This window comes from Artemia sp. Qi Xiang Cuo, chromosome 4 (assembly GCF_049724085.1).
Source record: "Artemia sp. Qi Xiang Cuo chromosome 4, ASM4972408v1, whole genome shotgun sequence".
In the NCBI taxonomy this organism is placed as follows: domain Eukaryota; kingdom Metazoa; phylum Arthropoda; class Branchiopoda; order Anostraca; family Artemiidae; genus Artemia; species Artemia sp. Qi Xiang Cuo.
Window position 1 is genome coordinate 70287347 of NC_142797.1, and position 122613 is coordinate 70409959.

The 122613-nt window shown below is 35.5% G+C and overlaps 3 protein-coding genes across 8 annotated transcripts in view; 2 read left to right on the forward strand and 1 right to left on the reverse strand.

The window, feature by feature from the left end:
- The window catches only part of LOC148953383 (brachyurin-like), a 137709-nt gene extending 122894 nt beyond the window's left edge, over positions 1-14815 (forward strand). Inside the window, exons 7-8 of the mRNA XM_089088514.1 lie at positions 3244-3413; positions 14791-14815. Coding sequence (XP_088944640.1) covers positions 3244-3413; positions 14791-14800 — 180 coding nt within the window. The 3' untranslated portion in view covers positions 14801-14815. The remainder of the gene's footprint in view (positions 1-3243; positions 3414-14790) is intronic.
- Positions 14816-37827: 23012 nt separating this feature from the next.
- Positions 37828-87035, forward strand: Clc (clathrin light chain). 4 transcript variants are annotated; one of them, XM_089088510.1, is made up of 6 exons: positions 37828-37951; positions 50744-50890; positions 56730-56840; positions 63573-63825; positions 79739-79750; positions 86745-87035. In XM_089088510.1, the coding sequence occupies exons 2-6, from the start codon at positions 50746-50748 to the stop codon at positions 86926-86928; spliced, it is 705 nt and encodes a 234-aa protein (XP_088944636.1). In that variant the 5' UTR covers positions 37828-37951; positions 50744-50745; the 3' UTR covers positions 86929-87035. The 4 variants fall into 4 exon arrangements, with proteins under 4 accessions (XP_088944636.1, XP_088944637.1, XP_088944638.1 ...); XM_089088511.1 differs by having other exon boundaries at positions 37828-37925; XM_089088512.1 differs by lacking the exon at positions 79739-79750.
- Positions 87036-91103: 4068 nt separating this feature from the next.
- LOC148953385 (mitochondrial import inner membrane translocase subunit Tim8 B-like) lies at positions 91104-107682 on the reverse strand. 3 transcript variants are annotated; one of them, XM_089087651.1, is made up of 3 exons: positions 107607-107682; positions 92885-93117; positions 91104-91311 (listed from the first exon to the last, which is right to left on the reverse strand). In XM_089087651.1, exons 2-3 carry the CDS (start codon positions 93095-93097, stop codon positions 91141-91143), a joined length of 384 nt encoding a protein of 127 aa, XP_088943777.1. In that variant the 5' UTR covers positions 93098-93117; positions 107607-107682; the 3' UTR covers positions 91104-91140. The 3 variants fall into 3 exon arrangements, with proteins under 3 accessions (XP_088943777.1, XP_088943776.1, XP_088943778.1); XM_089087650.1 differs by having other exon boundaries at positions 107594-107681; XM_089087652.1 differs by lacking the exon at positions 107607-107682 and adding an exon at positions 96919-96939.
- Positions 107683-122613: the final 14931 nt, after the last annotated feature.

The following is a 122613-nucleotide window of genomic DNA, read 5'->3' on the forward strand; positions in this document are numbered from 1 at the left end:
AGAATTTTTTCCATGAAATTCCCCCTCCCCATGAGAAGTTTCTCGCACGGAAAATTTCCCATAGACAATCCTTCATCGGAAAGTTCTCCCAGGGAGAATCTCTCTGACGGAAAATCCTATCCTAGGGAGAAACCTCCCATAAAATTCCAGCCCCGCTGAAAATATTCCCCGAAAAATTCCCCCTTAATATCTCCACAAGTGAAATAGAGTCGTAAAAGATAAAGTAAGAAAAATGAAAAGAAATCGTATAAGAATTCTGGTAAATTCTCTCTGAAACTTTTCTCCCTAGGAAAAATTCTTCAATTGGAAAATACCCCTCCTCCCAATAAAGCATTTGTATATATCCCACTAACGAATACTGTATGTAAGCAACGGGCCAATTTCATGACTTAGAGCCTTTCTTCGGGGGCTGTGGGAGGTAATATCATCCCCAAAGGCATAGTTATTTGATCTTTTAACTATGCTGAACAAAATAGTTATCTCAAAATTTTTATCGGGTTGGTTTAGGGTAAAAACGGAGCTTGGGAGGGGGTGAATTGCCCTTCGATCTTTTTGGTCACTTAAAAAGGACTCTAGAACTTTTAATTTGTGTTTGAATGAGCAATCTTCTTGTCGACTAGAACCATTAGTTCGATACGATCATCCCCGGGGGCAAAAATAAATAAATAAACTCGCAACTGTTGTTTTTCTTCTGTCAAAAACACAAAATTCCACATTATTGCACATGGGAGATCGAGACCTTTACAGTAGGATTTTCTGATATGCTGAATCTAATGGTGCGATTTTCATTAAGATTCCTTGATTTTCTTTTTTTGGCAGGGGGGGGGGGTATTTTGCCCTTTTTTGAAAATCATAGAAATTCTCTCAGGCTCGTAGCTTTTGATTGGTAACATTAAACTTAATGAATTTTTGATATTTGCTATCAGCATAAAAATTTATTTATTTTGATGCATCTTCTGATATCAGAATTATATTATTTATAGTGAACTTTTGAGATTTTGCGAGTTCAGGGAGCTAGATTAGGTTTAAAAATTAATGTTAAGAAGACTAAGTCACTGAGGCTAGGAATAAGTGAAGATGAAAAGGTCACGCTGGGTAAAACATTGATCAGGTGGGCAGCTTCACTTACCTTGGTAGTATTATTAGTATAAACGATGGTAGCGGTGAAGATGTTAAAAAAAGAATAGCCAAGGCTCAGGGTGTTTTTTCAAGGTTAAAAAAGTTTGAAACAATAGGAAGATAAGTCTGCAAAGCAAGATTAGAATTTTGGAAGCTACAGTGATGATAGTGGTAAAATATGGCTCTGAAGCATGGGCGCTCCGAAAAGCGGATGAAGATTTGCTAGATGTTTTTCAGAGAAATTGCTTACGGACTGTTTTGGGTACCCGACTGACAGACCGTATTTCAAACAGTAGACTGTATAAAAAGTGTGGTTCAATCTCGCTTTCTAGGGTTATAATGAGAAAAAAATTGAGATGGCTAGGGCACATTCTGCGGATGAAGGACGACAGATTGCCGAAGACTGTCCTTTTTGGCCAACCGAAGCAGGTCGTCCGCGGTTGGGGTGGGAGGATGTTGTAAAGAAATATTTAAAGGAAATTGGAACTTCCTGGGAGGGTGAAAAGAGGGAGGATTTGAATAGACTGAGATGGAGGAGGAGCGTGCCAAGCTGTGTTGGCCTTAGGCAGCTTGGTTCTCCGGTGAGTGGTTAATAGTTGTAGTAGTTGTAGCTATTTATAGTTTTGGTTACTATCGTGCCCAGTAACTCCTTACTTACAATTCTTTACTACGAACTGTTTTAGAGCCCTATCTTTGAATCAATTCTTCGATCGTCACCGAACTATAAATTCTGGAATTTCCAAGACAGTAACTCTTGGAAAGCTATGTTTTGAAATTTGGCCAAATAGGTCACTCAACTTATGACTGATGGTAAAGTAGGATAGTTTATTTTAAGTTAACTTCCTTTATTCTATTTGGGGTGTGGGGCTAAAACGGTAAATTTTATACAATAAAATAGTAACAATCACTTGATGATTTGACTAGGACTAGGATTGGTAAAACTGCCACAAATGAAGCAAATCAAAACGGGCTCTTTGAGCACTTTAAAAGCAAACTAGCTGAGACTTCCAGAAAGAAAAGTTTCCGTTTATGCATTAACAAGAGTGAAACACTACTTATCCTGTAAATAAGTAGTGTTTATAGTGTAGATAAGTCTTGGGGATTCCTGTCCCTTTTCTTTCTTTTTTCAGATAAATGACCTGTTTTCCTTTTAGTAATTTAATATGCTTAGATTTGCCTATAACATAATTTTGTGCTAATTCGGAAATTTTATGTTAACATTCAAATAAAATTAACAAGAGAACATTAACTACCAGCTTAAAATCAAATTTAGCTGAAATTGTGATGAAGATTTATGTGTAAACTTAATACAGAAAAATGAAATGGAAATAATTCAGACAAGTAAACTAATTTCCACATGCAAAATATAGAGGGAAGGTAAAAGGACGCTCTGCATTGATACTTTTTTAGGTATTGCTTAATATATTTATAGTATGATGATTATATTGTTAAATTAAATTTTCTATTGACTACCTTCGCTCTAAATATCTAAATATTAAGATTAGACTAAAATGTATAGATCAAATCTACACATTAAGAAAAGGGTTGCCAAACCACTTAATACCCTACTCTTACATGAAAGTCTAACTTGCACCTGACAGAAAACATATTAGAATGTAAATTTAGAGTCGGTTGGTCTCTTCAATCAGTGGTGTCGTTCCGAGGGGGGGGGGGGGGCAGGGGGCGATTTCCCCCCCAAAAAAATTGGCGAAAAACTATTATATTCTCCCTGCTCCTCGAATCTAAGAATGGAGACCCCTCGTTCCCTTCTCCCCACAAAATGCTGGGGTTACACTCCTGTCTTTAAGTGTGGCATCTGCCTTTTGTCTTTTGAAGCCCATGAGCTGAGATAAATAAATACATCTTATAAGCCTATTCATTCTTAGAATACTATAAGAAAACACATTGAATGCTTTAGGCTATATAAATCAAGGGAAGCTGATGGGGTTATCCCTCTTCCCTTAGATCGCCAACAATTTTTGTTTGTTTTCAGTTTTAACTTCGGTTTTTGTTATGATTTAAAGTACTTGTTTTTTTGTTGTTTTTTTTATTTAGTTACTCTCCAGGGTTAAAAGCCAAAACAAACAGCTTGCAATATAGTTAATATTCATCTTTTTTTAACAGGGTGATTCCGGAGGACCATTGAATAAATTAAGAGATGATGGACGATACAAGACCCTTGGCATAACATCTTTTGGCGCAGCTGATGGCTGTGAGCTTGGCTATCCCGATGGATTTACACGAGTTACATCCTATCTAGACTGGATTCAAGATGTTACAGGAATCAAGACTATGTAATTTTGGGATCATTATTTTCTAACATTTTATGTATTAAATATTATAAATTAAATTTCAGGCAGTATTGAAACCGAATTTCGTTTTTCCAATTCAGCTGAAACTCCATTTTTATTACGATAAGTGTTCGATATCAAGGACAAAAATTTCTTTTAGACGTTCAAGAACTAGTGATGAATAATTTGGCCTGTTTTCAACCTGTCTCAACAAAAATAACGGTTCTTGTGGGTTTTTTCTTTCCTTTTTTTAAACTTGAACTTTCCACATTAAAAATCGTAACATAAGTTAATTAGCTTTTTTTTAGCATTTCTTAGTAAGTGAATATAATAACTTATTATTAATAAGTAGGTAATAAAGAGTCGAACTAACGTTTAAGGAATCAAAGATTACTGCGGGGCAGTTTGCCTCATTCAGATCGCTTTTTAAAAGCTTTTATTATACTTGATCTGTCCCGGTCTTAGGTTTGCATCGTATCCTAGGAAAATGGAATAACATGTAAAAAATTGTTCTGCATTTCACAGAAGCAGCACACATTTGTTCATGTTTTTATTAATAAGGTATAGGCAAAATCTACCGAAAGAAAAAATTACCAATATTAGGTAATGAAAATGCATAGTTATCCTAAAATAACTTTTAAATTTCAAACTTTTTCTCGAAGCCAAAATTTATATCTAGTTTTAATTACATTTTTAGGTAAACATGCAATCAAATCAACTCAGTTTTTTATAAAATATTGGTATTTCTGCACGAGTGAAATGAGGTTACTCAGCCGAAAAACCCATTTTTAATATTAAGCAACATGAAACAGTTACGTTTCTTTTGAACTGTACGGGCACTTTTTCTTTTGTGACAACTCTGTACATGGTGCCCTTTTTCTAAACATTCTGTCAAAACTATAGGAGCTAAAAATTTTACTATATAAAGTTCTTACTATTTAAAGTTTAATGGCAAAGGTGATTCAATGATTAAGTCCTTTGAGAAAAAGCCAGATCGTGGAAATGATTGTGGAGATGATCGAGCAAAAAAATAAATCGCTCTATGAGTAACGTAAATATAATGTATAAATGATGTAAAAGGCAAAACTTTGCGGATACAGTCTCATATGATAGAATGTAGCAATATATATCAAATACATACTAAATAGTGTGACGTGCCTCTTTACTATGCATAACGTGTCTCTTGTGAAAGACCAATTGAGTTAGTCGAAAGTTTTCACCAATAGATTGTTTAAAATGTCAACTGACAAAAGCGTAAGCTGTTTGAACTTGGTAAAATTTACCCTCCGAACTATGGAATTCAAATTTTGTTGAGCATTTATAACGCTGTCTATCAGCTTAAATTAAATAGATAGCGCTATTAGTAACATGATATAGGCTAGTGTATAGAACTTTCTTTTCCGGTAAATTGATAAAAAAAAAAACAGTGGTGTCAATTTGGGGACAGAGGAGATGAAAGGCGTTAGCCCCCTAGTTAGTGCCCCAGTTAATTTTGTAAAGTTCCCTTTTTAGGGTTATTTTCATTGGCAAATGTCCTTTTTGCTATTTTTACTGACAAATTTAAAAAAACGATCTTAACCTTCCCCTAAATTTTGAAAACTACATCCCTCCCTAAATTTTCCTGAATTGATGCTACTGATAGAAACAAAATTTTTGACCTGAACTTGGCGTAATTCTGAATTTTGATTCAGGGTTTTCAAGCAAAGTGGATAACAATTTTTATATCAAATGAATTTACTTTTTGAGTCATTTAAAATATACAAAATTAACAAAGTTTAAAGTTACCGTCGAAATTGTTTTATAACTTCAGGAAAGGGTGGAAACACCCCCTAAAAAGCAAGGCAATCTTGACACAAATTGTACCATCACATCCAGAATAATCATGAGCCTTAAACTAGATAAGGTGAATACTATCCAAAATGTTAACACACTCAAGAGAGCATGTGACCATGATGAAAACTGCACCACCAAATTTGGTACATCAGAAAGAGGCTTCAGTAGAGGCTTCAAGCTCCTTTGTACCGAAATGTGGAATTTTGCATTTTTCTTCGAGAAGGATGCGTGTTTATTTATTTATTTTTTTTCTTGTGTTTTTTTTTTCACGAGCGCTCGTCTCAGACCAACCGTCCTAGAAAATTGGAAGACAGCAAACCAGTTTGCCCCAGCAAATTGGTGTTTTATGCCATTTTATGGCACAAAACTACATCTTTGCCCCAAAGAGGGCTAAGTTGCTATTGCTTGCAGAGTGATGCGTGTTTATTGTTGGTTTTTTTTTTTTTTTTTAACGAACGATCGTCTCAATCAACAGCCCTAAAAAACGGAACACAGCAAATCGGTTTACCAAGGCAAAGTGGTGTTTTCAGAGGTTTTATGACACAAAACTGCAATTTTGCCCCTGAGAGGGCTAAGTTGCAATCGATTTAGCCAGTCAGTTTAAAATTGTAAAAAAATTATGGGTCGAACTTCCTGGTTTCAGAGGCAGAACTAAATAATAATAATAATAATAAACACGCATCTGTGCTCTTTCTTCTGGCCAAAATTGCAAAACTCAAAACTTTTACAGATAGGAGCTTGACAGCATAAGATTAAGGTTCCCTGATATGTTTAATCTGATGATGGGATTTTTATTAAAATTTCCCGACTTTTTGGGGATGCTTCTTCCCCTTTTTCAAAAATCATCCAATTTTATCAGACTCATGGCTTTTGAAGGGTAACATTAAACTTAATGTATTTAATGTATTGGTAATCAGCATAGAAAGTCAATTCTTTGAATGTATCTCTTGTTATCAAAGTTCTGATTTTTAAGGTTTTAGTTTTTATCGGGATGAGTCACTCCTAACTTAAAGTTAATTAAAATTAACTGTTTGATATGGGTTCGTACTTTCGGTTGATTATTATAATCATAGGCAGCACAATATTGCTGCTTAACTAAAGAGCAATGTGGGCACAATATATTATGTGGTTCTCTTTCTTCTTTTCAGTAAGGCACTTTATATAAAAGGAGTTGTCATTGAAACTTCGGAAGGAGTTCTTTCTGTTAAAACTCAAAAGTCTAGTGAACTTTCTAAGAGTTAACAGTGATTTGAGGGAAACCAGCCCCCTTCCTATGCCCATTAATTTCCCAAATATATCGAATCAAAATTTCGGGATAGCCATTTTGTTCCACATGGTTGAAAGTTCCAGAAACTATATATCTAGGGATGTCACATGTACTCTCTATACTTATAGAACTAAGAATTATGGCATGAAGGTGAATGTTTCAGGGAATTTTGAGGGCCGGGAAGTCGAACTGAATCAAAACACATTATGTGTATGTAATTTGTCAAAAAGTATATCAGGAATATATTAGGAACAGCTTGGATTTTGAAGTTGGAACTTACAGGACTTGTTGTAAGGAATGTTGAACTAACCAAAAGTCAAAAATTTGAATGCTACCACTTCTAATTCTACTTTTACTACTGCTAATGCTACTATCACTACTACTTCTACCACTAATAGTGCTATCAATGCTTGCGGTATTAAGATGAAAATTTCAAGGAATGTTGAGACAGAAAAAGACGTATCAGTAATGGCCCAGGAACTGTTTACGGAAAAAATAAAGACCAACACACAATTTTTACCTTGCTGAAAACAAAACAAAAAAATCACCTTAAATATTTTCTCTGTTTTAACCTTAACAAATTCCAAAGTCATTAAGACTTTCAGTAATGAATATTGGTATAAATATACATTTTCAATCCACATTCGTTCGTTTTTTTTTAGTAATCTTGGTTATTATGTTTTTTTCTAATTTTTTCCAATATTATGAGAAATAGAAATACTCAGCTTGGAATAAGGATTGTTTTCAGTAAAGTCTATATTAGAAGGTTATTAACAAGAATGGGGCGACGTCAGCCTTACTCATCTTAGTTTCTGCTCGTTTTTGAGTTTCACTCTGTTGTTTATTATAATAAATAAAAAGGACCAGGCAATCCACCTTTTTGATAGCTTCTTAACTTAAAAGTAAAGTCGAATTGTTTTTCTCATCCAGGTGCTTGTGCAGACCAATAACGTCGTGTTTAATACAACGCTTCCACTTCATAGTCCCATACAAAAACAATTCTAACTTAGCGCGGTTAGAAATATGTATTCTGCCATTCTTTCTCGAAAAGGTGAATAAGATATAGCTTGATAGTGTTTCATTTTGGCTAAAAAAAAATCCTGTTACACTGGTTTATATTATACCGTCTAGACCTAAATGGTTTTCTGATCAATGTAGTGAATTAGTTTTATCTTGCCAATCATTCACGATTTCACGTATTTATACTCCGTAGAGCAAATTTCTTTAGAAAAACATTTCCCAAAAACAGTTTTTCAGAGAAAAATAAAGAGCCGAATTAAAACCTAAAAATAGTAACATTAAATTTATATAATAATTCAAACTTAAAATGAATAGAAATTAATAAGAATAAGCAAATGGAACCCAGAATGAATAGAAATTAAAATGGAAAGGGCACACACAAATAACAGACTCTGCTACGGGTGGATTCCAAGACGAACAAAAGTTAAAATAAACAATCAAGTCAGTCTTGAAACTAACGGAAATTAGCACAAATAAAAAGAGGGGTACTACCCACTCAAGCGCATTAAAGACTAAAGCGTATTTTGTGCTTATAAATACAACTAGATTTGTTTCTTTAGTTTTTGGTCTTAGCGGAGGTTCTCTTGACGCTATCTGTATACCCTGAAGTTTGCAGGCGGATCAGTGAAAAACAAAAATTCCAGTTCTTATAAGTCAATACAACCAAATTTTCCTTTTAAGATCTGTTGTCCTCTATAACGTACGCTTTGTCCAGTCTTTTTCCCTTAAAGTTTCATCTCGATCGGAGAAATATAATTTTTACTCAATCTTGGTAATTCCATAAATCAATACAACCTATCTTTTTTTAAACGTTTATTTCCTTAGGTAGTTTGGCCCAGTTTCAATGTTTATCTTAACTGAGATACCATTGTCCCTGTCTCCATACCCTGTAACCCTAAGCTAATCGGAGAATACAATATTTGTTGGCCAAGTTTTCGAGTTCATACATCAATACAACAATTCAAACAATCAAACAAACCATTCAAATCGGGTTTAATGTTACCACTGTGATATAACCATATTGTTTTGTTCACTTTGGTCCCTTTTAAAAAAATGTTACACACGAAGGGAAATATTAGAAGAATAGTAAGGTCTGATGTAGTTCACTGATTCCAGTAAAATCAGTGATGTCAGATTGGCTCTGGAATTTATTGCTCAATTACTTGTTAATACATCGGCTACAGATTTGACCCAACTCCAAACAGTTCTTCTGTGTCTCCATCAGCAAGGGATAACTCTTGTCTTATGGCAATTTCTTAGAAATAAAGGTATTAGAGGCAATAAGGTTGATGGTACTTTAGTGAAAAGGTAATCAACACAGCCATGAAAGTCTAACAACTTCGTAAAACTGTATTGTTGCAAAGCTGTCAACATCGGAAAATGCCCTTCTTCAAAAAGAGTCTTGAAGGTTTCTTTCTTGAAGGTTTATCATCCACTTATCAAGATTATTTTTTCGGAAAAGTTTAAGGGACTATACAAATGATTGTTCTTCTTCGGAATCCTTCGAGAATTTAGCTCAAAATTTAGACAACCTTCCGCAAAGTCAGGCAAAGGGGGGCTACTGGTAGTTTTTATGATGTTTTTTAATTCTTTCGAGTTTCTGGCTTTCAATCCTGATATCTTAATTTTTCAGGACAGAAATTCATAACTGTGAAGCTACAACAGTAAATTTCATAAGAACTAGGCTAAGACCGAATATGTTTGCCCCCTCGCTATAAAATACCTGGAAAAATATATTCCAACAATTCAGACAAAATAAAATAGAATGGAATAGGATTTATTGGCTAAAATAGCACAAAAGCTAGCATAAGCGTTTCAGAACAATTACAAAGATAAAACAGATGTTAAGGGATAAACATGAAACAAAAACTCGAATCAATTAATAAAATGGAAAATAAAATAGGGGACAAAAGAGTTTTCGTACCTCTTGGTCAACATTTGGGGACACAAGTCAAGTTGGGTGTTTGGATATCTACGAGCATTGACTCTTGTATTAGGAAGGATTGGGGGATGTTCTTGAAAAGAGGGGGGAGAAAACGTCGATAGACTGTCAGAACTAAGGTACTTTTGACAAAAGTTCATGGCGAGCATGTTACGTCGTGATCCCAATGTATTTTGTGTAGCCTAGCCAAACCTTCATCGTATATAGTATAGGACGTCCCCAGTATAATTTATATTGTTCTTTTTTGAATACTTTCAATTTTAGAATATTGGTCTTCGGTCAACCTGGGTACCAGACAGGGCAAGTATATTCAAGACAGGGTCCTATATAAGAACAATAAATTATTTTAAGGTTCTGGATTGATATGGAAAACCGTTTGAAAAGGGAGAAAGATCTAAGGAGAAAACTACCAGATTTGAATAAGTGGGAAGTGGGGGACTTGTATTTAAGGTCATTGTCAAACTGTACACCAAGAAGCTTAACCGTATTTAAATTTGGTAAACCAAGTTAATTATTGATAGGGTTATATTTTCAAAAAAGGTTGAATAGCATGAAACTGCTTTTGGCTATGCTTAAGTTGAGTTTAACATAGTCAAAATCATTCTTTAAATCGTTAGTGTAACGTCCAAAGTATTAGAGGTTTTACCAAGGCTAGGGAATGTCAAATCATCCGCAAATTTAAAAGAGTTGTCAAAACTTGGTAAAACAGTTGTTGTGAAGTTGTTGTGAAACATTATTCTTGTGGTATTAGGGGATTGTAGTTTTAAATGTCTTTATTCTCCCTTTATAGGGACGATAAAATCTGGCCCTAAGGTAATTAAGTTTTGGTAGCGTGCCTTAGGCTATGACCGAACTAATGAGGCGTACCGACTGTATATGTTCGAGAGGCTAAAAATAGATCGTAGAGAGGTTGTCTAAAATACAATACTTTTATTCATTTAACATATAATATAATCGGATATATTCTGTCTACTGGGACTGGCTGTCCAAAGTAGACCAACAGTCTCAAAAAAACAACAATAATATATAAATAGATATTTAGACACTTACACTGATAAGACAAAGTTCCAAAGTATTTCTAAAACAACGGACCTGAGGTCAGTCCGGCATAAAGTTAGTATAAGATTTTTCCTTCCGATAAATTGTATATTTTATACATTTTTATCAACCACACCTTCCCACGTAATTGCTAGGAAGTGGTAATTTCTCAATTTCCCGTTAAACAGAATTTAGGAGGATATGTTCCTTATCTTAATAAAAAGTGGTATTTCAAACTTCATATTTACGTCTTATATATTTTTACTAAATTAATAATTAACTAAATTAGAAAGCTTTACCACAATACTCCCCATTTAAAGAAAAATTGTCCCAATTCTCAATATTTTACTTTTAAAACAACTTAATTTCGTTTACAGCTATTTTGTTGCCCTCTTTGGGTCATTATGTGCATATAACCTCAATGGGTTTCCTTAGGGTCATGTTTCTGGTCCAATATAGGCCATGTTCTTTTCTGTCGAAGGATTTCAATTTGAAATTCATCCTTGTTTCTCTTTTTCTCTGTCTCTAGGACTGACAATTACACTTTTTTTACCCTGTTCATATGTATCTTCTGTTGCACTTGACCTCAAGCGGCTTAAACATAATATTAGTGGTTTTGCTTAAATTAGATTTATATTAGAAAAGTTTTATGAATTTTGTGAGTTTAAATTTAATTCCCATTAATAATTTAATTTATATGTGTGATGTGGTTGATATACCGTTTATTTTTATTTTTTTCGTTTTAGAAATGCCTTGGGCAAATTACATATAACATTATTGACTTTTAAATTTTCACATATATTTTTTTCACATCTTTCAATAACATAAGCCATTTGGCTATGTAGCACATTTTCTAGGCCTAAATTAAGTTCTGTTTTTATCTCACTTTCTGACGAACTTGTAGTAAGGTCTGTATTACTGCTATAGTTTCCAAAATTTCAGTTGATTGAGTATGCGATGATAGTATAAGGATATATTTGAACTGGCTTTGAAATTTGTTACTTTCCAAAAATGCGTCAAAGAAATGATTGAGAAATGGATCCAAAAAGATGTTATGAAAAATTTGACTTCAAAAAAAAAATTAGCTTAGGCTGTATCTAAAATAAATATTCACATTAGTATACATATAAAGCATAAAATTTTACATATATAGTAGAAAGAAAACTGAATTTTTTACAGTTTAATTCTTTTAATTACTTTTTGCTCTTTTATTTACTCCAAAAATAATATATCACTTCAATCGAAATGTTATGTTTCTTGCTGGATCGTTCTTTTCAAACTTAATGCTTAACTGATTATTTTACAAAAAAATATTAATACTTTGACTCTAGGTCAAACATTTACATATAACATTACATCACTAGTTAAAATTTAAAATAAATTAAAAACAGTATATACACAAGCATTGTGTAATAAACTTACACAAGCATTGTTAAGTAACAAAACTTAGATACAACATTTATCAAAAAATACATTTGTTTAAAGTTTTAAAAGTTATTTTTAAAACACTATATAGTAATTTAAATATACACAAAGTATTTTTTTTTCCAAAGTAAATATCTCAAAATGCCACAACAAAATGTGTTATAACTCTTTTTTTTCCATTAGCAAAACAGTAAAAATGCCGATTTAATTAAAATCAAAATTATTACTATTATCATAGCGAAGAATTCGCTTCACTATATATCGCATCTTTTACTTTCATATTTATGCACTCGTAGTGCCAACTGTTGTCTGCGGTTGCAGATAAAAGTTCTTTTTTTTTAATTAATTAATTTCTTTTCGAGAGATTATGGTTTCGTGCAGACAGGGGTTCTTACATCCTTCCCTCTGGGGTTTGATGTTTCCTATAATACCAATATTTAAAAACATATATAAACAAACCCATAATCATTAAAGCAGTTAGGAAATATCCTCAAGTACAGGCTAATAGGCCTTTATAATAAGTGGTTCTTTCCACTTCCGTCAAGGTAAGTCTTTTTTTTCCGGGGAGCGATTTATTGTTCATTTCTTAGTAACACGAGTTTGCAAATATAATTACAGTTCTATGCGCTATGATGCGCAAAAAAATCATACTACGTCTATGCGCTACGCACTACGTGTGCTCAAGGGTTGTCAAAAACCTGAGACCAGTTTTTTTTTTGCATAAAACCAGGTTTAACTGTAGTAATTCACATATTCAAGGTTTATCCTTTTCTAAAAGAATATATATCTTTTTTTTTTCAAAACTACATTCAACAATAGCTAAATTTGTAGCTTGAGAATCAGTTTGAAAAAGCTTGAGAAGGAATTTTCTGACTTTTTACCTTCTTGTTGTGCCCTCACCTCAGTAATATCTATTTGGTGCTTGATCACCATAAAACGCGTCTGGTAGGTTCAACAGCAGTTTTCCTTGTGATTCTTTTCAATATAATAGGTTTATTAAGTACACGAGACACAATAATATATTATGTATATCTACACTTTTTTTATTTGTAGCTACAATCTTTTCATAGGCTCTTCCCTTTAGTAAAAAGGTGGTTCTTTTCCAAGGAATATATTCTTGTCTCCATATTTCTTTTTTTAGGTGCGGTAGTTTGTTTTTTTGTTTTTTTTTAAGACATATAAGCGAACATAACTGTTTTCGCTTTAACTTCCCAACTTTAAGTTGTCTTGCCTTAAATTTTGACTTCTACTTGTGTCCTTTTGTGACCCAATTTCTTTTATTTCACTTCCGTCTGGCTATATTTTTAACTTGAACCCTTTTCTTTTTTTTTCGATATTTCAATGGAGCCTAAGGGTTTTTTTCAAGTCTTTTCTTCTTTTTCAGTAAAATATATATATATATATTTTTTTTAAACCTATATTTATATGTTTCCTGTTCTTTTTCAATAACCTTAACAAGTTTTTATGCTGATTGCCCTTTATGATCAAATTCATTATCTAAATATTTCTAAGAGGTGGGGGGGGGGTGTCTAATTTTTTCAACTTTTTTTTTTATTATTCAAATTTTTTCTTCTAAAGTTTTTGTGTTAGAAAAGTACTGAAGTTTTTCAGCTAATTTTTTTTTTTTTGAACACTTAATTAAGTTTCGCCTTGCATTTGCTAGTTCTCATTTATTCCTTAAAATGCTATTTTTACGATATATTGGTTGCCAATTTTATCCTAGATTTAATTAATATTTTATTTGCCAAAGAAGAGAGGAAATAATTCCCTTGCAAGGCTAAATAACTTTGAATTCGGTGCTCCGTATCTGCAGTTTATTGATAAACTTGAGTCTGGGAGAATTACAAGAATGCATTTATGTTCATTACTGCGAGTTTTTTGTTGTGAAAGGTTATATTTTATTCTTAAATAAAAAGTGGATGCGTTTAGTTTCTGTTTGGGTTTGACGTCTTGGGGTTTGGATGTTTTGATTGGTAGAGGTAAAAAGAAATTGCTTAAACTAAGGATCTCCTGTGCCAATTCGTTTTCTCACATCCAATACATCGCTAGAGTGAAAATTATTATCTTGAACTACTGTGCTTTTCTTGTGACGATGGGGTTAATTTTTGGCTGTTTTTTAATGGTTTTTGTCGTTGGCTTTTACCTCCTGTTAATTTTTTTTTTTTTTTAGGTTATAATTTATTTATATTTTTTTCGCTTTTCTTGTACTTTAACTAGCAGCATTTTTGCTTTATAAGAATATAATAAGTTTTGCTTAAACCTTTATAGCGATTCTTTAAAATTTCTTTATTTTTCTTTTCACAATTTATAACTAATAAAAAAAAATATTCTCTTGGACTATAAATAATTAGAATAATATTAAAACGAGTTTGTATATGTCCGGATTCATGTAAACTCTCGCTGTATTTTCCTATTATTATTATTTTTTTTTAATTTCTTCAAAACAATTTTTTTTCCAATTTGACTGAAAATGTCAGCTCAGAGGGTCTGAGGTCAGTATCCGCTTTGAGTGAGCTTAACAATGAGAGGCTAGCAGTTGATTACCTTAACTCAAAATTTGCTAGCGTCCAATGAACCAATTTCAGTTAAATAACCTCCTTCGTTTTTCTTTTAATTATCCCCCCCGAAAGAAAAAAAATATATTTTTTCAATATACATATCAAAAGAATCGCCTTTTAATGTTGATTCTAAATATGTATAATTTATTTAGGTTCACTACACCCATTTAAAAGTTACGTGGCCTTACTTATTTTCTTTTTCTATGAAACGAAGCCTAATTCGTTTTGTCAAGTATTGACATTTCACCGCTCGCGAAGTCTTATCTCGTATTAGAAACAAAATTTTTTTTTTTGCAGGAAGCTATGATGTCACTTCCGATCGGAGCTAATAATTTGGCGTTGGAATGTGACGTTCATAATTTTTACTGGCGATATATATTTGAAGGAAAACTTGATGTTATTTATGTACCGATTAAAAAGAAAATATAGATATTTCTTTAGTGGCTTTTATACTCGTTTGATTTTTATTTAATATTTTTTTGTTATTATTGTTTTATTGAAATATTAATCTGCTGGGGGCTGCGCTTGTTCTGCCTTTCTCCGTTTCCTGGTCCGAGTTCTGGACTCCAAATTTTTGCTTTTCTTCCTTATAATATTTGCAAGTTTTCCGTTGTTTCTATAGTGTGGCTTACAAGGCTCTGAGTCTGAGTGCTGTTTTGTTGCCTCGTCAAATATCTTTAATCTTTGTTTCTCTTGATGTTTGGCCTTTTTCATAAGTCTTTTAGCGACTTGTGCTGCTGACAAAGGAACTTCTTGCTGCCCCTTTGGTTTCTTTACTGTTCTGCATAATTTTTCTCTCAACGAAGGTTTTCTTGACGATGGCCCAGGTTTAGCTATATCGATTTCTGTAGAAGAATTTTCGGTGTCACATTCTGTTAGCTCGCGTCTGGTAGATGGTGTTTGTTCCAAAAGCCATTTTTGCGCTACGGCAGTAGGTGATTCTAGTGTATGAAAATGAGATAATTCTTTGGTTTCTTCCAATTTTTCTTCCTCTTTGGATTTAACCTCTGCTTTATTATGTCTTAAACCCGTAGGTTGTGTTTGAGGCTCTTCTCTGTCGCTTTCATCGCTTGTATCCGATGAATATTGAAGTTTTCTTTTTTTTTCTAGTTTGTTGTGGAAAGTTTACAGCCAAGACTGGGCTAAATATTCCTTCTACTTTTCCCAACTGTTTTGGTCGTTATAAAGGCAATAAAATTCATACGGTTATCTGATATATACTGGTGAGATCGTGCCTTCTATTTCTTCTTCTGAAAATATAGGCTCTGTTTTCCACGGTTTTGAAAAATATCCCTTTTTCATTCTATTGTGGTGCACTATTTCTTCCTTTTTCTTATGTTGATGCTTTAAAACATATGTTAAGTTATTTGGTAGAATTGTTTTAATCCTCTAGAGTCCCTCCCATATCGGCTTTAACTTTTTTGTTCCTTCCAGATTCATTTTGTAAACCTAAACCAAATATCCTAAACAATAACTAGTTTTATTTTTGCTTGATCTGTCATATTTTGTTTTTGTTCTGTTTTCGCATCTTCAAGATTGTCTTTAACTTGTTCCATAGCTTTTTTCATTCGCATTACCATCTCCTGCTTATATTGGTCTAGGTTGTAATATATTCTGTCATTTTGTATTTCATCTAAACAAATTCTGGGATCTCTTATGTGTTGCAAAAAAATGGCTTTTCTTTAAAGGTACGTGAAAAAGCCGTATTTATTGCAAAGATTACAAACGGTAAATGTTCATCCCAATTTTCATTTTCCTCTCTTGCATGTATTCCCAGCATGTAAACTAATTCCCTATGCTTACGTTCAACCTTCCCATTAGCTGCTGCCAGGTAAGACGAGGTTAACCATCGTCTAACCCCTAGATATCCTGTAATTTCGTCTAATAATTTGGCTCTAAAACATGGCCCATTGTCGCTAAGTAAAACTCTAGGGAAAATCCCGTGTTCCAAAAATAGGCGATTGACCAAAATTTTCGCAATCTTTTTAGTCTTTTCATCTTTAATTGGAAAAGCGTATAAATATGAATTAAAATGGTCTACTTTGGTTAGTACACACCTGTTTCCTTTCCTGGAAACTGGTAAACTTCCCCTGGATCCCCAAATGTCTATTGACATTATTTCTCCTACCCCTGAAGGGGTGGGGTAAAGACCTAATTCAGCCCTAGGGGTCTTTGGTGGCGATTTTTGTTTGGCGCACTTTTGGCAGCTTTGTATAAAAGCTTTTACTTTGGAGTACATTTTTGGAAAAAAAAATTTCCCTTCAGTCTCCCCATAGTTTTTGCTTCTCCCATGTGACAGCCAATCGTTGCATGTGCCATCTGTAAAACTTCTCCTTCCAGAGATTTTAGAATTACTGGAATAATTTTTAAGTCATTTTTTCTATATTCTTGAGATGGTCTATGGTATCTTACTAGAAGATTTTTACTTTCGTCCAGATCAAAAGTATCTAAGTCCTTTAAAAAATGTTTAAAGTGCTCTGACAGATCCGTTCCTTTTGATAAAAAGGATTTCATTGCTAAACAAAAATCATCTTTATTTTGATGGTTTGAAATATTTTCATTAGACAGTATTTCTACCCCTTCCAGTTCGTTCTGGATGGTTGCTATCACATTTTCTTTCTTATCTGGATTTTGTGATAAATAGTCTGGTAAAATATTTGTACGGCCTTTTATATATATTGGAGTATATGATTATGTTTGCAGACGTAGTATCCACCGTGTCAGCCGGGGTGAAGTATTTTGCATCGTATGTAGCCAAACTAATGATTTTTGGTCGACTCGTAAAATAAATTTTTTTCCAAGTAAAAATTGTCGAAAATATTCTGTAAATACTAAAACTGCTAAACACTCCCTTTTAGCTGTCGAGTATTTTTTTTCTGCTTCCGTCAGTGACCTACTGGCGTATTGAACAATTGATTCTACTCCTTCAGAATTAATGTTTATTAATATGGCCCCTATACCGTACTCTGAAGCATCTGTTTGCAAACAGAAGTCTTGTGACAAATCTAGTAGTTTTAGTATTGGTGCCAGTAATAATTGCCTTTTTATTTCATTTAGCGCTTGTTTTGCGTCCTCTGGACATTCGAATTTGCCTGATTTTTTCAAAAGGTTCGTCAAAGGTTGTGCTATTGTGGCATAATTTTTGATATATCGTCTGAAATAGCTTAGCAACCCACAAACTGATCTGCAGCTTTTTTGATCTTTAGGAGGTTGTAAATTTTCTATGACTGTAAATTTTTCTGGATTTGGTGAAATAGTACCTTGGTTTATCAGGTGTCCAAGAAATACTAATTTTGGTACTACTATTTTTAACTTTTCTGGTTTTAATTTTAAGCCTACTTTTTCAAACTTTTCCAGTATTTTTCTAAGTCCGACCAAGTGGTCTTCCAAGTTTTCAGTAAACAGAATTACATCATCTAAATAAGCCAAGGTATCTTTTTTCCTTCCTGGTTCGTTATCTTTTAACACCAAATTCAATAGCCTACTGAAACAATTTGGACTCATTGATAAACCAAATGGCATACGTTCAAATGTGAATGTTCTCCCATCGTCTAAGATTACTGTAGCCTTATGCTTAGTTTCTGCATCTAAAGCCATTTGCCAATATCCTGCTATTAAATCAAAACTAGTGTAATATTTTGAACCCCCTAAGGAATCTAAAATCGAATCAATTCTTGGTAGCTTCATCACGTCTTTAATCGTGATGGCGTTTAGTGATCTAAAGTCTATACACAGTCTCCAGGTGTTATCTTTTTTTCTGACTATTACTAATGGAAAGCACCAATTACTAATGCCTTCTTTAATTATACCCTGATCTTCCATTTCTTTTATTTGGCTATCTAGCCATGGCTTTAAATGATAAGGTGTTTTATACGGTGACTTTTTGATAGGAGGGCCCTCTGTTGATATCTTGTTCGTGATTAAGTGAGTTAATCGGGAATCTGCTTTGTGTCTTGCAAAAGTCCATTTAAAATCCCAAAGAATATTTTCCACCCTAGTTTTTCCGTTTTCCGGTAAATGTTTTAAATCAAATAGTTGTAAAAAATCCGTTTTCGCGATTCCATACTCTTTTTGTGGTTGCGGTTTTAATAAGGATAAATTTTCGTGGCTAGAAGTGAAGTTTACGCTTAATCCTGGACTGCTTATAGATTTTATTTCTGAATTTGAAATCTTTTCTACTGATCCAAGTTCTACCTGGTTCAGTTTTATTTTATCATTACTTAGATTTGATAGTTTTAAGTATGTTATACCATTTTCAATTTTTATAACTTGATTTTCCACGAAAATCATTGGGTATTCTTTTATGGTGTACCCCCCTATCACGGCATCAATTGTTTTAATCTTTCCTTCTTTTTCATTTAATGTAGCTAGAACTTGAGCTGTCGTTCCGCATCCTATTGTGATTTTTCCGCTTTTTTTAGGTTATAATTCAAATCTTCACTTTCTCTATTTGTTGTTACACAAATTTTCCTATTACTTTCATTTGCCTGGTTTATTATGACTGTATTGGATATGGGTTCCCATACAATCCCCTATTTTCTGATGTCGTCTACTCCCAGAACGCAGAAATACGGTAGCTGAGTATATAGTATTTCGATTTCCATCATATCTTAATCTCATGCTCTGAATTAGTGTCTAGGTTCTATCGAAACTGTCAGTTTGTGGCTCTCCACTGATGTCGGGCTAGTCTTTCATCTTCTTACTCTATTTTTGATACTAGGAGGAAACCTATTAAAAACTTCCTCTCGAATTAATGATTTAGATGCGCCTGTATCTAGTAAACATGGTAAATTTTGAAAACACTCAATTTTAAAACAACGCAGAATCGGTAGATTAATATTATTTGCATTTGTATCACAACATTCTAAACTATATAGGGGTCTTTGTAAGAAAACAGCTCTGTCGACCCGTACAGGCTGGTTTCTCCGTTTAAATGCCCACTGTTTGGCAAAAAATTTATGGGATTATCCCAGTTTTCTTCAGCGCTGCTACTTTGACCCTGGGTATTGTTAACCGTTTGCTTCCTAGGCCTAAATTCAGGAATATTATTAGGTGTTTGCCAAGTATTATTTGTTCCCTGTCTTCCTAACTGTCTGTCCCCCTGCGTTCTGAATTGGTGTCTTGTCTTGTAAGTCTGGCCTTCTTTGCGTATTCTATGCCAGCAATCTGCTGCATAGTGGTTTGGTTTGTTACAATAATAGCAATAAAAATTTTTCTTAAATTGTTTGTTTGTTTCCTGGTTATTTCTAAATATTTTTGATCCGTCCTTGTTGGTTCCCCAACTATCTGTCTTTGGTGGGGGAGGGTGCCCATATTTTCTATAGTTATTAGCTGCTAATCTCTCAAGGTCGTGGAATCTGTCAGCTATCTTCTTAGACGGCGACCCTCGGCCTCCGTCGCACCTTTTTGGTTCACGATTCGGCTCCTCAAAGTTCACCCTTTTCTGTCCCCTTTCATATTTTATTTCTTGAGCTCCTGTGTTATTTATTGACATCTGGTCAAACTTTTTCATAGCCTCGTCAATTTTTACCTCTGTTTCGACTAGTATTATAGCCTGCTCTAAGTTTTCAGGTTTCTGCGATAGTATTAGTCTTAATAACTTTTTTTGTAACCCTTGGGTAAAATTATGTAGTTGTACTTTCTGTACTGTCTCGTCATTTCCGCCTTTTTCTAATTGTAAACACACGGATCTACAAATTTTTTCTCCATAGTCCCTGATACTAGTTGAGATATGGAATGTGACTACCTCTGTTCTAAGCCTCTTGGTGATGCTTGTCTCAATCAATTTTGTTTTAAAAGATTCAATTAGAGTACTGATGTCCTTGGGCTCTTTTTCCTTAATTGCCTCAAAATGTTTAACGGCGCTTCCCTTTAATCTAGCTGCAACGCATTGCTGTTTGACCTTATCTTCAAACGATTCAGTTAGTTCGTCGAAAATTTTTTATTTTTCGATAAACTCATCTACATCTGAATTTCCCGCGTATTCTGGTATAATTTTTGCAATTTCAAGTACTGTTGATAGGGAAGTCATTTTTTCCTCTGGTAAAGCCATTTTATTTCAATCTACTATTTTTATCTAGCCTTCTCGACCCAGTTTTTCTAGCGACCACCAGTGGTTGTGAAGTTGTTGTGAAATGTTATTTGTGGTATTTGGGGGTTGTAGTCGTAGATGCCTTTATTCTCCCTTTATAGGGGAGATAAAATCTGGCCCTGAGGTAATTAAACTTTGGTAGCGTGCCTTAGGCTACGACCGAAATAATGAGGCGTACCGACAGGGTATGTTTAAGAAGCTAAAAATAGATTGTAGATAGGTTGTCTAAAATACAATGCTTTTATTCATTAAACATAAAATATAATCGGACATATTCTGTCTACTCGGACTGGATGTCCCAAGTAGACCAACAGTCTAAAAAAACAACAATAATATATAAATAGATATTTAGACACTTACACTGATAAGACAAAGTTCCAAAGTATTTCTAAAACAACGGACCAGAGGTCAGTCCGGCATAAAGTTAGTATAAAATTTTCCCTTCCGATAAAATGTAGCTTTTATACATTTTTATTAACCACACCTTCCCACGTAATCACTAGGAAGTGGTAATTTCTCAATTTCCCGTAAAACAGAATTTAGGAGGATATGTTCCTTATCTTAATAAAAAGTGGTATTTCAAAACTTCATATTTACGTCTTATATATTTTTACTAAATTAATAATTAACTAAATTAGAAAGCTTTACCACACATTACTAAAAACAATTAAAAACCAAAGGACCTAATTTAGTCCCTTGAGTTGCTCCACAGGAAATCAAAGAAAAACCTGATGAATTCCCGTTAGGGAGGACTACACATTGTTCACGGCCAGACAAAAAACTAGCTACCGCACGTAAAAAAAATCTCTGGCACCTAAGGCCCTTGCATAATCAATAACTGTCTGATGATCCAATTTATTGAAGGATTTGCTAATATCAGCAAAAACAGCCTCAACCTAGGAACTATTTAACTCAAGATGTTTGAAAACAAATTCAAGTGTATAATTTAAGTAATGCGTGGTGCTATGATTCGGCCTAAAGTCAAACTGCTTTGGGTTGATTTTATCTTGAATATCGTCAAAAAGAAAGCTTTGAATAAAACTTTCAAAAATTTTAGAGAAAATGGAGGTTTTCGATATTGGTCTTAAGTCAGAGGGAACTTTTGGGGTCTTAGTTTTCAGTATAGGTGATATAATAGCTCGTTTAAAACAAACTGCAAAACTACTATCTACAAAACATTGGTTAAAAATAGTAGTTTGAGGTACATTTAAATATCAGACACACTCCACAATCAATCTGATAGGGATATCACATCATATCTTGGTAGGGTATACTGACTTATTTGTGTCCTGATTTTTGAGTTTAATTTGGGTCTGATACATTTCAATCACAGGAATATGACTCACTGCACTCTTTTTCGGCATACGTTGGAGTGGCGGATGAATTTTACAAATTAAAGCAAAATAGTCATTTATGTTATCCGTACTCAATGGGCCACCCTTACTAACCAGTAAAAAAAAACTTTGAAAAGACCTTTCCCATGAGATCTTTGACACTCTTGTGGAATTTCTTAGGGTCCGAATACAATAACTTATTGAGTGCGTGAGCACCATGTTCCTTTCTTGCTTCATGTATTTCATTAACAACAATGTTTCGAAGTTTCCGAGATTCTTGGAACAATCCTTCTGGGGTAACGTGATTTTATGGTATTTAAAGTGATATTGTTGTTATTGCCTTTATTTTCCCTTTATAAGGGAGATAAACTATCACCCTAAGGTAATTAAACTTTGGTGGCGTGCCTTAGGCTATGACCGGACTAATGAGGCGTACCAGCTGGGTATATTCGAGAGACTAAATGTGGATTGAAGAGAGGTTGGCTATAACACAATTATTCAGTTAACATATACTAATACAAGGTTTAATAATATATATATATATGTTCTACTTGGACTGATTGTCCCAAGTAGATCACAAGTCTCAGAAAACTACAATAATATATAATAAGATACTTAGACACTTACAATAATCCGATAATATTCCAAGGTATTTCTAAATCAACGGACCAGAGGTCAGTCTGGCATGAAGCTAGTATCAGTCTACCCCTTCCCATAAAATGTATCTTTTATACATTTTTATCAACTACAGCTTCCTGTAACCAACCGACGCAATTGCTAGGAAGTGGTAATATCTCCATTTCCCGTTAAGCAGAAACTTGGCAGGATATGTTCCTTATCTTAATAAAAAGTGGTATTTCGAAACTTTTTTATTTGCGTCTTGATATTTTACTAAATTCCAAATTGACTTAATTAGAAGGCTTCACCACAATACTCCCTATTTAAAGAAGAGTTGCCCTCAACTCTCAATACTTTACTTTTAAAACAACTTAATTTTGTATACAGCTATTATGCTGCCTTCCTTGGGTCCTTTAATGGGTTTCCTTAGGGTCATGTTTATGGTCAAATATATGCCATGTCCTTTTTTGTTCAAGGATATCAGTTTGAAATGTATCCTTATTTCTCTTTTTCTCTGTCTCAAAACTGGAAAATTCTCTTTTTACCTTTTTCATAAGCTTCTTCTGTTTTAGCTTGACCCCCAGTGGCTTAAGCATTATATTAGTGGTTCTGCTTAAATTAGATTTAAAATTATATTCAAAACGTTTATAAATTAAGTTTAAATTTAATTCCCATTAATAATTTAACTTATCTGGGTGATGTGGTTGATATACCGTTTATTTTTCAGATTTAGAAATGCCTTGGATAAGTTACACATAACAGTTTTTAGTTTTTAAACTTTCATTTATTTTTCCAACACAAAGCATTTTTATATATTTCAATAATGTTTTACGTAGCACATTCTTTGATATTTTCTAGGCCTAATTTAAGTTCTGATTATATCTCACTTTATGATGAACTGGTAGCAATGTTCTGTAATACTGCATAAAGTTTCCAAAATATTAGTTGACCAGTTATGGTTTGGTGTCTGTTGGTATGAGCTGTTAGTATCAGGATACAATTGAACTGTGTTTGAAATTTGCTACTTTCCAAAAATGCGTCAAAAGAATGATAGAGAAATGGATACGAAAGGATGTCACAAAAAAATTGATTTCCAAAAAAAAACTAAGGCTGTATCTAAAATAAATATTCACATTAGAATACACATAAAGCATATAGTGTTACATATATAGTAAAAAGAAACACTTAATTTTGTATATATCACTGCATTCTTTTTTTATTTTTAAACGAAGGATAATTACTTTTAATTACTTTCTCCTCTTTTTACTCTAAACATAATATACCGCTTAAACAGAAACATTATATTTCTTGCTGGACCATCCTTTGCAAACTTAATACTTAACGGATTATGTTATAATAAAAATATCTATACGTTGACTCGAAGTCAAACATTTATATATAACTTTAAATCACTAGTTAAAACTTAAAGCAAACAAAGCATAGTATATACACAAGTATTGTGTAATAACTTACACAAGTATTTTTTAAGTCGCAAAACTAGATAAGATATTTAACTACTGGTTAAAACTTAAAGCATTTAGGAAAATAAAACACGGTATAGACTAGAATTTTAATTTATTACAGTTAGTTTTTTTTTAATTACTTATAAGGGAATAATTTAAATTACTTCTTGAATGACACGAATAGCAAAATAAAAAAACAAAAACTAAAATACTCAACATATTAATTCACTATATTTACATTGATATTTAAAATGACTTAAGTTATGTTTTTACATAACTTTATTGTTAAAAACAAATAATTTTTATGTACCCTAACAATTTTTTTAATCACTGTAATATTTGTTCTTTTAGCAACTTTTAAATAAGTCCGTCAAGACTTTTATCTGATAGGTCTTAACTGCGATTACAATATTTACAAGAAAATTCAACTCCAACACATGAATTTATACACTATAACTGAGAACTGTGATTAGCCTCTATATAAGGGCTTGGCTACAGTTCATATTACATGACTTTGCTATTTACATTTCTATATTTACATATTTTTTTCTTTTTTTTACGATAACAATTTCGTATTTATTAAAGGTTTTCAAAATACCTTCATAACTGTATATATTTTTTCACTAACATTTGTTATCACTATATGCGACTATATTAATTTATTTGTTGCTACTTTTTCTTATTTTTTTTTTACAATTTTGGTTCTATTCCGAACCAACTTGTGTCATTAAATGTTTTTAGCTTACTATATGCCTGTTTGTTTATTCAAAATCTTTTGAACTTTTAAATTATTTTCGAATTTTCAGGTGATTGCGATAGTTACAAAAAAAATGTATTTGTCTGTAGTCTCTTTTTTTTAGCTTTAATGTCCTTTTGGGACATGGCTCCATTTACAGCTTAGATCTGATAAGCTCTAATTTAGCTGTTCACCTTTTTACCTGTTATGACGCTGTCAATGGACTTGTGCTTGCACTCCAAGGTTTGCTTACCAGGGCTGCCTTCTGGTAGCTCCTTACAACGTTTCTAGGTTATCTTGTAATCGGCTATAGCTAAAAGGACTATTATGAACCTTCACACACAATAATTAATTATTTATAGTATAGCTACATTTTTTGATTTGTGGCCACAGTTTTCTCTTGGGCTATTCTGTTATCAAACAAAGCGTCCCTTCTGTAGAAAATATACCTTGTCTTCATGGCACACAGTAATTTATTTTTAGACATACAAGTGATAATGACTATTTTCAGTTTAACTTCTCAACTTTTAATGTTCTTGTCTTAAGTTTCAAATTCAACTTTGGTCATTTTGGCTATTAATGCGCATTTTTTTATAAATTGTTTATGCCATGCTATTAATTTTTCCGAACACGACTCCCACATAAGAGAGCATAATTTTTCCTGTCTACTTGGAGCATATCTCCAATATTTCTATTAATTTCGGCGAGAGTTAACCACTGTAACGGTGGCTCCGTAGTATTGATGCTGCTTATTTTGTACTTAATTAGTACAATTATTTTATACTAGTTTCGTTCGGTCAGTTTCAATATGTACGTATATCAGAGTTTAACTGACTCCATTCATTTTCTTTTCCTCCAATTTTGCCTGGATAAATTTTCAACTTGAACCCCTTTTTATCTTTCTTTTTTGATTATTTACTCCAGTTAATCCTTAGGGTTTCTTTCAAGTCTTTTCCCGCTTTTTCAGTACAATAGGTCTTTTCTAAGCATATATTTTTTTGTTTTCTGTTTTATTCAATAACTTTTACAAGTTTTTTTGCTGATTGCCATTCTATGATCAAATTCATTAGCTGCTTATTTTTAAGAGGTGGGGGTGTCTATTTTCGCCACCTGAATTTTTTGAAATTACTTAAATTTGTCCGTCCGAAAGTGTTTGTATTAGAAAAGTACTGTATTTTTCAGAATTTTTAGAACCCTTTTAATTAAGTTTTGACCCGCATTTGCTAGTTCTCATTCCTTTATAAAAATGTATTTTTTTACGATATATTGATTTCAGCAAAATTGTGTTGTTTTCATCGCAGACATATATTATTTGTCTACGGTACTTCAAAAAAAGTAATGCCTAGTTCGTGCCAAATTCTGTTTTGCAATAGGGATTATCAGTGCCCATTGCGGTTTCTCTATAGTGTCTTATAATATTCACGACTGGCTTTTATCCTCCGTTTAATTTCTTATTTTTATATAGTAATTGAGTGTAATTGTGCCCTCTCACTCCTTTGTTAGGATTGGTACTTGTATGATTGTGATAGAGAAATTCGGTTTATTTGACCTTCCGAACATCCTCCCACAATCATACTTGTCCCCTCCAAAATATTTATCGTTATATTTTGACTTTTTCTTTGAACTTAAAGGCTGGTTTGATCCAAATTTCTGACATAAATTTGGTCAGCTTGCTTGAAATTTGGATCAGCTTGGTGGATCTCCCCAAATGACAAAACTATTATTTTAATATATAAATACTTATAGTTTTGTCATTTGTGTAATTCACCTGCAATTTCCTCACCCTGGTTATTTCTGTGAATGGTGTGCTGTGAATTTATTTAATATGTGAAATTATTTATCCTCGAGAAAATTTTGTTTTATGCTCTGCTATATTTTTTAAATTGTGACAAATTTTATCTACGGATGTTATTTATATATACTGTCCTTATTTGGTAAGTATTCATTTTTTATCTTCTATTATTTATAATAAGATTACACCTAGCTTATAAATGTATTGCGTAATTAATGTAAACTCAATATTTTTAAATTCTTCAAAGCCTTGTTTTTTTATTACCCCCAAAAATATTTTTTTCCAATATACATATCAAAAGAATCGCCATACATATCAAAAGAATCAGCATTTTAATGCTGATTCTAAATATGTATAATTTAATTAGTTTCACTACACCCATTAAAAATTACAATTAAACTATTAATAACTTTAACTGTAACGCCACTGTGTAATTGTTCCCGTGATAAAGTTTCTATTGGCTTCCTAGACACAATCTATTTGTAGACTAATTGAGATATAAGGGACCAATGGCTTCACTCTATTTGATTTCTACTATCAGACCGTATTTATCTGATATATTATGAAGGAATTTTGTACGTTATTAACATACCAATTAAAGGAAAAAATATAGATAGTTCTTTAGAGGTTCTTTACTCGTTTTATTTTTCCCACGTTATCATTTTTTTCAAATATTAATCGGCTAGAAACAACGCCATCTTTCCCTTTTTGTGTTTCTTGATCTGAATTTAGGACTCCAAGTTATTGTTTATCTTTTTAGAATATTGACAAATTTTTCCGTGGTCTTTATAATGTTGTTTACAAGGTTCCAAATTCGAATACGGTTTTGTTGCTTCGTCAAATGTCTTTAGCCTTCGTTCCTTATGACGTTTGGCCTTTTTCATTAGGGATTTAGCTACTTGTGCTGCTGAAGAAGGAAATTATTGCTGTCCTTCTGGTTTCTTTACTTTTCTCCATAATCTCTCTCTTAAGGAGGTTTTTCTTAACGATGGCCCAGGTTTAGTTATATCTGTTTCTGTAGAAGAATTATCGGTGTCACATTCTGTTAGCTCGCTTCTAGTAGATGGCGTTTGTTCCAAAAGTCATTGTTTTGTTAAGACTAAAGACGAGTCTAGCGTATGAAAATCAGGTTATTCTTTGGTTTCTTCCAATTTTTCTTCTTCTTTAGATTTAACCTCTGGCTTATCACATTTTAAACCATTTGGTTGTGTTTGAGGCTCTTCTCTATCGCTTTCGTCGCTAGTATCCGATGAGCATCGAATATTTCCCTTTTTCTCTTGTTTGTTCTGGAGAGTTTGTAGCCAAGACTGGGCTAAATACTCCTTCCACTCCTCCCAATTGTTGTTGTCTTTAACAAGGTCATAGAGTTCATATGGTCTTCTGATATATACTGGTGAAATTGTTTCATCTATTTCTTCGTCTGAAGGAATAGGCTCTAATTTCCATGGTTTTGAGAAAAATCCTTTTTTTTTTATTACGGTGTACTGTTTCTTCGTTTCCATTATACTGATGTTTTAGAACACAGGTTAAGTTATTTGTTAGGATTTTTACGATTCTATAGGGCCCGTCCTACTTTGGTTTTAACTTTTTTGTCCCTTCTAGATTGGTTTTGTATACAGAGACCAAGTCTCCTAAACAATAATTAGTCATATTTTTGATTTTTCTGCCATATTTTTCTTTTAGTTCTGTTTTCGCATCTTCCAAATTGTCCTTAACCTCTTCCATAGATTTTTTCATTCGCATCACCATTTCTTGCTTGTATTAGTCCAGATTGTAATATATTTTACCATTTTGTATATCATCTAAAAAAATTCTGGGATCTCTTAGATGTTGCAAAAAATAGCGTTTCTTTTAAAGAAGTGAAAAAGCCGTATTTACTGCAAAGACTACGAATGGTATGTAGTCGTCTCAATTCTAATTGTCCTCTCTTGCCTGTCTTCCTAGCATGTAAGCCAATTCCCTATATTTACGTTCAACTTTTCTATTAGCAGATGCCATGTACGACGAGATAAACTATAGTTTAACCCCCAAATATTCCGTAATTTCGTCTAATAATTTGGCTCTAAAACATGACCCATTGTCACTAAGTAAAATTCTAGGAAAAATTCCGTGTTCCAAAAATAGCCGGTTGACTAAAAGTTTCGCAATGGTTTTTGTCTTTTCGTCTGTAATTTGGAAAGCGTATAAATATGGGTTGAAACGGTCAACTACGGTTAGTACACACCTATTTCCTTTTCTAGAAACTGGTAAACTTCCTCCTGCCCCCAAATGTCTATTGACATTTATTCTCCTACCCCTGCAGGGTTGGGGTATTGACCTAATTCGGCCCTAGGGGTCTTTGGTGGCTACTTTTGTTTGGCACACTATTGGCAGCTCTGTATGAAAGCTTTTACTTTTGAGTACATTTTTGGAAAATAAAAATTTCCTTTTAGCCTCCCAATACTTTTCGCTTCTCCCATGTGACAGCCAATAGTTGCGTGTGCCATCTGTAAAATTTCTCCTTCCAGTGATTTTGGGATTTCTGGAATAATTCTTAAGTCATTTTTTCTATATTCTTCGGGTGGTCTGTAATATCTCACCAAAAGAATTTTACTTTCATCCAGATTAAAATTATCCAAGTCCTTCAAAAAATGTTTAAAGTGCTCTGGCAGTTCCGTTCCTTTTGATAAAAAGAATTTCATAACTAAACGAAACTCATCTTTATCTTGATGATTTGAAATACTTCCATTAGATAGTATTTCCACCCCTTGCAGTTCGTGTTGGATGGTTGTTATCAAATTTCCTTCCGTATCAGGATTTTGTGACAAATAGTCAGGTAAAATGTTTGCACGGCCCTTTATATATATATATATATATTGGGGTATATGAACATGCTTGCAGACGTAGTATCCACCGTGTCAGCCGTGCTGAAGTATTTTGCATCGGTTGTAGCCAAATTAGTAATTTTTGGTCTGCGCGTAAAATGAATTTTTTTCCAAGTAAAAATTGGCGAAAATATTATGTAAAAACTACAACTGCTAGGCATTCTCTTTCAACCGTCGAATATTTTCTTTCTGCCTCTGTCAGCGACCTGCTGGCGTATTGTATTATTGATTCTACTCCTTCCGAATTCTTATTTAATAATATGGCCTAATTCCATACCCCAATGCATCTGTTTGTAAACAGAAGTCTTGTGACAAATCTGGTATTTTAAGTTTTGGCGCCTGTAATAATTGCCTTTTTATTTCATTCAGCGCCTGTATTGCGTCCGATGGACATACGAATTTACCTGATTTTTTCAAAAGGTTTGTCAAAGGTTGTGCTATTGTTGCATAATTTTTAATATATCGTTTGACATAACTTAACAAACCACAAACGGATCTGCAGTTTTTTTTTGATCTTTCGGTGGCTGTAAATTTTCTATGACCGTAAATTTTTCTGGATTTGGTGAAATTGTACCTTGGTTTATCAGATGTTCAAGAAAAACTAGTTTTAGTACAACTATTTTTATTTTTCTGGTTTTAATTTTAAGCCTGCTTTTTCAAATTTTTCCAGTATTTTTCTAAGTCCGACTCAAGGGTCTTCCAGGTTTTCAGTTAACAATAATACATCATCTAGGTAAGCCAAGGTATCTTTTTTCCTTCCTGGTTCGTTATCTTTTAACACCAAATTCATTAGTCAACTAAAACAATTTGGACTAAATGATAAGCCAAAAGGCATACATTCAAATGTGAAAGTTTTTCCATCGTCTAAGATTACTGTTGCTTTGTGCTTTGTTTCTGGATCTAAAATTATTTGCCAATATCCTGCTATTAAGTCAAAACTAGTCTAGTACTTTTTACCTCCCAGCGAATATAAAATCGTATCACTTCTTGGTAATTTCATAACATCTTTTACCGTTACTGCAATTAGCGCTCTCAAATCTATACATAACCTCCAGGTATTATGTTTTTTTCTGACTATTACTAGTGGAAAACACCAATCGCTAACGCTTTCTTTAATTATACACTGTTCTTCCATTTCCTTTATTTGGTCGTCTACCCATGGTTTTAAATGAAAAGGTGTTTTATACGGTGACTTTTGAATTATAGGGCCCTACGTTGATATTTTGTGCGTGATTAAGTGAGCTAATCCGTAATCCACTTTGTGTCTTGCGAATGTCCATCTAAAATCCCAAAGAATATTTCCCACCCGGGTTTTTACGTTTTCTGGTAAATGTTTTAATTCAAATGGTTGCAAAAAGTCAGTTTTGTCTTTCTACACTTTTCTTGTGGTTGCGGTTTTGATGATGATATTTGTTCGTGGCTAGAGAAATTTACGCTTAATTCTGGGCTGTTTAGAGATTTTATTTCTTAATTTTAAACATTTTCCACTGACCCAAGCCCTATTTGGTTCAGCTTTACTTTGTTATTACTTAAATTTGATAGTTTTAAGTATGCGATACCATTTTCAAGTTTAATAACTTGATTTTCCACGAAAATCGTGGGGTATTCTTTGAGGGTGTATCCTCCTATCATGGCATCCATTGTTTCAACCTTTCCTTCTTTTGTATTTAATGTCGCTAGCACTTGAGCTGTTGTTCCCCCATCTATTGTGATTTTTCCGTTTGTTTTTAAGTTATAATCCGAATCGTCACACTCTTTATCTGTTGTTACGCAAATTTGCCTATTAGTTTCATTAGCCTTACTTATGGTTATTGTATCAGTTAGGGGTTTCCATACGATGCAATATTTTCTTATAGTGTCTTTACCTAGAGTAAAAAGAAATTGTAGTTGTTTACATAATACAATTGTTCCTGTTATTTCCTAATCCTCTTTTCTAAACGTTAATGAACACCCCGCCGAAATTGTCAGTCTGTCCTCTTCTACTGATATCAGGGTTTCTGGCATCTGCTTACACGATTTTTGACACTAGGGGGTAACCTCTTAAAACTTTCTCTCGAATTAATCATTTAAACGCACCCGTATCTAGTAAGCATGGTAAATTTTGAAAACACTCAATTTTAAAACAACGCAAAATCGGTAGACTTTTGTTTTATTTGCATTTGTATCACAACACTCTAAACTATAAAGGGGTCTTTGAAGGAAACAGCTCTGTCAATCCTTACAGGCTGGTTTCTCCGTTTAAATGCCCACTGTTTGACCAAAAGTTTCTGGGGTTATCCCAGTTTTCTTCAGCGTTTTTATTTTGACCTTGGGTGTTGTTAACCGTTTGCCTTCTAGGCCTAAATTCAGAAATACTATTAGGTGTTTGCCAAGTATTATTTGTTCCCTGCCTTCCTAAATTTCTGCCTCCCCCCTGCGTTCTGAACTGGTGTATTGTCTTGTACGTCTGGCCTTCTTTGGGTATTCTATGCCAGCAATCTACCGCATAGTGATGTGGTTTGCCGCAATAATAGAAATTAAATATTTTCCTATATTACTTGGTAATTTGCCCTTCCTCATGGTGTCTGTACTTATTTATGTATATTCTTGATCTTCTACCGTTTTCTCAATAATTTTCCTTAGGGGGAGGAGGTGGGTGTCCATAATACTTGGTATTCCAAGTCATTAAGGATTGAATACCATGGGACTGGTCGTCAAATGGGGAGGGGTCAGTCCATGGTGGGAGAGTTTGGCCTTCCTCGTGCCTTTTTGTTTCACGATTTGGCTCCCCAAAGCTCACCCGCTTCTGTCCCCTTTCATATTTTATATTTTCTTGGTCTCCTGTGTTATTAGATTTTTTGAATTTTTTGGAGTATTGTTATTTGGATGTTTTGTTATTGTTATTGGACTGCGTAGTGGTTTGGTTTGCTACAATAATAGCAATTAAATTTTCTCTTAAATTGCTTGTTGGTTTCCTGGTAACTTCTAAATATTCTTGATCTGTCATTGTTGGTTCCCCAACTATCTGTCTTTTTTGGGGGTGGGTGCCCATATTTTCTATAATTATTATCAAATAATCTCTAAAGGTCGTGAAACCTGTTAGTTACCTCCCTAGAAGATAACCTTTGGCTTCGTCATGCCCTTTTGGCTCACGATTTGGCTCCTCAAAGCTCATCTGCTTCTGTCTCGTTCCATATTTTACACTTTCGTGGTCTCCTTTGTAATTTATTGACATCTGATGAAAGTTTTTCATAGCCTGGTCAATTTTTACCTCTGTTTTTACTAGGATTACAGCCTGCTCTAAGTTTTCAGGTTTCTGTGATAATAATAGTCTTAATAGTTTTTTCGTAACCCTTGCGTAAAAGTATGTAATTGTACTTTCTGTACTGTCTCGTCACTTCCACCTCTCTCTAACTGTAAGCATACAGACCTACAATTTTGTCTGCATATTCCCTGATACTAGTTGAGGTATTGAATGTCACTACCTCTGTTCTTAGCCTCTCGGAAATGCTTGTCTCTATGAACCTTGTTTTAAAAGATTCAATTAGAGTAGAGATGTCCTTGGGTTTTTTTTCCTTAATTGCCTCAAAATGTTTAAGGGTGCTTCCCTTTAATCTGGCTGCAACGCATTGCTCTTTGACCTTATCGTCAAACAATTCTGTTATTTCGTCAAAAATTTTTCATTCTTCTATAAACTCATCGACATCTGAAATTCTTATGTATTCTAGTATAATTTTTGCAATTTCAAGTACCGTTGATAGGGAAGCCATTTTTTCCTCTAGTAAGGCCATTTTTTTCAATCTACTATTTTTATTTAGTCCTCTCGGCCCAGTTTGTCCAACGGCCACCAGTTGTGGTAACGTGATTTTATGGTATTTAATGTCATGTTGTTGTTGTTGCCTTTATTCTCCCTTTATAGGGAGATAAACTATGGCCCTAAGGTAATTAAACTTTGGTAGCGTGCCTTAGGATATGACCGGACTAATGAGGCGTACCAGCTGGGTATATTCGAGAGACTAATTGTAGATTGAAGAGAGTTTGGCTATAACAGAATACTTTTATTCAGTTAACATATACTAATACAAGGTTTAATAATATATATATATATTCTACTGGACCTGGTTGTCCCAAGTAGACCACAAGTCTCATAAAACTGCAATAATATATTATAAAATACTTAGGCACTTACAATAACTCAACAAGATTCCAAGGTATTTCTAAATCAACGGACCAGAGGTCAGTCCGGCATAAAGTTAGTATCAGTCTACCCCTTCCCATAAAATGTATCTTTTATAAATTTTTATCAACCACACCTTCCTGTACCCAACCGACGCAATAGCTAGGAAGTGGTATTTTCTCTATTTCCCGTTAAGCAGAAACTTGGCAGGATATGTTCCTTATCTTAATAAATAGTGGTATTTCGAAACTTTTGTATTTGCGTCTTAATATTTTTGCTAAATTCCAAATTGACTTAATTAGAAGGCTTCACCACATTTCCTTAAAGAGTTCATCCCGTTCATTTATTACGCACAAATTATTTTTATTTATCCACGATTTGCAATTAGATTTGCGAGTAACTTTTTTTAATGGAAAGGTGTCACAATATACTTGGAAAGTTATATTGTTACGCATAAGGAGTTTCAGCTCCCCCTCCCCCGAAATGTGTGTCTGACACGTAAAAACGTAACAAAAATGGACATGAATAAATTTTGCATGTGTTTTTTTAGTTTTTTTTTGTGTACCCCTCCCCCCAAAAAAAAATTGAGTAAAGCTCCCTCCGACAAAAAATCCTGGGTACGGTCTTGGACAGACCATATTCTGGTAAGGTAAGCAATATCAATCTGGTTTGGTTAAGACTAATTTGTAGTTCATCCATTTTATTAACCATTAACCTTACATTCGCAAGCAGCATTCTGGGAAATGAGTAGGATTTGGAGCGATTTATCACACCAGATTTCTTGATTTGGTATTAGATACTTGTTCTAGATTCTTCGGTTCATTTGATACAAATAACGGGACTGAGGAGATGGTCTGATTCGGCAATTGAAATTAGGGGGAACTGGAACGTAACATGGAGGTTTTCTGAATGGGTTTGTTCGGTTTGGTTGATAATTCTGATTCATGTTGCTTTTAAAGGTTGATGTTGCAAACTTCGCTTTTTGGCTGATCAATTTTCATAGTTATAATACACGGGAGCGAATTTGACAGTTGACGAGAATTCTTTCCGGTATTATTAAAGTTTTTTTGCATGCATCACAACCAAGATTCAAATGAATCCGGTCACAACCAAAGCAACGACCACTTCCAAACCTACTAAAAACTTTCTGGTGTAATAGTTGGCAGTCAGGGACTTTATATTCATCCTCAATATTAAATTTTTTGCAAACATCCAGATACTTATATTTTTTGCCTTTTTTGCAAATAGTATTCCAGGCAAAATCGTTTTGACCTTTAGTTTGCATTCATTAGCGTTCGATTGTGTATTATCTAGGTCAGATGAACTCTTAATTATGTTATCACCAAGGTAACTGAACTTTTGAAAAATACAAGTTTGTTTCATCACTTTTTTGTTACAGGAAATAGTCGAATATTTATCAGGATGAGATTTATTAATGATTATTTCTTGGTTTTGATTTTCATTAACTCCGGACGACTTTGGAGGAGTTTCACTTAGACGTGACCTAAGGTATATGATTGCATATTTTTCCTTGCTTGCTAATTCTAATTTATCTCTCATTGATACAAGGGAATGCAGTGATAAGTCCGATAGTAGGCAAGAACAACAAGTGCCACAAGTAGTAGTTTCTGTCTGGCAGGAAGCATTGCATTTGTCGACTTCGAGGTGATCATTAACACTTGGAAGGTTTGGAGCAAGAGGGGATGATCGAATTTCCATCATAATATTCGTCAGGTCATTGCCCGATAGACGACGCAGGGAGTAATTTGGGGAGGCTGTGTGGAACAAGTATCAGCAAAAGTAATTACCTTTCTTGGACTATCCTTGTTTAAACTATCCTTTTACGCAGAACAATCTAGGCATAGCCGACTTTTGGTCCTTTCGGAATGTTCAGTTCCGGCACACTGTTCGTGGAAGTATGATCCACTGTCACTGCATATCAAACAATTTAAATTTGCCCTGCAGCGACACTCGGGGCACACTCTCCTAGTCATTCTTAGGTTTTGGATAAAAATGACTTGAGAAATGACGGTATCAGGAAAGATATTAATCATCACTTCAGGTCAGAAAGATGTATATTGCCCCAACTCTGAATCAACACTGAAAATAGTTTCATATAAACTTTTCAAGGTATGCAGAATAAACAACTCTATATTTTTTTCGAAGCGTTGCAGAATTTTATACTGGTTAATTTGTTGGTCTTCGATAAGAGTGGAAAGGGGTCTCAAGTCTAGAGCCTTACAAAGTTTAGAGATTGTGTTAGAGCAAAACAAGCAATACCAGAAAAGCCAATCCTGTCATGTTTAACAAGAAATTAAAATATCTCATATACCTAAGAATTAAGACTCAAACCATTCCGAATAGAATTATCGATGATTAAATAGGTATGATGAGCTATTCGGTCTTTTTGTTTATTGTTCTATCCGAAAATAAACTCAATTAATAAAATAGTTGCACAGTTAGGAAAATTTAAAAAGAAGAGACGAAATCAATACAAATTAAGCTGAGTTGCTTGGATTTACGAGACAGTTTACATAATTACATTCATGAAACTGTGAATCGGATCAAGCGATCTGATTCACACTCCGAAGCGGCAAGGCTTGGCAGCATTGAACATTAGGCTTAAAGCTCGACAGTTGGAATTATTGCTACAACTACTACTACAACTTACAACTCACTGCAGCACCAAGCCTACCGAGGTCAACACAGCTGCGCATGCTCCTTCTCCGTCCCAATCTATTTATGGCTTTCCTCTTTACACCCTCCCAAGAGGTTTCAATTTCCGTTAAATTCTTTCTTACGACCTCTTCCCATCCCCTTTGGGCCTTGCCCAAAGGGGATAAAACCCAGGGCGTTGGCTATTCTACTTTTTACATCTTCACATCTTACACCGCATCTATCATCTTTGCTAATAATACTACCCAGGCAAGTGAAAATATATATTTGATCGATCTTCTCTTTACCCAACATCACTTCTTCACCTTCATTTATTCCTAGTGTAAGCGCATCAGTCTGCTTGACATTAACTTTCAAACCTATTCTGGCAACCTGATCTCTTAAAACTTCCAGTATATCATTAATTTTGCCAACATTTTTATCTAAGGAGCAAAAATGAACTGTATAATCTAAGTCTAAGAGTTTTTATATTTCCATTTGATTCCATGCACTCTCGTACCCTTTGCGGTGTTCCTCAGGACAAAGTCTATCAAAATCAACCTTACAAGTTGAAATAGAATGCAGCTATTTGTTCAGTACCAAACCAGCTACTTACCTCATTTTCTACCTTAGCCGCAGCAATATTGTTCTCGTACACAGCACTAAGTATTTCAACAACGAATATGACCTATCGGTCGAACAGACCTTCATTGTAAAAACCTAACAAATTTATGAAAAATGCCAAAGAGGCGTTACATTTATTTTATAGTGATTGAACAAAGATTGTAATGCTGTTGTATAAAAATTTACTGCAACGTTGGGCGTAAGATAAATTTAAATTGCCTCTAAAATTCGTTCGTGTATGTGAAGTTTCAAATATTCAGGTAATTTCTTGTATATTTTTCATTTATTGTTTTGATACACTATAAGCTATCTTTTTAGTATCAATTTCTTGAATATCAATATCTTTGTCTTAAAAGTTAATCTTTCACCTTGCTCTTCATTCCTTTCTCTGAAACTGAATTCTTGTGCTAGATTGGTGTGTTTTTTTCTATATAAATAAAACTTTATCCTATTTATCCGTTGTGTGTAATGAAAGAAAAACACTGCGAAATTAATGTTTTCTGCACAAATTTACTCAAACATTCAGAAAACAATTGAAGACAGACTTCTAGAAGGTCAAGACTCTTCCTGTGATTTGCCAAAACATCCGAGCCAGAATTCTCGGTTATGCAGAGCAAAAAAAAAACTTTTGAGACACTTCATTCAAAGATTCAAGATATTGATATATACTGAATTTAAATTTTGATGTGCGAAATTGATCTAATTTTTGACTTGCCAAAATCTAATTGATGTCTACGTGCAGCATCGAATGGTGTCACCTTCAGTGCTTTTCTCGGCCTTATTGTTTTAGTTTTTAACAACTGGTGGATAATTTGAAATCTGTTTGTTTTGGCAACTATGGCTAAATCTACATAGTACAAAAATTTGCAAACAAAGAGGCTAGTCAAAATTAACTGATTTACTTTTACCAAATAGTTTTTCACAAGTTATAAAAGAAATGGTACAAATCAATAACAAAATCTAATTTAAGTATTTTCTTTCATTATACTTGTCTTTAAAAGTAATAATCCAAAGTGTTGAAAAATTAACCTTAAAATCAATTTAGTTTTGTTTTCCTTATTGGGAAACTACCAGACTCTTTTGGAATTCTCTACCAAAAGTAAAATAAACATTATTTATATAAAGGTGAGGCTAAGAGTAACATGAGTAGCCTACCTAGGTTAGTGAACTGTTTGATCAATAGCAATCTTTGGATGTAGACTTTATAGACTAGCCTACGGGTTAAAGATCTGGCTGACTGAAAATTTAGGCTAGTCCTAATGGATTTAAAGTAGGGTTAAAATTCTACTTTTGGCTATCTTGGAAAGGGGTTAGGTTAGGAAAATGAAACTTTCAGGGATGAGTCTACAGGCTAAAGTATGTCCAGGGACATACTTTACCTCTGGTAAGGTTTACATTAACAGACTAATCAGCTAGATAAAAAAAAATACCACTAGCATCAGAATTTCATCCTGAGTCCAAATATAATACTCATTTCTGTTGCAAATTAGGCCTATTTTCAAAATTACTTCTAAGCTTCTTTAAGTCTCTTCAATTTTCCTGTTTTTATCACAGAAACGTCATGGCAGCGATTCAATTTGAAAAATACTAAATTTTGCTGAAAGCTGTAATTTGAATTGAAATATACTAAACCTTGTTGAGCAGTGATTTGATACAAAAATACTAAATCTTGTTGAGAGGTGATTTGATTTGAGAAATACCAAACAGTTTGAATTATTCATTTTTTTTGGAAAAACTTACCACTGGCATCAGAATTCATCCTCAATCAAAATATGACATTCATTTCCGTTTCAAATTATTTTTAAAATTGCTTCTAAGCTTCTTTAAAAACAGCAAAACTTCTTTCATCAAAACAAACACTTTATGACAGCTACATATACAGTTTTATAAATATCAGATAAATAGCACTTAATGTAAACAAACTAATGTTCTTCATCATCACTTTCTGATGCACTAGGGGTGTTTTCTTAATGAGATTTTACTATCACGATTAAGGGAAATCATAGCTACCATTCCTGAATCAGTAAAATTCTACTTTATATTTTTGGCTATCTTGGAAAGGAGCTAGGTTACAAAAATGAAACTTTCAGAGATGGGTCGACAGGCTAAAGTATGTCCTGGGAAGCTTTTTTGAAGTACTTACCTCCACTGCTTCTCTCTCTAGAGGGTCCTGAAATTTGCCTATGTGACAGGTCTATAGCCTACTTATTGAAATTTTGACAAAACACTATTTTACCTTAATTTTCAGTTATGTTTCTTTTTCTCTGGTTTTAGTTCTGGAAATGCAATTACTTTTATTTGAGTAGAATTTTAAGCCATATCAATGTTGTTGTTTTTTTTAATTTAGGAAATGTATTTGCATATCATTAAAACCTTATAATTTGGGATTGAGCAAAGTTGTGAAGCTGAACACAATTTTTTTGTACTTCATTTAAGCAGAATATCTATTGAGATAGAATGCAACTATTTGTTCAGTACCAAACCAGCTACTTACCTCATTTTCTACCTTAACCACAGCAATATTTTGCAAGGTTTCACTTTTATAACACAAAAATTTTTAAAGGTCATCAAAAGTCAGGACCCTCTAGAGGGAGAAGGAGTGGAGGTAAATTTTTCAAAATACCTTCCTGGGACATACTTTAGCCTGTAGATCCATCCCTGAAAGTTTCATTTTCCTAACCTAACCCCTTTCCAAGATAGCCAAAAGTAGCTAAAGTACAATTTTATTCCTGAATCAGCTACAAATCAGGCATAGGGTAAGAAAAGGTATCAAGTGATGTATTCACTTTCATCTTAGCTAAATTAGCCTCTGTTGTAAACTACAAATTTACTGAAATTAAATTGTTTCAGTATTGAATTTGTCTAAATTTTCTCAATAAGGATGTGATCAGTTTGAATATTTTAGGTATAAAAATACTGGATATTTCAAATAGAGAAGGTCAGGGTTAATCTGTGCATGATATTTTGAAATTATATATCTTCTAAACCATTAGTTTTCCTGTAGTTCTGACTTTGCCATAAAATGCACATCTGTTAGGACTAACTTTGATTTTTTTTTATTTTTTTTTATCAAAAAGAGAAGACATTGTTTTTATTTTTTTTTTCATTTTTCAAATTATCTGAAGCAACCCTTACCCACAGGTTAGATGGCTCTAGAATTGGCTTGGACACCATTCTAAACTATTGGATTTGGAGGTCTTTTTCAAATATGTATAAAGGAACAAAAATTAGAAAAAAGAACTTCAGGTATAGCCTATAAAATGAAAAAAAAATTAAATTAATCCCAGGTTGGTTATATCTATGCTTCTCAAGTTTTGGGGGTAAGGAAGTTTCTAAACCACATTGTCAGCACTGATGTCTGCCTTATCTGGAATCTCTGGAAACACAAATTTCTTTCCACTGTTTCTTATGAAGGAAGCCCTGAAATCACCTTGTTTGATATTTTATATTTGATCAACACAAAAAAAATTCAGCTCATGTCTTCCATGTTACTGCACATATGTAACCATCACTCAAAACAACATTGAGATCAAGATATTCACTATCACTTCTTTCTACAATTTTATGTGTCTGCCATGCTTCTTTTTGGTTGCCTTCTTTGTTTTTGTTATCTTGCTTGCTCTATTTCATTTTTGTTATCTTGCTTGCTCTATTTTATTTTTCTCAGATGGGTTGGTAATTATTTTAGTACATCCCCAATATTAGGCCTGTTGTTCCGAAACAGTAAGCTAATTGTTGGACACAGAGAGAGAATGTCAAACATGTTTAGGAAGGTCTTCTTTTGGTCTGAGAGGCCTTGGACAATGCCAAGGATTTCTACTTGCCTGTCTGTTACTACAGAGGGCAAAAAACCTTGACTCAAGAAAATATCCCTGTAGAATTGTTAAATTCAAGTTGTCAAAAAGGGGATACAATGTGTGCCATGCTAAATTTTTCTAGAAAATGCTGTGAACTAAGCTCTGCCACTTCATAAGTTGAAATTTGGTTTTGGAATTGGGGCTATCCAGATGTAGAAGAGAAGTGCATGTCTTGTCTGGTTTCATATGTTTCACAAAATACTTGAAAGATTCAAGGAAGGTGTTATCATTGACCCATTTGCTTTGGATAGCTAGATCTAGAGCTCCTTGCAACTCAGTACCTAGTACACAAGCTTAGTAGTTGACTAGTGGGAATATATACTCCAGAGGCATAGTGGCACAAGACGCAATGCAAAAGTAGATTGTTTTCACAATTTGACCTCATTCAGCAGAGGTAGGTCAAAGTTGAATGCCAAGGCTGAGTTGGTTGATTTTTGAATTAAAATCAAGTTGGTAAACTGTGATGAAAAAGTTAAGAGCCATGGCTTATTGGAGTAAAAGCCAAGACAGATAGTCTGATTGAGAGGCAAAGCTGGCATAAGCCTTTTTCCAGATTGAATAAAAGTGACGTCATTTCACTTGTTGATTGATAGTCTATCATCTGTCCATCCTAGGGCAGAACTTAGGTACATAGTCGTGGAACAAGGGTAATTCAAATAGTCTATGAGTTTCTATAAGGCAATTGGAGATGACAAATAAAACATTTTCAAAGATTTATGGACATGAAACTTTTGTTGCCATTAGAGATACAATTTTAGATTGAGGTAGGGTGTTAAGGACCCCTGTCTCATCAACATTCCATATTCTGTCAGATTACCCTGTCAGGATATGAAATGTGTTTCCTTTTTTCTGAGTAAAAATGTCAAGGATTAGTGTGTGTTTCTACCCTGAATACTAACCTTTTAGAGATAGGGTTGGTCTGGACAGACATCTAAATGTCTGAACCAACTCCCAGTTGCCATGTCTGGCCCAACCCCATGATTCCTCTTGCAACATTAAAGTAATTTGATAGATAACTTCACCAATCATATGTTTTAAAATCTTCCTGTGTGATTTACATTTTTCCTGAAAAAAATCTTATTGCAAATCCTGTAGCCTGGGTCACTTCTAAGCTCTAAACAGAGACCCTCAAAAAAAAAAAAAGCTAAAAAACACTTCCAAAAATAGGGGACAAATCAATTGCACATATCTAGATCCAAACTAGAATGATAATAGAGTAATCAATGGTGCATATATCTTGATTTCTTAAGAATTTTTGCTAAAACACTAGGGGCTTATACTTGACTGTTGACCTACTCTTACCTCCCCTACACTGGTAGGCCTTGTCAATAGTGAAGCCTAACTTAAAAAGGGAACTAGAACTTCCAATTTCCATTCAAATATTTTTCCATCCCTTGCCTGATCTTCTAGGACCATTATTTTAATATGATCATCCCTGGAAAAAAATTATAATAAACATTTATCTGTGATCTTTCTTCTGGCAAAAATAGCAATGTTCCATATTTTTGTATATAGGAACTTAAAACTTCTATGGTAGGGTTCTGTGGTGGGCTTGGACACACATATAAGCTCAAGCCTGATCTTAGAGAAGGCCTTTTCTGACAAACAAATTGTTGATCAACAATTGCAGAAATGAATTTGTTTGTCAACAATTGTGAATCAACAATGATTTTTGTGAGAACACAAATTTTTATTATTGTTAGAAATAAACCACAATTTTTTGAAAATCAATGGGTAAATTTTGCAATTTTCAACATAATTTAGCTAGAATGGAAGTGAATACATCACATGTTGCCGTATTTCATGCTCTTTCAATAATCAGTTTTGGGAAAAATTCCATTTCAAGTCCTTAATAGGGTCTCAAAACATAAAACAGTCCATAGAAACCAAAAGTTTTCAAAAAATGTTTCTGAAAATCTGGCTAGTGAGGAAAAATTGTCAGGTAAAATTGTCATCTGGCTGATTTAGGAATGGTAGTTATTATTTTCCTTAGTAGAATGTTATTTTGAAAACAAATTTGCAGGAATTATCAAAAAGAGCCTGAAACCCCTCAATAATGACATCTCAGCAAAACTGATGTCATTTTTGAGCAGTTTGAAAAACAATGTCTTCCAAGATTATAGCCAGCCTATCCCATGTAGCTTAGTCCTAACTATCAGCCAACCTTGACTATCTAAACATATGCAAGATTAGGAGCTTGTTGTCCATGTTTAGGAAAGATTGATATTAATCAAGATATTTGTCTGAGATTAGGCACCTTGCTAGGGGGAGGGGGGTATTCCATATCCCTGGTGCTTTCACCCCTCCAAACGCCTAGCACCCCCCCCCCCCGTTGGCCAATTCTGGATCACACTGATTACAACCAACAATAGGATATAACACTGGGAGAGTAGCAAAACATTAAAACAACAAAAATCTTACTTTATAATGTAGGATATTTCTATTAATCAGATTATCATGTTTCCTTTCATTAAAATCTGCTTTTTAAAATATTTTCAAAATGATATAATGGTAAATTAATTACTCAATCACACACAAAGATAAATTCCCAACTGAGAAAATAACTGGTTTGATGTAAAAGCTATAATGCATGACTAGATTGAATTAACAAAAAAGTGCCCTGTTAAAGCTAGGGATGGGACCATTAGGGGGGGGGGGGTTGAATGTGTTGAAAATGGAATCTTATATAAATTTTCCACTTACTTACCTTAAATCACATTGTCCAGCAAAATAAGGAAAGATCCTGTAGAGTCGCTGGTCAGTTACAATGGGGAGTCACTGGTTCGGCGGCGTCCCACTCTGTTTTCCATGGTTTGGTGGACCAATTCTTATCAATGGCAATCTTGTATGTATTGACAGAGGGAGCAGTGACAGCTGCATTGGGAAGACTGTTCCAGGGGCCCACCACTCTATTGGAGAAGTAGTGGTTGCGGAGTCTGCTGTGAGCTCTCTTCCTGAGCAGCTTCTTACTATGCCCTCTTGTCCTGGATGATTCGTCAAGTTGTAAAGGACTCTGAGAAGAGGAATCGGCATGCAGTAGCTTGTAAGCCATAATGACATTGCCCCTCCGCCGTCTGTAGATAAGGGTTGGGAGCTGTAGTTTGTTCAGGCAAGATGGATAGTCGAGGTTCTTGCATCCATCAACAGCTTTGGTTGCAAGCCTTTGAACAGACTCTATTTTCTGTTGGTCACTCTTATTCAGAGGTGTGGCAACACACATCCCAAACTCCAGCAATGGTCGCACAAGACCCTTGTACAGCTTCGTCATGACTTTAGATGATCTGCTATGTACTGTACGCTTAATTATTCCGAGAGTCTGAGATGCTTTGGCAACTGCTGTTTGGGTGTGTTTGTTGAATTTTAATTCTTCATTAACGACTATTCCCAAATCTCTTTCAGCTACCAAGGAACCAATCAATTGTCTAGAGCCATCCCCCCCACTCATATGGTACTGCCACTTCTCATTCTTTTTCCGAAATATACCGCCTTGCACTTCTGGATGTTAAACTCAAGCTTCCATTCGCGGGCCGAAAGGGAAAGTGCATCCAGGTCGTCCTGTATGGTGGCTCTAGTTGCTGACGACTCTGCAGGCCCAATAAGCTTTGAATCATTGGCATAGAGGCTCATCTTATTTCTTACAGCCCATGGAGCATCATTAATGTAAATATTGAAAAGTGTTGGGCCAAACTGACAAAAATTAGCTAATTATGTTCATTTGCATTTTTTTTATGCTTATTTCTCACCAATAGTTGGCTTAGACTGTGAAATATTGCTAAAAAAAAATAAAAATGAAACTGCACTTTTATGTAGGCTGTAGCATTCCTAGAGGACAGGCCTGTATCCATGCACTTGAGGGGGGGGGGCGCAATTGCAATTCACATATGATTGGTTTTGAACAAATGAACTAAAGAACAAATGAGCTTGTGCCTTCATTATGTAGATCTTAAGATCTCATCTCTCAAAGCAGATTTTGTTGAGTTTGTTGAAATGCAGGGAACAACCAGAGTTGAAATACAAACTGCCAATGTTAACACATTGAATTCACTGGGATTAAGTTTGACAAACCTACAGGGACAAGGATTTGATGGGGGCTTGAATATGTCTGGAAAATTTAATGGGGGTAAAGCCTTGTTGCTTACAGAACAGCCTCTGGTATTTTATACTCATTGTTTCAGCCACCAGTTGAACTTGAGTATAACAACAAAAAGTTGCAGTGTTCAATCTATAAGGAATATGATGGAGATAGTATCATCTATTTTGTTAAAGGATCAGCAAAACGAATGTCTTTGTTACAGAATAAAATTATGAATTCTCCTCTTGAAGAACCCCATAAAAGGAAACTGAAGTCTTATGCCTGACAAGATGGGTTGAATGCCATGAAAGCCTTATTATTTTTAGGGAGCTTATTCATCCTTTTTCTGAAATACTGGAGCATATACAATCAGATAAGGACTCAGAAACAGCATCCAAGGCAGTTGCCTTTGGAGCCACATTTGAGAAGAAGTGACTTTACTTAAACAGAACTGTTCATTGCTTAGCAAATACTGTAAAACTGATTAAGTTTCTCCAAAACCCCAAATAAGATCTATCGACTGCAAAACGTTATATAATGTCAATACTAAGCAAACTCAAACAAATGAGATTGGAAGTAGACATTGACTTTAAGAAAGTATTTGCATCTTCACAAGCCACTGGGTTGGAATTAGGAGAAGAAATAATCTTACCCCAAACATGCACCTGACAAAGAGGTAATGTCCAGTTACCAGGTCAAGATGCAGAGCAGTATTACAAGGTTGCAATACACATTCCATTTTTGAATTTTGGAGCTGAACACCAGATTTAGTTCTGTAAGTGAGGCTTCACATCTGGAGGGACTAATTCCATCTAACTTTTCTAATCACACAGTTGAAAAAGTGTTGGAAGCTGCCAATATCTACTTTGAAGACATTTCTGCTTCATCATTAGAGTTATCCCAAGCCCCAGAGATTGGACTTTGGCAGGACCATTGGAAAACAGCAATCCCCAAGAATCTTCCACAAAGTTGTGAAATTGCTTTGTCAAAGGGCAACAGAGATTTATTTCCAAATGTAGCAATTTTATTACAGATATTTGCACAATTACCAATCACAACTGCTTCAACCATACAGAGTTTTGCTTCACTTAGAAGAATAAAAATTTATCTCAGGTCAACCATGACAGAAGACTGCTTGAACAGGATTGCACTGGCTCATACTCATAAGGAAAGGGAAATCAATGTAGATAGTCTTACATCATTTTAGTCAGTCAAAACCAAGACAAATGTGTTTGTCAAATTGGGTCATTGAATATCTTTTTCATAGCATTGTACTATTAAAAAAGTAGTAACATTAAAGTTTCTTTTGAATACTTTTTTTACATTATTACTGTCCTTTGATATATTCAACTTATTTCTTTGTTTTGAACTGTTACCCTTTAAATTCAGGATAAGAGTAAACCAGCTAAAACTTATACAATACTTCTGCTTTAGACCTTTTATAATAAGAAATAATAAGTAATGCATTATAGAAACTTATTATAAGGCAGAATAACTGAAAATGTACATACAGGTTTATTTTAAAAACTTAATCATTTGAAAAAATAGTAATATCTATACTAAAAGTATTTCTGTACTTGAAATAAAAAGGTAATAGCTTTCAGCATTCAAATTCTTATGGTCAACAGGCCAAATATGATATGTTAATGCAATGAAATCTACTGACTTCAGAATCCTTTTATTTTTTAGTCAATATTCTTGAGTCAAACCATACAGCCTAAAAAAGTTTCATCAGAGTCTTTAGCAAAAGTATCTTTACTTCCCGAGTTTTTAGAACAAGGAACAGAAAGGTTCTCTGAATAATTTTCACCAGTTGGATCAACATCTTTGACTTTATCAAAGGATTCCAAGCAATCTTCTTCAGATTGGATGTCAGGGGCTAAGTTTCGAATGGACCAAAATCCAAGAGTGTGCTTAACAGATAAATGAAGGCAGTGCTCAAAACATGAAGTTCAGGAAAGTGCTCATAGCCTAGAATCACAATGCAGAACATTTTACCTATCAGTAAAAATTTCCTGATTGCAACTTAGATTGCTGGAAGGATGTTAGTAGTAGTATGAGAATGATTAAGCCTCTTGAAATGTGAAACACTCTGGTACAACCTTTGCTCATTTTTCATGAGCAGTGATATCTATAAAACAAGATTCTTTTGCAGACCAGCAGTCACAACTCAACCTAGCCTTAGTGCAGACCATAAAGCAGCCTTCTGTTTTTCTTTTCTTTTTCTGGCAGCAACATTTATGCAATGATCGATTGTTTCCCAGGATGGTGCTTTTAAGCCTTCTGTTGTTTTTTTTAAATAAGCTGTTTCATATCTGGCTTATCAAACACAGAAAGTTGCAATTTGTCCTTAAACAGGGCTTTTGCAGCAGAGTTTTGGTAGAGCAGCTTGTTTTGATCGATTGGAAATAAAGAATGGTTGCTCGTCTCGTGGACAGTATCTGTGCAACTTTGCTGCTCAATTTACTGAATAATCTACAGTAAGAAACAAGTTATTTTTGTGGAACTAAACTGCACTTTTAATGTCCTCCTATTTACACACATACCTACTCTCATCTGACTCTTAGGCCCTAATTCTGCCTAGCTGAAACAACATAGTAGTACTATTTGATATATTAGACACATTGAGTTCCATCATTTTAATTACATTCCGATTTTAAAATTGTATTAGGCATAACCACGCTTCTTCACAATTTCAAGTTATGATTTAAAACACTATTTTGTAAGTTCGAAAGTCTTGAATATTTTATTCTCGTATCACTAAAATAAAATCAGAAACAGAAGAAAAACAGGTAGGAAAAAAAACAGAAACAGGACTAAATGGCTATTATAAAAAACAGAAACAGAACAGACAAGTATTTAAAAAACAGGTCATCTGTTTCTGTTTTTTTGAATTAACAGAAGAGAAACAGGTACTTTAAAAACAGAAAACAGAAACAGTGCCCATGCTTATTCAAAAGATTCCTTGCTTGCCTGCCAGTAATTCTTCTTGTTGAAATTCATAGTTTATCAAACCATCGTCTTTATGTCCTCTTAATGCGAGATTATTTCTAGGATAAATATTACCGTTTTTATAATAGGGTTTAGGCAATGTTTGTTAGCATCAATGACGGCTTGTTTGCTCTTATCGAACAAAACAGCTACGGTTGTCTTACCCTTGGACTCCATCAGCTTCACAAATTCTGACGCCTTTTGAACTGCATATTTGTGATAATCTCTTTCTTGATGGTTTCGAAAATCCTCTAAAGCTTTCTTGTATTTCATCAGTGGTTGCTTCACAAACTTGTATGGATCCTAAAAAATGAAAATAGACATGGTTGTTGATGGTTTTATTTTGCTACTGTAACTATTTTTATCATTTCTATCAACTAAAAAAACTTGTTTTTGACTCATAATAATATTATTTTATACTAGCAGTTACCTGCAGCTTTGCTCACAATAAGAATTGGAAAGAAAATAAAAATATTATTTTATATAATACGTACATAATACTAAAAAAGAAATAAAAAAAAACCCAATCAAGTTAGCAAGCAGCTGTGACAACATATCCATAAGTGAAGCTAACTACCACCTATTTGGAACATTGAAAATGTCAAAACAAATCATTAATCTGAACTATAAGGGAAAAAAACTTCTTAAGGTGAATTTTGATAATCTAAGTAGCAAAGAACCCATCCAAGGTATGTATTATTCCCAAATAAGAAGTATCATCCATATCTTTGCACTCATTATACAATTGAATTGCAGACAAAGAAACACAATATTTTTGTGGAAAAAAAAAACAAAAAACAAGACTGCAGCCAGTGGATTCAATAAAGATTTTTGTTCAATAATCTACACGCCCTTACTTTCAAAATGCACAGAAAATTATTATCAGCCTCCCCCATCCCCAAAAATCTGAAACTGAACAAAGGTTATGAAGACTCTTAACAAAACATATGCTAGCAGACCACTATGGTTTACCTGACTGCCCAATCCAGTACCAGTTGGGCCAAATAAAACACAGTATTTGCAGAAGAAACCACATTTTTGTTTTTTGCTGTACACAAGCCAGTTAAATGAGTTGAGCCACTCATATCTGAATTTCCTTGACTGTTTTCCCTCCAAATTTACAGGAAAGCTGTAGTCAGACGATGGTTTCCAGGTTTCTTATAAAAATTTGTTAGCTTCACTGTCATTTAATACTTTTCCGAAACATGATATTTGCCTGCCAAACAAATTTCAATAGAACAATAACCTTAAACCCATACGTGACCTCGCTATAAGCATGTAAACTCTTAATTTAAATAACAATGGATTAGGAAAACTTAGAAAATTAACTTAAGAAGGGATGATCCTAACGAACATGACAAACAATTGTGGAAAAATGGATAAGGCCAGACTCAGATGACATGAGAAAACTAACTAGTCAGCTTTTTCATCATTCAAAACTCACAACTGCATGATCACTGACTGAGCGAACACTGAACACCGAATGAAGCATTAGCACACTAACGTTGCTGCAAGAGGAATGGGAGGTGCAGGTGAATGACCTTGGCTAGCCAGACAGTCAATGACCTTGGTTGGGCGCACGGATTCCTCTCATGTTTGGCAACTGAACAAAACCAATTACCCATCTTATCTAGTGTAAATTGGATACCCAGGAGGGGGTGGGGCTATCCCCCCTAGCCCCTCTCTGGATCCGCCACTAATCCTAATGGAAGAACCAGAGATCATTGGCTGAAACTTGCGAAGCATTGTACCTTATCCAGTGTTTGCACTCAATTATTTTCCTCAAGAATCATCAATAGTTGGAACAAAACCATCTGAAGACACAGTTACTACTGAATATGTTGACATTTTCAAACAAAGCCTGGATGCTGAGTGGTTTTCAAGGGTGTGTAAGCTTTATTGGGAAGCTACCAATCATCCAACAGCACCTGGGCACTAAACTACAATGAAGACAACTTCAAACATCAACTCTTGAGCTTCACAAGGACAAATCTTTAGTTTGATCCAAGCTGTAATTTACAGTAATATATAGGACCACAAGAGTGGGGGAGGGGATGTTTGTGAGTAAATTGATTATAATATTTGGAAAGAGAATAAAAAAGGAATCAAGTAGTGTATTCATCTTGTCCTAATGTTAGTCATGGGATCTTATATATTTTTTGTAGGCCTACAAAACGATTTGTTAAAAAAAAAAAAAAAAAAATAGCAGAGAAAAACAAGGATATTGTCAGTTGGTGGAACGATATGAAGCGAAAATAAGTAAATATTTCAACAAGAACCTCTGCCAAGTCGCCCTCAGGGCTAAGAAAAAAAGACAATCTAACCTTCTGAAGTAGACTTCATAAGAGAAAAAATAGCTTATTTTTGCTTGATATTGTTGCACTGGCTGACACTGCCCTTATTTTTCTCTGCTATTTGATTTTTTTTCTCATTTAGTATATTTTCTCTTCATTGTTTCATGGCATGTATAACCAGTGTGGTCTTAGAATGTATTTGTATATATTTTTACCTTGGGCTATAGACAGGGAATTAAAACTTATAGGCAAGAAAAAGGGTAAAATTCTAGATGAGGTGCTTTTGTTCATCTTGGAAAGTAGTTGAGGAAGGTCAATGAAACTCACCTGTAGGGCATCATTCTAGAGCTTCAAGTATCCTATAGGAAGGTATTTTGAAGTACATACCTCCACTGCTTCCTCCTACAAAAGCATTGAACTTTGATGGCATCTTGCACTCTGTGTATTATAAAAGTGAACTTTTAATGTTTGATCAACCACTTGGCACTTATTTGGTGGTTTTATTTCTCCTGAAGGAAACACTATAAAATTCTGAAAATTACTTAAACAAAATGCTAAAATACCCAATATATCAGCAAGTGTTTGGTTATTTAACATTTCGGTTTCAATGATAACAAGAAAATGCTAGCAGCACTTAGGGTGGCTGAAACAAGCCTTCAATCATGAGAAATCAAGTTCAATTTACTAAACTTTTATTTTTCAGAAATGAGTGCCTTTGGAGATGATTTTACAGCAGAAGTTGACCCAGCAGCAGAGTTTCTTGCAAGAGAACAAAATGACCTTGCAGGCATTGTTGATGATTTAGATATAAAACAGGAAATGCCCAGTACTTTTGTTGAACCTAAACAGGGTAATAAATTTTTTTTTTAAAGATACAATTGATACCTCTGACCCACCTGCACACACATATGGTAGAAGAACCCATTTAAAGACCAACTAAAAGCCCTCCTACCTTTCCTTTCCTTGTTTTGGGAAATATATGGTAGACATGCTGAAATTTGATAAAGAAATATGAATTAGGTATGTTATATAAACGTTTGTAAGAGTAGGGTAAAGGTACCAATGATTCAACAGTTTTTGTAAAAAAAAAAAAATGCTTTTTCTACTCCAGAAGTTCTAATTTAAAGACTTTTGGTTTGAAAAGGGTTTCAGTATGTAGGAAAAACATTTAGAAACATAACTGTTTGATGAGAAGTTTGAAGTTTTATCTGAAAAGGGTACCAAACTCCGATTTTCCGAAATTAGAGCATTTTCACCTACAAATTCGACACAACAACATGTTTTTGACACATGTCGAAATACATGGGGAATACCTGTGGGCGGAACCTGGTGTATTTTTCACCTATATTCTTGTTTCTTTGTTTTTCTTCAACTTCATTTAATGTATAAAAGTATAAAACACTATTCAAAAAGTAGAAGTAATAAAACTAACAAAATTGCTCAAGTATGTAGTATTTAGTATAAAAAAAATTGGTTTAACAAATTTTAATATAGGCCTACAGTATTAGATACAAACAGAATTTAGTATAACAAAAATGTTTCACTAGCATTTCGGAAGGGGTAGGGTCTAGGAAAACGGGAGTGGATTTCAAGAAATTTAAGAAGTTTATTGCCATTATATTTGATTTGGTGGATTTTATTTTCATATGCTGATTCTTAGCTTCATCAAAAACATAGGTTAGGACTTTTTTTCTTGGGGGGGGGGGGCAATTTTTATATTTCTATGAAATGGTTCTAGGCGGTTACCCAAACCCCCCCCCCCCCCCCCCCAGAAAATAAGATTTTCCAAATTTGAAAAAAAAAATTAGTTTCATTGATAAGTGCTAAGGAAAGGCAAAAACCGACTTCCATGTGAACCTCTGTAATTTTTGGCAGTAGCGGGCACCCATAAATTCGACAGCTATATTTTTGTCAGTGGACCCTGGAATTTTGCCACCAATTATTTCTCATTTGTTTTACATGTTCAGTGAAGTTTCGACAGAGTCGCCTATATTTTGACAGGGCCTGGTGCTGTCTGTCGAAAATTTCGACAACGTCACTACAAGATATTCGCAAAAGAAATAAATTAACAGCAGTTTGAACATTGCATACCTGCAAAATTGTCAGAAGCTCCTTTCTTGTCGAAAACAGGAAACTGAATGAATTAAATGTTCTGTTCTTATCTGGGTGTACCGGATATTGTGTCAACGTTTCCTATCATTGAAATACAAAAACGGCTTCAAGAGATGTCGCTCCAAGTCACGGCTAAGCAGAGTTATTCCGTTTTGAAGAAGAATTTCGACAGAGTCTCCAAAATTGCACTGGCGAATCATCGGTACCTTTAGCCTATACCTTTAGCCTATATGGAGTTTGTTTGTGTAAAAACCTTGAGAATTTGGAGTAGAAGTATTTAGCCTGACTTGGGACAGGACAGTTCAAATAGGGTATTGAAAAATTTTTTTGTGATGATACTATTTATACCTACGGCCTTCTTACAAAAAGGGGGAAAAGATCTGTTTAAGAACCAAGTAAAACCTCCCCTCCCCCCGTTATTTCAGGAAACTTCGCAGCAGAGATATTTTGGTTTAAAAATATCTTATTGTTTGGACGTGAAAAATTTATGTTTGCATTTTATTTTTCTAAACTTTGGAAAAATATCTGAATCCTCCTCCCCTCCTTAATATTTTCTATGTGTGTATATACATAGAATGTGTGTAATTATTTTGTGTACCATCATGGAAAAAGTAGGGTAGCAAAGTAGAAATACTATTTGGCAGTTTTCAAATTTGTTGGCAGATTTTGTCTGAAAATACCATTTTACATATAAAAATACTTTTTGCACAAAGAAAAGCTGTCAAAATACAAGTTGTGTTGCTAAAGTGTCCGCAGCTTTTGGAATTCTGTCGAATTCTGATACTGGCAGCTATGGAACTTTGTTTATACCTGTTTTTGTGTAATATTTTCGTATTTGCACAAAATCAAAAATAGCTTGATATGTCAAAAGGGTTTTCTTTTCGAATATCCGGAGTTTACTAAGGGTAGGGGGAATCAGGGCCAGATCGAGTAGGTGCGGGGCCTAGTTGGAATTTTTTGCAGGGATCTATGTATATTTTAAGTACATCAATAAAATTCAAATTCAGATATATATAATATATATATATATATATATATAACAATAAGTATATATATACTTATTGTATATATATACATATATATATGTATATATATATATATATATATATGTATATATATATATATATATATATATATATATATATATATATATATATATATATATATAGTATATATATATATATCTGATGACCATGGACCTTCAGATAGGTAAATTTCTACACAAATGAAAATGTTGACAATGCAAAACTTTTATTGAATATGATTTTACACAATCAAATGTGATTACATGAATTTACTTGTCACATATGATTACATTAATTCAAATAGGGGTTTTAAACCTCCCCCCCCCCCCCAAATGTTTGTCTGACTCGTAAAAACATAACAAAAATGAATATAAAACAAATTTTGATATGTTTTTAAAGTTTTTTTTGTAACCCCTCCCCCCCCCCCCACAAAAAAAAATCCTGGATACAGCCCTGCGTTGCTCTAGCATTATCCGATAAAATTTGAACATTTAAAGGGAATTTTCAAAAAACTTCGGAGTAAAAATTAATTTCAAAATAATAATAATAATAATAAAAGCCTCCGTGATCTTTCTTCTGGTAGAAAATACAACTTTTCCCATTTTTCTAGATAGAAGCCTGAAACGTCTACGTTTTGGTTATCTGATAAGTGAATCTGATGGTGTAATTTCCATTGACAACTCCTTCGATACGAAGTGCCCTGGTCTAAAAAAGAAAAATAATAATAATACATTGTACCCGCATCGATCTTTACTATAAAAATGTCAAGCCTTCCAGTCACTTTCGTCTATTAAAAAGTGCACTAGCCCTTTGAATTTCAAATCGAATGAGTCCTTTTTGAGTTTCTACGACAAAGTTTTCTATAAACACCTTATATGCCCCCCAGGGCATAAAGTAAAACCCTTGCCCTGAGGGCTGTGAGGGGGTTGTCATCATTAAAGACCTAATTTCTAGAACTTTTAGCTACGTTAAACAAAGTGGCTATGTCAAAATTTTGATTGGATGTGTTTGGGGAAATGGTGGGCGTGAAAGGTGTGTTTGTTGCTCTCCAATCACTCAACTATTAAAAAAGGCACTAGCCCTTTCAATTTCAGATCGAATGAACCCTTTTGAAGTTTCTACGACAACACTTTCAATAAAACCTTATATGCCCCCAGGGCATAACTTACAACCCTTGCCCTGAGGGCTGGGGGGGGGGGGTCATCCTCAAAGACCTTATTTCCAGAATTTTTAACTATGTTGAACAAAATGGATATCTCAAAATTTTGTTTGGATTTGTGTGGGGAAACGGTGGGCATGAGAGGGGGGTTAGTTGCTTCTAATCACTTTCGACTATTAAAAAGGGCACTTGCCCTTTGAATTTCCAGTCGAATGAGCCTTTTTTGAAGTTTATACGACAACGCTTTCTATAAAAACCTTATATGCCCCCAGGGCATAACTTACAACCCTTGCCCTGAGGGCTGTGGGGGAGTGTCCTCCTCAAAAACATAATTTCTATCTAAAAATAAACTACGGTGAACAAAATGGCTATCTTAAAATTTTAATTGGATGTGTTTGGGGAACTGGTGGGCGTGGAAGGGGTGTTAGTTACCTTCCAATCACTTTCGACTATTAAAAAGGGCACTAGCCATTCAAATTTTCAATCGAATGTGCCCTTTTCCAAGTTCCTACGACAACTACTTCGATAGAAAGCGCCCTGGTCTAAAGGAAAAAAAAATAATAATGATAAATAATGCATTGTGCCAACATCGTTCTTTACTTAGGCAGCGCTATTGCGCTGCCTATGATATGGTATATATTATATTATAATAAACACATTAATAAATCTCATCCAGCAATACAGACTTAAAATAAACATATTTTTAATTATTGGAATTATTCATAATTTATCCATTGTCATCAAAAGAAGTTTGCTTTAAATTTCAAACATTTTTTTGTTCACTTTGATGGTAAAGTGGGGCTCTTTCAAATGTGTAGCCCGATTGGGCCCAATTGCTTTTTATCCCCGACCATAGAAAACCATGTAAATATATCTTGTTTAAGTTATAATGCAAAGGCATAAGTCAGCTGTAGATTTTAGGGAAGTGCTATTTTGCATGTATCAGATAAATTGAGGCAACAGCATGCAACCTGCAGGGGTTCCTGTATGAAAATTAAGCTGACGTGTCTGTAGTATTGAAAAAGAGTTGGTCATTTCCCATGAATTCCTACTCTTTATCCTCTGTCAAGAAACACTATTGGTGGCTTTAATTTATCCAGTACTATCCTTTTAAGAAAAAAGAAGTATCCAGCAATATCCGCTGAAGTAATAAAGGGTTATTACAGAATTTTCATTTAGAGAGAAATTCAATCTGCCATGAAAAAGGTTTTTACCAAATAAGCACAAAAGTTGTTTTTTGTCCTAAAAATATGAAAGGGAATGAGTTATTTATTATCAAGCACGGTTGCAAGTTCTATATTTCTTAGTCCTTTAAGGAGGATTTCAGTGTCAACCTTGTGAGAGGCCTCGAGGAAATTCTTTCATCATAAATGCATGGAAATTCCACACCCTCTTTTTCCAAATTTGAAAAATTAATTTTTCAAAGACTTGTCTGTTGCATGACTGGCCTCTGAAATGTATGCTAAGCAACACTTCACGTTTTTTTAGACTTTGAAATTTCCCTATTCCTAAAAAAAATAATATTTTTTGATAATCTGACTAGAGCCTTAATCTCGGTTTTGTATTTAAAAAAAAAAAAAAAAAAAAAAAAAAAACTTAACCGAAAATACAGATCAACCCAAATAACAATTATAGCAATGGAATGGTGCTGTTTGATTTTTATCTCATGATTATAAACCGTGTATCTACAGAGCAGATGACAGAAATTTATAAGAGAAAATAGTAGTAAAATGTAAAATGTACACAGGAAAATGTAAGTAAAACCCAACTAAGCGATTCTTGTTCTCAAATTCTGTTAGTTAGTTTTCTCTGTTATTATTACATTACCATAAAGACCATGTCGTCAAAAGGGAGCAAATTGAATGAAATAGTTGTAAAGTGTGAAGGAATCGTAAAAAGGAAACCTGGAGAGCTACTACTGGCCTTTCAGGGGTAATCTTATGTGATGTTACAAAATGTCTCCGGAATATTGAAGTTGGGACAACATTATGGAAATTTGTGAGTAAGGTCTTAATTTTTCTTGATATTTTACTAGTAATAACGGGCATGCAGACGAAAAAATAAAACGAGAGAAAGAAATGAGGTAAATGAAGATGATAAAATGAGAAAAGTAAAAAAATAAAGAAATAGGCATAAATGTTTCGTCTCTACAGTTGGCAATTCTCAGCTGACAAATTATCCTAACATTAAAGAATTAAAACGTCATAAAATGAAATACATGCTGATAATTTGGGGAAAGTAGTGTCCCCGAGTTAAGAATTAGGTTTCATTTAAATGCACATACCTTTGCATGTTGCGGGTGTATTATTTTTTGCATGGAATTGTACTTGAAATTTCTCAAGCTACTGTCACCTGTTGAGGAAAAAAGTTGCACGTTGCTTTTGTGGTTTTAGACGATTTTCTGATGATGGGGCCCTCTTCAGACGAACCTGCTGCAGCTACTGATTTTGGTGATTTTGATTTTGGATCTCAACCACAGAATGAGGAATTAGAAGATAATTTCTGTAAGCATGTTCTTCTTTCTTCTTTTTTTTATCTTCCTATTCTACGCTTTATTCTCTGCTTTGCAAGTTTTTATTCTTTTTTGTGTAAATAATTTCTGTGAACACACTGACTAAGCATGAAAAAACGAGAAAACTCAGCACGGAAATTCAAAGCCACTGAAAATGGAGAGAAAAGTAGAAATATTGTGGTTGAGACCTCCACTCAACAGTCTTCTGTATCTTGAGAAGGGGCCTCTTTTAGTTTCACATCGGTTTTGGTGTTTGTGTTTTTATATTATCCTGTGGTATTTTATCTGTGTCAATATTATCCTTAATTCTGCACTGAGAACGGTTTTTGCTAGCTGTAATTTTCCTCGTCTTTTTCATCATTACGTTTCCTTGCTTTTCTACATATTTTGAGGTCATTGTTGACCACTAGACTGGTGAAGGAGCAAGACTGTCCAACAAATTGGCTTCGTGCGTCAAATTTAACCTCCAGAGAATCTCTGTGATTTCAAAATTTTAATTTCAAAATTCAAAACTTGAAAATTTATTCAAGTGAAACTGTTTTGGGGTTTAGTTCCTTCAGGGATTTTTCTCTTATTTCAAAGTCTACCATGTCAGGAAATTGGGATAGTTTAGTTTTTTGGGGGAGCTTTTTGTATCTACTCCTCTCATCTTTTATACGCTGCTGATTCAACGCGTGACTTTTAAGATATTGACTTGGCACAATTGGTGTGGCCCGATTTTTTCACACCTTTCTCACCTAACTTTCATTTATCCCGTGGAAATATATTGGTTCTGAACACAGTCCCCTTCTTACATCTTCTGAAAAGTGCTTCCCTCCAAAAAAAAATTCTCTTGGGGGGTCTGAAATGTCAAAAATGAATTTTAGAGTAATCATTTTTAGAGTTTTTAATGGGTCTTATTGGAAAAAAAAATATTCTTTATCGGAATATTCTAAATTCCATTTGCAAATGTGTCGTTATATAGAGCATAATTGGCTGAAAATCTGATTACCTGCATATCTGAACTTTTTTTTAAAATTAGTCTATGTTTAAGGTTACTGAACAAACTTGTCATTTTCATAGAAATATTGAACCAAAAATCTAAAGAAACTCCTATTTTTAATAGTTTTCAGTAATTTCCTAACTTTTTTTGCAAACATCTTTTAACACTCCCTAGTCTAAGGGGCCCGATACCTGTCATAAGTGGTGTCCAAGGTAGATGAGTCTTAAAGGAACCAGTCCAAGATTTAAAGATTTTGTAGTCTAAGCATAGGGATTTGGTACTTCTGTCTAATTTCTTTCATTTGAACAAAATCGACAAATGACATTTCAAAACGAATAGCTTGCATATGTTACCGTGAGTGTCTGAAATCTGGTTAATGTTCAATGGGTTTATTAACAAATGAAAAGAATAAATCATACATAATCAAAATACTCAGTCCATTCCTGGACGCCGAGAACCAAAATCATTACAATTTAACATAATACGCAGAATGGTCACCGCTCCTAATCCCAGACATTGCCATACCCCTCATTTACCAAATAACTAAAACTATTACCTTCCCGTTCCTTACCCTCAGGAGAAACCTCCCCGTCATATTTAAAAATCATACATTTGTAATTTAAAGTTACTACTTACATTTAATTCTTTTTTTTTCTTTTTTTTTATATATTAACTATTCATTTGTAATGCTATTAAATGATTTTTTACTCTTTTTTTAAATGATGCGAGGGAGCTCCTACCTCTCAGCTCTTCTGGGATCAGGTTCCATATCTTTGCACAAGCTACGTTAGGAGCGAAATCTGATCGCACGGTCGAGGTGAGGGGCAAATGGAGGTTTGATGATGATAGGGTATGCAAATTATGCTGGTCTGAAATAGATCGAAATAATCTTTTAAACGCAGATGGCAGCTCTCCAGCTAAAAACTTGAACACAAAGGTCGAGCAGGATAATTGATGCAGGGACCCTAATGACAAATGCTCTTCATTTTTTCTAATTAATATCAGGCATCGTTGATGAATCGAATTCAGTTTTCGCAGGTGGGATTTAAAAGTTGATTGCCAGATCATTGCACAATACTAGAAATGGGGTTTTATAAGAGCGTTGTACAGGAGGACCAGCGTTTTCTGCGGCAAAGCGCTTTTCAGTTTTTTTTTTATTATTCCAAAATTCCGGGATAGCTTCAACTCTACTGCTTGAATGGTGTACGAATGATAGGTTCTCATCGAGGAGGATTCCTAGGTATTTTGCAAAATGCTTTTCTGGCCGACTAATCACACCTCTGGATGTCTGGATACCACATATCTCCGGATGGACACTTCCCACCCGGGAAAAAAATAGAACGCAAGATTTCTCAACATTAATAACAAGTCGGTTAGCATCCATCCAGAGATACGTCCCCTCCAGAACCTCCCTTAGTTTGGATATGAGCGTTGTCTTATCTGGTTCACAGAAACAAAGCGGGGTGTCATCGGTAAAGGCCACGAGCTCATCATCTTCACCTTCGGACTGGAGGGAGTTTTCATCCTGGCACAAGTTACAGCAGCGAAGATATGTTCGTGCCGGGTTCAGCACTCGACTCGGATCGTTAAAATGGATCAGGAAAAGTAATGATCCTAATATTGAGCCTTGGGGACACCGCAGTTAACGAGCACATCGTTTCCAGGATCTTCTCCCAAATAAATGCTGCGGTCCCTCAGATATGATCTGAACCAATCCGGAGCTTCACCTCTTATTTCAATATTTTCCAGTTTCCCGAGGAGAATTGAATGGTACATGCTATCAAATGCTTTCCTGATATCAAGCAGAACCGCTGCAGGTAGTAGACCAGAATCCAAAGCTTTGTTTATCCATAAACTTAACGCCGTTAGTGCATCCTGTGTGGTTAATGTCGATATTCATCGGTGAATGTTCAAAATTCATTTTTCTCTGCTTGGATTCAATTAGCTTGGCGAGTCAGCTTTTTCAGTCTTAGGCAGGCTGTGATGGTAAGTTAGGTTAGACTATGTTAGGTTAAATTTGTTATAAATATCAGAAATGGGTTAAAACCCTAAGCTAAGGTAACCTAACCAAACCTTATCTAACCTAAACTGTTGTCATCATCAAACCTTGCATTAAACTGAAAAAGTTGACTAGCAACGCTGACTAAATCCAAGGAGAAAAAAAAAGGATTTTAGACATTCAACGGTGAGTGTCAACATTCACTATTTTCGGAGATTCACGATAACATATACATGAAAACACACTGTATTTCATGATATATCCCCGCTCAGGATTGCCATACGCTTCACCCATAGCCTGTTTTTTCTATTGCTAAATGACGCCTGGATCTGTTAAATGACCGTCAAGTGTAAGAACACCGGATGGCAGAATGCGTTTTTGTTCGTAGTCATTGGCTGGCAGGTCTTTGTGTCTTCCCTTCTTCCTCGGATTTCAAGATCTGTTTCATTAAACCTAGTAATTTCTTGATTTTTTTATATTTTTATATATTATTTTATTTAGACTTTGCTCTCGAAGGAAACTTCAGCATGTGTTTTTGTACTCAAATGAGTTGCTTCAGATAATTAATTTGTGTCAAGGAATTTGTTTTTAAACACCCAAAAAGTTAATGAAAAGACTAATTTTTTCCCTTAATTCTGGCTTCATTTTCTCCTGCTCTTAAAAATGTTAAGTTATTCTTGTATCGAAAAGAAGCACAATAAAGTGCTTTAATTTTTTTGTTTATATATATATATATATATATATATATATATATATATATATATATATATATATATATATATATATATATATATATATATATATATATATATATATATATATATATATATATATATATATATATATATATATATATATATATATATATATATATATATATATATATACATATATATACATATATACTAATCCAACACAAAGGTATGTTTTCATGGCTACAAAACAAAATGGAATGAATGGTTTCTCTAAAATGAGCAAAAACAGTATAACATTTTCAAATTTCATTTAAACGATTTTACAATGTTCAAACACATACTCCCAAATTTATTTATTAGGGGACACAATATTTTTTCTTTTTTTTTGGGGGGGGGGGCTTATTGAAGCCTTCCTCCCTTTTCCGCATACATGCCTGAGTATTTCTTCTAATTTGTTTATGCTTCGCTCTTATATTTTTATATCTTTATTTCTAACGCACAGATGCAGAGGCTGTGTCTCAACAAGAGACAGAGGATACTCCGAGAGAGGTCATGACTGATGAAGGTGAGAAAGAAGTGTTAGTTGAAAATACGGTTGAGCTCTGCCCAATCACATCCTTAAATGCTATAAATTAAACCCTAATTGTATCTTTGAACTTCTTTATACCCGTAAAACTGGATTTTAACGTTTTGTTTTTGACCCAGTTCTCTTTTGATTGTACAATTCGTTGAATTATTTTTTTAAAATTCAAAAATTCTTTTCCTATAATAGCATGTGTCTGTTATTTATTTATTTGTGAATTGTAGCTTTTTGCTTTTTGGCTAGTGGGTATCGCTACTTTTTTTTACTTTGATTTTTGTATTTAGACTAGTTTGAAGACATTCCTAGAGCCTTCTTACTTTGGTTTTTGTATGTAGACTAGTTTGAAGACAGTCGTAGAACTTTTTTTTTTACTTTGATTTTTGTATGTAGACTAGTTTGAAGACAGTCCTAGAGATTCTTTTTTTTTTTACTTTGATTTCTATATGTTATTCATTTTGAAGACAGTCCTAGAGCTTTTTTTTACTTTTGTTTTTGTATGTAGACTAGTTTGAAGACAGTCGTAGAGCTTTTAGGGTGAATTAGAAAAGGTGGAGCATGCGTACAAGTACTATTCCTATCGAAATAATTTTTATGCTCTCAACTTTTTTGATTATATGAGCTAGTATCAGTATTCATGTAGACGTTCCCACACAAAAAAGAGATACACATGACATAGCTATTGGCCCCGTTGTATAGATTGATGATTTCTGAGAAATATCGAACTTCCGGAATAGCAAAATCTCTAGTTCCTTCCCTTTTTTTCCTTTCTTTACTCTGTCCAAAACATATTACTGGTTATCGTTTTCAAAGCAACCATACCGCTTCTGAAAATTGCTAAACATATTATTGATTACTTAAATTTTCAGAACATACTATTGGTTATCATTTTTCAATGCAAACTCACAGCTTCTTAAAATTGCTTAAAATTGCAAAACATGCAAAACGTATTATTTGTTATGATTTTCAATGCAACCTCACAGCTTCTTAAGACTACTAAAAAGGAAAGGCTCGTTTTCTGTCAGGAATTCATTTTGGTCTAGATGGTCATGGCCTTGATTAGGCCCTATTCACAACGAGTTTTACTAATACGAAGATTTAAGCCAATCATAACTTTTCAGCCAATCAAAAAAAAAATCTCATGAAAAATCTTATTGGCTCAAATTAGTGCTAGCTAAATCTCAGTATTAGTAAAATATTATTGTGAGTGGGTCATTGGAAAATTTAATTCACGCTCGACCAAGTAAAACATTGGAAAAAGCAACCGTCTGAAATTTCAACGTTTGTAAATCTCTGAAATCTTGCCTCTAAGAGATTAAGTTCTGGGGGATGGTTTTAAATTCAGAATCAACCCAACACGGGTTTAAAATTAATGCAATTAATGTAAAAAATAATTTGGCAATTTTAACTGTTGAAAAATAACCCCCCCACGCCCTCTTTTCCCCAAATGTATTGATAAGAGTACGTAGGCTAGTCTGACTGGAACATCTGACTGGTTTTTGTCAGAAATGGTATTTTGTTTTAATTTTACCGTTTGTTATTTATAGAAGGCAGTACATGCAGCGATTTCCTTTCAAATGAGCCCAAAACATCACTATGATGTTTCAGTGCCCCACAAGTGGTGACAAAAATAAATTGTGCCAGCCAAAGCTCAGTATTAGTAAAATATCATTGTGAGTTGACCTTTCGAAGTTTAATTCTTACTCGACCAAGTAATTGGCCTAACCAAGTACTACGCTGGGTTTTGATTGACGGATGGCAAAGTTTTGCTTTTCCTTTTTCTATAAAATAACCGAAAAGTGATTTTTATCTTTTTTTTTTTTTTGGTGAGGTGAAAAGGGAGGTCAAAATCTAGTTTTAGCTCATCCTAAGGAACATTTTGAGGCTTGGTTGCTTTAAGATGTAGTACTTTAGTAGCCATTTGCACAAGGGGTTATTATATTTCAGTTGGTGCAACTTGTAAAGTTTAATAGAAATACTTTTGGTCATAGTAATTTACAAATGTGAGGAGTTCTTAGTTGTGCCTTTTCTGCCAATGAGTACTATCAGCATAAGCAGAGTTCTTTTCTTTGTATAATAAGAGAGCTCCATTTTCAAAAATTGTTTGTAGTTGTATGATTACTTAATTAACTAACTTTGTTCCTTCTACAAATGTTGGCAAGACGAAACTTCCTGTTGTTATATACCCTTTTGCCACAAATTTTTCCCTTGTTGTAATTACGAAGCTTATACTACTAATGCGAATTAAATGCTCAAACTGAACTCTCTCTCTCTCTCTCTCTCTCTCTCTCTCTCTCTCTCTCTCTCTCTCTCTCTCTCTCTCTCTCTCTCTCTCTCTCTCTCTCTCTCTATTCCTTCTCTTTTTTCCTTTTTCTCCAAGATTTTTGTTTTGTTTTTAGTTCTGGTCGTTTTCCTTTCTTCTTTTTTTGCTGTAAAGAATTATGTAATTTTACTCTCAAATTCCACAGTTTCAACTGCGCCATCTGCTGCTCCCACTGCAGCGCCACGAGCTATAAGTCCATCCCTATTTTCACAACCTGCACCAAAAGAAGAGCCAGAAAAAATTCGTAAATGGCGAGAAGAATATCAAAAGAAGCTGGAAGAAAAAGACAAAGAAGAGGAACGGAAAATAAAGGAATTGAAAGAGCAAGCAAAGCGAGAACTTGATGAATGGTACAACTATCACGAAGAAGCCATGTCTAAAACCAAATCTGTGAACAGGTATGAGAAAAATAAAGAAATGACACAACATGTCCACTGTGCTGTTCATACTCCCATACTTACCGGTTTACCGTGACAATATTTGTTGAAAATCTTATGGTCAAAAATCACATCTCACAATCTACTGATTAATATGGATGCGCGCAATATTGCCGATTCCAACGAAATTTTGGTTTTTGAAATCTAAAAACCTTCTAAGGGACCGATACCTGTCATAAGTGGTGTCCAAGGTAGATTAGTCTTAAAGGAACCGGTACAAAATTTAAAGATTGTGCAGTCTAAGCATAGGGATATATCGATAAATGGCATTTCAAAACGTATAGCTTTTGTATGTTACCATGAGTGTCCGAAATCATAGGCAGCGCAATAGCGCTGCCTATGTAAAGAACGATGTGGGTACTGTTTTATTTATTTTTCCTCCATACCCGGGCACTTCGTATCGAAGGAGTTGTCGTAGAAACTTCGAAAAGGGCTCATTAGATTGGAAATTGGAGTGGCTAGTGCCCTTTTTAATAGTCGAAAGTGATTGTAAGGCAACTAACGCCCCTTCCACGCCCACCATTTCCCGAAAGACATCCAATCCAAATTTTGAGATAGCCATTTGGTTCAGCGTAGTTGATTTCCTGATAGAAATTATGTTTTTGAGGAGGCTACTCCCCCATAGCTCTCGGTATGAGCGTTGTAAATTTTGTCCTGGGGGCATATACGGTTTTTATAGAAGGCATTGTCGTAGAAACTTCAAAAAAGGCTCTTTCGATTGTAAATTCAAAAGACTAATGTGCTCTTTTTAATAGTCGAAAGTGATTGGAGGGCGCCTAGCCCCCCCCCCCTCACGCCCATCATTTCCCCCAACACATCCAATCAAAATTTTGAGATAGCCATTTTGTTCAGCGTAGTTGATTTCGGGATAGAAAATATGTTTTTGAGAAGGACACTCCCCCACAACCCTCGGGGCAAGGGTTTTAAGTTATGCCCTGGGGCATATAAGGTTTTTATAGAAGGCGTTGTCATGGAACTTCAAAAAGGGTTCATTCGATTGTATATTTAAAGGGCTAGTGCCCTTTTTAATAGTCGAAAGTGATTGGAAAGTAACTAACACCCCTTCCACGCCCACCATTTCCCCAAACACATCAAATAAAGATTTTGGGATAGCCAATTTGTCCCACGACGCTCAAAGTTCAGGAAATTATACCTTTGAGCAGGACACCCCCCCCCACAGTCTTCAGGGCAAGGGTTATAAGTTAAGCCCTGGGGGCATCTAAGGTTTTTATTGAAATTTTTGTCGTAGAAACGTGAAAAACGGCTCATTCGATTTAAAATTTAAAGGGCTAGTACTATTTTTAATAGTCGAAAGTGATTTGAGGGCAACTAACCCCCTTCTGACGCCCACCTTTTCCCCAAACACATCCAATCAAAATTTTTAGATAGCCATTTTATTCAACGTAATTGAGAGTTTTGGAAATTAGGTCTTTAAGGATAACAGCCCCTCTCCTCACAGCCCTCAGGGCAAGGGTTGTAAGTTATGCCCTGGGGGCATATAAAGTTTTCATTGAAAGCGTTGTCATAGAAACTTCAAAATGGCTCATTCAACTGGAAATTGAAAGGGCTAGTGCCTTTTTTAATAGTTGAAAATGACTAGATAGCAACTAATGCCCCTTTCACGCCCGCCATTTTCTCAAACTCATCCAAGCCATGTTTTGAGATATTCATTTTGTTGAACGTACTAGAAAGTTCTAGAAATTAAGTTTTTTTGAATGATAACCCCCTCCGAACCCTTAGTGCAAGGGTTGTAATTTATACCCTGGGGGCATATAAAGTTTTCATTGAAAGCATTGTAATAGAAACTTCAAAAGGGCTCATTCAATTGGAAATTGAAAGGGCTAGTACCTTTTTTAATAGTTGAAAAGGATTGGATAGCGACTAACGCCCCTTTCACGCCCACCATTTCCCAAAACACATCCAATCAAAATTTTGAGATATCCATTTTGTTCAACATAGTTGAACGTTCTGTAAATTAGGTCTTTTAGGATGATAACCCCCTCAGAGCCCTCAGTGCAAGGGTTGTAAGTTATGCCCCGGGGGCATATAAGGTTTATATAGAAAGTTGTTGTATAAATCATAGGCAGCGCGATCGCGCTGCCCTAAGTAAAGAACGGGGACAGTCGAGAACGGAAACGGGTACTAAGTAAAGAGGGGGACACTCCCCCATAACCCTCTGGGCAAGGGTTTTAAGTTATGCCCTGGGGGCATATAAGAACGATGTTGGCACAATGTATTATTTATTAATTTTTTCCTTTTGAGCAGGGCACTTCGTATCGAAGAAGTTGTCGTAGAAACTCCGAAAAGGGCTCATTCAATTGGAAATTGGAATGGCTTGGGCCCTTTTTAATAGTCGAAAATGATTGGAAGGCGACTAAAACCCCTTCAACGCCCACCATTTCCCGGAACTCATCCAATCAAAATTTTTAGGTAACCATTTTGTTCAGCGTAGTTGATTTCCAAATAGAAATTGTGTTTTTGAGGAGGACAGTCCCTCACAGCCCAAAGGGCAAGGGTTGTAAGTTATGCCCTGGGGGCATATAAGGTTTTTTATAGAAGGTGTTGTCGTAGAAGCTTGAAAAAACGCTCATTCGATTGGAAATTCAAAGGGCTAGTGCCCTTATTAATAGTCGAAAGTTATTAGAGGGCAACTAACCCGCCTCTCACGCCCACCTTTTCCCCAGACACATCTAATCAAAACTTTGAGATAGCCATTTTATTCAACGTAGTTTTAACTGGAAATTAGGTTTTTGAGGATGACCCCCCCCCCCTACAGCCCTCAGCTCAAGGGTTGTAAATTATGTCCAGGGGGTATATAAGGTTTTATACAACGCGTTGTCGTAGAAACTTCAAAAAGGGCTCATTCGATTGAAAACTGAAATGGCTAGTGCCCTTTTTGATAGTCGAAAGTGATTGGAAAGCAACTAACACCCCTTCCACCCCCACCATTTGCCCAAACACGTCCGATAAAGATTTTGAGATAGCCATTTTGTTCCACACAGTTCAAAGTTCAGGAAATTATACCATTGAGCAGGACACTTCCCCCACAGTCTTCAGGGGTCCCGTGTCCCAGCCATTTAAACATTTGCCTCTCAAATACTTGGACTATCTGTCTTGGCTTTTCTCTGTCTACAATTGGCCATGTCTTGATGCAAGGTATGCCACCTACTTCAAAATACTTGAAAACTTTAATTCAAAATCAACGGACTCGGTCGAGGCCTTTTACCTCGTTTATAAGTTATGCCCTGGGGGCATAACTGCCCCCATATGCCCTGGGGGCATATGCTCATAAGGTTTTTATTGAAATCTTTGTCGTAGAAACTTGAAAAAGGGCTCATTCTATTGGAAATTCAAAGGGCTAGTGCCCTTTTTCATAGTCGAAAGTTAATTTAGGACAACTAACCCCCCTCTCACGCCCACCTTTTCCTCAAACACATCCAATCAATATTTTAGGTAGCCATTTTATTCAATGTAGTTGAAAGTTTCGGAAATTAGGTCTTTAAGGATGACAACCCCTCCCCCCCCCCCCCCCCACAGCCCTCATGGCAAGGGTTGTAAGTTATGTTCTGGGGGCATATAAGGTTTTTATTGAAAGCGTAAAAACTTCAAAAGGGCTCATTCAGTTAGAAATTGAAAGGGCTAGTGCCTTTTTTAGTAGTTGAAAGTGATTGGAGAGCGACTAACGCCCCTCTCACGCCCACCGTTTTCCCAAACACAATCAATCAAAATTTTGAGATAATCATTTTGTTCAACGTAGTTGAAATTTCTTGAAATTAGGTCTTTTAGGATGATAACCCCCTCAGAGCCCTCAGTGCAAGGGTTCTAAGTTATGCCCTGGGGGCATATAAAGTTTATATAGAAAGTTGTTATAGAAATTTCAAAAAGGGTTCATTTGATTGGAAATTGAAATTACCCTTTTAATAGTCGGAAGTGAGTGGAGAGTAGTTAATCCCCCTCTCACGCCCACCCTTTCCCCAAAAACAATCAATCGAAGTTTAGAGATAGTCATTTTTTTCTACGTAGTTGAAAGTTCTGGAAATTATGTATTTAAGGATAAAAAACCCCCCAGAGCGCCCAGCGCACATGCTTTAAATTATGCCCTGGGGGCATATAAAGTCTTCATAGATAGACTTATCATAGAACTTCAAGAGGGGCTCATTCAATTGGTAATTGAGAGGGCTAGTGCCCTTTGTAATAGTCCAAAGTGATTGGACGGTAACTAACTCCTCTCTCACGCCCACCATTCCCCCAAACACATTCAATCAAAATTTTCAGATAGTCATTTTGTTTAACGTAGTAGAAAGTTCTGGAAATTAGGTCTTTGAGAATGACACCCCCCCCCCCCAGCACTCAGGGCAAGGGTTGTAAGTTATGTCCCAGGGGCATATAAGATTTTTATGGAAAGTTTTGTCGTAGAAAATTCAAAGGGCTCAGTTGATTGGAAATTGAAAGGGCCATTTTTAATAGTTGAAAGTGATTGGAGGGCGACTACCGTCCCTCTCACGCCCACCATTTCCCCAAACACATCCAATCAAAATTTTGAGATAGCCATTTTGTTTAACGTAGTTGAAAGTTCTGGAAATTCGGTCTTAGAGGATGACAACCAATCTAACAAACCTTAGGGTAAGGGTTGTAATTTATGCCCTGGGGCATATAAGGTGTTTATAGAAAGCGTTGTTCATTCGATTCATTCGACAAAAGGGTTCATTCGATTGAAAATCGGGAGGCCTAGTGCCCTTTTTAATAGTCGAAAGTGATTGGAAGGCTTGATATTTTTATAATAAAGATCGATGTGTGTATAATGTATTATTTTTCGTTGTTGTTGCTGTTTAGACCAGGGCACTTCGTATCGAAGGAGTTGTCGTGGGAACTTCGAAAAGGGCTCATTCGATTGAAAATAGAAATGGCTGATGCCCTTTTTAATAGTCGAAGGTGATTGGAGGGCAACTAATCCTCCTTCCATTCCCGCCCTCCCGCGCCCACCCTTCCATTTGCCCATTATGTTTAAAATCTAAATGTTGCCTTAAGATTAAATCAAAATGCACTGTTTCAATGCTAATTCCCAAAAAGGCATCTCAGCGGTATCCCAAGAACGACTGAGAATATTATGTTCAAACTTTTGGGACTATTTCTGCTCTTAAAAATCAACCAAACCAAAATAGCGCAATTGTTTCCAAGCTATGAAAGAAAATAAAAAGATTTTTTGTGAATGGTATCAAGTTTTCCATTTCAGGTCAACTAGAGGAGGTATGAAACTAAATTAAACAGTACTATTTGTGTCGAGATTTTTGAAAGGGTGTATGTTGTTAAAAACTGCTGAAAATTTTTCTCCAGCATTCAAATAGCAGGGCAAACTATAAAGTCTTAGAAAACGAAAAGATTTAAAGTATTATTTTCTTTTTCCCTGAAAAGACTATGCCAATATAAAACGAACAGAAATTAATTAAAAAAAACTTTTTCCACAAAATCAGTTTTTCAAGGAAAAGTAAAGAACTCCATTAAACAAAAAATGAGCAAAAATTAAATCAAATAATGTACGAAGCGTGGAACTACCGCGAATCAGCATCGATAAATAAATGAAACCCAAAACGAACAGAAATTACAATAAATAACCGAGTCAAACTCGAAACGAGCAGAAATTAACATAAGTTGTGCTCAAAACCCCTATGTCTTCCCAAGGCCAAAACATAATTTGCACTTTACTGAAAAAATACAAATGAATGTGCATTGTCAGTTTAATATACGTACACTGATATTTAGTAATCAGAATGCTAATATTATTAGATTTATTAAATTTATAAAAGTAAAAACATTTATATTTTTTAGTTATATTTTATTATTTTTATTATTTTTTTATATTTTTAGTTATATTTTTACAACTCCTTCGATACGAAATGCCCTGGTCTAAACAACAACAACAAAAAATCGTACATTATACCCACATCAATCTTTACTATAAAAATTTCAAGCCTTCCAATCACATTCGACTATTAAAAAGGGCACTAGGCTTTTCGATTTCCAATCGAATGAGCCCTTTTTGATTTTCCACGATAATACTTTCTATAAGACCCATGTTTGCCCCAGGGCATAAATTTCCTCCCTTACTCTATAAGCTGTGAGGGTGGTTGTAATCCTCTAAGACATAATTTCCAGAACTTTAACTTACGTTAAACAAAATGGCTATCTCAAAATTTTGATTGGATGTGTTTGGGAAAGTGGTGGGCGTGAGAGGGGAGTTATTCGCTCTCCCAACACTTTCAACTATTAAAAAAGGCACTAGCCCTTTCAATTGCCAATCAAATGAGCCCTTTTGAAGTTTCTAGGACAACGCTTTCAATAAAAACCTTATATGGCCTCAGGGCATAACCTACACCCCTTGCCCTGATGGCTAGGGGGGGGGTTGTCATGCTCAAAGACCTAATTTCTAGAACTTTCTGCTACGTAGAACACAATGGCTATCTGAAAATTTTCATTGGATGTGTTTGGGGGAATGGTGCGCGTGAGAGGGTGGCTAGTTACCCTCCAATCACTTTCGACTATTAAAAAGGGCACTAGCCCTCCCAATTTCCAATTGAATGAGCCCCTTTTGAAGTTTTTACGACAACTCTATCTATTAAAACTTATATGCCCCCAGGGCATAACTTAAAACCTTTGCCCTGGAGACTCTGGGGGGTTTGACATCATTAAATACATAATTTCCAGAACTTTCAACTACGTTGAACAAAATGGCTATCTCTAAACTTTGATTGAATGTGTTTGGGGAAATGGTGGGTGTGAAAGGGGGGTCAATTACTCTCCACTCACTTTCGACTATTAAAAAGGGCAATTTCAATTTCCAAACAAATGAGCCCTTTTTGAAATTTTTACAACAACTTTTTATATCAACCTTATTGGCCCCCCAGGGTATAACTTACAACCCTTCCACTGAGGGTTCTAAAGGGGTTATCATCCTAAAATACCTAATTTCCAGAAATTTCGACTACGTTGAACAAAATTGATAACTCAAAATTTTGATTGAATGTTTTTGGGGAAATGGTGGGCATGAGAGGGGGGTTAGTTGCCCTTCAATCGCTTTCGACTATTAAAAGGGCACTAGCCCTTTCATTTTCAATTGAATTAGCCCTTTTTGACGTTTTCACAACATCGGTTTCTATAAAAACCTTACATGCTCCCCGGGCATAACGTACCACACTGGCCCTGAGGGTTGGGGAGGGGGATTAGTTGTTAACCTTAAGGACCTAATTTTCAAAACTTTCAATAATGTTGAGAAAAAAGGCTATCCCAAAATTTTGTTTGGATGGTTTTCGGGAAATCGTGGGCGTGAGAGGGGGTTTAGTTGTCCTCAAATCACTTTCGACTATTAAAAAGGTTACTAGCCCTTTGAATTTCCAATCGAATGAGCCCTTTTTCAAGTTTCTATGACAAATCTTTCAGTAAAAACCGTTTATACCCCCAGGACATAAATTATAACTCTTGTCCTGAAAACTGTGGGGGAGTGTCCTGCTTAAAGATATAATTTTCTTGAACTTTAAACTGCGTGGGACAAAATTGCTATCTCAAAATTTTGATTGGATATGTTTGGGGAAATGGTGGGCGTGGAAGGGGTTTTAGTTGCCTTCCAATAACTTTGGACTGTTAAAAAGGGCACTAGCCATTTCAATGTCCAATCGAATGAGCCCTTTTTGAAGTGTCTACGACAACGAGTTATATAAAAAACTTATATGCCCCCAGGGCATAACTTACAACCCTTGCTCTGAGGGCTGTGGGGGAGTTTCCTCCTCAAAAACATAATTTCTATCTGGAAATCAACAACCCTGAACAAAATGGCTATCTAAAAATTTTGATTGGATGTGTTTGGGGAAAAGGTGGGCGAGAGAGGGGGGTTAGTTACCATCAAATCACTTTCGACTATTAAAAGGGCACTAGACCTTTGAATTTTCAATCGAATGAGGCCTTTTTCAAGTTTCTACGACAAAGATTTCAATGAAAAACTTATATGCCCCTAGGCCATAACTTATAACCCTTGCCCTAAAAACCGGGGGGGGGAGTGTTCTGTCAAAGGTATAATCTCCTGAATTATACAAAATGGAACAAAATTTCCCGTGGAACAAAATGGCTATCTCAAAATTTTGATTGGATGTGTTTGAGGAAATGGTGGGCGTGGAAGGGGTGTTATTTGCCTTCCAATTACTTTCGACTATTAAAAAGGCACTAGCCATTTCAATTTCTAATCGAATGAGCCCTTTTTGAAGTTTCCTCAACAATGCATTCTATAAGAACCTTATAAGCCCCCTGGACAAAACTTACAACCCTTGTACTGAGGGCTGTGAGGGGGTTGTCATCCTCAAAGACCTAATTTACAAAACCAAAAAATACATTGAATAAAATGGCTATCTCAAAATTTTGATTGGATGTGTTTGGGGAAAAGGAGGCCGTTTGAGGGGGGTTTGTTGCCCTCTAATCACTTTCGACTATTAAAAAGGGCACTAGCCCTTTGAATTTCCAATCGAATGAGCCTTTTTTGAAGTTTCTACAACAACGCCTTCTATAAAAACCTTTTATACCCCCAGGGCATAACATTCAACCCTTGCCCTGAAGGCTGTGGGGGAGTGTCCTCCTCAAAGACATAATTTCTATCTGGAAATCAACTACGCTGAACAAAATGGCTATCTCACAATTTTGATTGGATGTGTTTCGGGAAATGGTGGGCGTGGTAGGGGTGTTAGTTGCCTTCCAATCACTTTCTATATTCAAAAGGGCGCACGTCACTTAAATTTCCAATTGAATGAGCCCTTTTCGAAGTTTCTACGACAATTTTTTCGATACGAAGTACCCTACTTTAAAGGAAAAAAAAAATAATAAATAATACATTGTGCCAACATCGTTCTTATATGCACTCAGGGCATAACTTAAAACCCTTGCCCTGAGGGATGTGGGGGAGTGTCCTCCTCAAAAACATATTTTCTATCTGGAAATCAACCACGCTGAACAAAATGGCAAAATTTTGCCTCAAAATTTTGATTGGGTTTTTGGGGGGGGGGGAATGATGGTCGGGGGGGGGGGGGCTAGTTGCCCTCCAATCACTTTCGACTACTAAAAAGGGCACTAGCCCTTTGAATTTCCAATTGAATGAACCTTTTTTGAAGTTTCGACGACAACGCCTTCTATAAAAACCTTATATGCCCTTGTTTTCCGCCCCGTGGGCTTGTTTTAGCCTTCAGGGGCGGGCTGAGTTTCGGAGTGGGCGTGGGGGCGGTGGGGCGGGAAAATGGGCTTTTTTTTAAAAAAAATGGGCTTATTTTGGGCTTATTTTGACTGAAAGTTTGGAACCAAACAAAAATTCCAAAATCACGGTGGCTCAGCCGTGGTTATGCACCAAAAAGACAAGAGCCCTCCTTTAGCGCGTAGAACGCTTTCTATTCTGAAAACGCTTCGCCATTTGGAATTTATTTCTGCATGGCTGAGATGGCTCTGTGTTAGGAGTCTTACAAGTTACATGGAGTTTTATTGCTGCTCAGATTAAGGCAAGACTTGAATTTTATGCAGATCTATCCTTTTTCTTATATATTTGACAGATCTGGACCAATCGTTTTGTGGCCTAGGCTTAGTCTATAATTGGGACTGTTGCGAAAAAATCATGTCAAGAAAACAACTTATACTTCGTAATATGCAGATTTCCCTACTTGTAATGGTATATACCTAGAGAAGGAAACATGTTAAGAAAACAATTCATACTTGATAATTAATATACAGAAATAAGGATTGCTGATATCTTGCTTGTAGCCCTGCTATAAATTACCCCCAGGCCATCCCCCTTTATTTGTAAATACATGGCTGAAATTCATCCATTGTACTAATAAATTTAATCAACCATGACAAAGCAAAACAAGAAAAACAACTTTCCGATGGGAGGCAGAATGCATTGGAAATATATAATTTGGGTTATATATTTGCACATTAGGGGAAGGAGTTAGGGATAAAGTATAGCTGAGATAAATGCAACATGTGTTATCTACAATTATTCTGCATATTATGAATTGTTTTCTTAACATGTTTCCTTCTGTACATGTCCTTCTCTAGACTTGTAATTAACACTTTTTAACTGAAAGTTTTTTATACTTTATCTCCCCCCCCCCTAATGTGTAAATATACATGGGTGCCCATAGGCTTAATTATAGGAGGGGCTTACATGGTCAAATTGGCACTTCCAGTGCTGTATATTTAAAATCTCAAGACAAAATATCTTAGGCAGCACAATAGTGCTGCCTAAGTAAAGAACAATGTGGGCACAATATATTGTTTAGGTTTTTAGACCAGGGTACTTCATATAGAAAGAAATGTCATAGGAACTTCAAAAAGAGCTCATGGAGGGCAACCAGCTCCCCCTCCCCCACGTCAATCACTTCTCCATACACATCCCGTCAAAATTTTGAGATAGGCATTTTGTTCAACGTAGTTTAAAGGTCCATAAATTATTACTTTGAGAATGCCCCCCCCCCCCACGAACCTCAGAGCAATAGTCCAAAGAGAATATAACAACATCCTCAGTAATCAAATACAAGAAATATTTAGGCAGACATTGAACTAAATCAAAACAAGAAATGAGCATGTGGACTTTCAAAAAGGTGACAAAGCAATATCTCATTAACAACTTATATTAATAAGTTAGATCTTTAAGAGTACATTGTGGGGGATTTTGAACTAGCCAGAAGGCACTATGGGTATACTTTTAGTACTACAACTATAGTTACTGTAACTAATGATGCTAAGAGTACTAAGGGGAAGGTGCCCCCCCCTTGTTCCCCCTTATGGGCGCCCATGCAAATATATAGTCCAAATTATATATGTTAAAATTCTAGACAAGCTATTTGTTGCTATCTTGGGAAGGGGTTAGGTTACAAAAATGAAGCTTCCTGGGATTGGTTTACAGACTTTTTTTTTTAGTTTTTATATGTGCGTATTATTTCATCTTGGGATTACGAAGGCTTTTGTATTGACCCCGTTCTCACGATTTTTTTTTTTTTTTTTTTTTTTTTTTTAGGCCTTAATTTAATCATAAAGTTATCTTTAAATATTGTGCTGCAACTGCTTTTCAATACTGATATTTGAAGTCGAAGAAGCTGACCAAACAACTGATCTAGTCGATCTAGATAATATCCTAGCCTTCTTTGAGCCTTAAATCTCTTAGTGCCTTATGGATCTAAGTGCCTTTCTGTTTTGTTTTTGTTTTTTATCTGTACTTATTTTTTTCATTTTGGGATTACGAAGGCTTTTGTATTAACCCCGTTCTTACGTTTTTTTGAGGCCTTACTTTAATCATAAGTTATCTTTAAATATTGTATTGCAACTTCTTTTCAATAGTGATATTCATAAGGCCTGTGATGTCGAGTTGCTCGACGTTTGAGCCTACAAAGCGTATGCAGCTTTTCAAAAGTGATATTTATAAGGCTTGTGAAGTCGAAAAAACTGACCAAACAACTGATCTAGTCGATCTAGATGATATCCTAGCCTCCTTTGAGTCTTAAATCTCTTAGTGCCTTATGGATCTAAGTGCCTTTCTTCTTTTTTTTTTTCTTTTTTTTTTTTTTTTTTTTTTTTTTTTTTTTTTTTTTAGTTGTCTGTATTATTTTATCTTGGGATTACGAAGGCTTTTGTATTAACCCAGTTCTCACGTTTCTTTTTTAGGCCATACTATAATCGTAAAGTTATCTTTAAATATTGTGTTGCAACTGCTTTTCAATAGTTATATTTATAGGGCTTGTGGAGTCGAAGAAACTGACCAAACAACCGATCTAGTCGATCTAGATAATATCCTAGCCTCCTTTGAGTCTTAAATCTCTTAGTGCCTTATGGAACTAAGTGCCTTTCTTTTTTCTTTTTTTTTATCTGTCCACATTATTTCATATTGGGATTACGAAGGCTTTTGTATTAACCCCGTTCTCACGTTTTTTTTTTTTTTTTTTTTTTTGAGGCCTGACTTTAATCATAAACTTATCTTTAAATATTGTGTTGCAACTGCTTTTCAGTAGTGATATTTGAAGTCGAAGAAACTGACCAAACAATTGATCTAGTCGATCTAGATAATATCCTAGCCTCCTCTGAGTCTTAAATCTTTTAGTGCTTTATGGATCTAAGTGCCTTTCTTTTTTGTTTTTGTTTTTATCTGTGCGTATTATTTCATATCCGGACTACAAAGCTTCTGTATTAACCCCGTACTGACGATTTTTTTTTTTTGAGGTCCGACTCTAATCATAAAGTTATCTTTAAATATTGTGTTGCAGCTGTACCAAATAAGGTGTACCAAAATTTTTTATGCGATAATAAACCAAGGATATTGTATGTCTTTGGCTTGTGGTTGTTACTAGCGTATTCATTGGAATAAGTCATATTAAATTCTAGAAGTTAATAAAAAGAGTACACAGCTGTTTAACCATTATGACGCATAAAACTGCAGCTAAAAACAGATGAATTTTGGCGAATCACATAAATCGTTGTTCTTCCGTGAAAGTGGAGCAGGATGAACAAAGGGTAAGCAAGCAAGGTAAAAGTAGAATTAGATAAGGGACAACACTTTTTCTGACTCTAGCACGAAAGAACTATTTTAGCACTATTTCATCATGTGTAGCACTGTAGCACGTGCTTCAATTTGTAGCACTTTCGTAGTACAATTTTTTAATTTTGTCATTGACGAAATGATGAGGATTTTGAAAAAGGTTAAGGAATAAACAAAAAGTTTAGACCGTATTTTCCCGTATTTGTTTTGAGAGATTTGTGCGAAGTTTGATTTAACTAGGACCACCTTTTTTTGCCGTGTTTGTTTCGAAAGATTGGTGCTAAATTTGAAATAACCGGTCAAAAAAACTGATCAAGAACTAATCCAACTACATTTATGGGGCCATGCGCGTGTCGCGGCGCAAGCCGCGACAAGCGCAAATTTTTTTTTTTGACTTTAGCACCGAAAATTGTTGTGAAACACACAAATTTGGGCAATTTTAGAACTTTATGAACTGACCATGATGGCAGTCTTGGTTTTCAAAGGCTCGGGCGTATTTTCGCTTGTTTTTCAAAGGCTGGGGCTTCTTTTGTGTTTGATTTTCTGGCAACCCTGTATATGCCCCCAGGGCATAACTTACAACCCTTGCCCTGAAGGCTGGAGGGGATTGTCCTCCTTAAAAACACAATTTCTCCCTGGAAATCAACTACGCTGAACAAAATGGCTGTCCCAAAAATTTTGATTAGATGTGTTTCGGGAAATGGTGGGCGTAGAAGGGGTGTCAGTCGCCTTCCATTCACTTTGGACCATCGAAAAGGGCACAAGCCACTCCATTTTCCAATTGAATGAGTCATTTTCAAAGTTTCTACGACAACTTCTTCGATACGAAGTGCCCTGCCCTAAAGGAAAAAAAAATAAATAATACATTGTGCCAACATTGTTCTTATATGCCCTCAGGGTATAACTGAAGACCCTTGCCCCGAGGGTTGTGGGGGAGTTTCCTTCCCAAAAATATATTTTCTACGTGAAAATAAACTACGCTGAACACAAGGGGTGTCTAAAATTTTTGATGGGATGTATTGGGGGAAAGGATGGGTGTGGGGGGGGGACTAGGTGCCCTTCAATCACTGTTGACTATGAAAAAGGGCACTAGCCTTTTGAATTTACAATCGAACGAGCCTTTTTTGAAGTTTCTACCACAACGCTTTCTATAAAAACCTTATTTACCCCCAGAGCATAACTTACCACCCGTGCCATTAGGACTTTGGGGGAGTATCCTATTCAAAAACATAATTTCTATGAGGAAATCAACTACGTTGAACAAAATTATTATTTCAAAATCTCGATCGGATGTGTTTTGGAAAACGGTGGGCGTGAAAGGGGTGTTAGTTGCCTTCCAATCACTTTCGACTGCTAAAAAGGGCACTCGCCAATCCAATTTCCAGTTGAATAAGCCCTTTTCGAAGTTTCTACGACAACTTCTTCGTTACGAAGTGCCTTACTCTAAAGAAAAATAATAATAAATGAAACATTGTGCCAAAATCGTTCTTATATGCCCTCAGGGCATAACTTAAAACTCTTGCCCCAAGGGGTGTGGTGGACTGTCCTCCTCAAAAACAAATTTTTTTTCTTAAAATCAACTGTGCTGAACAAAATAGTTATCTCAAAAATGTTAGTTGATGTGTTTGGGGAAATGATTGACGGGGGGAGGCTTGCTGCCCATCCAGGGCTTTCGACAGATAAAAAGGGCAATAGCCCTTAGAATTTCCAATCGAATGGGCCTTTTTTGAAGTTTCTACGACAACTCCTTCTATAAAAACCTTATATGCCCCAGGGCATAACTTACAACCCTTGCCCTGAAGGCTGTTTGGGAATGTCCTCCTCAAAAACATAATTTCTATCTGTAAATCAACTACGCTGAACAAAATGGCTACGGTAAAAATTTTGATTGGATGTGTTTGGGGGAATGATGGGCATGGGGGGGGGCAGTTGCCCTCCAATCACTTTCGAATATTATAATTGGCACTAGCCACTTCAATTTCCAAACCAATGAGCCCTTTTCGAAGTTTCTACGACAACTCCTTCGATACGAAGTGCCCGGGTATGGAGAAAAAAAACAAAACAATGCATTGTGCCAACATCGTTCTTTACTTAGGCAGCGCTATTGCTCTGCCTATGATTGAGACGACGAAATAAAAGTACGTGGCTGAAAAAGAAATTGAAACTTAGCTTTTAAGTTTGTCCTTTTTTAAAGAATATTGAAACTAATTATTTTGAGAAAAACTATCAGCCAAAAAGATTTGTTTCAGTGTTGTAACCATCATGCTGTTTATTGAGTTTGAACTATTTATATAAATCTCTGTGTAAAGCAGAAAATAGTGACTTTTATCTAATTTTGAAAGCTGTTGCGCTAGATGAAGGAAACTTTCAAGAATGGATCTATTGTCATAACTAGGAGATATGAAGGTGTCTTCTAACTAGCTCTTACCCCAGACTCTTCCCTACCTTTAGGGCTCGAAAGGTTTTGTGTTTAATGACTTTGAACCTACGCCTTTGAAATCTGAAAAAAAAAAGTATACATTGCTTAAAGTCTACTTTATCTTTCGCTCTGGGCCTTGACAAGGATTTGGCTAGGCACCAGGATTTGATGTTTGGTGTTCAATCCTTACAAGAGCAAAATGAATATAAGTTGAAATTAAAAATATCCAATTTTGACTTTCAATGAATGAAAGTCGAAATTGAAAATATTTAATACATATTTCGAACCCTATTTTGATTATAAATCCATTCCTGAAAAATTCATCCATCCAGTAGAAAATTTGCTGGATTTAGTCCATTTTTTCTACCCCTCGACTTTACTCATTCAAATTTAAAGATAATTTTTGAAGTTTAGGAGCACGGAAATCGAGCTGGAAAACCAGGATATACTTAGCCACAAGGAAAGCAAGTGAAATGATAATGCGTATCTGCTAGCAATTTAATAGAGCAGATATCCTAGAGTTAGATCCTCCATTGAGGCAGAATGTTGAAATGCCTTGAGGCATAGAGCGAAGGCCCATTCTCAGATGTAATGTTCTGCATTCTAGTCTAGGGGCTATTGCCACCTCAGGGCTGGATATTCCCTTAAAATGATGCTTTATAGTTGGGGGCTGCATCAACCTCCTCTCTGCTGACACTGCCATCAATCCGATGAAAATGATCAGCATATTTTGTTTGAGTGATCATCTTCTGCAGGTGATTCATAAACTTCAATTTCATTGAAGTTGAGTGTATTGAATTTGTCTAGCCCAGCGCCCTTATGTTAAGAGAAAGCCGCTCTTTTCTGCTTTTCCATATTCTGTTATATTAATCCAATATTTTTTATTTATTTTGCTGCTGCAGAGATGCGTGCATGTAAGTATAATATGTCCTTATTTTATTAATTTGTATTATTAATATACCTTGAAAGGCACACCAAAGTGGTGAAAGCATGTGTGCACCTAGGTGAATTATGTCTAACAAATATCTTATGTTCCTCTCAAATATCTGTTCCCAATCCTCGTATTTAAGACATTCCTCTATGTTGCCTTGAATTCTTTCTCCTGATCTTTCTGTCTAACAAAGGTCTCTTCTTGACCTTACTCTGTAAGAAATATCTCCTTTCGAATAATACCACCTGATCCTCCTGTTTAATCCTAATTTTTCAAACCGATTCTCCTGTCTAATAAATGCCTCTTCTTGATTCTCTTTTCGAAGAAATGTCTCTTATGGAATCCTCCTCGTCCCTTTTTCAAACCAATGTCTCCTCTTCAGGTCAATTGTGCCTTCCTGGTCCTTTGTCCTAAAAAGAAAAGTGCCTCTTCCTAATCCTTTTGTCGAGCAGATATCTCTCCCTGATGCTCCCGTCTTGTCTTGTCCTCAAGTGCCTCCTCCTGAACCCGCTGCTTAACACTCGTATCTTCAACTGCTTCCATCTGAGCCTTCTGTCTACTAGTTCTAAATTAAGGGCTCAACCTAGGGAAAAACCATTGTTACTTCAATCACCTCCTGTCTTCCATTACCTTTTCATGATCCTCCTGTCTACTAGTTATAAATTAAGGGCTCAACCAAGGGAAAAACCAATGTTACTTCAATCACCTCCTGTCTTCCATTACCTTTTCCTGATCCTCCTGTCTACTAGTTATAAATTAAGGGCTCAACCAAGGGAAAAACCATTGTTACTTCAATCACCTCCTGTCCCCCATTATCTTTTCCTGATCCTCCTGTCTAAATAATCGCCCTTCCTTTTCTAAAATGCCTGCTTTAAGTACTTTCTTAACAAATGTGTCATTACCTATCTAATATTTATATGCTACATACAATTGCTAATTCCTTACTTGTTTGGGATTCTGGTGTTAAAACTATTCAAGTTTTTTCTAGATTGTTTTGTCTTCTTCTTTCTTCTTGTCTCTTGTCCCGTCTCATAGCAATATGTCTATATTTATAGTAGGAACGTACTCTAAAGAAAAGAGGTTGAACTAAAGAACTTGGGCTAGGGCTTATTCAACCACAAACGAAAAATACCGTACAATTTTGAGGGTCAAATCTAACCAGAGGTCAACCTACCACCCTATATGCTGCTTCACCCCTGAATGATATATGCTGCCTCATACCATATCTTTACTCGAAAGCCACTTTAATCGAAATTTTTTGAAGGCTCATAAAACTGACCTCCAGGGATGTGATGATAATTGTGTTCCTAGGGTAATGGCCCTGATTTTTACAAATAACAAATATAGAACAGAGGGTTCATATATACATTTAAATAGAAAGGTGAACATGTTACACTTTGTTGAAAGTAGTCATATAGGGTTTTCAGTGTACATGACTCAGGGAGGTGTTACTACCATGCCTCATACACTACACACCCCCACCCCATATCTCTTCTTCTTTTTTACAAAAAATGGTATCTAAGTAAGTGAGGCTGTTTAGCTTATCAAACAGTTCCTGTAAGTAAGGAGCGACCCGGCTCAATAGTAACCAAAACTCCAAAAAACGGAATTTTGATACCAGTAGATACATCAAAAGATTCGGATTTGTATGCTGATTTCAAATATATAAGTTTCATCAAGTTTAGTCTTACCCATCAAAAGTTAAGAGCCTGAGAAAAAATTGCCATATTTTTGAAAAAAGGGGGAAACACCCCCTAAAAGTGATAGAATTTTAATGAAAATCAAACCATCCGATTCAGCGTATCAGAAATCCTACTGTAGAGGTTTCATGCTCCTATCTGCAAAAATGTGGAATTTGGTATTTTTTGCCAGAAGAAAGATCACGGAACCATATTTATTTGTTTGTTTGTTTTTCCAGGGGCGATCGTGTCGATCCAGTGGTCCTAGGATATCGTGAGAGGGTTCATTCGAACGAAAATTAAGAGTTCTAGTGCTCTTTTTAAGTGACAAAAAAAAATGGACGGCAACTAGGCCCCCTCCCACGCTCATTTTTTTACCAAAGTCACCCAATCAAAATTTTAAGATAGCCATTTTGTTCAGCATAGTCGAAAAATGTAATAACTATGTCTTTGAGGTTGACTTAATCCCCCACAGTCCCCGGGGGGAGGGCTGCAAGTTATGAACTTTGCCCGTTGTTTACATAGAGTAGGGGAGGGGGCTACGGGGAAGGATCTGTCCATGAAGGAAGTTTTCATGGGGGAAGGGAAATTTCTATGAAGGGGGCGCCGGATTTCCAAGCATTATTTAAAAAACGATCAGAAATTAAATAAAAAAAACAAGTTTTTTTTAACTGAACGTAAGGAGCAACATTAAAACTTAAACGAACAAAAATTATTACGTATATGAGTGGGTTTGCCCCCAAGTCAATACCTCGCTCTTTGCGCTAAAGTTTTTTTTTAGCACTTTCAAAAGAGCTTTTACAACTCCTTTTTTTAGAGTTTCAGGATTCATTATTAAAGAATTGGGACAAAATTCGAAATTAAGCGTAACGAGCGAGGTATTGACTAGGGGGCGAACCCCCTCATATACGTAATAATTTCTGTTCGTTGTAAGTTTTAATGTTGCTCCTTACTTCCAGTTGAAAAGACTTGTTTTGTTTTTTTTATTTAATTGATTACAGATCGAGACCTAATTGCACAGAACAGACACTTCAAAAATATTGGGTTTGTCACGCTTTTTTGAAATCAGAGGTACGCAAGTAATAAAGATAAAGCCCCCAAAAGCACATATTAAGATCGTAGTACGAATTTTCCTAAATCACAAAACATGAAGTACACATTTCCAAATGGTGCTCAAGTTTCGTCATTAAAATATAAGTAATATAAAAAGAAAAAACCAAAATCAAAGCCCGTTGGTAACAGCTCTGATTCTGATATTGCAATATAGAATTCGAAATTATTTGTAAAAATGGTTAATTTGTTAGCTTGTTGTCGTAAGTCGAGAGTTATTCTAAGAATTTCGGTTTTTGTAATTGCTTGGCCCAAAAGGATATGGAGGGCCCTTGGACCCCTAGCCCGTGTGTTATAATCTCATTCTGTCCCCATATCGCTTATCTAGACATATCTCACCTCTCTGGACTCGTGTTCCTTTAGGGGATTATTTGAGGAGTTGGTCCAAGATGAAAATACCCTAAGCACGCATCTCACAGATGGCATTCGATTTCCACCGCAATTGGTATTTCTGTTACTTTTAAAACAGATTTGATATTATTGTTTGAATATTGTTGTCAGCAGTTTATTTACATTAATCAAGTCCACATATTTTACAATTAATTTCTGATTCTTACAAAACTTGATATTTAAGAATTTAGGATATTGCTGATTACAAATCGCTAATATTGTAACATAGAAGCTCAATGTCGTAATATATTAAGTATGGTACTTAAGAATTTCTGGTATTATTAGTTATTTGAGGCTCATACTGCAAATACTGAAACCCAAACTTATTATGTGGCTACTTTTAACTTGCTTCTACTCTCAATTAACATTGACTGCTATCATAAATAAAACTTATTGACTGTTAAGCTGTAGGATATATTTATGAAGGGGAAGGTCCGACACCTGACATTTGATAAGGATGGGGAAGTTTGCCCCTAGTTCCCAAATTTTTTTTTTGTTTTTGTTGTTTTTTCGGTGGGGGGATGAAGTGATGAGCCCTTATAACTTGATGTTTAGTTCGGTGAGCTCACCCATAAAAATAATTATAGCAAAAGAACTTATTAGCTGATAATATTATTCTGAATGTAGAAATTGGCTCATATACGATACGAGACCTAATGCAAAAAAAGATTAAAATCAGTGATGAAGCCAAACTTAGCTGGAATATAAATTATCATAAAAAAGGGTCGCTTCTCAAAACATCCAACAGGATAGAACTTTATGAAAATGTGTATTTTTTAACTTAAAAATTTAATGCTGCTCAAACTTCCAGTAATTCTTTTCTCAGTATCCGCATATTTGCAACACTTAATTTGCTTTTTATCTAATATGTCATAAATTTTCCCCAGGATTTCTTTCTTTAAATAATTTCTTAGACCACACTGTTTTTCCATTTACAAGAGAGTCCACACCCGGAAGCCTTTATCAACGTAAAAAAAAGAAAAATAAAATTGTTAATCATTTAAAGAAAAAGACAAAGAACAACACAAAACAACAGAAAAAAAAAGACAATACAAATAAACAAAACTCACATCTTAACAAAACTTTCAAAGTAGGGCAACACCATAATCACAGAAAACACACCCAAAACTCTAGATAATGTTCCTGTATAAAATCGGATTAGCAAATGGGATCTATAAAAAATAAATACTATTTTTATTTGAAAAAAAACGGGTCACCACCCCTGATTCAATTGACAGGTTAAAACCCTTGAACTATTTAGTTCAGTTTCTTTCTTTTAAATCAGTTCCTTTCAATAAAATATTCTTCGGTCAAATTTGATTTGTTTCTTTAGTTTTCAGTAAAGCACGAGACTCTAGTCCTTTGTGGGGTTTGAGAGGTAGCTGTACCGTGCTTAATTATGGTAGCAACTTTCTCAACATAAAACATTTGGTTTTTTGTTTTCCAAAATCTAATTATAATAAGAATTCATTTAATTTCGCTGTTCTAGTGTGACCTTCATTTGGTGTTTGTTCTCGTTCTTTTTAATCCATTCGTTTCAAATTTGTAAATAAACAATTGGCGTAACAAAACTTTCAATCTAGTCTATCATTTAGATATCAGCTAAGTGCTAATCTTGAAGTCAGTTTTTCCCAGACATTTTTTCATCGCGGCTGCGTACGAGGTTTTCCTTCTGTCGCGATCCAACTTGTGAAGAAAACATCTATTTACAAAATAAAATTATTCATTTCAGACACAATTCTCCAGTCAGTGCAGAAAAAATAAGCAATGAGCATTGACGCCTTTGGGGAAAAGGGTTAAATGTCAGAAAATATTTAAGCCGGAAAATGGGCGGGGAGCATTCTATGAGAATCCCAACACCTAGCAATGTTTGCGGCATAAGACTTGGGCGCGAGCGACGAAGATATATTTAAGAAAACAAGTAAACATGTTGTTGTCACTATTCCAAGTGTCCAACCGATTAAAAAAAAGATTATAATTTTTTTTTTTGAAACCCGGACGAACTGGTGCCGGGTTGCGATCCACACTTTGGGAAACGCTGCTCTAGGTAATTGATTATGTTAGTGTAAATCGAAGTTGGCAGGATCAATACATGATACTAGGGTATATAGGAGTGTTGTTATTGATATTAAAAGTAAAGATTACCATCTAGTAGTGTCTAGGGTTAAGTTAAAGCAGAAATTTCGGAAGGGTAACTACTTCCCTGGGAAGTTGTGATGTTGGTAGACTCCAAGATGAAAAATTTGAGAGAAGTTTTCCAGGAACTGTTGAATACTAAACTAGAGAGTTCCAAATTTGACCATGTAGAAGATGGGTGGAATAATTTTAGGAAAACAGTTTGTTAAGTTGCTGATGGTGTCTTAGAGAATAAAGTTAGGAACGCAGCTAGAAATATTAGTGAAAAACCTTTATGTTGAAGGGGCGTAGAAGAGAGTAGAAGTGTTGAAGAGAGTAGAAGGGGCTTGTACAAGAATTATCTGAGTAATAGATCAAATGAAAATAAAGGGAATGTAAAGAAAGTGGAGAAAGCACTAAAATATGAACTAAGGAGGTGTGAAATGGAGGCCATGGATAAAATAGGCAAAGATCTGGAAAATAAAGCTAGAAGGCATAATAGTAAAATATTGTACTGGCATGTTAATAAATTGAGAGAGAGGGAAAAACACAGACCAATCTTGTGTTTGGTGGTCCTAGTGCGCTGATCGATATATCTACGAAGCCGTTTTTGGTTTCCAGGTATATTCCAACACATTATGAATAGATAATTTTCTGTCTAACCTATTGGCTCTAACCTTCAAACTCATTAAGTTAACTAGGGAGCACGGGTCACGTGATATTTTTAATTCTATACATGTCCAAATCCTGATTACGATGGATGATTTAAGCTCTTTTATTACACAAGTATATGGTGTGTTGATCATGCGTCTACTAAAAAAATTTATCAATAAAAAAAAATTGAAAATCATATTATAACTAATAAACATTCTCCACTTTGTTCCTCTCCGTTCCTTTTCATATTGAAAATTAAGAAAAAAAATTATGTTATAATCATATTATTATTTTTACTTATTCAAGAAACTATCTCTCTTGCAAGTTTTGTTGATGAGAAGGTCAAGACAAATGTATGATCTCGAAAAACTTTTAAACTTTTTTTTTCAAAACCAACATTAGCTGAAGGCATGGTTTTAGAAAAGACATGATTTTAGTTTTTTATTCTAAGATTCCATTTATTATTTCACATATGATATTAGGATGGGGAAATATCTCTTAGACAATATTATGCGTACTTGTCCGGTCAAGACAAGAGACATAAGACACCTCTTGGAACTATATTAATGTCAGTGTGGTAAAATAAAAATTGCGATAAAAAATTCTGAGAATTTGCCAAGGTAGAGCGCCCTTACATTTGTAGGAAGGATCTTGTTCCTCTACTTCACCCATAAATAAAAAAAAATATCTTTACACCAAGCACAAGCTAAAAAAGAAATTTCGAGTTTTTTTTAAAAGGTTGACTTACTGATCGTACGCGAATCGGTCGAAAAAGAAAAATAAGTAAATAAAAAACAAAGGTTTCTAAAATTGTGAAAATTATTCAAATATGAATTTTAAAGCGTCTATAAGTTGATTTTACAACATCTTGCCAAACAATTCAAAACAGACAATTAGATATATCAAAACGCCAAATCTTTCTGTAGTATTTAGGATACATTTTTTTTTTTACAAAAGGCCTCTTGTGTATGCTCCCCAGATGACTACATCTATTTACTGTTAATTTTTAATCCTATATTTACATTTTAGGGCTGCTGAAAAAGAGCTTGTGGCTGATGTAAATGGGGAGGTGAACCCGGGTCAGCAATGGGAAAAAATTGCCAAACTCTGCGACTTCAATCCAAAGGCCTCTCGCAATTCCAAGGACATTGCACGTATGAGAAGTATCATTTTGCAGCTTAAACAAAGTCCTCCAGTGAAAAACTTATTATGAATCTATTTATTTCATTCCCTAATCGACTACCAAACCTATTTATGCCTAGAAGTAACTCACAAGATCACTGTTACATTTCCCTTGTCCTCTTTCAAAGGGATTTTTCATTTAGCAGTTGTGTGTGTGGTGTAAGATAAGCTTAGATTTGAAGTTTTGTTTTTCTAAGGAGTCACTTCTGATGTTCGCAACTCAATGAGTTTTTGTGTCAGGATAGATGTATGTGTATTTTTGCTTCTGTTTTTCCCTCTCTTTTTGCTGTTCGAGTTTCACCTGCATAATTTTGTTTGTTATAAGTAATGAATTTATTTGCATTCCGTGTAGTGGTCAAAAGTGAGGAATAATAAATATATAGTTTAAAAAAAAACCTTGTTGTTGCCTATTACTTAGAAGGGAGATGATTGCTCCCTTCAAATTTTGAATTTCTACCTGGTGCAAAAAAAGGTTATGACAGAGCCGTATTCGCTTATTACTTAGAAGGGAGATGTTTTCTTCCTTCAAACTTTGAATTTCTACATAGAAATTTGAAATTTCTACCTGGTGCAAAAAAAAAGGCTTTGACAGAGCCGTATTCGCTTGATTCGTCAAAAGCTATTTTTGTGTAGGAAATGAAAATGCCAATGTTTATAGGCTGCTTTAGTTTTATCGGTACAATAAGCTAGTTATAACCAATGTAGTATCTAGTCATAAAATGCCTTTAACTACTCTTTTGAGGTAGGACGTCTGGCCTTGTTGATTATGTTACTGTAAATCGAAGACTGGCAGGATCGATACAAGATACTTGGGTATATAGGAGTGCTGTTATTGATTTAAAAAGTAGATATGACCATCTAGTAGTGCTTTTTTATTCGTAAGTACGTTGCGGCAGGTACTTTTAAGCTAAAAAAATTTGCTGGAGTCAATTTAAAGCTATAATTGAGCAAGGGTAGCTACCCTCTGGGTATATCTAACGTTGATGAGCTTCATTCTGAGGATTTGAGAAGAACTTTCTAGGAACAGTTGAATATGAAACTCGGGAGTTTTTATTTGACAATGTAGAAGAAGAATCGGATCATTTTAGGAAAATATTTTGCAAAGTAGCAGATGGTGCCTTAGGGAGGAAAGCTAGAAACATGCCTAGGAATGTTAGCGCAAACGCTCTAAACTTTGAAAAAGAGACAAGGTATTTGTAGAAGTTTCTGATTGATAGATCATACGGGAATGAGAGGGAAGTAGGAATGTATGAAAGAACGAATTAAGGATATGTGAAAGTGTTAAGGAATTGAGAGGAAGTAGTCACTCTGGACTTGTCCCAGCTAAAGATAGGAACTCAATTTGTGATAAGGTAATTGTTGAAGAAGGATGGACGGATCATTTTGAGAATGAGTCCATTTGTGCTAACACTACAGGGAAAAATACAATTGGACAATGTAGAAGTGAAAAAGGATTTATTTTGCGAGGATGGGCTAGGCTGAGTACCAAAGGGATTAAAAAATAGTACTATTTTTTGCGCTCAGGTGCTGACAGTGTAGTAAATGAATTATTGAAATATAGTGGCTTCGAAGTTAAGGATAACTACTAAAGATTATTAATATGATTTTAAAAAAAAGGGAAGTACCTTGTGGTCTTAGTAAAAGAAATTTAACGAAACCTCTTTATAAGAAAGGTGACCAGGCGGAGTGGGTGTTAATTACAGAGGCATTAGCTTGATTTCTGTAGGAAGGAAATGATTTAACATGATGATACGTTTTAGATTAAGAGATGCTGCAGATAAAGTTTTAAGAGAAGAAAAATAGGGTTTTAGGAAGGGGAGAGGATGCAGCGACAAAATTTTCACTCTTAAGTTAATAATCAAGGGTTGTTTTTTAATGAACCCCTGGAAAAAACATAAACAGGCATCCATGATCTTTCTTCATGCAAAAAATAAACTTTTCCACATTTTTGCTAATAGGACCTGATAGAGTACCTGAGGGCTCCCTGATATTGTGAATTTGGTGGTTTTATGTTCATTAAACTTCTTTGACTTTTCGTGGTTGTTTCCTCCCTTTTTTCGAGAATCAGGCAAACTTTCTCAGGCTCGTAGCCTTTGATCGGTAACATTAAACTAAATGAGTTTTGTATATCTGGAATCAGCATAGAAACAATCTTCTTGATCGATAGATTATTAACAAAATTTCTTTTTTAGAGTTTTGGTTACTATTAAGCGAGTCGCTCATAACTTACAGTTCGTTACCACGAACTGTTTGATACCAGAAAAGTACATTAAAGTGTTAAGTGGTATGTACAATACTAATATTGTTATGACTAAGATTGAATGCGAGGTTAGCACTTGCTTTGTTGTTGAATCAATTGTTAAGACTTAGTCGCTTAGATTAGGAATAGATGAGGGCGTAGAGGTAATCAAGTGGATAGCTTTGCTTACGCTGGTAATATCGTTGTTAAATATGTTAGAGGCATCGAAGATTTTAAAAGTATAATAGCCAAGGCAAAAAGCGATTTTTTTTAGAGCTGAAAAAGGCTTGAAAGAATTAAAATTACAGTAGTAGAAGCCATGGCAATGACAGTGTTAACTATGGTTATGAAACATTGGCACTTGGAAGGCTGAGGAAGATTTAAAGAAAAAATCCAGAGTAAGTTTCAAAGGATAGTCCTTGCCGCTATTTTGACTAATCGTATATAAACAAAAAGCTATCCGAGAAACGTCTATGACTATAACGAAAGTAGTCAAGATAGTTTAGCCAGAGTGATAGATCACTCTTCCAAAGTTGAGAGCCAAAAATTGTGCTTTTTGGACATCCATATAGGGTCAAACAAAAACCGAGTCGTCCCTGAATGGGAAAGGAAATTAGAACCTCTTGGGGTATGGTAAAGAGTGAAGCATTGAAAAGACTGGAGTGAAGAAGAGCAAGCTTTACTGTGCTGGCCTCAGGTGACTTGAGGCTGCAGTGAGTTACTACTAGTAGTAATAAACTATTGTTTGGGTACATTAACAATAAACGTGATACAACATACTTTTTTAGTGAGTCATTTGTATCTTTCGATAATTTTCAATTTCTTAGTCCTGGCGTCTCATTGTAGCGTCGAGTCAACATAGCTAGACATGTTTGTCCTCCAACCCTCTCTGTACAGAGCTTCACTCCCTTCAAGGAAGCTCCTACTTTTCTTAATGTTTGTCTTATGGCCGATGAGCTTTCCTCCTTATACGGCAAGTAAAGAGCTATCTCTAAGGCTTAAGACACGATCTTTCTACACCTTGATTACTCCTATTACTTTCTATTCCTGGAAAAGATGGACACTAAATACGGACGTCAAGCGTTGACTCGCAGCATTTGAAGCTAAATGCCTGCGCTGCATTGTCTCTAGTCTAGAAATCTTTCGCTGTGTTAACGTTAGACAAACAATCTTCTCGAACATCAAGCTCCAGCAAGTCAGGGCCAACGGATGGTTTCACCTTGTTCATCTAACAGAAGATTGTGTGGCGCGCAGAAGGCATATCCACGCTCTCACAAAGAGAAAGGCGACCTTGAACGACAGACGGGACTGAAGTCAATACTGTCCGTAGAAGGTGACCTGATCAAATTAATCTTTCTTTTATTATAGTCTTAAAAAGCAGGCTAGAGCCTTTTCAATGCATTGGCGCTAAATTTAAAGAAAGAAACATGGATGGAAAACACTCAGAGATTAGCTAAAAACATGGCGCTAAACAGCTTAAGAAGGTGTCACTTTCCTTAGCCATTTCCTTTCTGGAAATTACAAACGTAGCGACTTTAAAACTTGAAAAATTCCTAAAAGAATCAGGCGGTTGCTGCCACGCATTCTTTATGGTAACGCTTAACTCTTACTTAATTGAAACGCAAATGGTCCCACTGAACCGAACCTAACTTTTTCAAACAAAATAACTTGCATCTTTTTACATTCCGCATGTTCATAATCTCAACAAACATCAATAATAATCTTAACAATCCTTATAACTGTCAATGCATTTTGTGAATAATATAAATAATAATCTTCTTATCTCAATGATCATTTCTTCTTTTGGTTACCACAGTTGAAAAGGCTAATTTTTTTTTACAACTAAAGACAGACTTTTAATTGCCTAAAAAACAAAATTTCAGTTTTCCTTATGAAAACAATAGAATCCTCGGGGTCAGCCTGGTGACAAAGTTAGATTATTTCAACTCTTACAAAAAGACAGTATGAACGCTCTAAAAAGACTGTATTTCAAATAATAAATAGCTAATATCCAGCACTTTTCTGTAAAAGTTGTGCAAACCGCTTTGTAATAAAAATTGTATGATCTAGGAAACGTTCAGTACAGTTAGCTATACATGTCTCCGTCCGGCTGTCCAGACTTGATTTGGGTTTATCCATGCACATATCCCAGCATATGTCAGTAACCTTGTGGATCTGAAAAGAAAATATATGGGGTCAATTCCTTAAGGTATATGCCACTTAGAAGTTTAGGGTAAAGCTGAAAGAGTAGATTCTGATACTAGTGTAAAAAAAAAATCGCCAACGTCATCTAACCTATGGCGAATTAGTTTTACCCTAAACTGCTGTATAGTTGTAGTTTTGGGTGCTTACTTTTAAGTATGCCAGCGCCATCTCGCCTTTGTTGATTTTGATTGGCCCTAAACTGCTGCATAATTATACTTTTAGGTACAGTTCAACTAATCAAATGATTTAGAAATTATAGTATTGCTTGTAATTTCCAAATTAATAATAAGTGGCCAGCCTGTATTTAACTTGTCAATGATTTATTACTTACTAGAGAGTAAAAGGTTCTCCAGAAACGTTTAAGGCATTTTCTGGTGACATTGTTCCTCAAAGTTTATTAACAATTGTGTCCTGGTGACCAACAAACATTTTGTTCATCAGCATTTTGGATGAAATTCAGTAGTTATTGTTTTTTTTTTATTAGCTTGATCTGTTGCCTAAAGTAAGACACAAGAAGGTAATTTTTTAATTATGAACTCCTTTCCCCTCCAAAGGGCACTAAACAAGTTTATTTGCATAAAATTGAAAATTACTGGAGTACAATCAAATAGAAATGCAATGAATCCAATAGAAAATAATAAAACAGTGTTCAACTGACTGATAATACTGTAATCTTTCCAACAGTAATAAAAGTTCATGTTCTTGCGAAAAGTATTGTTGATAAGGAAACCTGATCTCGCGACTATTGATCAACATTGTTGGTAAACAACGTGTTCGCCAGAAGAAGCCTTTAGTCTTAGCATAAAAAAGTAAAACGGCCAAAAATAGTATGGCCTCAGGTCTGATCTAAGTTTTTGTGATGAGAATACACATTAATACGTCATTTGTTTCAAATTGATTTTCTATCATTACCAAGAGCCAGCTCTCAAAACTCAAGGAAACAATTCATAGGTGAGATGTGCTTGCATAGTCTACCCTTTTAGGTTCCAAGGACAATATACAAAGCATACACCAGTAGCATAATCATAATAAAGAAAATGTGTAAGATGAAAAATATGACAGAAAGTCTCATTATGTGAAATACTTAAATAAAGAATACAATTTAATGGTCAACAAGAAAAAACCTGAATCAATGACAGGTTAACTTCTACAGCCCCCAAAAATATACATTTAGAGTCCCAAGTCAGTAAAATTGGTCATTATCAAGTTGAAAAAAAAACTAAACATAAAAATAAATCAGCAATGGATTCTTTATCAGACTGCCTGGTAAAAAAAAAGGTTAAAAAAAGAAGCAAATTTTGATTAATTCAGTGAAGAGACATAAGTTAAAATTTGCTTCTCAGGGAATCTATCAGAACCCATTAGAGAAAATCCTTAAAATCTCCACAAGACTTCAATAAATACTGAGAAAGACTGACAAAACTATGACCCCCCCCCACTGTTAAAAATATGTCAAGAGGGGAGGAGGATATCATCCCTAGCCTCTGGCAATGGCTAAGAAGATAATAAGAGAAAGAGAAAAGAAGTCATCATTAAACCTGACCTGTGCTTGAAACTGGGCTCTTTGTTGTTCAATCATAAGGGTACGTTGTAAATCTGCATCAACTCCACTGTTGCCAGCTGATCCTAATCCTGAAGCCATGGGACTTGAGCTTGTGAAATCTATTGGATTTTCTCCAACACTAAAACTACTCAGATCTGACTCAGGTGAGCTTGAGCCAGAGCTTGTGTCAGATGAGCCACCAAAGCCAAACATTTTTTGTTGAAAAATAAATCCTAGGGATAAAATAATGTTATCTATAAGCTGTATATTTATCAAACTTCAATTATCCCTATCTGGAAAAGAATAAAATGGAATAAAACAAAGTAAAGCTTAAGAACATTTTCCCAAATGCACCATTTTTTTTTTTTGACCCTTTGCCTTGACAAAACCCCTGACACCTGCTAAGACACAAACCTTTGTGCATTTATGGTATGTCCTGTCCATGCCATTAGTGCAAAGACTATTCCCAAGAGTACAAACCAATAGCGATTGAATATTTTGGTTCCATTGCAATTCAGCTCAATGATGCTACATCTCTACCACTATTGAACTCACCTTCATTTAATTCAACTCCAATCTACTGAACCCAAACAAAACTTAACACCCATTCAGCTCAACTCATATTCAACTCACTCACGTTCTGCTTAAATGAAGCTAACTTAATTTGCTAATATAGCTGAACAACATGTTTTGTTGCAAGTGATACAAGTGTGTTCAAATGAGGCTGCCTTTATTCCCTAGTTAATTATAATTATTCTGTGAGTGTGTCTTATTTTAAGGGACTTAATGATACAAGTCCCAAGCAGATCAGATATAAAACTCTTGGTATATCTTTTGAACCCAGAGGAAACCAACTCTTACTGACAAATTAGTTTTAGAGGGATCTTACACATGAAACCTAAGTTGATAAAGCAATATTAATTTGAGTTGAATGTTATGATTTCCATGTGGTTAAGTAGAATGGAGTTAACTGCACAGGATTGTGTTTAACAAAGTTGAGCTGAATGGGGTTGGCTAGAATTGGACTTAGTGACATGGGTTTGAGTTGATTGGGGTGGGGTGGTAAAAAAAGGTAAGAATACAGCATTGGACTTTACAGTCCCTACTGGCGGTGCTAATCTCTGTTTCTTGGCCCTTCAGCCAGGATGGTTGGGGGCCAACCATCCTGTGCTTTTGCACACCCTTCCTGTTTACCTTCTCCAGGTACCCATTTAAAGCTGGGTCGATTCTGGCTGAGCTTACAGTCACACCACTGACCCTCGTCCCAAAATACATAATTGGGTACACCAGGATTCGAACCCTCGCCCTATCGGCCAAAGGATCCTAAATCCAGCCCACCAATCCATTCGGCTAGGATGGCGCTTGGCTAGGGTAGGGTTGAACTAAATCATTGAATTAAACAAGGATGAGTTGAATGCAGCTTAGCTCTAGTATGTTGAGTTGAGTGGGGATTATGCACCCTGTCAAACAATTCAGGGCTGAATTAAAAGAAAGTTGAGTTGAACAAGTATAGAATTAAAAGTATGGTTGGCTGAGTTACACTGTCACCAAACATTTTGAATTTTTTAAAAATGGTAGGAATTCTTGTTGGATTTTCTCAGGATTCCATTTCGTGGAGGGAGAGGATAATGGATTTTGTAATCAAATACTAAACGTTTGTATATAACTTCAAAAGATCAGCTAGATCACTCTGTTTGGGTTCAATCAGTTAATCTCCTATCTTTATGAACTGACCACTGCCCCTTATTCATACATATATCACCATATAAGTCCTCAAAATCTTTGACACTGCATTATGACTACTATAAGTCAAACACTTCTGTTTCTACAAGCTGTTTCAACAGAACACTATCAGGAAACCATGGTAGTTGACAACTGAACATTGGAAAAAAGCCTAAAAAAATTTTACAACTAAACCTCAATATAGTCCAACTCTAGAGAAATCTTTTTTATATAGGCTACTAGTCAATCTATAACAGTCAACTTAGTTTCATTAATCTATTTACATTGGTAGTTTCTTCTCTTTAGATTAATAAAAAAAAAAATTCCAAAAAGATGTTTTTCAAAGAAAAGTAAAGGTCATATTAAACTTGAGATCAGCGAAATAAAGACCTATAATAATTCAAACTCAAAATGACCAAAAAATACTATTAAAGAATAAATGAAACCCACAACAAACATAAATTAAATAAACAATCATAGCAAACAAACATACAACAGGTAATAATATAAATGAATAAATAAATCTTAAAAGGAATAAAACTTAAATCAAATACGCAAATTGAGCTTAAAACAAAAAAAAATTACTACAAACAAGAGTTTGGTTACTGCCACCTTCCCTAACTGTAAAAGTCTAAAGCTTACTGCATCATTACGCTTTCTGAAACCAAATTTCTTAGAAACATCTTCTTTTGCACTTATTACAACTTAGAAAATAAAAAATACAGTGAAATAAAATCTTGAACTGGTGAGCTTTTAGCAATAAAAATCATTCTTTCCATTTGTTCAAGACATACAGTTTTCAGTATTTCAAACCCAAATAATAAATCTGCCCAAGAAACTCTAGAATCAGTTCAGAGGTATACAACAACATGTGTCAAAAATCTCTAAAACATCCTCACCCCTAATTAATTGAGAAATTCTTTTCTAACCAAGTAGTGAATTTGTGGACCCCATCAGACCAGCATACAGTTTTGTCTCCCAATGTTGATTTTTTTTTTTAAAGCATTAGTTGACAAGGAATGATGCAACAAGCCTTGGTAAACAGTTTGGAAGTCACCTGACAAGCTAGCATGCTATCTTCACCAACCAGTGCTGATAAGTTCATTTTATTGCTAGCCAATAGAATTCAAGAATTATGTAAAAATTTTGCATACAGGCATGTTTCATTTGGTACTAAAACATCTTTGGCTACCAACCCAGTAATTTTTTGAAGTTGTGATGTATTTTCAAGTGTTTAGTATTTGTCTTTAATGCTGCTTCATTCTTTATTATTCTTCTGTCTTCTTGTCTGATGGGTCATCAAATAAATAAAAAATCAGCTAATTGCATTTCCTCTGCTGCATTAAAAACAGTTGTATTATAAATTGGCTGATTAGTGTCTGTAAATACCAAACAGAAATGCAGCATGAGTTCTAACATCCACTCTGGTCAAAAATGGGAAAAATATGTATAAAAACTTTGTTTTGTTTTACTTCCTGTTTTTATCTCTTTTGATATGTTTTTCAAGGAGCCTATAACTTGGTGTTAAAAAGCTGACTGTAGTTGATGGAAATAGCAATATTTTTATATGCAAAAACTTCCAGTTAGTGCAATAAAAGGTAAAATTATAGTTTAGCTGCTTTTTGCTATTTTGGAAAGGGGTTAGGTTAGGTTACAAAAAATGAAACTTTCAGTAATGAATCCAGAGCCAAAAACATACTATGGGAAGGTATTGCCAAGCTTCTGTGTTAACCCTCTGCTGATTTCAAAGTCTTAGAAATTTGCCTACTTAATGGGTCTAAACCTAAGCCTATAAAATTTTTGTAAAAGCAACATTTTACCTTAATTTCCAGTTATCACTTTCTTTTTCTCTGATTTTAGTTCTGAGAATGCAACCCCTGTTATTTGAGTAAAATTTTAAGCCCTATCTATGTTTTTTTCTATATTTAGATTTAGGAAATATAATAGGAGATCTTTTAAACCTTATAAATTGGGATTGAGCAAAGTTGTGAAGCTGAAAAAAGTTTTGCTGAACTTCATTTAAATGCAAGATCTATTTTGCAAAGTTTCGTTTTTATAACCAAAAGATTTTTAAAGGTCATCAAAGGTCACTGCCCTCTAGAGGGACAAGAAGTGGAGGTAGGCTCTTCAAAATACCTTCCCAGGACATACTTTAGCCTGTAAACCTATCCCTGAAAGTTTTATTTTCCTAACCCCTTTCCAAGATAGTAAAACGTAGCTGAACTAGAATTTTACCTAATAAAATCTCTAAAATAATTTCAGTATGTCTATAGCTCACTAAGAACTTTACACTAAGAATACTTATTCTCTACATCATAAGAATCCAGTGTTCCATTTCTCTTATCACAAATTAGGCAAAGCTTGCTTACAATCAGTAGGTCTTTGATAAACTCAAAGATAATATTACTATCTTAGCTAATTAGTATTAGACAGGGACAACACTGTCAGAAAAACAATCATGATAGCCTAGGCTAGATTAATTGAAAAGAGCATAAAATAAGGAGCCTAACAGTACTATTATTTGTAAATTTCTAGGTGGCCACATAATTTAGCTAGGATGAAAGTGAAAACATCATTTGATGTCTTTTTTTATGCTCTTTCATAACACAAGAACTGCTTCTGGGGCTAATCGCATCTTGAGCTCTTAAAGGGGCCCCAAAGGTATTTCACATGAAAGAGCATAAAAAAAGCATCAAATGATGTTCTCACTTTCATCCTAGCTAAATTATATGGCCCACTGCAAATTTACCAGGAAATTTACCTCCATCCCCTAATGTGCAAATATATACCTTGAATTGGAATATACCATGAATTGTTGATGGCAAAGTTTTGAATAGCACAATCCAGTGCTATTTTTTGTTGACAGCATTTGAAAAACTTGAAACAGTAAAGCAGTTTTCACAAGCATGTCTGGCTAGAATCCCATGTCTAGACACGTGTCTAGCTAGAGTTCAATGTCTAGGCAACAACCATTCACAAGTAAAATTCGGTGCTTAGCTAAAACTACAAATTTAGTTTCAAATTTTCATTTCTAGCCAATCAAGAGAGCTTATGTGGCAAAACTTTCAAAATTGTAATCTCTATTTTTACTGTCACAAGATAATGGATGAGATAATCAAAACAATATGCCTTAGTGCGCTTCACTGTTATGTCTGGTGTTGTATGTTTGCCTAAATGATAAAAAAAAACAATTAATGAGAAAGCAAAAATTGAATTTCAGTTTAAAAATGTAGATATAAATGATGAAAAAGTGGAACTTGACACATTCTGATTGGCTGTAATAAAAAATCCTAGACATTGAGTTCTAGAGTCTAGAACTCAATGTCTAGCCAAGCACTTTGTCTAGCATGTCTAGCTAAGCACCAAATTTTACTTGTCATTGGTCATTGCCTAGACATAGAATTCTGGCTAGACACATGTCTAGACATAGGATTCTAGCTAGACACACTTGTGAACGCTGCCTAAGAAAATGGTTTGAACTAAAAATAAAGTATTTTATAGGTTAAGTTATAACTTCTTTGTGTGGCTACAAAAATGAAATGCCTTTGGGGTCCCTTTAAAGGCTCAAGATGCAACTAGCACCAGAAGCAATTCTTGAATTAAGAAAGAGCATAAAAAAAGGCATCAAATGACATTTTCATTTTCATCTTAGCTAAATTATGTGGTCATCTAGAAATCTACCCTATTATTCTCTATGTGTTTACTTCAGATGAGCTGTAACTCTCTAGGATCATCTTAAGACTTGCTTAGAAGATGCAGATAGTCTCAAGCTCCTGTAACTATTCTCGCTCTATTAGCCTGGGCTACAATTTATGGGTAAGGTTTATAGTAATCAAATATTCAGGTAGCTACAAAATAAGCTTACCTGTATGGTCAGCATTGCATCCTGAATCCAAATTTATGTTTATTTGTGTCTGAAATGAGCTTTACCTTACCCCTATATAGGCTAGCCTATAGCCCACCAAATTCAAAGTATATATTTGCATATTAGGAATGTGGGATTATAGTTCATTCCTGATGCAAATGAATGTTAAATGTGGATTCAGGATGCAATTCTGACTATGGAGGTAAGTTTAAGCTTCACTCCACTCCCCCCTAATGTGCAAATATATACCCTGAATTTGTATATATAGGGATGTGGGAATAGGGTAAAATACCTCTTTTTGGGAAAGACCACTTTTCTTTGGCATTCTGGAAAAATAAAGATGGGTTTTTGGGACCACCCCTAATTTACCACAGCATGATGCAATGTGAGGTTAGTAACAAGAGCCCCACCCAGTGAAGAATCCAGAGGGGGGCCCCCCCCCCCCCCTAGTGTAGTATAAAGTAGTGTAATTTACTTAATTAACTCAAGTTTGCGTTAATTAAACTTGCTCCTAATGCAAGTTAATTGGATCAACCTATTTCCCCCCCTATAATTTTTTTTCAGATCAACCTATTTTGTACCCCCTTCTAAAAAAAAAAAATCCTGGATCTGCCCCTGGTCCCACCTTCTTTGTGAAATTTTCCACCAATAATTTGTCAGCATAAATTAAAAATGTGATCTCATTTTTGACTAGCAATTGAAAAGAAAAAGTTATATTTAATATTTGTGATTTATAGAATAAATATCAAGTAAAAAATTTACATTTTTAGAATCAGAAGAAAATCAGCTTTCTGTTAATGTGAATAAAACTGAAACACTGAAAGGATATATACATCAAAATAGGATAATTGGTAGCCTATTTCCAAAAAGAGGTCCTTGTATGTAAGTCAATAAACTAATAATTTCAAGTATTTGATCTTAAATCATTTTAGTACTAACCATATTGATGTACAGCTTAGGGTAAATTTTTCGCAAATCATATTATTGACTTACAAATAAAGTAAACATACTACTCAATGCCTTTTTTCATGCTCTTTCCAAATAATACAATAATCATTTTGATTTCTAATGTAAATGGGAGGTAAGTTTAAACTTTACCCCAAGCCCCCTAATGTGCAAATATATATCCTGAATTGGTATATATAGGGGTGGGGGTAAAATTCATTTCCAACAAAAATTATTATTATATTTGGAAGGGACTCCACCCTTTGACTATTAGAAAAAATTACTTTATAAGCTTATATAGAATGGTACTGTCTCCTTATAATTAAAAAAAAAAATAGTCATCTAGTTGGAAAATTTGGCCCAACTGTATAGGAGAAATCTATATTTGCCAACTAGTTGACAATAAATGTTGCCCCAGCAAATGTTTCCTTTTCCAACTAGTTGACTAATAACTTCTCTCCAGCAAAACTTATTTTTTCCAACTAGTTGACTAATAGCTTCTCCCCAGCAAAGCTTAATTTTACCTATTAGCTGGAAACAAACTTTGCCCCAGAAAACAATTCATTTTCCAACTAGTTGCCTAGTAACTTCTCCCCGGCAAAGCTTAGTTTTGCCAAATAGCTTGAAGCAAATATTACCCCAGAAAAGAATTCATTTTCTAATAAGTAACTTCTCCCATTGTAGGAAGTTCCTGTTTCCTTTAAATCTTTCTTTTATGAGATCCTCTCACCCCAGACAAGGACATACTGCTTTCCTTTTAGCCCTAGACAGTTGGCCAAAAAGTCAAATCTATGGCAATTTGTTATCCTTCATCTGCAGAATGTGCCCTAGCCATCTCAACCTTTCTTTCATTATAGCCATAGACAGCAGGATTGAACTCCATTTTTTGCAAAACCTACTGTTTGAAATATGGCCAGCCGGTCAGAAACCCAGATCAATATGTAGACAGTTTCTATGGAAAACATCTGGCAAATTGTCATCCACTTTTTGGAATTTTCTCTTAGGTTTGTATATGATAATGGGATCATTAGGGAGGGAGGGTTGCTTTGTTGTCAGGATAACAACTAATATATTGAAAAAGAGCATGAAATTAGAACATTGTAATTTTTATTTTATTAGCCTACCATGTTTTTGAGAAGTGCTGCTAAAATGAAATTTTACCATTATTTGAAAATTTGACTAGTTTAACCTTCTATTTTTAGAGAAGTGTGTACTCACAGTTTCAAGTAGCCCAGTCTATAATAAATAGGCCAGGGTGAAAGCATATTGAAAAAAGGGATTCTACCCTTTGACTATTAGAAAAAATTACTTTATAAGCTCATATAGGATGTTACTATCCAATATCCTTCTAGCATCATTTTTATACAATCCTAAAAAGGCTTATCCCAGATTTTCCTCTCAATTACTTGGACTATCTGTCTTGGATTTTCCTACAATTAGCCATGTCTTGATACCTACTGCAAAATACTTGATTTTCAATTCATGTGTTGCTGGAAACAAACATTGCCCCAGGAAATAATTCATTTTCCAACTAGTTGACTAGTAGCTTCTCCCCATCAAAACTTTATTTTTCTAACTAGTTGACTAATAACTTCCCCCAGCAACACTTGATTTTGCCAACTAGCTGGAAACAAACATTGCCCCAGAAAATAATCCATTTTCCAAATAGTTGACTAATAACTTCTCAGCAAAACTTAATTTTTCCAACTAGTTGACAAATAACTTCTTCCCAGCAACACTTAAATTTGCCAACTAGTTGACAATAAATATTGCCCCAGTAAAACTTTCATTTTCCAACCAGTTGAATAATAACTTCTCCCCAGCAAAACCTAATTTTCCCAACTAGTTGACTAATAACTTCTCCCCAGCAAAACTTAATTTTGCCAACTAGCTGGAAACAAACATTACCCCAGAAAACAATTCATTTTCTAACTAGTAACTTCTCCCCTCCCAGGAAGTTCCTATTTCCTTTAAATCTTTCTTTATGACATCCTATCACCCCAGACAAGGACAACTTGCTTTCCTTTTAGCCCTAGACAGTTGGCAATAAAAAAAAAGAAAACCTTTGGTAATTTGTCATCCTTCATCTGCAGAATGCACCCTAGCCATCTCAACCTTTCTTTCATTATAGCCCTAGAGAGCAGGATTGAACCACATTTTTTTGTACAGCCTACTGTTTGAAATATGGTCAGTCATCTGGGTATCCAGAACAATCTGTAGGCAATTTCTATGGAAAACATCTAGCAAATTGTCATCCATTTTTTTGAATATTACCTTAAATTACCTTAAATCGCACTTGCTAGCGATATGGACGAGTCCAGTGTACGCCAGTTAGTGATGATAGGGCTAGGGGACATCAGCTTCATCCCATTGTGATAGCCATAGTTTAGTTTTCCATTCCTTATCGAGATTGGCTTTGAAACTGTCAACGGATGGTGAACTCACTGTCGTTTTTCTCAGATAGTTCCAGAGGCTTATGATGCAGTTGGAGAAGAAATTGTTCCTCTTACTTGTATTATCATACTTCCGAAAAAGCTTTGCTGAATGACCCCTGGTTCTTGACGACTGGGCAGGCTGAAAGAGGTCCTTGTCATCAGACTTGAGCAGTTTGTAGGTCATTATCATATCACCTCTTTGCCGATGGTATGTCAGAGTTGGTAGCTTGAGGCTCTGCAGTCGGCATGCATACTCTTTGTCTCTGAGCCCCTTTACGCATTTTGATGCCCGTCTTTGGACAGACTCGAGAGCCATCTGGTCTGTTTTATTAATTGGCGTGGCGACACACATTCCAAATTCTAATCTTGGTCTCACCAGGCTCTTGTAAAGTTTTGTGATTGCAGGGGATCTACTTGTCATTGTACATTTGATGAGACCGAAAGTTTGGTTTGCCTTTGCTACTGCAGCTCGGGTGTGGCAGTTGAAATTAAGGTCTTCATCTACAACAACCCCCAGATCTCTTTCAGAGGTACTCTCAGAGAGTGGCTGTCTCACACCAGCATTTGCTGACATTGAGTATTGCCATCGTGGGTTATTTCTTCCAAAATGGAGAACCTTGCACTTTTCAACATTAAACTCGAGCCTCCATATTTTGGCCCATTCGCCAAAGCTGTCAAGATCTGACTGTATTGAGGTCACACCTTGCTGAGTTCCAACAGGACCAATGAGCTTCAAGTCATCGGCGTACAGGCTAAGCTTGCTTGTAACGGTTCTTGGAGCATCATTAATATATACATTGAAGAGTGTAGGTCCCAAAACTGTTCCTTGAGGAACCCCGCTTGAGACCTCAGCTATTTCGGAGTAGTAAGCTCTGCCACCTTCACCAAAAACTCTGACCTGCTGCTTTCTTCCCTTTAGGAAAGACGTGATCCAGTCCACCACTCCCTCTTGAATTCCAATTGCCTTCAGTTTCAAATGAAGCCTTCGATGGCAGACTTTATTGAAGGCTTTAGCAAAGTCTAGCAAGATCATATCCACTGGGAGACCTTGGTCAAGGAGCTCAGTTATGTAATTATACAAGTCAATCAGATTGGTTTCGACTGATCTGCCTGGTCGGAAACCATGTTGTTGTTTTGATAGAAGGTTATTTGTGATCAAATGTCTAAGAACGGCAGTGTTGACAATACCCTCTAGGATTTTCCCAACAGCAGACATAATACTGATTGGCCGATAACTGCAAGCTTTGCTCTTATCTCCTCCTTTATGTATTGGCGAGATATGGGCTACTTTCCAGTCCATTGGTATGACTTTAGTGTCAATAGATCTCTGGAAGAGTCTTGAGAGGGGCGTTTCTAGTTGGGAATGAGCTTCCTTTAAGAGTTGTGGATGTATGCCATCTGGCCCAACAGACTTATTTGGATTAAGCTTTTTAATCCAAGATTTAAGCTCAGCCTGATCCACTCTTAATGGTAACATTTGAGTGGTGATTTTGTAGCATGGTGGGGTTGGCAGGGGGGCTTTGTCTGCGGGTGTGAAGACTGATGTAAACTGGTGGTTCAAGGCAACAGCAATTTCTTGGGGGTCGTTTGACTGGGCTCCATTACAAACCAGCTCCGAAACCGTGTGTCTACCAGGCTTATGTGCTGAGGCATATTTCCAGAACTTCTTGGGATTGGTTTTTGAGGTTGCTGCAATGGCCTCCTCGTATTTCTCTATCAGTTCTCTGGACAGGGCTCGAACTTTGTTCCTTGCGGCTTTGAACTTTACCAGGTAGTCCGTTCTGTGGGGGTCCTGATTTATGAGCTTCAACAGTTTCTTCTTCTTGTTCCTTGCAGTTTTCATATTCTTTTAGTTTTGTATATATTGATGGGATCATCAGGGAGGGAGGGTTGCTTTGTTATCTGGATAACAACTAATATATTGAAAAAGAGCATGAAATAAGAACATTGTTATTTTGTTAGCCTACCATGTTTTTTGAGAAGTACTGCTAAACTGAAATATTACCATATTTGGAAATTTGACTAATTTACCCTTCTATTCTTAGAGATGTATGCACTCACAGTTTCAAGTAGCCCAGCCTATAATAAATAGGCCAGGGTGAAAGCCTATTGAAAAAAAATAAAGTTTTGTTGGGGAGAAGTTACTAATCAACTAGTTGGAAAATGAATCGTTTCTGGGGCAATGTTTGTTTCCAGCTAGTTGGCAAATTTCAATGTTGCTGGGGAGAAGTTATTTGTCAACTAGTTGGAAAATAAATTGTTTTGCCTTAAAATTACCTTAAATCACAGCTTGGAGTGAAATTAAGGATTTTCATCCTTGTAATGCTCCATTATGACTTCAATGGGTTTGAGGACTCAGCAGCTTCCCAGTTGTACAGGAACTCTTGCTGTAGCAATTCTTTGTCTAAATTTTTCTTGAAAGCACCCATTGAAACAGCAGCCACTGTATTTTCAGAGAATAGATTCCACAAGTTTGTTACTCATTGGCTGAAAAAATGGCTTCTTTCTCAGACTAAGTAGCATTGCTTGAAGATCTTTTTGGAATTACCTCTAGTCACAGAATATTCTGGGGAGGGGTTAGGAGACGAGGGAGAACATTTTTGGAAATAATTTTGTGGGTCATTATCATGTCACCACGTTTCCTCCTGTATGCAAAAGTAGGAAGTTTTAAGTGACATAAATGCTCTTTGTATGGCATTTGTTTGAGGACTTTGACCATTTTGGTTGCTCTGTGTTGAACTCATTCTAGAATTTCTTTGTCCTTCTTGAAATAGGGTGATGTCTGGGACATTCCAAGCTCTGGGCGCAGGCAAACTAGTGCCTTGTAGAGCTTTATAAACATGCTTGGGCATCTGCTAGAGATAGTTCTCTTGATCATTCCAAGAGATTGGAGGGCAGACAATGATACAGAGTTAGCATCAACTTTAGTTGATGATCAACAATGACTCCAAGATTTCTTTTTTCAGAGACTGCAGAAACGGGGTTACCTTGGAGATGGTATTGCTGATGTGTGTTATGATTACCAAAGTGGATTACATGGCATTTGTCAATATTGAACGAGAGGAGCGATGTATCAGCTCAAATCCCAAGAATATTAAGGTCATTTTGAATAGATTGCCAGTCAGAAGTCGTGGCTGCTTTACCAACAAGCTTTGAATCATCAGCATAAAGAGTGAGGAGGTTTGAGAGGAGATTGGGTTCATCATTTATATATAAGTTGAAGAGACTTGGCCCAAGAATGGTCCCCTGGGGAACACTTCTTAAAACAGTTGTAGACAAGGATCAATAAGGGACACCTTGAGAGTCGTGAACTCTTACAACTTTTGTTTTCTGGGACATTGTTTGTTTCCTGCTAGTTGGCAAAATTAAGTATTTCTGGGGATAAGTTATAATTCAACAAATTGAAGAACGAACTATTTTCAGAGACAATATTTCTTTTCAGCTAGTTGGCATAATTCAGTGTTGCTGGAGTGAAGTTACTAGTCAAATGGTTGGAAAATAAAAGTTTGGTAAAATTCTAATTTAGCTAATTTTGGCTATCTTGGAAAGGGGTTAGGTTAGGAAAATGAAACTTTCAAGGATGGGTCTACAGGCTAAAGTATGTCCCAGGAAGGTATTTACCTCCACCCCTTCTCTCTCAAATGTCAAATGTCAGGACCCAGGAGGGTCCTGACCTTGGATGACCTTTAAAAATCTGTGTATCATAAAAGTGAAACCTTGCAAAGTAGATCTTCTGCTTAAATGAAGTACAACCAAATTGATTTCAGCTTCACAACATTGCCCAATCCTAATTTATAAGGTTTTAAAGATATGTAAATACATTTCCTAAATTTTGAAAAAGCATTGATATGGCTTAAAATTCAACTCAAATAACAGGAATTGCATTTTCAGAACTAAGGTCAGAGAAAAAGAAACTAATAACTGAAAATTAAGGTAAAATGTTTTTTGGTCAAAATTTCAATATTTTCTTTGATATTAGATTTTTTTTTACATTTTCTCTTTTAAATGTTGATATTTTAGATTGTTTTTGTCTTTATGCAGAAGACAGCTTGTTTGATAAGGCAAAATACTTGTGTGATTCTTGTTCATCCTACTGGGCATAGACCCATTGTTTTCTCAAGTGTGAAGTTTGAAAGGTGGTACTACCCTATGGTAACCAACATAAAATAGAAATGAACTAATTTCAAAAGAAAAATTGTAGTATAATCGATAGATAACTATATATAAATTAAAATGGAGTTAGAAAGTGATATTTAATCCATCTTGATTTCTGGGAATATTTCTGGTCTATGCAATTATAATGAAAGTAAAGAGTAGCATTAAGCCCCAAAATTAACAGAATCTGTTTGGGGGGGTCCAGGTGGAATTTTCTGTTGGTAGGGATTTACTGTGGAGTGGACTTTTCTGGGGAAGGGGTCCAGCTCCCATTTTTAAAGAAAAAAATTACAATAAACCACCATGCTGACAAAATACATTAAATGTTTTGAAATTGCTGCTATAAATTGCCAAATAAGTTGTTTTATAGATAGCACTATCCCAGCCATTGTTAATTCTGTTTTTTTTCATGAGCAGTGGTGAAAATACAAAATATTAATACAACCTAACCTAGGTTAGGTTGTATTAATATTATGTATTTTTGCCACTGCTCATTAAAAATGGAATTAACAACAGCTGGAATGAACTCTATCTGTAAAAACAATTTATTATAGGCTAGTGGCAATTTCAAATTTCATTTTAGCATGGGGTTTATTGTAAACTTTTTCTTGTTAGTTGGAAAAAGAAGGATTTTTAGAGGAAAGACTTGATGATAAAGATTCTTCCCTTGGATAATATGTTAACTAGGATCATTATACATATTTTAAAGTAAGAATTGTTACTTACTTGTTTTCTTAACATGTCTCCTTATAAGGGGCCATAATTCTAAATTTATACCAATACTCATTCATATTTACAGGATACCTTATCAATCAATTTATATAACTTAGGCTACCTCAATTTATATCTCATATAAAATTACATTTTGTATGTAACAATAATATGGTTCTAAAAAATAAAGACCTGTCATGTAGGCAAATTTACTGACCCTCTAGAGAGAGAAAGAGTAGAGGTAGGTACTTCAAAATACCTTCCCAGGACACAGTTTAGCCTGTAGACCCATCCTGAAAGTTTCATTTTCCACACCATACCCCTTACCAAGGTAGCCAAAAGTAGCTTAAGTAGAATTTTACCAAAAGTTTTGCTTGGGAAACATTTCTTGTCAACTAGTTGGCAAACATAGATTTCTCCTATAGGGATGGGCAACATATTCTAACTAGATGGCAAAAATATTTTTAATTATAAGGATATTGGATAGTACCATTTTATATAAGCTTATAAACTAATTCTTTCCAATAGTCAAAGAGTGGGTATCCTATTTGGAAAGAGCATAAAAAAAGGCATCAAGTGGTATGTTTACTTTATTTGTAAGTCAATAATATGATTTGCAAAAAATTACCCAGCTTAGCTTCTTAGCTATTCATTGATATATACAATTCTTCTCAATTCCTGTTTGGTAACAAGGTGTGAGGGTTTTTGTTTAAGCCTACATAGGCCTAATTTTGCTCAATTGGATGGCCTACTATTTTTTTACCCTAGTCCATTTCCAATGCATGTTAAATTTGGATTCAGGATGCAATTCTGATCATAGATGAGAGGTAAGTTTTATTCTTAGCTAACTGAATAGTCCGTTGATATAAACCTTACCCTAATTTATTACCAAATTTTCGAATACACGTGGAATGCTGTTAAATGTTTTTTTTTTAAATATAAAAATAATAGGCGGCAAGTTCTGGGATCAGCTAAAGCTGCGTCTTTATTCGGCGTTTTCTGGAAAACTGGGACGCAGAACTGGACGTAAAAATTATCGTAAGTTTATCTTCGTGCCTTTTTTTTCTTTTTTGTCACCTTTTATAGGCCCAAGTTAAAAAGAAGTGAAGGTGTAAAGGACTACAATAAATATTTTTTTCTCAAAAATTTAACCTCTTTTGTGAGGCCTATTGGCCATTAAGAATCTTATTTATGAAAAGTTTTAGCTTTAGACCCATTGAGATACATCCAGTTTTAGATACATCCAGAAAAATAAGCAGTTTTTAGAGCAATAAAGTTCAATTAATTTACAAAATATTTTTAGATTAATCGATTATTTTTTGGGAGACTATGTTCTTTTTTAAAATAATTTCACTTCAGCACACGAATACTTTAGTATTAAGGCGTTTAATGAAGCAGGTGACCCTACTTTTATTTGTAGTGACAATGTGTCATTTTTTTTTTTTTTTTAAGCTTACGCCTAATATTCATTCTGTCAAACCGTGGCAATAATGTATCTGACTTGACTTAGGTCCTGTCTGGTATTTTGGCTGCATTGGGTCTTCTTCTTTTCTAAAAAATTGATGAATATGGTGGCAATAATTTAGTCAATCCGGTATCTGCTGGAGTAGTTAATGGATGTAATAGATCTAAAAGTCACCAATGTGTCTTTTGCCAGATCGGCCTGGGGGGGTGCTCACCGTGTACTCGTCCTTTGAAGTCGGTTCTTGTAGCTGATTGGCTGACAATCGTTGAGTGCGATCAAGCCAGGGAAACTAGTGACCTTTGATCCAGTTCACGATGGTGGGGTAGCGACGAAGGATTTCACACAGGTTTTCATTCGATACTTGGTCTACATAGGTGATTCATCTTATTTGATGGAGGCATTTGAGTTCAAATGCGGGGATTGTTCGTTCATCATCAACCTTTTGTTCAGGTTTCTTTTGATTATGAAGCAATAAGGATTAATACAGAGCTAAAAAGTCGGACCTTAGAGATACCGAAATTACCATAATTTTTCAAATTAGTTTTAGTGCCTTCGATCTTAGTTTTAATTGTACCTGTGATCATCCTAAAGGCTTTAATCAACTTGAAGAAGATATTCTTATTTGTTGAATTTCACGATATTGTCTATATAAACAAGTTTGTCCATTAGTTTTCCGCCAATCACTGAGTTGTCTACACTTTTGATTAGTGGTAGTAAAGCATTAACGAGTAAATTAAATAGATATGGAGATAAGAGACAATCCTATAAAACACCTGTTTATGTGAAAACATTTTGTCTTGCAGTTCCAGGGGTGTCTCGGATTTGGAGTCCAGTGAACATTCTTTATCATGAGTCAACTGAAAAATCTGGATCATCACTTAGTTCTAGGACTATCTATTTTAGTTCTGCCCTAGGATGGATGAATGGATGACAGACTATCTATCAACAAGTGAAAATGACATCATTTTAATTCAATCATAGGCAGTGCAATAGCGCTGCCTAAGTAAAGAGCTATGTGGGCACAATGTATTATTATTATTTTTTTAGACCGGGGCACTTTGTATCGAAGGAGTTGGCGTAAAAACTTCAAAAAGGGCTAATTCGATTGTAAATTGAAAGGGCTAGTGCCCTTTTAATAGTCAAAAGTAATTGGATGGCAACTAATCCCCATCCTACACCCCCTATTTCCCCAAACACATCCAATCAAAATTCTGAGATAGCCCTTTTGTTCACCGTAGTTGAAAGGTCCGGAAATTATGTATTTGAGGATGACAACCCCACTTCAGCCCTTATGGAAAGGGTTGAAGGTTATGCCCTGGGGGCATATAAGGTTTATATTAAAAGGGTGATCATATAAACTTCGGAGGTGGGCTTATTGGAATGCTAATCAGAAGTTTTAGTGCCATTTTTGAGATTCAGTGATACAAGGGTGGATACTCCCCCCCCCAACACACACACATACCTCGTATTTTCCCGAAATACTTTTGATAGAAAGTTTGAAATGACCATGTGTTGTCGTGGAAACTTCGAAAAAGACTCATTCGATTGGAAATTGAAAGTGCTAGTGCCCTTTCTAATAGTCGAAAGGGATTGGAGGGAAACTAACCCCCTCCCACGCCCACCATTTTCCCAAACCGATCCTTTAAGGATGCTCTTATAAACTTTGGAGGGGCTCATTGGATTGGTAACCAAAAGTTCTAGTGCCTTTTTTAAGTTCCAGAGTGATCGGAGGGTGGATACCCCCCCCCCCCCAGCTCCTATTTTCCGAAATGCATCTGAAAGAAATCTTGAGATGGTCATTTGTTGTCGTAAAAACTTCGAAAAGAGCTCATTCGATTGGAAATTGAATCAGAAGTTCTAGCGTCCTTTTTAAGATTCAGAATGATCTGAGGGTGGATGCTCCCCCCCCAACTGGTATTTTCCTGAAATGCATCTGATAGAAACTATGAGATGGCCATTTGTCATTGTAAAAACTTCAAAAAGAGCTCATTTAATTGGAAATTGAACGGGCCAGTGCCCTTTTTAATAGTCACTAGCGATTGAAGGGCAACTAACCCCCCTCCCACGCCAACCATTTCCCCAAACACATCCAATTAAAGTTTTGAGATAGCCATTTTGTTCAACGTTTTGGAAAGATACAGAAATTCTGTCTTTGAGGATGACAACTCCGCAGAGCCCTCTGGGTAAGGGTTGTGAGTTATGTACTGGGGCATATAAGGTTTATATAGAAACGGTGATCGTATAAACTTTGAAGGGGGCTCATCGGATTGGTAATCAGAAGTTCTAGTGTCATTTCTAAGATTGAGAGTGATCGAAGGCTGGATACCCCCCCTCCAAACCTCGTATTTTCCCAAAAAGGCATCTGATAGAAATTTTGAGATGGCCATTTGTTGTCGTAGAAACTTCGAAAAAGGCTAATTCCATTGGAAATTGAAAGGATAGTGCCCTTTTCATCGGTCAAAAGTGACTGTAGGGCAGCAAGCCCCCCCCCCCCCCCCCCCGCGCCCATCATTTCCCAAAACAATACAAATCAAAATCTGGAGATAGCCATTTTTTCAGCGTAGTTGAAAGGTCTGGAAATTATGTCTTTGACAACCCCCATACCTTCTCAAAACCAGAATATAATTTGCACTTTTCTGAAAAAAAAATGGATGTGGATTGTCAGTTTAGTATACATATACTTATATATATTCCGTAAAGTTTTAATAATTTTTAAATTATTAAAGTTAAAAAAGTTAAAAACTTTTTAAACGTATTTTGTCGTTTAATGTCATAGCATGAAAGGATTAGAATAGGTTTTGGGTCTTCAACGGGAAAGTGAACGCAAAACAGATAGTTTTGTTAAAAAAAAACACAACACAAGATAAGTTTGTTCTAAAATAAGATTAATAACTGATAATTGTGGATCATAGCTACTATAGCTATTAAGCTATTATATTACGAAATTTATATTTTTCTTTTGTGCTATATTACTGATATTTTGAAATAGTAATATGTTTAAAAGCAGACAAAAGATCACATAGCAAGGCCTTTCGGATTGACACAATCCCTCCGAGTGTGGGGGCCAGAGTTGTAAGTTATGCCCCGGGGGCACATAAGCCTTATATGGCAGGTGTGGTTGTTTGAACTTCAAAATTGTGAGATAGCCATTTTGTTCACAATAGTTGGAAGAGCATATAACAATCGCTTCAAGGTGGACATTATCCTCCAGAACCTAGGTGCAAGGGTTGTAAATTATGCCCCGGGCATGTAGGGATCTTATGGAACAGATGGTCCTATACACTTCAGATCGGATGGGGTCCACTGGTTTGTCCACAAGTCCCATGAGTTGCAAACCTTCTCCCAGTAATGGGTTAAATTGCATAGTGATGCAGAACACCATCGCGGGAGGATCCTCTATAGGAGGACAACTGTGGCAGGGCGTAAGATCCAAATCTATGGACAACGGCCTCTGCAAAGGGTTGCCTCGACCTTTTTGGGGCACCTGCAAGACTGGGGACCTTGCGGTCAACTCTATTCCCACTTGAGGAGTGGCGTCCCTCGAGGAAATTATAGCCTAGTAAACGACACAGCATTCGCACGGGATTCTGACTAATGGACAATTCTTCTGGGCTTGGTATGTTTTGATGGGCGTCTTCGGGCTGAAAAACCTCCTCCTAGCTAATTTATCTATTAGGGATGGCCTTCCAGTATTAGCATAATATTTGTAGGCATAAATATTGTTTACTCAGGCAGGAATTTGTTTACTCAGGCAGGAAGCATGGGGTACATAGACAGGGAGTAGGGCTGATGATGAATAAGGAAGCTGTTAAGTCTTGTTTAGGCTGGGAAGGTATTAATAATAGAATACTAATTGCTCATTTTATGACTAGAAAGTTCAGGGTATCAGTTATAGTAGTATACGCCCCTGTAGAACCGACTGACAGAAATACTAGTGACTCAGATGTATTTTACATACAGTTACAGGAGCAAATAGACAAGGTCCCAGGTGGAAATATGATGTTATTACTGGGAGATTTTAACGCCCAGGTTGGTAGAAATAGGGATAGATAGTATCCCAACCTAGGTAAATTTGGTCCAAGAAAAGAAAACAGTAATGAATACAGACCGTTTCAATTTTGTAGGTATAACAATCTAGTTAAAACTAATACGGTGTTTGGTCATAAAATGGCTCATAAGTTAACATGGTATTCACGTGACGGTAAGACAGCAAAACTTATTGTTTATATTACTGTAAACCAAAGACTGGCAGAATAAATACAAAACATTAAGGTATAGAGGAGTGCTATTATTGACGTGAAAAGTAAAGATCACTATCTAGTAGAGTCAAGGGTTAATTTAAAGCTGAAGTTTTGGAAGGGTAATTATCTCTCTGGAAGTTATGATGTTGATTGACTCCAAGATGAGAATTTGAGAGAAAATTTCCAGGAACAGTTGAATACTAAACTTCAGATTTTAAAATTTGATAATGTGGAAGATGGTTGGAATAATTTTAGAAAAATAATTTGTGAAGTTGCGGAAGGTGTATTAGGGAAGAAAGCTAGAAATGCAGCTAAGAATATTAGTGAAAAAGCTTTATGTTTAATAGAAAGGAGAAAGGACTTGCACAAGAATTATGTGAGTGATAGATCGTATAAAAACAAAAGAAATGTAAAGAAAGTGGAGAAAGCATTCAAATATTAAATAAGGATGTGAGAAGTGGAGGCCATGGATAAAATTGCCAAGGACCTGGAAAATTTATCTGGACAGCATAATAGTAAAATATTGTACTGGCATGTTCATAAATTGAGAGGGAGTAGTCTATCCAGACTTGTCGAAGTTAAAGATAGGAATGGGGTCGCAATTAGTGATAAGTAAAAAACTAAAGCGAGATGGGCCGAACATTTTGAGAACTTGCTTAACCGATATAGAGTTGCAGGAAAAAATATAGAGGAAAAGGAAAAAGTTTGTGATACCTTAGACGTGAAGGAAGATTTGTTTTGTGAGGAGGAATTAACAACAGTACTAAAAGATTAAAGAATAATAAGGCTCCAGGTGCTGATAGGGTTCTAATTAAGTTTCTTAAATATGGTGGCTCTGAGGCTAGAAATAAGTTATTGAAGATTATGAATATGATTTTTGAAAAAGGGGAAGTACCTAGCCATTTTAGGAAAAACTTAATTAAACCCCTGTATAAGAAAGGTAATAAGAGTGAACATGGTAATTATCGAGGCATTATTTTGGTCCCTGTAGGTGGCAAATTACCTAGTATTATGATACTTTTTAGACTGAGAGATGCCGTATACAAAGCTTTAAGAGAAGAGCGGTGCGGTTTTAGAAAAGGTAGACGATGTGTCGACCAAATTTTCACTCTTAGGCTAATAATTAAGAATTGCCTGGGTTTTCAAACACCTTTGGTCCTCAGTTTTATAGATTATGAGCAAGCGTTCGATTCTGTTGATAAAAGAGCTTTAGTAAAGGTTTTATCCTTGCACGGTATACCAGACAAATGCATTACAGTGATTAGTGCCATGTACGAGAATAACACTGCTGAAGTTAAGGTAGGAAATGAGGTTAGCAGCTGGTTTTGTATTAAATCAGGAGTTAAGCAGCATTGACTACTATCCCCCTTTATATGGATTATTTTGATGGATTTTGTATTAAGGAGCACAGGAAAGGCAATGGGAGACCACGGAATCAAATGGGGAGGAAAAAGTCTCCTGGACTTAGATTATGCTGATGATTTAAGCATCCTAGATGAAAGTGTCAGCAAAATAAATGAACTTTTAGAGGTTTTGCGAGTTCAGGGTGAAGACTAAGAAGACTAAGTCACTAAGGCTAGGGATAAGAGAAGATGAAAAGGTGACGTTGGGTAATAAAAAGATTGATCAGGTGGGCAGCTTCACTTACATTGGTGGTATTATTACTAAAGATGGTGGGAGCAGTGAAGATGGTAAAAGTAGAATAGCCAAGGCTCAGGTTTTTTTTCACAGTTAAAAAAAGTTTGGAAGAATAGGAAGATAAGTCTGCAAACCAAGACTAGAATATTAGAAGCTACAATGATGACAGTGGTCAAATATGGCTCTGAAGCATAGACGCTCCGAAAAGCGGATGAAGATTTGCTATGTGTTTTCCAGAGAAATTGCTTAAGGATTGTTCTGGGTACCCGGGAGACTGACCGTATTTCAATCAATAGGCTATACAAGAAATGTGCTACAATACCACTCTCTAGGGCTATAATGAAAGTAAGGTTAAGGCGGCTAGGGCACGTTGTGCAGACGAAGGATGAAATATTGCCGAAGATTGTCCTTTTTAGCCAACCCTCTAGGTCTAAATGGAAAGCAGGTCGTACCTGTCTGGGGTGAGAGGAAGTCATGAAGAAAGATTTGAAGGAAATGGGAACTTCGTGGGGGGGTGTAAAAAGGGAGACTTTGAATAGATTGAAGGAGAAGGAGCGTGTATAGCTGTGTTGGCCTCAGGCGGCTTGGTGCTGCGGTGAGTTGTTAGTAGTAGTAGTAGCTAAACTAAATCAAAGCATGTTATGTGTTTACGGATTGTCAAAAGGGTGTAACTCATGAATAACTGGGTAGATCAATTTGAAACTTCCAGGAAATGATAAGGGACATGATCAAAAAGCGAATATTTGTATGCTACCACGGCTATTCCAATTACCAATAGTCCCCAGCATAACACTTATAACGGAAGGACGACGCAATCATTGTTGACCAGAAACATATATTTTTCTTATCAGTCTTTCTCAAATCCCATCTTTAATTTACAACAGATTTGGGCCAATTCATGAGGTAGAAACTTCGTGAGTCGCTGGCTGGACGCTGGTCTTCTTCGTTATACATCAAGAGAAGCAGAAATCTGGTAGTAACGAAATGGCTTTGACACTTCAGAGCCCTTCCAGAATAGTTGAAATATCGAACAGCTATGTATTCCTAACAGAATTAATTATCAAAATTAGTAGTATTTTTATTCATAAAAAATAACTGTATACAAAGCTACTGAATAAAAAAGTCGAAAAAAAACTCCTTCAGGCAAACTTCTGAAGTATATTAGAACTGAGGGATTTGGCTTTAGTTATCGTGAATGAAAATCAATTTATCCAATCTGTTTGGATTGAGGCCGTTTCTCTTCTACGTCACTATCGTATCCACACTCAGGCCTAACACCAAAGATAGTCTTTCTGCAGTCACACTAGTCGCAGGAACAGACAATAAATTAAAGCTTTTTTTAACAGCTCATTCGACTGGAGATTAAAAGGGCCAGTGCCCTTTTTAATAGTCAAAAGTGATTGGAGGGCAACAAACCCCCCTCCCACACCCATTATTTCCCAAAACACATCTAATCAAAAGGTTGAAATAGCCATTTTGTTCAACTTGATTTAATGGTCACGAAATTATGTCTTTGAAGATGACACCCCCTCCCCCCACAACCCTCAGGGCAAGTTTTTTAAGTTATGCCCTGGGGGCATATAAGGTAAATATAGAAAAAGTGATCGTATAAACTTCGGAGGGGGGCTCATTCTATTAGCAATCAGTAGTTCAGAAACGTTTTTAAGATTTAGAGTGATCGAAGGGTGGATACCCTCCCCACACCTTGGGTTTTCCTGAAATGTATCTGATAGACGTTTCGAGATGGCGATTTGTTGTCGTAGAAACTTCGAAAACAACTAATTTGATTAGAAATTGAAAGTGCCAGTGCCCATTTTAATACTCAAAAGTGATTTTAGGGAAACAAACCCCCCTCCCATGCCCACCATTTCCCCAAGACATCTAATAAAAATTTAGAAATAGCCATTTTGTTAAACGTAATTGAAAGGTCCTAAAATTATCTCTTTGAGGATGACAACCCCCCCCCCCCCATAGCCCTTAGAGAAAGGCTTGTAAGTTATGCCCTGGGGGCATATAGGGTATATATAGAAAGGGTAACTGTATAAACTTCGGAGGGGGCTCATTGGATTGGTAATCAGAAGTTATAGTGCCCTTTGTATGATTTGAAGTGACTAGAGGATGGGTAACCCACCACCCCTCCCACACCTCATATTTTCCCGAAATGGATCAGATAGAAATTTTGAGACGGTCATTTGTTGTCGTGGAAATTTTGAAAAAGGCTCATTCGATTGGAAATTGAAAGGATTAGTACCCTTTTTATTAGTCAAAAGTAATTGAAGGGCAACAAGCCCCCCACCCAAGCCCATCAATTCCCAAAATACATCTAATCAAAATTTTGAGATAGCCATTTTGTTCAGCGTAGTTCAAAGTTCTGGAAATTATGTCTTTGACAACCCCCATACCTTCTCAAGACCAGAACATAATTTGCACTTTACTGAAAATCTTTTTAATGTTTTCACTTTGTTTTTACTTGTTTAAAATGTTTTCACTCGATATATGAAGGGAAAAGACTCCAATTACAGCACGTAATCCAATTATACTCCTTGTAGTCCAATTACAGCATGAGTGTCTGGTGCCCTGTTTAAGAGTAACAAGAGATTGGAGGGCAAGCATCCCTTTCAATAAATTTATCATAGGCAGCGCAATAGTGCTACCTAAGTGAAGAACGATGTTGGCACAATGTATTATTTATTTATTTTTGGTTTTAGACCAGAGCACATTGTATCGAAGGAGTTGTCGTAGAAACTTCAAAAAGGACTCATTCGATTGGAAATTGGAAGGGCTTTTTTTGCCGTTTTTAATAGCCGAAAGTGGTTCGAGAGCAACTAACACCCCTCACAAACCCACCATTTCCCCAAACACATCCAATCAAAATTTTGAGATAGCCATTATATTCAACGTAGTTTATAGATCTGTAAATTATGTCTTTGAGGAGGACACACCCCCCACAGCCCTCAGTGCAAGGGTTGTTAAGTTATGCCTTGGGAGCATATAAGGTTTTTTATAGATAGCGTTGTCGTAGAAACTTCAAAAAAGACTCATTCGATTGGAAATTGAAAGGGCTCGTGTCCTTTTTAAAAGTCGAAAGTGATTGGAGGGCAACTAACCCCCCTCTCATGCCCACCATTTCCCAAAACGCATACAATCAAAATTTGGATATAGCCATTTTTTCAACGTAGTTGAAAATTCTGAAAATTAGGTTTTTGAAGATGCAACCCCCCCCCCTCTCCCCCCCTCACTGCCCTCAGGGCAGGGGTTGTAAGTTATGCCCTGGGGACATATAAGGTTTTTATAGAAAGCGTTGTCGTAAAAACTTCAAAAAGGACTCATTCGATAGGAAATTGAAAGGAAAGCGCCGTTGTTAATAGTAGAAAGTGATTGGAGGGCAACTAACCCCCCTCTCACGCCCACCAATTCCCAAAACACATGCAATCCAAATTTTGAGATATACATTTTCTTCAACGTAGTTGGAAGTTCGGGAAATTTGGGCTTTGAGAATGATAACCCCCTCAGAGCCCTCACGGCAAGGGTTGTAAGTTATACCCTGGGGGCATATAAGGTTTTTATAGAAAGGATTGTTAAAGAAAACTTCAAAAAGGGCTCTTTTGATTGGAAATTGAAAGGGCTAGTGCCCTTTTTAATAGTCTTAAGGGATTGGAGAGCAACTAACCCTCCTCTCACGCCCACTATTTCCCAAAATACACCCAATCGAAATTTTGAGATAGCCATTTTGTTCAACATAGTTGAAAGTTCCGTAAATTATGTCTTTGAGGATGACAAACCCCCCACACCCCTCAGGGCAAGGGCTATAAGTTATGCCCTGGGGTTATATCCTTTATGGTTTTTATAGATAGCGTTGATCGTAGAAACTTCAAAAAGGGCTCATTCAATTGGAAACTGAAAGGGCTAGTGCCCTTTTTGATAGTCAAAAGTAACTGGAGGGCAATTAACTCCTCTCACGCCCACTATTTCCTCAAACACATCCAATTAACATTTTGAGATAGCCACTTTGTTCAATGTAGTTGAAACTTCTGGAAATTAGGTCTTTCAGGATGACAACCCCCACCAGAGCCCTCAGGGTAAGGGTTGTAAGTTATGCCTTGGGGGCGTATAAGGTTCTTATAGAAAACGTTGTTGTAGAAACTTCAAAAAGGGTTAATTCAATAAGACATTGCAAGGGATAGTGCCCTTTTTAAAAGTCGAAAGTGATTGGAGGGCTACTAACCCCCCTTACGCCCACCATTTCCCCAAACACACCCAATCGAAATTATGAGATAGCCATTTTTTTCAACATAGTTGAAAATTTAGGAAATTAGGTCTTTGAGGATGACCCCCCCCCCCCTACAGACCTCAGGGTGAAGATTGTAAGTTATACCCTGGGGGCATATAAGGTTTTTATAGAAAGCGTTGTTGAAGAAATTTTAAAAAAAAGATCATTCGATTGGAAATGAAAGGGGTAGTGCCCTTTTTAATAGTCGAAAGTAATTGATGGGCATCTAACCCCTCTGTCACGCCCATCGTTTCCCCAAACACATCCAATCAAAATTTTAGATATCGATTTTGTTCAACGTAGTTTAAAGTTCTGGAAATTAGGTCTTTGAGGATGACACCGCCCCTACAACCCACAGGGCAAGGGTTGTAAGCTATCCTTTGGGGGCATATAAGATTTTTATAGAAAGTGTTGTCGTAGAAACTTCAAAAAGGGCTCATTCAAATGCAAATTGAAAGGGCTATTTCCAAGAAAACATTCAATCAAAATTTGGACACATCCATTTTGTTTAACATAGTTGAAATGTCCATAAGTTATGTCTTCGAGGATGACAAACCCCCCACAGCCCCCAGGGCAAAGGCTGTAAGTTATGCCCTGGGGCATATAAGGTTTTATAGAAAGCGTTGTCGTAGAAACTTCAAAAAGGGCTCATTCAATTTTGAATTGAAAGGTCTAGTGTCAAAGGTCTAGTCTCCTTATTAATTGTCAAAAGCGATCTCAGGGCGAATGCCCCCCCACGCCCATCACTTCCCCAAACACTTCCAATCAACATTTATATATTGCCAGTTTGTTGAAGATAGTTGAAGAGTCTGGAAATCATGTCTTTGAGTATGACAACCCCCCCCCCCCCACAGCCCTAAGGGCTAAGACTATAAGTTATGCCCTGGGGTTATATAAGGTTTTTATAGGAAGTTTTTTCGTAAAAACTTCAAAAGGACTCATTGGATTCGAAATTGAGAGGGCTATTGCCCTTTTTAATAATCAAAAGTAATCGGAGGTAGAATCACCGCCTCCCCCGCCCACGCCCATCATTTCCCCAAAACATTTCCGATCAATATATTGATATGGCCATTGCGTTCAACGTAGTTGAAAGGTCTGTAAATTTTGTCTTTGAGGACGAAAACCCTCCCCCTATAGCCCTCAGGATAAGGGTCATAAGTTATGCCGGTGGGGCTTATAAGATTCTTATAGAAAGTTTTGTCGTAGAAGCTTCAAAAAGGGCTCATTCGATTGGAAATTGAGAGGACTAGTGCCTTTCTTATTAGTCGAAAGTGATCAGAGGGTAAATTCCCTCTCCCTCCATGCCCATCATTTCGAATCAAAATTTTGAGATTGCCATTTTTTTCAACGTATTTGAAAGGTCTGGAAATTATGTCTTTAAGGATAACAAATCCTACCAGCCCTCAGGGTAAGCGTTGTAAGCTATGCCTTGGGGGCATATAAGGTTTTTATAGAAAGCATGGTTATATAAACTTCGGAGGGAGCACATTGGATAGGTAATCAGACGATCTAGTGCTCTTTTTAAGAGTTAAATTGATCGGAGGACAGCTACCCCCCGTCCCCACGCACATACACGTCGTTCTGTCAAGAAATGCATCTAATAGAAATTTTGAGATAGCCATTCTATTCAAAATAGTCTAAATATCATATAACAAGGCTTTTGGGGTTGAAACAAACCCCAGAGATTAGGGGCAAGGATTGCAAGTTATTCCCCGGGGGTATTTAAGGTTCTTATGGAAGGGATGGTTGTTTAGCTTTAGAAGAGGCTCAGTCTTTTTCCCTGAACATGGCTATGTCAATATAAAACGAACAGAAATTAATTAAAACAAACTTTTCCATAAAATAATTATTTGAAAAAAAAAGTAAAGAACTCCATTAAACCAAAAATGAACAAAAATAGAATTAAATAATCTACCCAGCACATGACTACCACAAATCAGTATCAATAAATAAATGAAACCGAAAAAGAACAGAAATTAAAATAAATGACAAAATTAAACTCAAAACGAAAAGAAATTGATATGATTAGGGTTTTAAAACCCTATGCTTTCTACAAGCAAAAATATAATTTGTACTTTTTTGAAAAATTCTTTTCAATGTTTTCATTTTTATGACTTTAATTAATCAAAAATTAATTAAGATTTTAAGGAATAAATATCAGCATATTTATATTAAACTGACAATGCATATTTTTTTTCAGTAAATTCATTTGAATTTTTTTCAGTAAAGTATAAATTATATTCTGGCTTTTAGAAATTATATTCTGGCATTTTGAGTTTCATTTATTTGTTGATAGTGATTTGTGGTAGTTTTACACTTGGAAGATAATTTCACTTAATTTTTGCTCATTCTTGGCTTAATGGAGCTCTTTACTTTTCTTTGAAAAACTTTAATTGTGAAAATGTTTTTAAAATTAAATTTTGAAAAAGGCTTATACCAGCTTTGCCTCTCACTCAGACTATCTGTATTGACTTTATCTCCAAGTAGCCGTGAGTTGATGGCAACTCGATTTTAATTCAAAAATCAACGGAAATATGTATTTAATCGGAAATACCATATTTTTTAGGACTTTCGTCCCTCGATTTCCGTATTTTCTAGCATAACAGAATATGCCAGAGTCCCTCTTTCCAAATCATATTAAAAGCACGTTTTAAATTAATGAAGATTAATGGCAGCTTTTTTAAACATTCGATGTATTTCTCCATCAATTGCCGGGTTGAAAAAATGTGGTTTATGGTGGAGCGGTCTTTTCGAAAACCAGCCTCATGCTCCTCTACGATATGATTTGTGAAAAACGTTTGTCAGTCTAGGAGGTTTTTTGGTAGGATTTTTGCTGGTTGATTTGCGAGGCTTATTGATCTATAGTAGTTACAGTCACATTTTACACCTTTTTAAAAAGATGTACGATAGTACCTTTGGCACAGGATCCGAGATATCACTGCTTTCCCAGAAAATAATTATTGCCTTTTAGTTGTTACCTATCAATTTTCGATGCCTGATTTAAGCAGCTCTGAGGCCAGGGATATCGTCCGGGCCAGGGACTTCATTAGTCTTCAGGGACTTTATGGCTGAGAATACTTCAAATCTTAGTGAATAGGGCTTGGGTCAGTCGGGTAGCTCTGTAGTGAAAAAGAAAGCCTAGGTGGGGTTTTGCTTTTCGTAGAAGCCCTCCTTCCACCGTTATCTGCTTTCCCTTGATTCTGTGATGGATGTTCGTGTTTATCTAATAGTATTGAATTGGCTGAGGACTTCTTTTTCAATAGTTAATGGACGTTTTTTTTACAATGAAGTGACTGTCTCCATTATGGAGAAAACCTTTATGGCTTCTTCACACTCACGACACTTTTAGTTAACGTATTGTCTCAGAACCAGGGGTGGTTCTTGGGGTAAGCGAAGTAAGCGGTCGCCTAGGGCACCAAGTGATAAAGGGCGCTTGAGGAAAGGCTGCCCTCTGTGGCAAAGAGTGTCAGAAGCGCATTCTGTTTCGGAGGGAAAGACCGCCACCGGGTGCCATGTGACTTAATCAAGACAAAAATTATAAGATAATTGCAGAGCCTCCAAAACCAAAACCGAAACTATTAAAACCTTTTGAGCTTTCTGGTAAAATTTATTAATAGGCATTTGGGCTAAAAGAAGTTTGGTCCATTTTTAGGACCTACGCGTACCTCACAAATGAAATTTGAGACCACCCTTGAGAGGTTAAGGTCGATCTGAAAGCCATGATTGACCAGGATCACTTTTTTTCTTCTATAAAACCTATCTGTAAACAAAAGTCTCCTTGAAAAATTTAGAACCATTGTCTCTAGGGCTGCGTAGGTCATGTCACCCGACGTAGTATTATTAACTGGACTTTTCAACCTTTCTGAAATGAAATTTTTGCATGGAGATTTTTACCCTATGCCTTTGGGTTCAAACGAAGAAAAAAGACATGGAGATCCACTTCAATAATTTTTTGCCCTTACAAACAACATTAAAACATTCAGTTCCTAATGTAATATCAAAATATCGTAGGTTGATAAAAGCAAATAAATAATACATGGGAGACACTTCGTTCCTTACCAAGTTATTTCTAGTGCGTTGACTGTTACACTTCAAATTTTGTTTAGATAGAGTGGCAACATTGGTAAATAGTAATTTTTGTCACAAAAAATTGCACCAAAAGTCATTATGTGGTAAGGTGATTCTTATTGTATTTAAGGTGATGTTGTGGTAGATGCCTTTATTCTCCCTTTATATGGGTGATAAAATATGGCCCTAAGGTAATTAAACTTTGGTAGCCTGC

What these genes read in the sequence shown, in the direction of transcription:
- Clc (XM_089088510.1), top strand. Translation starts at nt 50,746, where the DNA reads ATGAGTGCCTTTGGAGATGATTTTACAGCAGAAGTTGACCCAGCAGCA. An exon ending in TTTTGTTGAACCTAAACAGG is followed by an intron (nt 50,891 to 56,729) that starts GTAATAAATTTT and finishes TTGTGGTTTTAG; the next exon opens with ACGATTTTCTGATGATGGGG. An exon ending in GGAATTAGAAGATAATTTCT is followed by an intron (nt 56,841 to 63,572) that starts GTAAGCATGTTC and finishes CAAATTCCACAG; the next exon opens with TTTCAACTGCGCCATCTGCT.
- LOC148953385 (XM_089087651.1), bottom strand. Translation starts at nt 93,097, where the DNA reads ATGTTTGGCTTTGGTGGCTCATCTGACACAAGCTCTGGCTCAAGCTCA. An exon ending in GAGCCCAGTTTCAAGCACAG is followed by an intron (nt 91,312 to 92,884) that starts GTCAGGTTTAAT and finishes TTTTCTTTTCAG; the next exon opens with ATCCACAAGGTTACTGACAT.